Genomic DNA, 121,896 nt, shown 5'->3' on the forward strand with positions numbered 1-121,896 from the left:
ATATCCTTCTTTCTCTCTCCTATGTAATAAGAGAGACAAATATATTCTAGACATAATCTAGAAATTTGAAAATTTACAACGTTGCCATATATTCTATTTTTTCGGGTGATTAGGGATTTTAAATAAATTACCTATTATGAGACATTGACAATAATTAAATATACACCTATATCCACAAAATTACGCGGAAGAGTTTTGATTGCATTGGTTTTAACTTCTTTGCGGAGGGGGTTAATCTTTTTTTAGTTAATCTAATAATATAACAACAAAAGATTAACACCCTCTGCATGGAAGTTGTAACCAAAAACAAACAAACTTTCAAAAAGAACACAAACTAAAATATCTCTCGTCGGAATTCCAAATTAACTCTTTATTATCACGAGTCAAACAGTATACGAAAAGCACAAAATTTGACATTAATTAAATTATTTTATTAAAATATGTTTTGACTTTTCAATGTCAAAACATATTTTAACGTTTCTCTGGTTACTGATTTTTGTGTGTTGCCCATTCATCATAGCTATTTTTCAAAGTAGTATTTTAAAACATTTTTAAAAAAGAATTTATCGTTATATGATTTAATTTTTGTTCAAAATATATATAAAAAGTATATTGGAAATAATATGACAAATATTTTCAAAATAATAAATACACGTATCAGTTATATCTTGATTGAAAAATTTTAGTGGTCTATATTTTTAGTAATTGTTGTCAACGCAGCGAAAAAAACGCTCCAAGTTAGCATTTACGTCTAATATCGTTCTGCGCATGCTCAGTAGCGTACGCAGAGAGAAAGATAGATTTATACGATAATCTTGTTCTAGAAAGAAATAAATAGAAAAATGCAAAGTCCCGTAAACAAAGTCGTGTGTAATATACATATGGCATAGCTTTATCCACGAAGTTTATAAGATCTAAGGTTCTACTCCGGGTAAAATGACATTTTGTGCCTCGCCACAAAAAGTATCATTTTTACTCTTAATAAAACATTATAGGTACTATTTTTGGTTCTTATATCGCTAAAAAATTATGACGTCCGGTTTTTTTCCGGATTTTTGGGAAGGCTTGCCCGGGGTGGACAAGTTTCCATCTGGTAACCCTAGACAGGACACAGAACCCAACTTGAAGAAAAAAAATTACATACTTAAATGGACTTCTCAATAAGTTATTTTCCTCGAAAGCTGGTGGTTATCCGGTTCTCTCCCTGTATGTATATTTTTACTAGGCATATATCATAGGATTTAACCAACTTATTGTCCTGCAGAGTGTATACATATTGTAGGAACTATACAGGGTGCTACAAAGTCGAGGTACGAGCATTGATAACTCGGTAACCGTAATAGATAGAACATGGTTAAATTAGGACAAAGTTGCGCTTTGGGATGTTCACCAAGATGCCATCAAAAAAGTTTTAAAAATTTCGAGGATTGCTGAGATTTTTGGAAAAAACGGATATTTTTGAAAATCAATTTTATTTTTTCCTGTCGTTACTTTTTAGAAAATCAAAAAACTAATTACACATTCTTATAGCCACTTTATTAGGGCTATCTGATAGTATTTTTAGATTTTCAAATCAGCTGATAATTTGTGAGATACAGAGGCCATCTTAATTTTTTTTAAATACGGACCTGCATTTTTTATTTCATATTTTGAAAGAACTCGCTCTCCTGAGTACAATGATATGCCACACATATTTTTTTTGTTTTGGAAATTTGGACACAATTTATTTAAACTAATTTCAAGTCCGGCTCTGTTTTTTTAATATTTAATATATTCATCGTTACAATATTGACAAGTGTTTAAACTTAAAAGTGACGTGGGTTGAATACCAAAAATCAAATGCAATAAAATAATAAAAAATAATATAAATAAAATGTAATATAAACAATCAAATCATTTCCACGGAAGATATATTGGAAATGGCAGAGCAGTATAATGGCCAGCGAGGTTCCTGGACCGTCTGATGACGTCAAGTAATTCGACAGGTCCAAATTTTACAAAAAAGTGAAATCAACACATCTCGGCAGTTACAATAAAGAGTTCAAAATGCATTCGAAAGTAGAAGAAGAAGATCTATTCAAAAGATATAAATAAAATTGAACGAAAAATAAATTTGTGCAATAGGGAGGGTGATAACCCTTTCGAACATGTAGACTATGTAGAGCATTAGAAACTCGTTTGTAGAAGTTAATTTATTCATAATAACTACAAAATGAAAACACTAAATCACCACAATACACCAAAACACTTTTACTTTTACACTGGACGCGCGTTTCGCTAACCATGTTAGCATCATCAGCAGATGATTATAAACTGTAAGTTTGATTCAGTGTTTTTATTTTGCTGTGTAACACCAAAGGTTCCAACCCTCAACTGTAATCATAATAACTACGATTAATATTATGCAACTTATTAGATCGTACACTGAGAATACAAATACACAATAAGAAAAGTTAAAAATAATATTTTTAAATTGCTGATCTGGATATTATTTATTTGAATCTTTCAATTGGCTTAATTTTTCTTATTCAATGTTAATTAGCACTGATCAATATTATTGCAATGAGTATAATCAGATTAAATAATTTAAAAAACAGAGTCGGACTTGAGTATTTTTAAAATAATAGTTAAATAGTTTTGTTGCTGTTAAGTTACCCAAAACAAAAAAAAGTATAAAGTGTGGCATATCATTGTACTCAGGAGACTGAGTTCTTTCAAAATCTGAAATAAAAAATGCAGGTCCGTATTTAAAAAAATTAAGTTAGCCTCTGTATCTTACAAATTATCAGCTAATTTGAAAATATAAAAATACTATCAGATTGCCCTAATAAAGTGGCTATGAGAATGTGCAATTAGTTTTTTGATTTTCTAAAATGTAACGGCAGCAAAAAATAAAATTAGTTTTCAAAAAAATCCGTTTTTTTCAAAAAAACTCAGCAATCCTTGAAATTTTTAAAACTTTTTTGTTGGCATGTTGGTGAACAGCCCAAGGCGCAACTTTGCCCCAATTTAACCATCTTCGTATCTATTACGGTTTCCGAGATACCAATGCTCGTACCTCAAATTTGTAGCACCCTGTATAATGCAAAATAAAAACACTAAATCACCACAATACACCAAAACACTTTTTTTTCCACTGGACGCGCGTTTCGCTAACCATGTTAGCATCATCAGCAGATGATTGATAGTTTATAATCATCTGCTGATGATGCTAACATGGTTAGCGAAACGCGCGTCCAGTGTAGTTTATAATCATCTGCTGATGATGCTAACATGGTTAGCGAAACGCGCGTCCAGTGTAAAAGTAAAAGTGTTTTGGTGTATTGTGGTGATTTAGTGTTTTTATTTTGCTGTGTAACACCAAAGGTTCCAACCCTCAACTGTAACCCTGTATAATATTGCAAAAACCTAAAATTAAGAAATTGGCGCTTATCATGTTTTTCCCCTAGACCCTTCATGCTTAAATGTATCTACACGTATTGTAACTCATTAAGCTAATATTATTAAAATAATTGGTACCATGAAAACTACACTAATATAATTTAATAATTAATGTGCCAAAATTCAAGCCATTCAAAACTGTATGAAATCATACTTCCTGTCCATTTATAACCATCTTTTCGTTTGTTGACAATGTGTATTTTACACCTTAAATTAGGTGTTTCCTGTGAAGTTTATGGAGATACTCTGATAACTCAATTAACGAAAAAAGGCATCGGAAATGAACGTTTCCTTTAAAAAAGCAACTAAAAAACGCTACATATTCGCCAGAAATTAATTTTAATATTGGGTTAAAGAACTCATTCCATTTTTTAAGGTGTTCAGTCTGCATAAAATAATATTTTTGTGTTTTCTCTTACAGTACACTGGTCTGCTAAAAAAAATTCTCGAGTTCTGGTCTACCACTCACCATTTTCGGGGGACCACCTCTCTCTACCTATGTCACTTTTCGATAATAATAATAATTTTATGGATATCTGGAGACACGGAATCGGTAGCACAGTACACTAATTAAAAATGTCTTGTTTATTTATTTATGATCGGCAGTGCCCCCGCCAAGTCGAGCACAGCCGTACCATACTTTTCTCGAAGGTATTAGCGGCACTTTTGACCACCCTGTATATTCTGTACAAATATCTGCAGATGCGTACAATTTATCTTAGATAGGAACTATCGAAAACAGGAAATTGCCATCCTATCCGATAGTCAAGCAGCACTAAACGCGATCAACTCAGTAACCATCAATTCGAAGTTAGTCAAAGAATGCCTAGAGAAGCTCAACAAATTAGGCAAAGAAAATAAAGTCCTCCTACTCTGGGTGCCTGCTCACCAAGGGATAAAAGGCAATGAAAAAGCAAATGTTCTAGCAAGGAAAGGAGCGAACACACCAGTAACTGGACCAGAACCGTTCTGTTTTCCAAACGGGAACTAACTGAAAGCGGAACTGAAGAATCTGAAAGACTCCGTCCGTAACTTCGAATGGGTATCCTCCAACGGTCTAACACACACGAAAAAGTTCCGCAGAACTTACGACCGAGAAAAATCAAAGGTTTTCCTTGATTTAAGTAAAAACAATCTGTCTCCTCAACGAACACCGCAGTAGGCTGAAGCTGAGAAACAACGGCGAATGCAGATTCTGTGGGGAAATTTTTTACAATTTATGCTTTTGATGGGATAAATTTAATTTGAAACTTGTAAACAATAATAAATATAAAGATATCTCTACCTTTATTTGGTGCTTGCTTGTCATTTATATCCTGAGGTATAACTCTGTCGTCCCAAAATCTAGCAGCAAACCGCCTACTTGCTTGCATTCCACTTCCTTGAAAATCTTTTCTCCAGCATTACCCCCCTCCCTAAAAAAGCCTACTGCCTTACTACAAAATTTCATGTTTTCAGAACACTTAATATTTCTAGCAGCCCAGAAATAACAATGCAGAAACCAAAATAACCCTTTTCATCCCACTGAATTAGTGAAAAAGGTTAATCACTGCGACCTTACATATCTATTATTGTGTCCCCCTTTCTTGAGTTATAACTTTAAATTGTTATTAGTTATTAACTTTGACAAAAGCCAGTATCTGGGACGGTTTTACAGAGGGTAGTTTTCCATCTCCAATATCAGTCGTACCAAAGTTCATGGCACGAATGGTTGTCGTCTCGGCGCACTCAGTGATGAGGTGTTCTGGTGTTTCCCCATTTTCCTCACAGAATCTGCATTCGCCGTTTCTTCTTAGTTTCAATCTAGTGAGGTGCTCATTGAGGAGACAGTGTCCTGTTAAAAACCCCGTGACAATCCGAAGATTGTTCTTACTTAAATCCAGGAAGATCTTTGATTTCTCTTGGTCGTAAGCCCTCCCTAAAAAAGCCAAAATTATTACTACAAAATTTCATGTTTTCAAAACACTTATTATTTCTAGTAGCCCAGAAATAACAATGCAAAAACCAAAATAACCCTTTTCATTCCACTAAATTAGTAAAAATAGGTAGGGGGTCTCTACAAAAAAACGGGGGGAATGGGGGAAAACGAGGGTTACATTTGGATTCAGCAGATCATTTTCACGAGCCGATTTTCATGCAGAATTTTTTAGAATTTAGAATGAGTGGGAGGGAGTTTAATCACTGCGACCTTACATATCTATTATTGTGTCCCCCTTTCTTGAGTTATAACTCATCATACAGTCCCAGGGCTTTGGCAAAAGCCAGTATCTGGGACGGTTTTACAGAGGGTAGTTCTCTATCTCCAATAACAGTCGTACCAAAGTTCATGGCACGAATGGTTGTCGTCTCGGCGCACTCAGTGATGAGTGGTGTTCTGGTGTTTTCCCATTTTCCCCACAGAATCTGCATTCGCCGTTTCTTCTTAGTTTCAATCTACTGAGGTGTTCATTGAGGAGACAGTGTCCTGTTAAAAACCCCGTGACAATCCGAAGATTGTTCTTACTTAAATCCAGGAAGATCTTTGATTTTTCTTGGTCGTAAGCCCTCCCTAAAAAAGCTAAAATTATTACTACAAAATTTCATATTTTCAGAACACTTAATATTTCTAGTAGTCTAGAAATAACAATGCAGAGACCAAAATAATCCTTTTCATCCCACTAAATTAGTGAAAATAGGTAGGGGGTCTCTACAAAAAAACAAAAATTTTTTTACAAAATTCAAGTATTTATACAGGGTGTCCCATGCTGAGCCTGCGTTAGAAGTTTCTAGAGAACTATAATATTAGGATGCGAGATTTTGTGCATGCATATCATTGTTTCACAATGAGATCTATCGATTAAAAATATTTTCAACATGGCGGCACTTTTGGAAGCACCGGAAGTTGACAGCAACTTTATTATTTTAAATGGGTGACCCCATTTTTTATTACATACTTAAATTCTCTGTAAAATTTTATGAATTGTGATATTAAACATTCTATACCTAACGTTAACCATTTTTGAAAAAAAAATTATAATTTTTGGAGGAAAAAAGCTGCCTGTCAAAAATATGTATATAGCCTAAACGTCAAATATAGTGATTGCCACAGCCACTGTACCATAAAGAGAAGACTTGTGGCTAGCTACATATGTCAAAAATTAAATTGTCCGCGAATGTCATATAATAATGGCCGCAGCTATCATAGAATTGAGCGATTAAAAAATTATCATAAATCATTTTTTTTCAAATGGAAATCCACTTTTTTATTTCACTCGTGAAAAGGCTTTCGTTACTTTCGTTTTTAAATTTTTTTACTTTTTGACTATGCATGTTCCTGTATCTAAAATAAATCGTTTTAAGATTTAGCTTTAAAGCGTATATTTTTCTTGATTTTAACCAGTAGCATTTGACAGTATATTATCGATCATAATTTCCAAGCTAACTTTGCGCTATTTTTTTTGATCGTACGGTATATTATTGAAATATCAACTATTAGATCACTAAAGAACGAAAATACGAGATATATTTATATAAATACACTTTTTAAACTTTTAATCAGGCATAGTAGTTATAATATAGGAAATTCAAATAATTTATTTTCTGACAGATGAACACAGACTGTTTGACACTTAATGTCAAAGGAAGCTAGATAAAGTCAAGAAAAATATACGTTTTCAAACTAAATCTTAAATAACTTAATAACGATTTATTTTAGGTATAGGAATATGTCTAGTTAAAACGTAACGAATTGGAAAACCTTTTCAATAGTGAAGTAAAAAAGTGGGTTTTCATTAAAAAAAAATAATTTATGATAATTTTTTAATCACTCAATTCCATGACAGCCACGGCCATTATTATATGACATTTGAACAATTTAATTTTTGAAATAGATAGCCACATGTCTTTTCTTTAGGTCACAGGGGCTGTGATAATCACTAAATTTGACTTTTAGGCTGTACAAATTTTTTTGACAGGTAGTTTTTGACAGGTAGTTTTGACAGGTAAAAATTTTAAATATTTTTTTCTATACCGCGACAAAATATCGCTGTCTCAGGCCCGTGGCCCCCGTTATACTAAAGACTTCACTGCTCATCATCAGTAATGAAGCTAGAATATAAGTTATGCTGTGCATTGGTGGTAATTTAAAATGTTTATTCAGTAAAAATAAATAATGAAACCATTGAAAAATAACTTAAAATAAATAAATTCTGTCTCAAAATATATAAAAAATAATAATTATTCGATATTTTAAACAAAGAAAATTACCCCTTGAATTAATTTTCTAAATAGAAAATGCCATTGACAATTACTGGGGCCTGATAATTGACAATTAAGTAAATATCTGCTTCCATTTATACTGTATATATTTGGTGTATACAGTACGTCTGTCCGTTCTGGCTACGGGGTATCCGTGAGAGGGGAAACGATATTCTCTTGATGTTTTTCGTAAAAAATTAGACGACGCGTCCCATCAATAAAAATTCGACAAATTTGCAAGTAGCCAATAAAATGAGTGGGCGGAGCGATTTGCGGTGACGCACTCGTCAAGTCGACGTATAAAATATATTGCTGTTTATTAAATGTTTTTTGTCCGCATTCCTTTCATAGACACAGATCCAGCAGACGAACTGTACAGTACGTCTATCCGTTCTGTAGCTACGGGGTATCCGTGAGAGGGGAAACGATATTCTCTCCATGTTTTTCGTAAAAAATTAGACGACGCGTCCCATCAATAAAAATTCGACAAATTTGCAAGTAGCCAATAAAATGAGTGGCCGGAGCGATTTGCAGTGACGTACTCGTCAAGTCGACGTATAAAATATATTGCTGTTTATTTAAATGTTTTTTGTCCGCATTCCTTTCACAGACACAGATCCAGCAGACGCACTTTACAGTACGTCTGCTCATTTTATTGGCTACTTGCAAATTTGTCGAATTTTTATTGATGGGACGCGTCCTCTAATTTTTTACGAAAAACATCGAGAGAATATCGTTTCCCCTCTCACGGATACCCCGTAGCTACAGAACGGACAGACGCACTGTACGTATGGTTTGCATACTCCACCTACAAACTGCTTTATAACTACTGAACACACATTGGCCTTGTTTGCCAGTTGAATAAAAAATTACTTATTAAGATTCGGAGGCCCCCTGAAAGTCGGGGCCCGGGGCGGACCGCCACTTCCGCCCCCCCCCCTTAATCCGCCACTGCTTTGCATATAATTAAGGCGGCTTTTGAGCCTGTTTAAGTTAAGATATTTTTGAAATAAATTATCTATTCAGTTCAATTATTTTTTCAAAAGAATTTGCTAGTTCAGATAACAAAAAAATGTTGTCCTAAATTGTATTGAAAGTGATTATTTTTTTTTCTAGAATGACAAGGAAAAATGTATACTATAGGTACTTATAGTTATACAGATACATAATAAATAAACATTCTTATACAGGGTGGTCCGAACTGTATTCCGGAAACGTCGGCAGCATATTCTGCCAAAAAAAATAAGTAAAAAAGTTCGTATAAATGTAGATGTGTACCTAAAAAGCTTCGTTTCGGAGATACTTATAGCCTGGTCGAACTACCAAAACCCGTATATTTTTAGAGGGGGCCTATTTTTTATGATCCTAAATAGTTGAAATTAAGCGTGGAAGTCACTTCGAAAATTTTGGCGTTTGGTGGCTGCATTAAATTATACCAGCAAAAAAAAATAAAGGTGTAAATAAAAATAAGGTTATTGACTATGATATGGCCGAGGACCGCGGTTCGGATTCCGCGTAAAGGCGTAAACAAAGTAGGTTCCGTCCAGATTAGCCTAAGGAAGGAGCATATCAAAAAACTTAGGTACACCGCGATGGGCCTCAAATATATGATGGGCCTTAACTATGATGTAGGGTAGACGTGGGGTAGACTCAATAATTTGTTGTTTTATTTTACGTTGTGAATAAATGTTGGTAGTTATTAAAATTGTTATAAAAATATATAATTCTAATAAAAATAGATAAGTTATAATAAGTATTTATTACCACAAACATCCGATACGCTACTGAAGCAGGTAAGTCAAATTAACGTATCTAAATTTCTTTGACATCTAATCTTTGACAAGTAATAAATAAAAGCTAAAATGCAAGAAAAATATATAATTTAGTTAATTTAAGTGAATTTCATAAATGATCGGTTTACTACACGTATGTATATTATATAGTCACTTACTAGCGAAAAGTTGTTCCATTATTTCACTCAATCTTTGCCGAGATCTACCGCACGCTACACAACCAACTATTTTAGAGTCTTTTTCGATAAATCGCGATAATGTCACTGTTAATTTAAGTTCTGCCACAATTTCCATCTAGATTTACTACCTTTATACAACTATCAGTAGTAGAATAAATAATAAATAACTTAAAATAAGCTCCGTAAAGACTGACAAATCCACAAAATTTCAAATCAAATTCAAATGTGTCAAATGAATCGTCAAACAGAACTGTCAAGGATCCCCACCATGATCCCCACCCTAGAGTGCTTTTATGGTGCTTTTTCCGCCCACCATGCATGAATACATGGATAGCATTATGCTCCTTCTTTAGTCTTCTTATTCAAAGTGTTAACTGAAATCTTTACTTTACTTTTCTAACCGTTGTACACGACCTGGCGCTGCTATAGCTGTTGCTAAGAACAACCGCAAACAAAAACAGAAATAATTTTCACTTGTCCATATATCTTGTCAAAGTCAGAATCTTCAAAAACGATAAAATCTTTCAAAATCTAAACCGCTCTCATTGAAAGAATTCCGAAAAGTGTTTAAAGCGTCCATTTTTAAAGTAGTTATTGCTATCTTGTGAGTTTAATTTAAGTTTCATTTACTCAAACCCGTGATAATTGTGAAAAAGTGGCATTAAAAACTTAAAAAACTATGAACTGCAAAAACCATGGTGGATGATGGTATAACGTCGGTTTACAATGTTTCATAGGTATTTCAAACATGTCCTTATATAAACTAAAGTTTCTTGTATGCAACACACTGAATTTTATTTATAAAATTAAAAGAAAATTATAATAAATTTGAATAAACAATATTTGGCGATATAATTCCGGAAAAAGCCGCTCCGAAATTTTCAAAAGCTTTGGGCCGCGACCGTTGCAAGAATAGCGCCAAATAGTGTTTACATTGACCTTTATGGGCACTTTATAATCTAAACTTGCTTTATTTATCTATGTATTTCCATTCTAAATCTTGAGAACAGTATATGTCAACATTGTATACATGAACATAAATAAATGTAAACACATAAATAAAATGTACGATGCCAGTGCCACAAAGACCACTTGTTTAATTTTTAAACTTCTTTCTTCAGTTTTCGATAGTCAAGTGCTGTGTAAGTAGGGACGCGAGTACATATACATACATACAGCCATTACTCGCTGACGAGTATTCGACACACATCAGAAGATGGTCACACAAGGCGTTTCATGAGCTTTTGTGTGACTGAAAAGCCCGATACGTGATGTTATCTGTCTACCGCACTCCGGACATTCAAAAATCTCATTGCTTTGTTGCCTCTTTACTTTTTGGTTGTCGCTGTTAACTGAGTTTACAACTCTTCTCCATTGAGTTCTATTGTGAGCTGCTTCTTCCCACTCATTCTGCATGTTAATCTCATTTAAGTTTTTGTGGAAAATGTCCTTGTACCTTTTCAGTTGTCCACCCGGCCTCCTCTTACCGTCTACAAGCTCACCGTAAAGCAGAGATTTTGGTATGCGGTTTTCTTGCATTCTGCAAACGTGACCAGCCCATCTTAAGCGGGATTTTGTAGCCATGACTTCAATACTCTCGCAGTTAGCTTTTTCAAGGACCGATATGTTTGAGATATGATGGAACCACCGAATTCTTAAGAGTTGTCTAAGGTGTCCGTGTTGCAACTTGTTTAATGCGTTCATGTGTCGGGGGTACGGCACCCAGGTTTCACTCCCATAGGGACGCGAGTAGGGACGTAAGGACGGTGGTGCCAGGACTTCATTTCTTTTCATACTTATGTTCCAATTCTTTAAGTTCTTCTTCAGTCAATTCAACAATATGTGATTCAACTAGGCCATACCTCTTCGTGATGCAAATCCCTCTTCAGGTTACGCCTTTCATTATCCAGCAATTCCTTTAATTTCATTTCTGATACCAAGCACCTGCCCGTTGTACATAATTTTTCTTAAAACGGGAGACTCCTGTATAAAATGAAGAAAAAACATATTAATATAAATTGTAAACTCACTATTGTTAAGAATATTTTGTAATGCCAAAAACTCACGAACAATAAATAAGAAAGATGAGTTTCCATATTACAAAAAGTATTCTTTTCGGTTTTGAATGTTTTCGGTTCAACAAAAATTTAATAATTTTTGTGAAATTTTGGCTGAAATTATACAATTTTTTGGAAATCTTTAAATTATTACCTTGAATTTATGTGCAAGGTAAGACCCATAGATAAAAGACTTATACTATTAAATAGATAGGCAACTTATAATACATTTCAATTTTATTATACATGGGCGCCTCTGGTAGTCGGAGGAAGAAATACTAATGGAAGAGAGGGGTGCGGGGAAGGGGGGTTGTTTTAGTAAATTTTTTTAAATTTATATTTGATGTAAAGAATTTAGTTTTTGTTACACTTTTAATTAGGTCGAACATATTATAAACGATAAATCAAGAATTAAAAGCTATACAAAGTGTTCTCGTTATATGTATAATATTCATTAAAAAATAGGCTTTAAAAAAGACTAGAAATAGATATATATATTAAGTTGTTACAGTTATAATTTAATTTTTGGCAATTTTTGTAAATAGAAGCCAGTTTTACATAATTTTCCTCCCTTTGAAGTGAATTGGAAACGGCTATATAATTTTTGGTGTAGGCAAGATTCCTGATTTGTTTCCATTTGAGACCTGAAATAATAAAAACAAACAAATTAGATGTAATCATCTGCTGATTTTTAATATAACATGTTAGCGCGTCCTTAATTCCTTACATGCACCGTAAAAAAAATTAAATAACTGCTCAGCAAGTAGCATTTATTAGCAGTACTAATTTAAAAAATCTATAACTGTAAGTAGATATGTTTAATTTACTTGTATTTATTTATACCATTGTATCCTTCGGAAAGTATATTGTACCATTGTATCCTTCGGAAACCAGGTGTACAACAATTAAACTCCATGATAAAAAATAATTAAGAGTCTATACAAAACACAAATTGTCCCACCATTTTTAAAAAACATTATCTAAAACAGAATACTGGCTAAAACTCTGAAGGAATTTAATTTTACAATAATTCGACAAATCAAAACGAAATCAAACCGGTAAAATCTTAAACATGGTAACGTATTCTGGTGACAGTTAAAAATCAAATTTTATTATTGTCAGATATTGACATTTTCGTTGTTAATATTGACAGTTTTAATATTTTGCGCCTCTGCATCTTGGAGGAAAAACTATTTTTAATGAACCGTCATTTCCATTTAAGTTTCCATGGTAAGACTTAATGTACCTATTCTCTGGGTAAGACCTTTTAATTTGACATTTTATTTTTTGATTTTAACCATAGATAAAAGAAAATAATCTTCTATTAAGATCTTTGAATAAGAAGACTAAGGAAGGAGCATAATGCTATCCATGTATTCATGCATGGTGGGCGGAAAAGCCACCATGGGATCTTAATGATAGTTCTGTTTGACGATTCATTTGACACATTTGAATTTGATTTGAATTATTTGTGTATTTGTCAGTACATTGTAAGCTTATTTTATGTTATTTATTATTTATTCTACTACTGATAGCTGTACCAAAGGTAGTAAATCTAGATGGCGTTGGATTGTTCTTAAATTAACAGTGACACTATACGACGGATCGAAAAGTAAAACAGTTGGTTGTGTAGCGTGCGGTAGATGGTACCTGAAAGCATATCGAGTGGTGACTATATAATATACATACGTGTTATAAACCGATCATTTATGATATTCGATTAAATTAACTAAATTTATATACTTGCGTTGCTTTTTTTAGCTTTTTATTTAATAATTGTCAAAGATTAGATGTCAAAGAATTTAGATACGTTAATTTGAATTTACCTGCTTCGATAGCGTGATCGGATGTTTGTGTTAATAAATACTTATTATAATTGTATCTGTTTTCATTACTAACGTTCCAGCATTAATATATTTTATAACAATTTTAACAACTACCAACATTTATTCACAACGTAAAATAAAACAACAAATTCTTGAGTCTAACATTATATAGGTTTACATTTTTTAAATAAAATTAGAACGACACTGATAAACCGGAATTTAAGTCGGCCATATTGGAGGCCCAAAGGAATAATTAAGATTTTGATATGCTCCTTCCTTAGTCTTCTTATTCAAAGATTAAGATAGATATGCAAACTTAATAGAGAAAATTTTGGGTCAAAGCGCCCCTCAACTGTTCTTAGTAGAGACTAGGTTTAACACAGCGCCTTCGCCTTTCCTGCTGTAAATATTTTTTATATTTATATTTGATTTCAAAGGATTTAGTTTTAAAGTTACACTGATATATTAGTATATCAGAGTAACTTTAATAAAGCATAAGAATATATATATTTTACAGTTTATTAAATATAAATTTTTGACTACGAGGTAGAAAGTAAATCACAATATTTGATAAAACTTATAAGTACCTATACCATTTTTACAGTTAATAAATAATAAAACTATTTCTGACTATGATATTTAAAATTTAGATAGATAGAATATTAAAAAACATACCGGTATTTGCAGACGCAGGCCCAAATTCAATTAAAACCAAAATTTTTCCTGCGAAAATCGGGTTTTTTTCACAGAAAAGGTATTTTTTGATTTATCAACAATCATTGTCAAGTTGACAATATACAGGGTGTTTTCTAATTAGTCTAAAAAATTGTGGTGTGATTCCTCATGTGTTCTTAAAACAATTTTTATATAACCATTGGGTCCAAAGTACTTAATTTCTGATCTACTGGGTGTTAAAAATTAAAAAAAATCGATATTTTGCTTAAAATAAATGGTACGCTACTGCTTTTTTAAAGAAAATATATTTTTTCCTTGACAGGCCAATCTTTTTCAACAAAATTGATCTTTTGAGTTCTTCTTGTTCATCAAACAGTTGCCGAGAAAAAAATAAATATACTTATTAAGAGCCCTCCTTAAGTCGTTTTCTAACGATTTTTTATTTTTTAGATTAATTAGGAAACACCCTGTATATGCATATCATGCATATCATATATATGCATATACATCGTATATGCATATCATGCATATCAACCAAATAAACTAGTAACCTCTAAAAATGATTTTTCCTACCACTAGCGACATACCATGTTTTTAGTGAGTACTAAATTATTTTATCAAAATTTCACCATATAAGTTTCCAGGCAATGATTTTAACTGACTGTTTTTTATGTACTTAAAGAAACTTGAAAAAGACATATTATACTGTCCAAACGTCGTCATAAAAATAAAATAATGAACAAAATCCAGTAACATCTTTGCAACCCCAACGACCTAAAGCCAAGAATAAAAAGGAAAATAAATTTTATTACCTATACATCAATAATTTTCTGAAGAATAAGCAATATGGCTTTAAATTATTGTTTGAATTTCTAGGCTGAGAGATAATTAAAGTGTACCCAGTGGGTTATTGCTATATAAATCAAAATATATAATGTAGAGCCTAGGAGGTAGTAAAGCGGAACCAATATACAAAACATTGAACAGAGTTAAGAAAGTGTAGTCCAGCTTACATCCCTGCGGACCTTCTTACAAAATATCTACCTACTTATATTTTTTAATATTATACCCATTTAAAATTATAATCAACTAAAAGAAAACTTAAATAAAAGATATAAAGAATAAAACATTATCCGATGGTAATTCGTTTTTGCGTATATTTCTTTCTAAAATAATTTTGAAAAATCAGTCAAAAAATAAAGAACTTCTTTGTTTAGATCTAATAACAATTTCACGTTTATACTATTACGTCAAAAGCAACTTTTTTCCAAAACCTACCATAACTTCACTGAAGCATAGTTTCTTTTTCACTGTTATTAACGTCTTAATTATATTAGATATTAATCTAGTATTATGGTATTCTGGTATATTGTCGATTTTAAAATAAACTCATCATTTCTTGGATCTTTTCTATCAATTTTTATTAGGAACTTGCCCATTATTTTTTTATTTTACTAAAATTTGTGTTTATATATAAAAACACATATTATACCAAATATCAGCCCTTAAATCGCAATGCTTATTTCACAATAAATAATTAAAGTTGGAATCACCTAAGGCTAAAGCCCCGTTCTCAGAACTGCGACTGTCGCCAGCGACACGACAAAAGAACCAATCAGATTTGTACAAAATTCAAACAGCTGTCAATTTTAAATTTAGTACAGCTCCCATTGGTCGTTTGAAGTGTCAATCAGTGTCGCTGCCGACACGACGCAGTTCTGAGAACGGGGCTTAAAGCCCCGTTCTCAGAACTGCGACTGTCGCCAGCGACACGACAAAAGAACCAATCAGATTTGTACAAAATTCAAACAGCTGTCAATTTTAAATTTAGTACAGCTCCCATTGGTTGTTTGAAATGTCAAACTGTGTAGCCAGCGACACGACGCAGTTCTGAGAACGGGACTTAAGGAATCACCGCCCGGCACATTCAAACAAAGCAAAATGCGCGGCAGCTGCTGTGACGTCATACCGGACTAAACTATCCGGCACGTTACCAAAACAACAGCCATTTCAAGCATTATTCGCATTATTCCTCTTGATTTTTCGCCGAATTTGCATCGTTAGCCTCAGTTTTAAGTGTGTATTGTTCATTTTTTTATTTATTATGAAAAATACTCGAAATACTGGGTATAAATACTGTATCGTTCCTTTCTGTACGAGTTCAACTGTGAAAAATCCAGATAAAATTTTCATTCGCGTACCTGAAGATAAAAAGCGACGAATAAAATGGCTAAAAGCATGTAGAAGACATGTAGGGGATTATTCTACGAAGAGCACGAACATTCACGTTTGTGAAGATCATTTCAATGTAAGTATAAATACCTAAAATATAAATATTAGGGTTTAGGGTTAGGTAAACTTGTTACTTTACCAGTAAGGCTGTAATCTTCCATTACTACTACTTAACTGTAAAAAATATCCACTAATTTTATATATAGGTACTATAGGTACCTACCTATCTAGTAAAAATATTACTTAGCTACCCATAATTTTAATAAATATTTGATTATGTTTGTAGGTTATGTTTTTGTTTCAGATTGCCAAAGATATGGATAATTTTGTAAGGTTTAAACTGATGGGTGGTAAAAAAATAATGAAATCTCATGTAGTTCCTCACATTTTTGATTGCCAGCCAGACAGAAAAAGAACATTTTCAGTTCCTCCAAGATCAGCAGCTGTTAAGAGGGTACAGAGAAGACTTGTTGACCAAGCAGTAGCTTCCTGTTCTACCACAACTATACCAGGAATATTACAAACAAGTGTCAGTCCTCAAAGCGACGAAAAAATTGTACCTATGTGGGTAGGTATTAGGTATAAATAGTATAAATGAAAATAAATCAGACTGGACTACTGGCTACTGGTGCTTATAGAGCTCATTCTAAACAGTGTTCTAAATACTTAATATAGTTGTTGTTATCAGTTTTTAATACCTAAGACTTCTTAGTGAAGTTATGTCAAGTTGTGAAATTTAGTAGATTATTTTACGTTTTGTTTTACGGTCACCGGATCAAACTACAACGGTCTGACGTCACAACCAATGGCGGCGCGTTTTAAAAGCAAGTAAAATTATTCAAATTTTAAACCTTTATTTCTCAGGTAATTTAATTGTTATTGGAATTTTTCTTTTTCTAGGAAGTTCCTTATGATAATATCTTTCGATTTTATAATATTTTTTAAATGATTTTATTATTTGGCCAAGTTTCCTATTGGCATAATCATGAAGGCTACTCTGATACCGTATTATAAAAATAAGGTAATTTATTTATTTATTCGTATTTATAAAAATTTTGCTAATATCTTCGGTTTGAAAGAAAATATCAAGATGCTGGTTTTCGCTGACTTTTTAAACTTTTATTATTCTTTACTATCAGCTAAAATTACATATACTATTGTATTCAATTTTTTTGAAAGAACACACAATGTTTGTTAAATTGTAAAACAGCGCCCCCTAGCATCTACGTTCAAAAGTTTATTATTATTATTACTTATTTGGTATAATATAGGGTAAGGAACCCTCTTTTAAACAAGCCCTCGTTTGTTGGATTCTGATTAAGTCCAGACTTATTAATATTTAAATAAAAACCGATCTAAACCTTCCCTCGCTACTTTATTTTAGCAGATAGGGGAAAATGGTTCTAACAAAAAAAATTCAGAATTTACTAAAGATTATGATGCTATTATTTGTAGTACCCGTTATCTAGGCTTATGTAGCCAATATCCAGCAATTTATCATAGCTTCTTTAGTTACAAATATTTTTTCCGTAGGTTCATCTACGGCTAATACTTTTCGAGATATAACCGAGAGCTATTCTTAGTAGGACACCCTGTACACACACGACACACAATATTGTCCGACGTCGTGTCGTCCGATTTTGTCGTATCCAACATAATCATACCGCCGCGTTCGATCGTGAGTGGTCAGCTTTACAGAAATAGTTCTTTATACAGGATGAACCACAGTCGCTGTATAACTGTATAGATATTAATCTCAATTAGCAAAAAATCGTTCGTCAAACATACTAGAAGAGCTGGGAGTTCGGTTAAATGGAGGCAAAATTGTGTAATTTGATGCTGAAATGCAAAAATGATACCTTAAAAGTTTAACAATCCCATGATTTGCAATTTTATTTTTATTTTTTATCTCTATATTTGAATAGACACCTTCACCATTTTGTCAACAATTAAATTTAAACATCCTTGATGACTGTATTAAATCAAAACTAGAAGAAAAAACATTGCCAAACGCAATCTTCATATATTTTAAGAAGAAATATCAACTAGTTCTTTGCTTAAAAGAAAACAAGATTACGATAAACACTTACGTCTATACTTGTTTAAATAAGAAAATATGTACATATAAAAAGTTCTTACTGATAACAGCAATGTTGCAATGTTGTTTGAATCAATATATTAAGGCGGCTACAGACGTTCATGCATACTTGACAAGTATACTTGTGCAAGCGTTTTTGTATAAGAATATTGGACGTGTGTAGGAACAAACTTGTACAAGTATTTCGACTTGTGCAAGTGGCATAGACTTGTACGAATTTTCTTCATGCCCCAGTGACTTGGGCAAGCCTGAAGTTGATTCTAGTAGGTTTATTATGAGTTTATTGCTTGATTATTACTTGTTTGTACTAGAAGATAGATAAAAATGGCTGGTGAACATGAAAAAAATATGCGCGAGGTATTGGTGGAGTTCATTAGTGTTTATAGAGAATCTCTTTGTTTATGGAAAGTAAAATCAAAGGACTATCATAATAAAAACAAAAGAGAGGCTGCATATAACAGTTTAATTACAAAATCGCAAGAAATTGATAAAACCGCGATCCGGTTGTAAAAAAAATAAACGGTTTAAGAACAATTTCTTTTTAATAAAAGGGGTAACCATGAGTGATAACAGTTTAAAATGTGTTTCTTTATTCATTCGTGAATAATTATGCCAATCAGCAGGGTAAAACTTTTAATTCGTTTAAAATATTAGTATGCAAAGAGATATATATATTCCTCTTTAGAAGCCAGTTTTTGCACCAAAATCGACGGGTTTTCTTTTTTTCGTTTTGTTTAAGCAGAATAACGAACATTGCAAGAGCTAGCGCGTCTTCTTCGTCCATTTTTAGCTACTAAAACCAGACTAAAACTATTCAAGTGCGCTTGTAGTGTGTGGAGTCAATGCAAACTTGTACAAGTAAGCTTGCACAAGTGCACTTGTCAAGTATGCATGAACGACTGTAGCCGCCTTTAACGATATTGGATTTCTTGAGCTCTAGATTGTGTGGATAAGAAAATATTGTGTGTGCATTAATTCTGTTAAACCATTATGTACATTGAAACCTGGGAGTAAAATCCATTCATATCGTTACAATGCATGCATGAAATCCTACATATGATCAAGATGACTAGTAAATTCATAAAATAATAAGATAAATCTCATTAGATATAGCCGATTTATATTCATCATGAATTAGTAGGCATTTAGTATCAATTACTTTTAAAACAAGCGTTGTAATCTTTTAATAATTTCAAACAGGACTTAAACTTAAATCGATCATTTTAAAAATGTATCGACAATTCATTATATCGATATTTTGTACTTCGCTATTCTCTGGTACCTCCCTATTTTCAATCACTACATCATATTCTAAGACGGGCGTGTATATGATCTAACCTTCTACAATCATATACCATCCGCTTTAAAGGTGTATTTATATATGTCCTTACCATAGAAGAAGACCAATACCCAATACTTGCCTCCCGTGCCTCCCGCCTTTTTCTCTGTTTTTGCTTAGTATTTAAATTTTAACGATTTACACTAAATATAAACAAAGACCTGTTAATTGTTGTAATTAAGGAATATATTTACAATATCAGTGAAAAAAATAATTCCGTTCGTTAAAAGTTCACTTCTTAAAATAAGGAAATGTTTCAGTTTATGGGCTCTGTTATGGGTATTAAAACAGAAAAAGGACATGTTGGTGCAGCAAAAAGAATGAAATTAGAACCTAAGGACACAAATGAAGAAAATTCTGAACATTTTAACATCATTGTATTAGATGCGATTAACGATACTGATAAATGTGATGATACTCTTTCTATAAAAAATGAGGCAAAAGAAGAACAAAATTCATCAAACGATGAACCATCAGGTATTACTATCATGTCTTTTTGTTAGCAGTAGGAAATGTTTTTTATGCTTACTACAAAATATTTAGAAATTTTTAATTTTAGTAGTTGTCAATGAATATACCAATTCTAAACAAATTAGAATAAAGGCAGATATTACAAATGAAGTAAACACCACTATCAACACAGAGGTAAGGTATTAATTCTTTGTACAATTATTTATATGTCAAGAATTAATTGTTTTCAATATAACATTATAATACGATCATTTAAACTCTCTTTCATCAAAATAAATTTTAAAGTTCCACCTCTGCATCAAGTTGTAATAAATAATTATGAAAGTTTAATCATTATTCAAAAACTAGCATTGTCAGTTGTGTGTTTGTAGTTAAATAATATATTTAAAATATAAGTGGAAGCAATATAATTCTGTTCGTTAAGAGTTCTGTTCTTAAAATAAAGAAATGTTTCAGTTTATACACATTAAAACAGAAAATGAGCAACCTGTTGCAACAAAAAGAATAAAATTAGAAACTAAAGACAAATCTGAAGATGATTGTATCATCATATTAGATGAGAATAGTGATACAGATATATGTGATAATACTCTTTCTATAAACAGTGAGATAAAGGAAGATCAAAATTCATCAAATGATGAAGGTAGGTACTACAGTATTCTTAATCAAAGACTACAATCATGTCTTTCTATTTAACATGAGGCATGTTTTATGTGCGTACTACAAAAGTACTCTGAAATTTAATTTTAGTAATTGTCATTGAAGATACTGATTCTGAACAAATTAGAGAAAAGAAAGCCTTTAAAAATAAAGCAAAATACAACATCAGCACAGTAGTAAGTATTAAAACAATATATTATTTTAGATTAGGTCAAGAATTAATTGTTTTCAATTTAACAGGATGATTTTAATTCTCTTGATATAAAAATCGACTTTAAAGTTATTCCGCCTTTGCATCAAGTTGTAAAAGCTAAGTATGAAAATTTAAACACTACTCAAAAACCAACATTGTTAGGGCAAAATCAAATTGATGAACAAAAATTATCGATTAAAACAGGAAGGTTTACTAAAGATGAAGATTGTAGGATTTGGAAGAATTGGGACAGGTTTATTATGGTAAAAAAATAACCATTTTCAAATTTAGGAATAGTTTTATTGTAAAATTTTAGGTTCACAAATTAAAAAACAATCCAGAGATGTTTTGTTCTTTACATGATCCTAAAATTAGTGATAAAAACAGGCAACTCTTTTTGATAAGTTTGGCAGAAGGTCTACCAAATAGAACCTTAAATAATGTTTATAATAGATTTAAAAGACTTGTTTCACCAGAAAAGATAAAAGAGAAGGAGATGTAAGTACTCTATTATGATATGACCTCTGTTATAAATTAATTATTTTTTATGCTAGTTTCACTGTTGAAGAAGATGAATATATTGCAAAGAAAATGTACAAACCCAAAACAGAACTTTATAAGTTAGCTAGTAATCTAAATAAACCCTATAGCCTGATACTTCATAGGATCAGCATTTTGAAAGGAAACAATAGGAACAAAATTATATGGACAGAACCTAGGACACATTTGTTAGTAGAAAACTTAATAAGGATAACAAATGTGAATCACTATACTGATTTAAGGAATAGAAGCATTACAATAGATCAATTTAAAGCATTATCTAACTTAATGAATATACCACATAAGGATATAAAGTTTGCCTGGTTAATGGATATTCATATTCGATTATTTATTCCTAATGTTTTTTGTGATTTGCGATCAGTTACAATACTCCTTATAAAAAGGTAAGTATCTAGGTTACCAGTATCTACTTACTGAGGTAGAAAATTAGCATTAAATTCTTATCATATATATCTTTATAAAAATATATAAACCTTAATAACGAAAAGAGATTAATTTGAAAATTAGTCAACAAGAAAAAAAAACGACGTTGGAGTTGGCTTAAGAATCTGTCATCTTAAATGTAAAACCATATCCAATGCAGGAATCTCATTAAGGGTATATTCCGTTGCTTACCTTGGTTATGGTTTTATGTTCCGTTTCTATTAGTTTCCTGAAAGTTTTCTTATTACGGAACACGGTTCCTGAAAAATTCGGTTATAACTGTCACCAGACTAACCAGCGCTGGTTTTTCTGGTTTTGTTTGTCAATCAATGTCATTTATGTGACAGAAATCAAGCAAATATTGGAAGTTCTAGTGAAATTTTCATTTAATTTCTAAAATTTGTAATAATATTGTTAAATTCTTTTGAATTCGCGGTTAATGTCAAGCAGTGACTGCCGCGGCGACGCTATTCCTTCACTGTCGTTCGCGTCCCGCCTTTTAGGCGCACATGCGTGAGCAACCAAATAATTAAAAAGAGCGCCAAATTCATATATTTAAAATAGAATCTAACACGGCCAAACTGACATCATTCCGCTCTCGGAATGTACAAGTTCCAAAACAGAAAAAATAAGAGGCCTATGATCTATAACAAGAAAACTTTAATTTTGTATTTCAACATATGCGTTAAGATTATGCTATACATAATGTATATCAAGATGTAATTAAACATTCAAAGCTAAACTTCGTTACGTTTCAAAGATTTTGGGTTGAGATTCAGCACACTCGACTATCTCCATGCCAGTTGCTGAAATAAAGACAGGATGAAGGACGTTAGTCAGACAAGAGTCAGACTACTCTGACGTCAATATCAGTTTACTTCTATTGATAACAATTCATTGAATGGCACAATGGGAATATGTACTCAGTAGGCACGTATTCACGATGGGCTATTTTAAAATCGCAGAGTTTCTCTACTGACACGATGGAAATATTGCACAAGGCACATATTTACGATGGGTCAGTTTAAAATCACAAAGTTTCTCGACTGACACGATGGAAATATTGCACGAGGCACATATTTACGATGGGTCAGTTTAAAATTACAGAGTTTCTCGACTGACACGATGGAAATATTGCACAAGGCACATATTTACGATAGGTCAGTTTAAAATTACAGAGTTTCTCGACTGACACGATGGAAATATTGCACGAGGGACATATTTACGATGGGTCAGTTTAAAATTACAGAGTTTCTCGACTGACACGATGGAAATATTGCACGAGGCACATATTTACGATGGGTCAGTTTAAAATCACAAAGTTTCTCGACTGACACGATAGAAATATTGCACGAGGCACATATTTACGATGGGTCAGTTTAAAATCACAAAGTTTCTTGACTGACACGATGGAAATATTGCACGAGGCACATATTTACGATGGGTCAGTTTAAAATTACTGGATAACACGATGGAAATAGTATGACATGTACATATGTATTTGCGATGGGTTATTTGCCAGTAATGAACGTAACAAAAATAATTTACATTTAGATTTAGACTGACACGATGGAAATATTGCCAGAAGCACATATTTACGATGGGTCAGCTAATTATTTACTTTTCAATCTAACACGGCCCAGAATGTTATAAAATTAAACTAAATAAAAAAAAACAAAAATAGTCTGATTTCTTTATTTTTTTTTTCATTGAGCCTAATTTACAACTTACAACTGTTTAGTTCTACTAGATTCTGAAAGTCTTCAGGAGTCTAATCAGATGGCCAGTAACGCAACTGGTCCTTAGAACACTAAAGCTTTGTTTGCGCGGCCAACTTCCGGATTGAATATCGCTCATTAGCCAATAACTGTTTAATGGCATAATGTCCCACAAAACTTTGTTCGGCCAAACTGACGATTTCTTCAACTTATTCTTAGCAAATTTGTTATTGTTCGCAATGTACCGCTCGATTGAAAATCATGGCGGTGTCAAGCGTTATTTTACAAAGAAACTGGCTTTCAACAAAATCAACAGGTTGCAAAGCGTTATTTTACGGAGAATTGCTGGATCATCATCAAATTTCTTGCAATAATTTCTACAACCTCAAAAAAAATCGAAAATACTTTTTTTTTTAAGTTTTGCTAATGGTTACATCTGGAGAGATAATCACAAATACTGATAATTCAATTAATCCTTTCTTTTACATAAACAGCTTGCTTTCTACTACGTTCGTAGTTTTCAATATTTTTACACATTTTTCGGAACGTCAAGTAATACTCGTAGATTTAGTCAGCGTTTCAATATCTCGAACACCGTTATTTATTCTCGTGTTTTTTTTATAGTACTTATAGTTATTTATCGGTGAAATGAATACCTCTATAACATGTACTTTTTCTAAACTTCCTGTGATACCGCCTTTTTACAAAAGCCGTCGATTAAGAGTAATAAAAATTCGAAACTCTCATGTCATGCGGTACTTAAAAAGGTACCTACACTGTATGTTTTTAGTAACAATACATTTTAAGCATTCATCATAATACTTCTTAACAAATTGATCCATGAGTTAAAATAAAAATAATGGTTTAGTTCACAAAAGATCTTTTTTTCAGTTGTAACGTAACACTGCTTGTCGGAAAACAATCTTAATAAATCAAAACGGCTGCCTTTCGACTTCGACACAAAAGCTTTTATATAAAAAGAAGTTGGCCACATATTTTTTTTAAATAATATTATTTTAACAAAAATTATCTTAAGTTTCTGTTTCGGTGTCATATTTCTGTATTTTTTTAACCAGTTACCAGTAGGCCATGTTGACAAACATTTTCAATTCGACTTCATCTGGAATAGTCGGCCCCGTTGAAAAATAACACCATTTCGGTATTCAATACTAAAATTGTTAACTCATCAATACTCATAAGCTTGAAATCGCTACACAAAAGAAAAGAGTAAAAAAAAATATCTGACTTCGTAAAATACTGACAAAGCACCGAGTTATAAACAGTCGCCAAGGTCTCATGATTGATATTTAGACACTTCATTAGACTTGCGTTGAGAAAAATATGGAACAACATTTAACTGATAAGTTTCTTAGAACTGAAATTCGATAGCTCTGGAATCGACTTATTGGCTTCGCTTTATCAAATGCCCAGCCTTTCTTGGTACTTTTCTTCAATCTTTAGTACAAATAAATTTATCATAACTTTTAATTAGTTTTGTAATACAATTGATACCAGAAAAAATATCGGGGATATGTTTTATTTTATAGTTAAAACATGATTAAAACCACGCGAAATGGAAATGTGGTATCTGTCGTTATTTAAAATAAATCCAATTTATGCTATTCGACATCTTAAAAATCCTGTACATTAATGATTTTAGCTGAACACTTAAATCTGTATTTTTTTTCTTATTTTTTTTCTGTTTTAATTTAATAATTACATGTTTATCGTATTGTCAGAACCTTTTATTACGTTTATTGATGATCGTAAGTTTGGTTTGAATATGGCATATAAAACTACAAAACTCTACTAAAACTACGGAGCTATAGATCTAAAATTCAGTTCTAAAACCTGTATCATTATCTTGGTTTCTAAAAGAACTTTCACAGTGTTAACTTCGTACTTTGATGTTATTAATATCACTTTTTAAATTGACTAAACCTTTTCTCAATATTTTCTGAAACAACAAGAGAGCAATTTTAATTTCTCAAGTTTTATGCGTGCTTACTCAATGTTACTATGGGCATGGCAATTTTGAAAGTTATATGCATCGATCATGAGCTTATCCAGAATTTGGTATTTTTTTTATGAAAAAACAGCTGAAAAATTTGTTTTGAAATTTTTCCATTTTTCGTGAGTGGGTTTCCATGCAGTAAACCATCGTTTAGCATATTTAAGTAAAAAGGGGCCAATTCTACTTACAGTTTCCCGATCAGACCAACGAAATTCAGTTTCATACCAATTTATTTTTACAAACCACTCGTATAGGCGGAGTTTCCAATGCCCGCCGTTGAAGATGGGCACAGATTCGATTGTAGCACGCTTGGTCATTGCTAATTTAATTAGCATAAAGTCACACAAAATTCACAGGCACACGAAAACCACCCGGGTTTATTACCCCACACCTGATTCTATTACCCCACACCTGATTCCACCTAAATTCTTTTGAATTCGCGGTTAATGTCAAGCAGTGACTACCGCGGCGACGCTATTCCTTCACTGTCGTTCGCGTCCCGCCTTTTAGGCGCACATGCGTGAGCAACCAAATAATTAAAAAGAGCGCCAAATTCATATATTTAAAATAGAATCTAACAATATTTTGTATTTACATCTAAAAGCAATGGAGGTAGGCAGTAAAGGTAAATAAATTTCATTAACTAAATAGAATGACTTTTTAGGACCATTTAAACTTATCATTTAGCCATTGTTTCTTAAAGTCAGGAACAAGACAACAAGTAATCGTGAATGTTTTGTAAGCTATAAAAATATAAATATTGATTAGATTTGTTTATTTATTATTGATCTGTTTTAATATTGGACCTACAAATCTTCACTTGAGCTGTCTAACGAGTTTAACAGTTTATTAATAAAGTACTTTTCATTATTAAACTCCATTGAAAAGAAGAAGCAAACATAAAAACAGGGAATAGGTACATTAAAAATGCATAAAAGATAAATTTTATAATAGAGGTATTGACATTTAGAAAACATCATTTGACGTTTGACGTTTCCATTATTTTACCAAACCTTTCCGTATCAAACCGATGTTTTTCAGGAACCTTACCTTTACCTTAGTTTACCGGTCTGGTTCGCCCGGTTTTGCAACGGAATACAGCCTTGAGCCTAAGATGTCAGTTCGAAAGAGTGTCGAAGCCAACTTGATGCTGTTTTTTTTTTTTTTTGGAACACACTATACTATTTCAACTATGGATTAAACTACTTTTTTTTTAATTTCTAGGCTTAGAGAAAGTAATGCACGTGATTGGAAAAGTGTTAAATGGCAAATGTACGTTAAATATTTTCAAGGTTTCACTAAAGAAAAGCTCAAAAGTTTGATAAGTAGTTTGATATTAACTTTTGTTCCTTCACATGGAAGAACAGATTATAAATGTAAGTATAACGTTTAACTGTACAGGGTGTCCTATTTTCGTGTGTTTTATGAGGTTTTTCGTTTATTCGTTTATGAGAGATGCAAATATGCGGTTTTCACATTACTATGCTACTTTTTGATGAAACTAAAGATGCTGCACACAGATTTGTCGTAGACCTCTTAGTTCGTGAAATACGAACTAAGAGATAAGATAAAAGGTGAAAACTGTGATCTGTAGAGGTTTCGCTAGGAGTTGTTATTTTCTAAATATGAGTCAAACCTATGGTTTTTTAATGGAACACCCTATATATGATTTTTTATTTTATTTGTCTTGTTATGAGCTTTTTAAAAATATATTATACCCTATACTTATTTTCATCAATAAGGTAAAAAATGCATTACGTATTTAACTTGATAAAATAAATCAGCCTAGTAAAAGTGTCTTGTTATTTTATTTTATTTAATTTAACCAGATAATTTTGTTTTCCATCGTGTTTTCTAAACAAACTGCACTAAAAAAGAACCTGTGCAGGTTTTGGAGAACATACTGTCAATATGCGCTATAATGTGCATGATGTGGGCCTTAATGGGACACAGCAGCTCACTGACCGCTGAGCATCTTTTTGCTCAGCGTCTGACCGTTTATCTGAGCGTTGTTGTGTGTAAAAATAGACCGTGCAGGGAACAGGGATCTCGTTTTCTCAGCCCCTCGTTTGTTTTCTTTCGTGTTTCTCTGTTAAGTTTCAGGGAATGAACATGAAATTTAGCAATCGACAACCGTGTTGGAATGGCAACGTTGGAGTAATAGCCATAAACATATGTTTTTTACAAAATTTCTTATACAAAGGTTGTAGAGAATTTAATTTTCATCAAATTTGTTCTTAACCTTTTTTTGTGAAAAAAATTGGCGCCGGAAGGCACGTATAGCCGCCCATACTAAAATATGTTAATAAAAAGTTAGTAGGCAGTTCTTTCAGTTTCAAAGTAAAGGAATTTTTCCAATTTTGGTCGGCGGTTATTTCCCTTATCCGCCACCTGGGGTCGCGTCCGATGGGAGTTTGGAGTTCTCCACACGGATTTTCTCAAAAACGGACTACGGAAACACGGAATATCTCAAAAACTGCGACTTTGAACTGATTTTGATGTTATTACAAATTTTGTTGCAAATATTATTCCTAATCTAAAATTGAAAACCGCGTTTCGCTAGCTACTGTAATTTTGGAGTTACGATTTTTTTAAATTTTTAACCCCCTCCCATACCCCCTTACCAACACCCCACCCCCACCAAAAACTAATGGCCAGATTCTCGGGTGCCACAGTATGTTTGTGCCAAAATTTGGTTAAAATCGGTTTAGGGGTTTTTGAGTTATCATGTTACAGACAGACGGATAGACAGACAGACACTATGAAAATATTTTGTATTTAGGTCATTTGTGACCCAAATAACTCATTTTTGAGTGAGATTAAAAAAACTTTTTTTTGTCGATCTTAATGTAGAGGCAAAATCGCCAAAAACATAAAATCCAAGACTTTATAGGCTAGTCTGTGATTTTTAGTGATGGCTTTATATGGTTATATGAAGGGCTGATGTTTCATATTAAAGCACTATACTTGCTTAAGTTATGAAATAATTAAAGCACGTATAGTCTATAGTGCTTCAATATGCGTGCTAATAAATAGAGAACAACGGCATACGGTCGAGCCGGCCTACAAACACGTAAACGTTTACGTACGCATGCGCATTTCTTATATTTTTTATTTTTTATACACGTAAAAGATTCTTTACGTCTACGTATACGTGCCAGCAGCGGCCGACTCGACCGTATGCCGTTCTCTAATATAGTATAAATTTACTGTTTTTATATACGTTGTTGTAGTAAAATAAAAATCGCACTATCCCTACAAAACAAAAGTGGCACATTCCTACTACTAGTAAGGTGACGCTGTTGCCACCGTTGTCTTGGGGCCTCGCTTGGGGCGAATAAGCTAGCTAATAAGATAGAACCAGAGACAACTACGAGACGATCGTGGTTCTGCTGACATGGTCAGTTTTTAGTGTCACAAACTCTTTTTTTATCTGGGTCAGTCTAGGTAGACAACCACAAAATAAGGGGGACAGTGCGGAGCAACATGACTAACATATTAAATTCCCTATTTTTACATATTTTTTTGTATAACAAATACAAAAAAAAAATACCAAAAATTATATACATATAAAAAGTTGAATGAGTTTCAAAAGCTGTAGATCTACCTTAAACGGGGTAGCTGTGGCAACACTGAACATAAAACCGCAATAGTCGACCGGCATCCAGATGGCCCGCATTTTGGTCAGGAGAGCATAGCAAGAGATATATTAAAGAACCAGCTTTCTTAAAATTCTCGTTTTCCCGACATTGCTAGCTTAGGTTAGATTAAATTTGTCAAAAAAGTGCCAAAACGTCCGTTATCGTTATGTTTCTCCGTTGACGGGCTGGAGTAAAAAATTTAAGGATGAAAAGTGGCGCGAAAACGCTATGACCAATCAGAGCTCCGCGCCGTCGGACCATCGTATCAACGGATAAAGCTTGATTTTCATGCATCCGATACGATCGTATACGATCGTATGAACGATACGTTCATACGATATTAATTTCATTGGTTGTATTTAAAGGCTTCGATTGGTTAACCGTTTCTAACCAATCGAAGTCTTTAAATTCAACTAATAAAATTAATATCGTATCGTCGGACAACGGATGCATGAAAATCAAGCTTAACGGACGCAGAAAATCAAGCTTGTCGTTAGCTGATTCGTTCAAAAATATTCGTTCTTTCCCGAACGTTACAACTCTAGTGATATAAAGAGTGATATATCAAATAGAAACTATCCGTCAAAAGTTCCGACTCTCTAATTTTTTTGTTGAAAATGTCTGAAGCGATTGGACTAATTGCTAATTAAGCGGTACTTTAGGTAAGTTAGCCGGATCAGCTAGTTTTTATTATAAAAAAAATGCTATAAATGGAACTGCACATGTTAAAAATATGTTTATAAGTGTAACCCAGTTCCTAAAAAGCTCTACATCAGCTTTCTGGTTTGAGAATGAGGTACGTACAAATACGTTTAAAATAAAGTATACGGAGGGTACCGCTTAAATTCCTGTCCCGATATTGAAGGATGGCTATAGAATTTCAATGCATTTCCTACATAAGCCTATCCTTGGTTTGTAGGAGGTTTGACTAAATAAGGATGAACCTATGTCTTGAACATTCGACTCGATTTTCTGTCCTCCTTCAATACTGGGACGTAAATCCTCTCATTGCTCTTATGGGGAGGCCGTCGTATATTTTATTTAAACGTATTTGGGTACGTACCTCCATAGACTTAATACCGCACATTTTAACACACTTATCATTTTGAATAATCTCGGACAAGTCCGAAAAATGTTTCCAATTTGCTTTAAACGTTTTTTTTAATTTTCATATAAAAGTTTTAAATGCTACGTATCCTGAATCATATGAAATATTCCCTTAACGAAATATTGATATATCCCCTTATGAAATGTAGGGAATATCTCATTAACTTCTAATCCTACCGAGCCTCCACGACTTCATGCGAAGGCGACCGGAGATTTCGCCTAAGCCCCGCTTTAATACGATACAACTCACGTCGCGTCGCTACCGCACGAGTTAGACAGAGACAGAAGACTGCCGTACTTCGTGCATCGACTCTGATAGTAGGCGATGGAGAAATCGCCGTACAAAGGCACTCCAACGGTCAAAATTATTTTTTTTGCAGCGGCACAGTCAGCGTACGCCAGCGATAGTGAATATTTTAATATACAAGAACACAAATATTAAAATAATATTGATTATTAAAACACACTTCCCTATATTAACAGTATTTTTATGTATTGGATAGTAAATAATGTATTGTAATAAACCCCTTAAATTCTGCCAAAATTTTGGGGTAGGCGCCGCCTACCTTGCCTACCCTGACGAGCCACCACTGGTTCCTATTCCAAAAATACCGTAACGTCATATTCTATACCGTGTTTTTTTTGAAGTTTTACCATTTTTAGACTAAATTTACAAGTTACTTATACTTTTTAACCGGAAATATTTTGTTCTACATAACAGTGTTTTCAAAAATGAGAGTACTAAAAATTGCATGATATAAACATTATTTTGATATAGGTATACAGAGTAAATCAAAACTATTGGACATGCTGAATTTCCTCCCTTTGTTATGTTAAAGTTAACTTTTTGTTTTTTTCTGTACAAATATTAAGAACAACAATTTAAAGAAAACAAATATTTTTAGGATATATATACATTCTAATTATTGTTTTACTTTTCTTTCAGACTGTCTAAAGGAACTGAGTAGAATAACATCGAGCAATTTAAAAAGCGAAATGATTTTTAAGTCATATTACAAAGACGGTAATAGTACAAATCCAAAGTGCAAACCAAAGAAAAAACGTAAGGCATCTTCAAATGTAAATAATAGTACTATCCAAAGAGCTGAGGAAAAAATAAAACACAATAGTACAAATCCAAAGTGTAAACCAGAGAAAAAACGTAAGGCATCTTCCAGTGTAAATAATAGTGCTATCCAAATAGCTGAGGAAGAAATAAAACACGATAATAATCTAAGTACAGAAAATACAGTAGCAGAATTCTCAATGGATAGCATTAAATGCGAACAAAATAATTATACAAGCTTTAGTTCACAAACTATAAAGACTGAGAAAGCGGTAGTTGAAGATAATAGCACTTTAAGTTACTATAACAAGGATAAAATTACAAATTTTGATGAGATGTTTCTCATTGGAGATATAAAACAGGAACAGATTCATATTAAAGATGAAAAAGAGGTAGTTGAAGATAATAGTCTAAGTTACTATAACACGGATAAAATTAAAAATCTTAATGATGAGATGTTTATCATTGAAGATATAAAACAGGAAAAGATTCATATTAAAGATGAAAGAGAGGTAGTTGAAGATAATAGTCTAAGTTACTATAACGGGGATGAGATGTTTCTCATTGAAGATATAAAACAGGAAGAGGTTCATATTAAAGATGAACCTCATTTACAATACAAAGAAGCAAGATGTTAAACATATGATTCCTTAATTCGCCGCCAAACCAATATTGCCGAATTTTACTGGCGGTCGCCATATTGGAGGAAAGGCATAGTTGCGTAATTAGTCCTCAGTCGAACGGCGGAAAGTAAAGCGGCCCATACATTATCAAACAAGTTGCGCAACGTTCCGTTGCACAACTGCATCACCCATTCACTTAGTAGAATTTTGATCAAACTTTTTATTAAAACTTGTGCATTGTTTGAGAAACAATCATGTCCTCAATTGCCATTGCGTCAATTATTATCGTATATACCCTAGATGATGTCAATGATACCAAAAAACGAAAAAGAAAACAAAGAATTTGGATGAAAGAGCTAAAATATTGCACAACGAAGCGCAACACACACATACACTACGCAAACGCCTGTTGCACAAAAGAATTCAAACATTCTTGAAACTTATCAAACAATTACGCAACGCATTAAGTGTTACCATACATCGGCAACTCGTTGCACAACAGTCTGTGTTGCGCAATTTGTTTGATAATGTATGGGCCGCTTTACGCCTAGCTATAGCCAAGTTTGCAGGAGCAGCTGTGGCTCCATTGGTAAGGCAGTTGCTTCAGGAGGGAGGGGTCCCGGAATTGAGCCCAACAAATATAAAACTTTTTTATTTTTTTACAGCTGTTTATATTTTTTTATTTATGTATAGTTGTCGGTAATAGCAATCAAAACGTACCGTAGGCGTATTTTGATTGCGTTGGTTAGTCTCTGGGGTAAGTTTTTTTTTGTTTAGATTGCAGGCGAAATACCCGACCGATTATCGTTTATACGCGTGCAAAACTGCGGGTTGTAAAGTTGCACGGTACAGCCAGATGCACAAAGGTGCACGAAAGAGGTTTGATTGCTTTGGTTTCAGCTTCTTTGGGGGTTAATCTGTTTTTAACAAATTTATTTTTATAAGTGATAAATTTGGCAACGTTGGTTTGGCAACGAATTAACTGAACATTTAAATATAACATTATTATGCGAGGGTAGTTTGAAAACTTTCTGACCTTCAGAAAGTGAAAACTCAAAATCATTACCTAAATGAGAATACTATACTACATTATTTGACAAAATGAAGGCAGAAATCGCAGCAAAAAGCCACACCTGTACAAGAAGAAACTTTTGTTTTACCAAGACGATGCTCATCCATCTCAAGCATCTGCTGTTGGTATGCCAATTATTTACAAGTTACAGTGTGAACTGTAGACTACCTTCCGTATTGGCCAGATTTAGCTCTGAGCGACCTATTTTTGTTTCCCAAGCTGAAAACTGCCCAAAATGAAGTTATTGCTATCAGAAAACAAAGATTTTCGTCGAAAATTTTCTTCAACATTTCCATAAACAATTTTTCAAATTTACAAAAAATCATACTAATGTCAGCAACTTTTCAAATAACCCTCATAAACTATCATGTTTTACAAATTTTTGTGAATAAGTTGTTAATCCAGAGTTTAAGTAAGAGTTTTATACACATGCTATAGTCAGAAAGAAGTCAAATGTTTCTGAACAATACTAAACATGAAATAATGGAGGAAAACGAATTTATTAAATATTGATCAGTGGTAAAAATGTATTTTTATAAAAATATTTTTTTGTGATGTTATTATAGTATATAAAAATTAAAGTGATTGTTCTAAAAGCAGGTTTTTTATTTTTATTTTTATTTAAAGAAACGTTTCTTTTGACAATACACGAAGTTAATAGCAATAGCTGCACCCGCTGCACCTATAAGAAATCCTTTTTCTAAGTATTTTAGAAATAAATTTTATCTGTCTGAACCAGTTATGTACACTGAAAAAAAAAACAAGCATCTCAAAACAGAAGAGATTCCATCGATGTTGCCATATTGCAATATTACATGTCAATCTGCGTCAATTGTCATTACTGTCATTAGTTTTGGAGGTTATATTTTAGAAGATTTGCCGCCTATTTTGATGTGTTGAAGACCGATAAAGGGCGATTTGTCTATGAGGGCGATTATTTACTTTATCAGCTTTGAAAATTAAAATTTTAATTTCTCTTTGATTTAGATTGTTGTTACTTATTGATGAATTGTAAAATCATGAATACTTGCAACAAGTGTTTGAAAACATTTTCCAATATAGGAAATTTGAATAAACATTTAAAGATGGTGCATAAAAATGCTATTTTAGTATATGAAAAGGATGAAAAATCCTTTCAGTGCTTAGAAGGGTGTAATATTTCTTTTAGGTCTAATAAGGATTTAATAACTCATTTATGTACAGTACATAATTTAAAAATGGAAACTGAACAGTTACATTTCCCTAATATTGAAGGTACGTAGTACGTATTTTAGTAGATACCTATTTATTATGGTAATATTAAAATTAAGATGGATATGTAATTTTCAATTTTACTAATTTTATCCTATTTATTTTTAGAATTCCATATATTTTTAAATAACCTTCATATTTCCCAGAACGTTGAATGAAATGTTTGTTCAGGAATGTTCAAACCTGGAAAGCAATCCTATAATATTTTATAAACCACAGGGAGTTGAAAATGAAGGTGTTTTAAAAAAGGAGGATTTTTGCATCATTATAATGAACAGAGTGCAACAAGACATATTGAAAATGTTTGCGGAAAACATAGTTGCAATAGATAGTACTCATGGAATGAATGCTTACGATTTTGAACTAACAACACTTTTAGTGGTGGATGAGTGGGGTGAAGGATTTCCTGGAGCATGTATGTTAACAAACCGTAAAGATACATTAGTTTTTCAATTGCTGTTTAAAAATATTAGAGATAATATTGGTATTTTAAAACCTAAGGTTTTTATGTCTGATATTACACATGTCTTTTATAATGCTTGGAAACAAGAAATGGGTGAAGTGCCATCACAACTATATTGTGCATGGCACGTAGATCGCATGCATGTTCTAATTTAAGTAAAGTAAATTCACCAGAACTTAAAACTTTAGTCTATCAGTCATTAAAAGTATTACAGACAACAAATTCTAAAGAAGAATTTCATGAATTATTAACAAAGAGTATAAATGATTGGGGTAAGAATGAAGCAACTGTTAATTTTGGACAATATTTTGCAGGAAATTATTTATCAAATTATATGCAATGGGCATATTGCTATCGCTTAAATTGTGGAATTAATACTAATATGCGTTTAGAAAATATGCACAAAGTGTTAAAACATATATATTTAGACGGCAAAAAGGTAAAAAGATTAGATATTAAATGCTTTAAATTTGTTTATTAGAGATAAAGCACTCGAAAGAGTAATCAAGAAAATTAAAGGCAAAAATTCAATCCATTTAAGAACAATTAAATCAAGACATGATATTGCAGTAGAAAGTAATTGTGAAGTTAGAGATATTATAGATGAAAATGATAGTGCTACCTATAAATGGTCTGTATCTAGTTGTTCAGAGTTAGACAGTAATTATATAGTTTGTAAAAATGAAGTTGAAAATTGTTGCAGCCTAATATGCTCACAGTGTGATATATGTATTCATTCCTATAGTTGCACTTGCCCAGATTTTCTAATACAACATACTATTTGCAAGCATATTCATGTGATAATAATTAAAAAAAATAATTTGCTTCAACATAAAAGTACTGAAAATCCTGGAGCATCTCTAACAGAATATATAAATAGTCTTAAAGGGGAGCAGTCCTATCAAAGCAATGATACATTAATGCAAATAATATCCTCTGAAACGTTAAAACTACAGAATAACCTGTTAAAAAATCCAAACAGAACTCTCTTAAAACATGTTGCAAGTTGCTTGAAAAAAGAAAATAGTTTTATTGAGGCCACTACTTCAAATAATATAAATTTTACCAAGCTACCTAAATCTGAAGCAGAACCAGCTAATAAGAAAATTGAAAAACAAATTAGGTTCTTTTCCACAAAGAAAAAGCGTACATTGAAAAAGACTAAAATTTCCAAGCCAGATAAAGATGAAACCAAATTTATTAAGAATTTTATTCATGGAAAATGTGAATTTATTTCTAATGATCAAGCTATAGACCACGATTATTGTAGAAGTGTGAATTAATTTAATTTCTTTTAGCTTCACTTTTTTAAACATACATATAAAGTATAGCACAAATATGTAACCATATAATAATATAATATATACCGTGCTTTTTTATTTTAACTATGAACATAGGTCTTGACATTGCAATGTTATTTTGCAACGTCATGAGATTTTGAAGTAAGTACTCTTTTAAGTGTATACTTAATTCAGTATGTAATATTAAGTATCCAAAAAGATACCCCATAATTGATATATAAATGTTAAAAGGATCATTCAGCAATTGAGAAACTGATTCACAATCTTTCAGTTTTGTTAATATTTTAATTTCATACATGCCCCGCTCATCTCTAGAAATTGTGATAGTAAAGGAGAGTATATCTAATAAAATTAAGTTTCTGTTATACATTTATACTCAGTTTCAGGTTCAGATTCATGGATCGTTATATATAACCACAAAATGATTAATCTAAAAAATGGAGAGTATATCTGTCTAATAAATCATATTTTTTTTATATTATACCAAGTTTTAGATTCAAGTTAATGAAATTTCAGCCACAAAGTGATGTATTTATATCTGATAAAAGTGAAGAATATTATTTAATTTTTGCTAACACATTTTTGCTATAGAATTATATCATACTTCAAGATTTATGGAATGTAGATACAAAATAAATGTATATTTTAAAATAGGAAGTATTTCCAAAGTTTACAGAATAAAATATAAGTTCGGTCACTTAGCATCGGCACTTTGAAAATCGCGTATCAAAAGCCAGAAGCCGCCTCGTCCGATACGCCGGATTTCGATGAAAACAGGAGTGGAAGCCGGGGTAAATAGAAACCGCATTTTTACCGATCGCAAGGTGCGACAAGGTGCAGGGGAACGTGGGGTATTTCAAAATCAGTTTATTGGTGTATTACATATAAATATTTAGACATGGCAAGATAAAAAAGATATAGCAAAAATAAAATAAATTTTAAAAACAAACACAAAAAATAAAGCTACACAATATCAACAGTAAATAACGTAAAAGTATATTACGTAACGAGTGTTTTGGAAGAAATAATATTACGCACGAGTGCAGTATTCCATGAGTGCGTAATATGGTTTTCCAACACGAATTACGTACACTATAAAATTCAAAGCTGAAACTATTAAATGTCAACAACTTTTGATGTTTAAATGGTATCCTCGGTATTTTTTTACGTTATTCGATAGAAAATGATACTCTGAGTAGAAAGACATATCATATATCAGCTTTTAACAGTTTCACATATGATTTATTTGAAAGTGTAACACGCGGTTTATAACGACAATTTGACTCGAAATACCAAGTGTGTGGCATGAAATTATTCGTAAAAAATACTTTTTCTAAATATACTAATGAGCCACCCTCTCTCCATTTGAAAAAATTAAGATATGGTTAAAAATACCATTTGGGCATCTTTTAACCGGCCAAGACAAGACATGGAAAACATTAGACGATCAAATCTATTTTTCCCAGGGCTCCTTGATTAAAGTTTTGTTTTTAAAAGAGCTGTGACACTCAATATTGAAATTTTAAAGATTTTTTTTAAGCTAGAATGCCAAAAGTTGACATATGATATGTCATTCTATTCAGAGTGTCATTTTTATCGAATAAAGTAGAAAAATGCCGAGGTTGCCGTTTAAAAAATCAAAAGTTGTAGTCATTTTCGGTGAAACCGGAAGTGACCAGAAAAAATTGAAAACGTTAATCAATCCTAATTTAGGTCATATACTAACACACCAAATCTCGTTTTTTTATCTAAAAAAATAAAAAAGTTATAGGGATAAGCCACTTTTGAGACACACCCAGTATATGATTTTTCGTGTAAAAAAATAAAGTGTTCTTGAATAATTCTAATTAGATATTTTAAATAATATTTTTTCCAGTGGCGAAAAACTCAATATTATTTTTAAGAAATAATAAAAATAATTATGCCTTTTTTATAATAAACTAATAAATAATTAACTAAGGCTAATGTGATCAGTAACATTTTGTAATGAAAATTAAATAATCACTTGAAAAATAATTCCATATGCATGCGAGACCACTCTGTAATAATGCCAAAATCAGAGTAATACGCCGAACGTGATCCGCCGTGTATGCTGGGTCCAAAGTCCACACACCAGTAATACACTGAGAAACACGTGCGTGAAGCGGCTTTTGATACCTGCCGCCGGCACAAGTGACGGAACTTATATTTTATTCTGTAAACTTTGGTATTTCTATCTAATAAATCACTTTTTTGTAATACAAAATTTATACCAAATTTCAGATGTGGTTCAGAAAATGATGGGTCATTAATATAAAATGGAGAGTATATCTATAAAATATGCATTTTTTTTACTATGTAGTATATATTATACCAAATTTGAGGTTTAGAATAATTAGTTATCACAGATATCCATTTTTATAGATGCCTATCCCAGGTATATATTTATTTACCCAAAAAATATACCTAATATAACCATTGTTGCACATAGCTATATTTATATGTTGGAAACTTGTTCGGTTGAAAAGCTGAGTAATATATAAAAGCAGAATAATTATATAATTAATTAGATATGTGAATTTTTTAGGTACAATTTGCATACTATTGGCTACGTTCTAGACTTATTTAGAATCAAAGAATACTTCAAGATATATGTACATATAATACACATATAATATTTTGATTGCTGATAAAAATTATACTAGTTACGTCTTTATATTTTTTTAAGTAAATCAAATATTTTTTACAATGCATTTTAGTGTTTAAAATAATAAAAATATTATTAAGTATTCTGATTGTTTCTCTTTATAATTTTAATTTTTTGTTCATGACAGCAATTACATAATGGTTAAAATACTTAGTTGGATATATTATTTATTTCATAGAACAATCTGTTTCTAAATAGTTCGTTAGTTTAGTTTCTTTTTTTTGTTATGAAGCCCTAATCTGAGTATCGAACGACGATTACTATATAAGTGTATCTACCAAATCATCAAATCTGTTTTAAATTTCCCGCTTTAGTATAGTCAGAAAGTGCTCTAGAGGGCGCCAATAATTTTCAAAGTAAAGTTCGTAAATCTGGCAACGTCGATGGAATCGTTTCTGTTTTGAGATGCTTGTAAAAAAAATTGTTAATAGATGTATCATGATCTTTGAATCTCATGATCAACAGAAAATATTTACGGATATGATCCATGGTGGGACCTACTTTGTTTACGCGGAATCCGAACTGCGGTCCTCGTCATATACAGCTCTGAACCAATCTGAACTGTTCAAGAACTTTTAGATTATATGATCCACCACAGATCTGAACTGAACGCGTTCTTTCTAAAAGTATTGCTCCGAAGCAAGGCTCCGAAGTTAGGTTCGTACCACAGACCACAAACATTGTCCGTACTATTTAATCTTTTGTAGGTTATAATTTTAAATTTAAGCACACTTTTTTAAAATATATTGGAAAATGAAACTAGAAGAAACTAATAACTCTCAGTCCCAAGACAGCATTGTCTATAGTTCCCAAAACATCTCTACGAAAAGGAAAAAGAGTAGAAGTTTAGATAAAATCATGAACAGGCTTAAACAAGATAGTAAGCATAATGGTGATGATTTCAGTTTTCGACAAAGTGATTTAGAAGAAAGAAATAAAACTAATATTAATACTCGTTGTTCTGGCAGTATTTCAAACACTCCAGTTTCTTCACGTACATCAGAAACTGAATATACAAGTTCTAGTAATGTTAGAGATTTGTAAGTTTATTTAGATATACAGAAATTTTTCTTTAATGCAATTTTAATAATATGTATAAACTAATATGGATTTTAGTTCTCCTGGTAAGAAGAGAAAAATGTTAGAGGTAGTTGAATGGGGTATAGATCCAAAGAAGAAGAAAGTTACAGATTCAGTTGGGTTTAATCACTTTACAAATGATCATTCTGAAAGAGGATTTAGTTCTACACCAGTAACACAATCTGAATTAAAAGGAAAAGTGGGGTATGTTTTTGTAATAAAACGCAATTTGAAGTTAATTTTGTAATAACATTTTTCTTTAGGTCAGCAGATAGTTTTAGTGAAGAAGGTGCAACTTTACATAAGCATAAAAAACACTTTCATAGCTTAAATATGAATAATTCAATAGATAAGCAATGTGAAAATAAATACAATGTTTTAGAGGGTGGATTTGAAACAGATAAATTGAGCCATAGTAAAAATAAAAATGAAATAGTATTTCTACAAGAAATTAAAGCAAAAAAGAAAAAAATTCAAGACAATCATGATCTGAATTTCAATTTTAATGATATATTGAGTATAAAGTCAGATTCTGCCGATGACAGTGAAATTAATTTTCCACAGAAAACCAAGAAAGCAAAATTAAAGGAGGAAAAAATAAACTATGACAGTAACAATACAATAAAATTCAATAATAGTCATGATAAATTGTATCCAGATGGAATTGATAGTAACATGTTTGGGAATGAGTTACATTTAACAGGAAAAAAGAGAAAAAAGAAACATAGAAATAACATGGTGAAGTCAATATTTTATGATGGAGAAGATAAACATGATAAAGAACAAAAACTTGTAATAAATAATGCACACAATTGTAGTTTAAATGATGAATCAAAATTAACAGAGAAAGGTAATACAGAATCTTCTGAAATTCAATATAGTAATGATAAATTATATCCAAATGAAATTAATATGTCTGTGAATGAGATACATTTAACAGGAAAAAAGAGAAAAAAGAAACATAGAAATAATATGGAGAAGTCAACATTTTATGATGGAGAAGATAAACATGATAAAGAACAAAAATTTGTAATAAATAATGGACACGATTGTAGTTTAAATGATGAATCAAAATTAACAGAGAAAAGTAACACAGAATCTTCTGAAGTTCAATATAGTGATGATAAATTATATCTAAATGAAATTAATATGTCTGTGAATGGACATTTAACAGGAAAAAAGAGAAAAAAGAAACATATAAATAATTTAGATAAGGCAATAGTTTATGATGGAGAAGATAAAAATATTAAAGAACAAAAATTTGTAACTCATAATGAACACAATTGTAGTTTAACTGATGATGAATCAAAATTAACAGAGAAAAGTAATACAGAAATTTCAGAACTTCATGATGAAGTTGTTATAAAAAGTAAAACAAAGAGAAAAATAGGGAAAAAGAATGGCTTAGATCAAGATCATAATAGTGAACAAATTGAGAACTTATTAAACACAGAAATCCTGAATTTATTAAAAAATGATTGTGACAGAAAAAAGAAAAAGAAGAAACACAAAAAGATGTTAGAATCATTTACAACTCTTGATACCAGCAAATCTGAAACTGAATTAGCATTTGAAAATGTTAATTCATTATCAATAGGCAGGACAAGTAAAAGTTTCAAAAATAAAGCAAAGGAGAGTGAAAGTACAAAATATTGCATTGCAGATTCTGGATTGGGTACTAACAGTAACTCTGAAAGTGATTCGACAGGAAAAACAAAAAAGAAAAAAATGAAGCACAAGAAAAACAAAACGAATGTTGGAAATCATAATTTATCTGATAAAGAATCAGGTTTCCAAGATAACGAACAATGTATTAATAATGATGTCACATTAGATGATAATACAGTTAATGGCTCAAACCTAAAGTAAGTTTTTTTTAGATTTTATGCATGTGTGTATTTCATTTATAATACTGGGTGGCCCAATGATCCAGATCTAATATCAGATCTCCTATTTCACTTTTTCAATACTACCTTGTTTACAAAAATATAGGGTGACATTTGATTTGAGATTTTGACTTTTTATAAAATATCTGTACAATAGCTGGACACATTTAAAAAAATCGATATACAGGGTGATCCAGAATAAAGTTGTATATTTTTAAATGCAGTGCTATACCTATTTTATATTTTCTAGCTCAGTGTATTTGCCATTAATTCATGTTCCATTAAAAGGTTTTTGAAATATATTTAGAAAATTATTAGAAGATGACAAATTAATTGATTTTTTTAATTAATATTGGCAATATTTTATAGCAATATTCCTCTTCAAAACTAGAAGTATTAAAATACTATACAGGGTTCGGCAGTAGTGCGTTGGGTATCTTTAGCTCCTAGAATATATATTGCGTTTGAGCTCTTAGGCCGCTGTGACCTGGTCGTCAGTGCGTTTGAGCCCTTAGAAAACAAACTAATTTGGGTGGAATATATTGCAGATTACAGAATAATAATTATATTCTGTAGACTTTGATATTGATGGCCTGCTTTCAATTGTGTCTAATATTTACTATTTATTCTTTTTATTTTAGAATTTCATCAGTTAACAAGTCATCTGCAACTAATGGAGACGTATTAAATAGTAATAAGAGTACTTTAAATAGTAATTATGATATTGATAGTGATTATTTTGAAGAAGAAGATGACGGTTCAGATAGTTATAGTTTTAATAAATCTGTTATTGAAGGAAGTTTTAAATTGCATGAAAAGGAAAGGAGCTCTGTGGTAAGATGCGTTTATATAAGCTCCACTAAAACATGTTTAAATAAAAAAAATACTTATGATTGATTTTTCCTGATTGTAGCAAGACTTGAAAGATCTCAGTATTGAAATAGATTTTGAAGTTCCTCCTTTGCACTCTATCGTTGATAGATCTTCCAGGCCAACTCCGTCTCAAAAAGCACAAATAGCTCATTTAAATCTAACTATTAAAGCAGGAAAATATACTAAAAGTGAGGATGATCAGATTAGGGCAAACTGGGAAAAGTTTTGTGAGGTAAAGGTTACATTTTGCTTTTTAAAAGGTATTTTATTTTCTAACATTTATAGGTATATGAATTTTGTGATAATCCAGAACTGTTTTTTGTGATGGATAAAACGGTTATTAATAAGCATCAGAAGCAAAATTTTCTTAAATTTTTAGCACAAAATTTGCCTGAGAGAACCACTAGTAGTGTTTATGCAAGGTTCAAGAGGCTTTACTTGGCTGAAAAGAAAAAAACTGGAAGGTAATAGTTTTTTGGTTATGTTTCTTTGTTTTTATGTATTAACTTATCTAGTCTTTTCCATTCTATGTGCCAAAAAGTTTGCAACTTGGGAATATTTTAATTATTGAGTTTTTAAAATAAAAGTTTATACAGAATTTCCTTAGCTTACCCAACAGCAAAAATATTGTAAATACATTTTTTGGCTGTTCAGCCATTACCATGCCTTAAAAAGTATGAATAGGCTGCCTACTTACATAAATTTCAGTTTTCAGTTATTTTGAATGCCTCTGTTTAAGAAATCTGTTAAATCTGAAACGTTAAGTAGTTTTTTAAGAGATATTTAATTTATGAGAGATTTTTTTAATTTATTGCCATGACATTTATGGCGGGTTCATGCTTCCGATCTTAACTAGTGATTGGAAAAACAGATTAATTTCAATAATCGAGTACTCGAGTTTCAAGCGATTGCAATAACCGAGTGATCGCTCGAGCGAAATATCACTCGTATTTAAAAATACGGTTTTTTACCCGTCGCTTGTTGTAAGTACTCGTTAACGCCAAGCGTCAAGCAGTAAGTTGCGTGCGCAGGGCACATATTCCTTCTGTCATGAATGGCAAGTAGCAAGCGGCGAGCGATTCGCTTGATTTAGTTTATTTCAAAACTTTGTCAATGTAGGTCGTAAAATTTTGTCCCTCAGATACGCAACTGATAAATATATATATACGGCGTCGTATAAATTTGCTACCTGCAATGTATGTAGAAAATTCGCTCGGCTTTTTATCGAGTATGTCACATTAAAATCGGATTTCAATTTATTTCATTCTAGGATCGCTTGCGTTCGTCGCTTGGTACTGGTCACTTGTATCGCTCGTTCATTATCGAGCGATGTCGGTTATTTCAATAATCGGTTATTTCAATATTTCGATAATAATTATCCCATTACTAATCGTAACCCTAACAGCAAAATAAAACACTAGATCACCACAATACACCAAAACATTTTTAATTAAAACTTTTGATGATGATGCTAACATGATTAGCGAAACGCGCGTCCAGTGTAAAAGTAGTGATGGGTTGTTATTTAACTATCTGTTATTTTATAACAATTATTTATAAATAACATAACGCAACCGTTACTACTTCTAAAAAATAACAGATATAAAATAACGACACATAGAGATCGGCCGCTCGTGAAACGAAAAACGAAGTCGGCGCTCTGCATCACCACGAAATTCTATGCTGCTCGAAGCAATTCCAAAAAACAACTAGTATGGATGGAAAACATGTTATTTCGTCAACCATCGATACAGGCGGCGAGACAACGGACAACGGAGTGGGAAAGCGCTACGGCGAACGTAGCTGCTTCGGTCGATACCGTCAATGGTCGTATTTACAACAGCTTAAAAATAATAGGATATAAAAGAAGCAGGTTTTTTGAAACAGTTGAGGGCATAACGCCTGGCGGTGGAGATAACAGGAGTGGGAAAGGAACGCTGCTGCATCGGTCGATTGTCGATGGAGGCTCGCAACGGGTTGGAGAAGCAGTCATTTTAGATATGTTGTTTTTCAACCTGTTACAAGTATAACAGGGCGGCGGACGAGATAATCGGTGTGGGAAAGGAACGCTGCTGCATCGGTCGATTGTCGATGGAGGTTCGAAACAGGTTGGGGAATAATGCATCAGTTGTTTTAGATACATTCTGTTTCAACCTGTTACGAGCATAACGGACGGAGGTCGAGATATTATGGCGCTGTATGTTTCAGTACTTACTTATTAAGTTTCAATATTTAGGTATTTATTTTTAGGTATTTATTTAACATTTAGGTATTTATTTTTTATTTTCTGAAAATTTATCAGAATAATATTTTAAGATTTTTTAAAAATGTATACAGGGTGTTTTGAAAAATCTGGTCATTGATTAATCACGATCCTGCTTAAAGCCCTTGACGTAAAAAGCTGATTTTTGGAAAACAGATTGACTTTAGTGTGTAGAGGTTTGATAAGAAGGGATTTTTCGAAACTCGAATTCTAAGGGGGTGAAACTACTCTGAAATATTAGAATATTTTTTATTTAAAAACCGGTGAGTTTTTCGGAAAAACTCTTAAAACACGTATATTTTATTATGTTGTTTTATATATTTTAAGGTTTTTTAAAAATATATACAGGGTGTTTCATAAAATATGACCATTGATTAGTGATTACTATTCTGTTTACACTGCTGGACCAGTGCCTTCTATTAAAAGATCAGCCTACGGGCGAGATTTATGACGTCACGCTAGTTAGATATAACGGATTAATAAATATGTTGTAGAATACATGGAAAACATAATTATTCCTCATTTTTGGTTTGTATTTTAAAAATGATATAGTTTACATGAAATATACATAATATACAGTTAATAACTACAACATATATACCTATTTATAGTAATAAATACTTTGGCAAATAAACTATGAACCATACAAATGCAGCAAATGTTTTACAATGTACAAATAATGTATAGGTACATAAGATAATGGGTAAAATGTAAACATATTTTAAATTTTGGGGTTTGAAAATCGATCTAATTTAACAAGAAACATTCAATATCTACTAATAGTGATGTATTATTATTTGCATTCACAAAATTTATATGTATATTTTGCAAGTATCAATGTTCGAAAAATTATATTTACAAATAATACAATATTATCTAAAAAAAGGCGTCAGCGATGGCTATGAAATGAAGATCGCTGGCATTTTATGTATAAAATTATTCTAAAATTTTTGATTTTCTTGGGATTTTTAGGTTCGGGAAAAACGCTGATTTAAGTTTTCATTTGGGTTTTCATTATTTTTATTTGGTTTAAAAGAACGTTTCGGCTAACTATAGCCTTCATCAGTGTTATGTCATATGAGAAAAATAGTGTCGATAATAATTCAAAAAATTACATATAAAATATAATTCACACCTCATAATGTTTACTGCAATTAATAAACTAATATAAACTTATGAAAAGATGACCACATATTGTTTAAAATTATTATTCTTAACACTAAAATTATCTACATTGACTGTGGAGTACGCAGTAAACATTATGTGCGTGGTGTGAATATTTTATATGTAATTTTTTGGATTATATTCGACACTATTTTTTTCATATGACACAACACTGATGAAGGCTATAATGTTAGCCGAAACGTTTTTTTTTAAACCAAATAAAAATAATGAAAAACCAAATGAAAACTTAATCAGCGTTTTTCCCGAACCTAAATCCCAAGAAAATAAAAAAATTTAGAATATTTAGAAACAAGGTTCAAGAATATAAAATTTTCCAAGATTGTAAAATTCTAGTTAATTATTTTATGTGTACAGTTATTTAGGGAATGTCATCGATGTTCATTTCCAAGCCAACTAGACGCCGATTTTTTTCGATGATACGGTATAATTCTTACGTAAAATGTAAATAACATTAGACCAATTAAAACAAAGAAATACGAATTTCTTAGTATTTTTAGTAACACCTTTATTCTTAAAACTTAATTTTGTATTATGCAAATATACCAATTTTATTGTTATTTTATTCATATTGTATTCAGCCATCACTTAAATATTTGATATTAATTTGGTATTATAAATAATCAACACTATTCATTAAAAATTACTGAACAAATATATGTTATGCTTGACATACATTATATATTATCAAACAAAAACACATTCTTCTTTTAAACTGTATCAGTCTAGTCTTTACAAAAATCTTTTTTAAAATTTGAACTCAAAATAATAATCTTTTTCATGATCTTTAATACACATATTCTTTATTTTTTCCTAGATCATAATACCTACTTACGTGTTTTAATCTATCGAAGCTGAACCAACAACACTTGGAGTGGAGATTCCACAATATGAATAAAATAAACATAATTGTCCAGTTTTCATTAATACCATCATGGGAGAATATTATTTTTAAATTTATTAAAGATATTTTCAATAGAATTCTCTTGATTTATAACTCGTACCCACTTTTCTTGCTCTTCCGGACACTTTAGGCTGCCTAGTATAACTATCCTTTCCACCAGGAACACAACAAAGATGAGGCATAGCACCAAAAACGCACTCCACTTAAGCTTTATTGATGAATTGTTAGAGTCTTAAAAAACACACACAAAAATCACGATAAGTAAAAAATGTATGGGCACTTTTAGGTTAAATCACCTACACAACGTGTAATATTTCTATTTTTCTATTTTTTTATGCGAAACCGAGAGTGACCATATATCTGGTAGTAGTTTATGTCACTTAAACTCCAAAATAATTAGTTTTTTGCACTACAATAATAAATAATACCAAAAATCAAAGAGTTAAAACCAAAAATCAACCGACAAAATATGAAACGGAATCTAACCCAATATCTAAGTATGTACAGCTGATGAAGTAAACAAAAGTCCGCCCCCAGGCTGATCTTTTAATAGAAGGCACTGGCTGGACGTTTAAAGCTGATTTTTTGCAAACAGATTGACTGTGGGGTTGAGGTTCGATAAGGAGGGGTTTCTCGAATCTCAAATTCCAACAGGGTGAAAACGCCCCTCAAATATTACAATATTTGTTATTTAAAAAACGGTTAGTCTTTCGGGAAAACGCCTGGACACGCATAATTTATTTTGTTTTTTTTACATATTTTGAAATTTTTTAAAAAATCATACAGGGTGTTCCAAAAAGTTGAGTAATTGATTAACCACGGTTCTGCTTAAACTGCTTGACGTTTAAAGCTTATTTTTGGCAAATGTGAGAACATTTTATCCAGTTTGTATGTTAATGGAAATTCTTGTTTTGCTGTATCATCACCATTAGAAATTATTAATTCGACTCGAACGAAGTCGCGGGTACAAGCTAGTTTAAGTGTAAAATTAATTCGAACTCTAGTGTAGTTGGTTTACTTATGAAGAATATACTACACATTTTCTTATATTGCTATTTTTTGACCGCAAATGGTACAATCATAACTAAGAGCTTCTCGCCCGTCGAGTAAGATGCACCCTGTACACTGCTACGCAATTCAGGATCTACGCGGATCGAGGGGCAGGGCGTAGGTAGATCGGAATGTAAAGGTATAGACGAGTGGCGGAGTTTGGCCTTTTTTATATCGCAATTTGTAAACAGCGCTTATTTGTAAACAACCACCGTTTTTAGAGAGGTATTTTAGATAACAATCGATATTTAGAAATGTTTTGACACCCTGGAAATACTACCACCGAGCACGTCATTGTTGCAACTTGCAACTGCGTTAATACGCCTGGCGGTGACCGTCTCATACTCTTTCAGATATTTAGCAGTAAAATAAAGAAACCTGTTATTTTTAAGCTGTTATTTTAAGCTGTTTTTTATAAATAACTATAACAGTTTCAACTGTTATCTAAAAATAACAGTTTTGCCCATCACTATGTAAAAGTAAAAGTGTTTTGGTTTATTGTGGTGATATGGATTTTGCTGTTGTAACACCATAGGTTCCAACCCCCAACTGTAATCTTAACCCTAACACTAATATTAGTCATAATCTCAAGAATATTAATCAACGTTAACCAACGCTAGAGTTCATGCTTCCAACGTATCAATCTTAACATTAGCCTTAGTCGTATAATATTTGACATGTTGAGTTTGACGGTTTGTAAATGCTAATAAATTATTTATCTTTTGGTCTAGAAATTATTAATGTAAAAAATTAGTCTCTCTAGTATTTGAAATTCTAGAAATATTTCTAAAGTTAGGTTAGTTCCAAACATATGTTTTATATAAGCGCCAGCGCTTACTTGGCTTAATTGAGAATATTCTTAAGACAAGTCGGAGAAGTATGAACGGCATTTTCTTAAGTTCTTAAGTCTAATTTCTTAGGGGCAAGCTTAGGACTAATACTCGGGGAATCCCCCCTAGCACTTGGCTTGGTTTAAGAAGCATCTCACTCATCGTCTTGTCCCTGACTGTAGTGTCGTGGCCAGGGAATTGCACCAAGACATATAACGATACCGGGCGGGGCTACGGACAGCCTCAACCTTGGGGCACCGGGGGGCACCCCATTGTATTTTACCCCTTACTTCTACATGCGGGACTCATTGTAGAAGTGGACCGACTGTCCCTAGCGACTCATAGGAACACTATGAGATCTGGTAATAATAGTAATAAAAACATCACTGGTGAAGCTGTGGGGAAACCCCCTAGCGACACTGGGAACAGTAACAATGAAAGGGGCCAAACCCAAAGAGAACTACAGGAGAGGTGGCTGACACTTGCGTGAGACCATCCTCCGCAAGTGGCATACAAGCTACCACCTCCTCCAAGGGTCGGGAGCCTACCTCCTACTTCTAAACCCAACAGGCGACACAAGCTACCGTTTCGTCTACCCGGCCTGGGTCGTAGCTCCTCGACTGTGAGGGACACGGGTCTCCGTAGGAAGTCCTGGAACTGTATGATGAGTTATAACTCAAGAAAGGGGGACACAATAGATCTTTAAGGTCGCAGAGATTAACCCCCCTCCCACTTATTCTATTCTATTCTATTCTATTCTATTCTAGGACTAATACTCGAAGTATGAACCCACCATAGTCCTAACCTTACCCCTAACATTAACCATAGGAAAATTAACTTTAAGACCTTGAGGAAATGCTGTTCGTACTTCTCATACTTGCCTTAAGAACATTTATAAACCGTCAAATTCAATATATTATTTCGAAAATTAAAACTAGTTTTGAGCATGCGCAAATCAATTTTGAATTAGATATTAACTCTAAGCATATAAAATATTCCACATTTCATAAGTTAGGACCCGTTAGGACTAATGGTAGGTTAATTTTTCGAGTGTGGAGTGTAGAGTTAAGGAGAAATATCTTCGTGCATTAAAAATGGTCATAATAAAAGGAAGACTTAAGATGGCGCTGCTGTAGCAAAAACCTAAAATTTAAAATATGCCCCGAAAATTTTTAGAACAGGATATGATTCAAAAGAGATAAATATTTGACGTGAAGGTGCGGGTTTCAAAAAAATACAAATTTTATTTTCATGTCACATGAAATAAATTATCGATCCAGCAGCAATAGACTGGGTCTCTAATATATAAAAATAATTGTTTTATATTATTAAAAATAAAAACAAAGCTTTTTTGGGTTAAAAGAAATTAACCTTAAGAACTTAAGGAAATGCCGTTAATATACTTCTCCTAGTTAGTTATCTTAAGAAACTACTCAATATACTCGTAAGCGCTTGCGCTCATATAAAACATGTTTTGAACTAACCTAAATTCACAATGAGTTTTAAAATTTCTAATACTAGAGAAACTAATTTTTACATTAATAATTTCTAGACCAAAAAGTACATGATTTATTAACATTTATAAACCGTCAAATTCAACATGTCAGATATTATTTCGAGAATTCTTAAAACCACTAGTTTTGAGCGTGTACGATTCAGTTTTGAATTAGCATTAGCCCTAAGAATATAAAATATCTCAACTTGTTAGGACTAAGGCTAATGTTAGGATCGATCCCAACTTCCGTTGCATCGATCCCAACGCTTACGACTAATGTTAGTGTTAGGGCTAAGATCGGGAGCACGAACCCACCATAAGGCTAATGATAAGATCGATGCTTTGGAAGCGTGAACGCTAGCGTTCGTTAACGTTGATTCATATTCTTGGGATTAGGACTAATGTTAGTGTGGATTCTTGGGATTAGGACTAATGTTAATGTTAGGATTAAAAACGGAAGTTATTTTTGGACATTTTAAATTGATTCTACATTGTGTCTATGATTATCATTTGTTGTCGATTTTCTCAAATTCAAGGTCACGTTTGACATTACAGTTAAATTTGAAAATTTAGAATTTAATTTCATTTGAGAATCATTTATACATATTAACACACTTTAAAATTAATTTTAGTTACAAACCAGTGACATTTTAGAAATGTCTTATTCTTGTTTTTTTTATCCTGATTTTTTCAACATATACATTTGTACCTCTCTTGTACAGGGTGTCCCATTTTCGTGTGTTTTACGGGGTTTCTCGCTTATGTGTAGAGTTACAAAGATGCGGTTTTCACATCACTGTGCTACTTTTTTATGAAACTAGAGATGCTACACACAGATTTGACCCTTTTAGTTCCTGAAATACAGGGCGAAATTGAAAATGTTGTCCTCATATTTCGGTTATCTTAAAACTTATCGAAAAGGTGAAAACTGAGCCCAGCAGACATTTTCACGTAGAATCCAGTGGCGTAACTAGATTTTCGTTGGGAGCTGTGATTCTCGAAATATAACCTAAACTTATCTTTTTTTTAAATTCGACACCCTGTATAATATTTTTTTATTAAATTTGCTGTGTCATGAGCTTTCTAAAAATATAATATACCCTACATTTATTTTCATAAATAATGTAAAAAATACATTTTTTAACTTTTTAACATTGGCCGCCGGTATGTAATAGATAGTCATGACAATTGAATCATTTATTCAACGTCAAATTTTGGCTATTGTCTTTTCCATTGCTAGTTTCCGTGTTGTTTTTTGATTCACTATAGGTACTAAACATAGCAGAACAACAAAATTTATATTATATGTTTATTTTCAAAGTTGGCAATCAAATCTAAAAGCTGCATAAGCTCATTTTCAGTGCAGTCTATGAAAAAAAAAATGATGGAAAGCAAAATTACCTGGTCAAATTAATTTAAATAAAAATAATTCTCTTAAAATAGGTTGTTTTATGTTAACTTAAAAAAAATATATATATTTTTTTACCTTATTTATGAAAATAAATCTAGAGTATATTATATTTTTAGAAAGCTCATGACAAAGCAAATTTAAGAAAAAAAAATAATATACAGGGTGTCCCTTTAAAAAAAAACATATGTTTAGGTTATATTTCGAGAATGACAGCTCCCAACAAAAAACTGGTTACGCCACTAGATTCTCCGTGAAAGTGTCTACTGGGCTCAGTTTTCACCTTTTCGATAAGTTATAAGATAGCCGAGATATGAAGGGGGTCAAGAAATGCAACATTTTCAATTTCGCCCTGTATTTCAGGAACTAAGAGGGCTAGGACAAATCTATGTGTAGCATCTTTAGTTTCATAAAAAAGTAGCACAGTGATGTGAAAACCGCATCTTTGTATCTCTACCCATAAGCGAGATACTCTGTAAAACACACGAAAATGGGACACTCTGTACTGCTCTACAACAACATAGTATAATAAGTTCTTCTAACTGTGTTTATAAGGTTCTCCATAGAAGAAGATGAATACATAGTAAAAAGAGTAGAAGAATTGAACTACCAAAGAAACTATGTCTGCAAAATAGCGAAGGAGTTGAATAGGCCTTATTTTTCGGTACACAGTAGACTTCAGGTACTTAAACAGACACACACTAGGAAGATTCGATGGGGCAGGCAAAACCTTGCTGCATTTATACAGAATTTAATGAAAATAACGAAAGTACGAGACTATCGGGAGTTGAAGAATCGTCACATCACGGTGAAAGAGTTTAAGAAACTTTCAAAAAAGCTAGATAACCTCCCTGTACGAATTTTGAAGCCGGCCTGGCTTGGTAATATTCATTCAAGATTATTTATACCTGGCGAGGTGTGTGAACTACCGCTACTCAAATGTAAACTCATCCAAATGTAAGTATATTATTTTTTTACTAACACATTTGCCACCAAGGGTGTATCTCGACCTGGTAGACCAACTCATATTTTTTCAAAAAATGTACTTCTGTTTGATATACGTATATCGTCAAAATATCATGAAGTGGCCTAACTCATTTTTTGATATTTTTCAGGAGAGCTGTTTAAAGTTTTTTTACAAGTCTGTAACGTTTTTAGTTCGTTACATGTCTTTTTTATATATAATATATGATGTCTGGCATATCGTCACCCGATTCCGTATCGTTCGGGCCTGATGATTTATTTGACGAATTTTTACGTTCTCTAGTCCACAACCCTGTTTTCGTTTGACACAACCCTGTTATCGCTCTGTGGAGGCGCGCGCTGTCAACATCGCTTCTGTCAACTCTCTGTGATTTAACTTCACTTTTGGTTAGACTGTTTGGCCTGTCAGACGCCATTAGTCCCAGTTTTTGAGAAATGGTGATTATTTAAATCTTGCTGTGTATCTGAATCAGCTGCTATTTCGAAGCTACAGGTAAAGATGAGATATTATCCTTTTAGATTCGTTACTATTACTGCGTATTTTTAGGGTAGAGTTGCGGATGCCCCAACCTAACTTGTAATTGTATTTTGCTGGCACGTTGGCGTCCCTTTTCTTTTGTCCTCCAGAATGTCACATGGAAGGAAGGACAGGTTCTTTATTATTTAGTGAGCCCTCGGAAGTAATTCGAGGTAGGTTCATTTTGTTTATAAGATCTTGTTTGGTTTTAAACAAGAGTTTCATATTTTTAGGGTCCAAGGTACGGATAGTGTCTTATGTACAGACATTATCTTATGTACAGATGTCCTGTGGACGAGTGTCCCCAGTAAGAATGATTTTTTTTTCTTACATATAAGTGCCACAGCGTGGATGTAGCTTGAGCCCCATGCTGCTTCACTCCCATTTCTAAGCCTAGTCAGTAGCTACGGCTGTAGTGATTCATGGTGTCCTCAACCTGGCCCCTTTTGTTGTTTTGGCCAACAGGATCGCCGACAGACAGTACAGAGATGCTAGACCACCTCACACTGCTACTGTTTGAAGCAAGGTTACATAAAAGAACAGCTAAGTGTATATTTAAGTTCTAGTTTTACATTTAACATCTAAAACATTTTCAGTCTTAAACAATAACGTACCAATCTTAAGTAATATCGTACAGACTATGTTCAGTGGTTAGATTGTTAAGAACATTCATGTCGATATAATCTTTAAAATATAATTTAGATCTTAGGTTTCATTGCATTACGTCTTGTAATGGTATTACTTTTATAGATATTATTGCACTATTTTAATAGATGGATAATCAAACATAGATTCTAGAATCTACAGGTTGTAACATCTTCGATTTAGCATCATATGGAATATATTAAATTACTTAATTAAAGTAATGCTACATTTCATATTTTCTCTTAAACTTTACATGTCCTGTATTTTATCGTAGTTGTTTTCATTGATATTTAGTACGACTCTTACCACCACTTTCTTAGACATATAACCACTGTATATTTACTAGAACTCTACAATGTCATGTATCAGCAAAGAACGTCATGAATAAATATAGTCATTAGTTTTAAGTATTATACAACTGTGTTTTCTTTCTCTGTACATGCCTGGCGCCCAATATCTATATATCTTTTGTTAATTATTACTGATTAATTTTCTCTAGTGAAATACCTTATCCACGACTGCTCTCCGATGAAAAGCTGCCGTTCGCAGTGGTAGTGGTTTAAAAAAAACGCTACAAGTCACTGTGTATCTTTTTTGTTAAAGAAACACAGTGACTATAATATATTTTGGTTGTTATTGAGACAAAAGTAGTAAGAAGATTTAACCCACTTTTCCGAAAATGAGTTACACCACTTCGTGATATTGACGACGATATAAAAAGTATTTATAGTCCATTCCTGTGGTATACAGGCTGGCGCCTCTCAAAGTGCGTATTCACTATTCGAACACACGAACCAATGTCTGTTCGTTCGTTCGATAGTAGTATGAACGGGGCCGAATTATAGAACCAAACGAACAACACCTAACCCATTCGTTTGCGAACGCCTTTGATCTACCGACTTGAAACGGATGGTCGAGCAAACGAACGACCGAACGGCTGCGTGTGTTCGGTTCCCCGTCCAAATATACCGAATCCCAATCGTTCGCTCGTTCGTTCGTGCGTTCGTTCGGATAATGAATACGCACCTTCATACGACGCGGAGACTCCAAGGAGAACGGGAGTTTATATCGCAATGAAATTTTGGGAGCATATGTAGGTTAATTGAAAGCATTTTATAAAAATATATAGAGTTCTACAGGGTGTCCCTAAAAAAAGTTACGCAACAAAGTTGTTTTTTTCCACCCTCTGTACAGGGTGTCCTAGAAATAAGTGCAAATATTTAAACCGGTAGTATAGTTCAACCCCAGAAGCACGCCTATGAGTGTTTCTTCGCGAAAAAAAAAATGAAAATTCGAAATTTTTTGGATTTTTTTTTAGTTTTTAGTTAAAAAACATAATTTCTTGATAATATGGCAACATAGATATTAGATTAAATTTACAAGAAAGAAAATCCAGAAAAGATCCAGTGGTTCTCAAAATTTTAGCAAAAAATCATGTTTTTTTGGAAATTTTCAAAGTCAAATAACTCGTTATTTTGGACTTATTTGAAAAACGATAAAGAGAAAATATGTTTCTTTTATCGAGATCTCCCACCCCTTAAAATACTTGCACTTATTCCTGGGACACCCCGTATATTAATTGATTTCCTAACCCTGTATAACTTTTTGGGTAAGTTTTAATTCGATTTAAAGTACAATTGTTATTTTAACTACACATTGGGCTATACCGGGTTAATTCGAATTTAGATAGTTTTTATTGAAAATTAAAAATTATTCTTCATTTTTAGAAAATGTTAAATATGTCAAAAACCTTACATTTTAGTCATATAATTCTCTAATGAAACTCACCTTTATTTTTTTCTTAGAATCCATAGTGGGTTTCATTACAAAAAACAACTTTGATGTGTAACTTTTTTTGGGGACACCCAAAAAATGCTCTAAATTAACCTACATATGCTCACAAAATTTCATTTCAATACAAACTGTTGTTCTCCTCGGAGCCTCCGCGTCGTATGAGAGGCGCCATCTTGTATATTTTGAGGTATTCTCTGGTATTTATGTTTGAGACCCTGCTCTATTAACAAATCACTGCTATAATAGGCCAAGGGGTTATATAAGTTACCAAAAACAGCAAAATTTATTTAAAAATTAACTTTACAGGTTATATTTAAAATATTAATTTTTATTTCTAATTAGCAGTAGAACAGTGAATAATATATTGGGTGACAATTAAAGCCCCGTTCTTAGAACTTTGTACCGTCGCCAGCGACATATCAAAGAACCAGTGAGATTTGTACAAAAATTGTACAAAATTACAGTTCTCATTGTTTGTTTGAAGTGTCAACCAATGTCACCAGCGACAGAAAGTCATTTGATTGATTTTTATAAAATAAATTTGAAACTTCTTTTTTAATCGCAAAATAGAACACTAATTCACCACAATACACCAAACCACTCCTTTTAACACTGGACGCTCGTTTAACTATCCATGTTAGAATCATCAACAGATGATTAAATCTTGAAAAAAATGGTTTTAAGCGGAACGCGCGTCTAGTGTTAAAAGCGTGAATTAGTGTTATATTTTGCTGTTTAACACGGAAGGTTCCAACCTCCAACTGTATTTTTTTTAATGTTATTAATATTTTTACCTTTATGGAAACCCAAGTACGTTTATTGTTAATTAACAAAATAAAATGGTTTCAGGTTGTGCAAGAATAATGAGAAAGATTGGAGACTTGTCAATTGGTCAGAATATGCTAAACATTTTGATGGCTTCACGTCACATAAAGTGTACGCTCTCTTTAAGTCTTTAACGGATGTGCTTCCCGAATATAAGAGATCAAATCTTGAAGGTAAGTAAATATTTTTATTTATTTTATAGGAAAAGTTATGTTTTATTTACAAAATGTTGGTCTGTGGGACTGAAAAAAAAAGATGGTTTATATTATCTACTCTCTATTTTCTTTATTCTTGAGTCTAGACATTTCTAGACCCAAGAATAAATAAAATAAAGTGTAGATCCCGTCAAAAACAGAATGTAAAAAAATGCCAAGTCACAATTCTTTCACTATAAAAGGTTGTGAGATCTCACGTAAAACCAAGTCAGTTTATTTTATTTAGTCTCTCTTTAAGCAGCTATTCAACAATTTTGTTATAAATCGTTGGTATAAATATTAGTCATCTTTATTTCTATAATAATTATAATGACATGGCAGTTGCACAGCACCGTATTTATTTATAAAAGAATAACGGTTTTAACCATTTCGATTATTAAGTAAATCTACAACCAACAGTGCCCTTAAAAGTAAAGTTTTTTAATTAGAATAAAATATATCGTGCAAGCAGAAAAATAATATGAAATTGAATTTACTTATTTTAAAGATTTTTGAAGCATTTTAATTATATGAATTGAACTTTACAAAAAAAAATTACTAAGTTTACATACCGAGTGCGTCTCAAAAGTCGTTCACCTCTATAACTATTTTATTTTTTCAGATAAAAAAAACGAGATTTGTTATGTTAGTATATGACATAAATTAGGATTGATTGACGTATTCAATTGTTTTTGGTCACTTCCTGTTTCACAACTTTCCAAACCAAACCCTCGGTATTTTTTTTACTTTATTTGATGGAAAATGACACTCTGAATAGAATGACGTATCACATGTCAACTTTTGATATTTTTGCATACGGTTTATTTGAAATTGTAACATGCGGTTCATAACGATATTTTGACTCGAAATACCAAGTGTGAGTATCAAATTATTCGTAAAAAATGCTTTTTCCGAATATGCTAACGAACCACCCTGGTTCCATTTGAAAAAATTGAGATATGATTAAAAATGCGATTTGGACATCTTTTAATTGGTCAGGATAATACACGAAGAACAATACACAATGAAATCCTTTTTTATAAGCTTTTATTTAACTTGCTTTCTATGTAACTATCTATGTATGTATGTATGTTTGTTCGGGGCAAATCTTGTAAGCTAAATTAGAACCACTTCCTTTTATTGTAGGAGATTGAAATTTGGCATGTAGGTTCAGTCCCGATGACAATACATTTTTTTGCAAGGCATGACCCGAATTTTTGACAGCTGTCAAAATGGCGGCATTTTTGAGGTTTTTGATTTTTTAAAATTCTATTTATGATCGGGCTGAAATTATATATACATATATGGGACCTATATTATAGGTATATTGTGAGTATATACATATGAAAAAAAATATATCGCGGTATATATATGGGCGGCCATCTCGAAAAAATAACAGTTTAATGACATGTCAAAATTTCAAAGTTAACCGATTTTCATAAAAATTGATATATAGGCCATGGGCCAAAATGAAAGAAAAAAAATTCATAGATGGCCATGGGCTAAAATGAAAGAAAAAAAATTTGGGCTGTCAAATTTGACAGCTGTCAAAAAAAATTCAAAGTTGTCCGATTTTGACAAAAATCGATATATAGGACGGCTATGGGCTAAAACGAAAAAAAAAATTTTGAGTTGTCAAATTTGACAGCTGTCAAAAAAATTTCAAAGTTGTCCGATTTTGATAAAAATCGATATATAGGATGGCCATGGGCTAAAATGAAAGAAAAAAATTTTGAGCTGTCAAATTTGACAGCTGTCAAAAAAATTTCAAAGTTGGCCGATTTTGATAAAAATCGATATATAGGACGGCCATGGGCTAAAATGAAAGAAAACAATTTTGAGCTGTCAAAAAAATTTCAAAGTTGTCCGATTTTCATATATATTGGCTGCCCCCTACCTCATAGTCGGTTTTCATTTTTTTTTTTTCTCACATTTGAACTGTCAAATTTCATAGCTGTCGTTTTTTTTAAGTTCTCCTTTTTTAATGAAAATCGATATACATACTATAGGATGTATATACATACTGATAGGAAAATCGATATACATACTATATTAGGATGCCTATAGAAAGTTATTTAAGAAAAAAAATTGAGTTTAAATGTGTGGCACTGAGAAACCAGCATAACTAAAAAGTAGAAAATAAGTTTCAGAGAAAATTTTTTTTTAAAAACAAGCTTTTATTTAAATACACTAAAAAGAATAAAATAAACTTTTTCTTTAAAACTTTTATTATGAACTTATAACGTCATTAGTCATTACACAATTTTAATATTATATAAAAGCTTGTCGCGAGATTTCTCTACATCGATAAACAAGTAAATTAACTAAAACCTGTGTCTACCCTGTCTCATTTTCAAAGTTTGTGTTATGATAGACCACTAGACCAGGAATTACTAGATAAAGTTGTCGTACCAGATTTTTATGAGTGCAACTGTACACTCAAATCTCGCGACAAGCTTTTATATAATATTAAAATTGTGTAATGACGTTATAAGTTCTTAATAAAAGTTTTTAAAAAAAGTTTATTTTATTCTTTTTTGTGTATTTAAATAAAAGCTTGTTTTTAAAAAAGTTTTTTTTCTAAAATTTATTTCAAGGCTCCTTGATTAAAAATTAGTGTTTGTAACGCATCCATGGCACTCTAGATTGAAATTTAAAATACGATTTTTTTTAACCGAGAATGTCAGAAGTTCTATTCAGGGTGCATCCACACTATCCTAAAAACGGCGTATCGGCGTAACGGCATAATGGCCTTGAATAGATTTTCAGTAATTCTATTGGCTGAAAAATTCATCTGTCAGAAATTTTATCTGTCAAATTCATCTGTCAAAAATTTCAGCCAATAGAATTACTGGAAATCGATTCAAGGTCGTTACGCCGATACGCCGTTTTTAGGATAGTGTGGATGCACCCTCAGAGTGTCATTTTGTATCCAATAAAGTAAAAAATTACCGAGGGTGTCATTTAAAAATCAAAAGTTGTAGTCATTTCCGGTGAAACAGGAAGTGACCGAAAACAATTATGTATTGAATACGTCAATCAATCCTAATTTGTCATATACTAATATACCAAATCTCGTTTTCTGAAAAAAAAACGTCATAGGGGTGAGTCACTTTTGAGACGCACCCGGTATAGTAACACTAGATTGCGAATTGAGGCATATATTTTTTCAGCTTGCTTAGAAATTTTATCGGAAATGAAACCGGACAAAATGAAGAGTACCGCCATTTATAAAGTTTTGTATGAAAATGGAAAGGTCATCGACCTGCGAAAAAAATATGTCAAAAAAGAGAGAAAAGATACAATCAAGAACAGCGAAGAAGAAAGTACATCTGATTTTTATGAAACCGTTTTAAGGAACAAGTTCCTAAATTATAGTTTTCCAGAAGAAGAACGCTCAGATAAAATTAAACTTGAAGAGGTAGACATTAAATCTGAAAACGAATGTGATATTCCTGAACTGTAGTAATACTAGTTCTTTTGCATGCAAACTCAAAATATTATTTTATTTGATTTTGAGCCTTTTTTTGATAAATTGAGACGAAGTTATTTTTATATTTGTATAAAAATATTTTAGAACTTGTTATCTCTTTTTATTGTGTTAACTGCATAATTTAATATGCAGTGTATTTTTTAATAAAGGTTGTTTAAACAGAGCTTTTTTTGATTGAATACAATAATTTGTCCTGTTTATGCGATTTACTGAATAATATACCTATAAAACAAGTATATTATGGATAATCATTTTCCATATTATCGAAAAAAAACAGCGTCACAGTTGCTGTCATTTTATATGTAAATATGGCGAATGATACACATTCTCATTTTCAAGCCAACTTGACACCCGTTTTTTTATCATAAGGTATATTTTTAAAAATAGGTATGTGAACCGGGTTAGCCCTCAATACTAACAAGTTTATTAAAGTGTAAAAATATTAAATATATATTTTTGCTTTATGTCCAATACTATACCAACTATACTGTTTGCAGAGCTGCTTGATACAAATGAATGTTGAAAACTACACGTAGCATTAAAAAAGCAAGTATACTGGTAGAATTAGGGTACCTAATATACTTAAAATAAAATCAGTTTTAGTTTTGGCGGCACCAAAATCATTGTAGACCTGTATAATCGATAAATAATTATTTACTTTTATTTAATATATTAAATCTATTCTAACTGATTCTAAACGTAATTTTTATTTTATATTTTGAATAATAGTTAAAATTATTTTTATTTTAAAAAGATCCTATGTAAAATTAAATTCTGAGATCGTATTTGATCAATCGATTTTCGGATATCGATATCGATTGACCAGCACTACCAAAAATCTTTCCTTTATCTATGATCATAGCATTATAGCCTTTGTTACTAAATATATGTTATGGCAACGGTAGATCATATGAACATAATTTAGAATATATGACTTTAGTACTCACAACCATAGATTAAAGACGCAGATAACCCAGGCAGTTAAAAGTTTTTAAATAGAAAAGAAGAGAAACGTCACTATAAACAATAACCTTACATTTTGAGAGAAAAAATGGCTTTAATGAGAACAAATATTTATCCGAAATCTATAACTGATGCCTGTGTAACTAGTTTTCTGTTGGTTATAATACCCGTTATATATTATTTTGAACTTTGGGTAGTGCTACCAAGATTCTATGATACATGGAGTTTCAAATATTTATTTCACTTTTGCATAGGTAACTTCATATTGTTCAATATCTGTTCGAATTTGATCGCAATTATACTCACCGATACGAGTATTAGCGGAAAGATTCTGCCTGCTGAAGGAGGCAAAGATTGGAGATTTTGTTCAGTTTGTGAAAGTTTGACTCCACCAAGATCATGGCATTGCTCAATATGCAATATTTGTATCCTGAAAAGAGATCATCACTGCATATTTACTAGCTGTTGTATTGGGCATAACAACCACAGATTTTTCTTAGTGTTTGTGTTTTATATGTTTATTGCGACAGTTTACTCAAGTATTTTCAATATTCAGTTTATTGATGCTTATGTTAAATTTGATTCGTGGGTAAATCTTACAAAAATTATATTCCCTCTTGCTATGCTGTTCTTAGAATGGACTGAGAATCAGCTGTATGTGGCCTTTATTATAATAGTTCTTTTAGGAAGTGCTTTTACAGCAGTTTTGCTATACTATCACTTAAGTATGATACTAAATGGACTAGTAACACCAGAAAGAAAATTGAAAACGAGTCTGTATGATCAAGGAAAAATACGAAATTTAGAAGTTGTGTTAGGAAGACGCTGGTACTTGGTTTGGATTAGTCCATTTTTGAAAAGTGAATTAACATGTGATGGTATAAACTGGGAAGCCATGCATTCAACAAAAGAAAAATGATGACACTGTTTTAAAGCGTTGTAGAAGTTTTATGTGATATCTGTAGTCAAATGTGTTTGTCTTAACTTAAATTGTATCATGATAATCATCATTTGTATTAACCATTCTTATCAGTATTAAATATGGGATCAGCACATAGTATATGGAACAAATTATAGATTTTATATAAATAGACTGTTGTTTCTAAAATAAATGGTGTTTTATTAAAAATTTTGCTTTTCAGTGTTTTATAAAAATATCCCATTAAAAACAAAGAAAAATAATATAATAATGGCACAAGGTAACAATATTTCGATCAAATCTGTTAATATTAAAATATTCTTAAGGTAATCTATAATGCTAGATTTAGAAGTTATATATTACATCACAAAAATAATTATTGATTTAAAAACTATACAAAAATATAAAATAACTTAATTTAAAAAAAGTCAAATTGAAAATCAAAATACTGCTTCTTCAGTACCACTTGTTCTAGGTGGTTGAGATCTCATCTGTAACACTTGAATTAAACTGGCCTTTTCTCTCTCTAACGTAGCTATCCTTTCATTTTTCTTACCGACTTCCTATCAATAAGAAATGTAATATAAAAGCCAGCATAAATTTAATTTGATTGATATTCCTATATTTAAAAAAAAATAATGAGTAAATGTGTACCTCATTAAGCATACGATTTTGTTGTTTTATTCTATCTGCCAGATCATGGGACGGTGGATAGTGATGAACAGCTAGATTCATATGAAGCGGTAATCCACCTCTTTCCCAACTTTCTGTCAATGCAGCTAGGTGCCTGTTTACTTCCAAAACTCTGGCTTTTTGCAGTTCCAGACGTTCTTGCTGCGCTTCAGACCAAGTTTCCTGATAAAAGAAATTAACATATATTACTAATAATTATAGTTAATTTTAGAAGAGTTTGTGGTTGTAGAACAAAAAAGTTATTACATAGATTATAATTTTTTATTGTAATATTTCTGTACCGCTAATCTATCCAAGATAAAATTAAATAGTAGATCAACTAAACAAATAAATCATTGGAGTGAAACGGTGACAGATACACTGTTTATGTATATTACATTTTTGTTTCTGTTGCCGAAGCATTATATGCGTATAGGCTTGGTGCATTTCAACTTTTTAAATTGTTTTTTTTTAATTTGGCTAGCAGCGCTCGGTTCGGCAGAAATCAGAACTTTCCGAACTCTCTATTTCACGCCGCGGGGTGCCATCCCGTTTGCCGTTCATGTTTATCGCATTATACAATATATATTATACAAATATGTAATACTGAAATCGTGGCTATGTCATAATATTTAAGTATTTTGGTTTTTACTAGTGCAGTTATTTGATCTATAAAACTCTCAGGAACGATGAAATTTGTGTGTGTTAACGCAGTATCGGGTAGTAAAAATTAAGTGAAAAGAACCCGGACTGAGCGACGCTGCGACACGTTGTGTTGTGACAATTTCTAATGATAATAAAATTGACACAAAAAGAAAATAATAAATTGAAGAGTGTCAAAGGGGGTAAGTGCCAAATTCAATATTAAGTTATTACATTAGAAACAGAGCTGCAACAAGTCAGTTTTAAAAAGGCTAAAGTCTTAAGTCATTTCTAAAATCAAAATGATTTAAGTCTTAAGTCAAATTCTACATAAAGTTCAAATGTTTTAAGTCTTTGACTTAAATCATTATATTTCAAATCAAGTCATTTTTGCAAAGAATTATTCCAATATAACGTTATTTAAGTCGTTTTAATGACTTCAGTCTATACTTAAGTCTATATTTTTGACTTAAATCATGATGATCTGCAAGTTGTCAGTAAAATGACTTAAATCAATATAATTACCCTCAACTCAAAACAACCATAATTCAATTTAAGTACCTTTTTTGAATGTTAATATTAATTTTCATGTATTATACCAATTAGCAATTTTCTTACTAGTATCATACTATTAATTTATTGTTGGTACAGATGACCGATGAGACTAAAACCACATAAAATAAAACGATTAATTTTCAGTACAGCTACAAACACAAAAATATGTTTTTTTTTATAAAATTTAACCGATTTTGTAGTAAAGTACGTCTGCTGGATCTGTGTCTATGAAAGGAATGCGGACAAAAAACATTTAAATAAACAGCAATATATTTTAGTTTACTTCGAGTTTCTCTTATTGGCGATTCTGAACCGTCCTAGAACTGTGATGCGTATGCGCAGAAGGAAATATGAAGACATTATTTCATTTGCGCATGCGCTGCAGTGTTCTAGAACGGTTCAGAATCGGTAATAACAAGAACCCGAATAAAGCTTTTATACGTCGACTTGACGTATACCCACTCATTTTATTGGCTACTTGCAAATTTGTCGAATTTTTATTGACGGGACGCATCGTCTATTTTTTAGGAAAAACATCGAGAGAAATATCGTTTCCCCTCTCACGGATACCCCGTAGCTCCAGAACGGACAGACGTACTGTACTTATTAGCTTTGTTCGGGTTCTTGTCATTACCGATTCTGAACCGTCTTAGAACTCCGCAGCGCATGCGCAAATGAAATAATTTCTTCATATTTCCTTCTGCGCATGCGTATCACAGTTCTAGGACGGTTCAGAATCGGTAATAAGAAAAACCCGAAGTAAGCTATTACCATTACAGTTTAAATGTCATTGAATACATTTCTATTAAAAAGGGGGGATGTGTTTTGATCACTTTGTAATATATCGATGGCATAAGCTAAGGGCTGGAGGATTTTAAGGTACTCTTCAATATATTCGAGCTAAATTCTTTCGGGCTACATAACGGAGTCGGGGGTTCACTTGAAAGACAACAGACTCACTATACGCACGCTAACACGACAAATAATCAAAACGGTTCCGAAAAACAAGCGAAAAACTGACGTTTTATTTGCTAGTGGTATTGAGCATTATTAGCCGACCGTACCAATAGGTATGGTAGGCTTTTTAAGATCGACAAAAAAAAGTTTTTTTAATTTCACTCAAAATGAGTTATTTGGGTCATAAATGATATAAATACAAAATATTTTCATGGTGCCTGTCTATCCGTCTGTAACACGATAACTCAAAAACCGCTAAACCGATTTTAACAAAATTTGGCACAAAAATACTGTGGCACCCGAGAATCTGGCCATTAGTTTTAGGTGGGGGTGGGGGGTTGGTTGTCACATATGTATGTGCAAGTATGTGTTAATAACTTTAAGTTGTATCGACACTAGGTTAAGTTTAGTTAAGTAATTTATCATTCCTAAAATTCTTAACAGTTCTTTTTTATTTGTAGGTTTTTCCAATTTCACTATTGCTTCAATGTATGATGGATCTGGTTTCATACCTTCCTGTGAAAAAATTTGTCCCATATACTTAACCTCCTGTACCTTAAACTGTACTTTACTTTCATTAAATTTTATACCAAATTTCTTAGCTCTATTTATAACTCGATTAAGAATTTTATCGTTACTTTCTTCATTATCTGCTGATATTATAACAAACTAAATACTAAATTCACAACACTTTGTCATTAATAATATGAAACATTGGTAAGGGGGTATGGGAGGGGGTTAAAAATTTTAAAAAATGGTAACTCCAAAATTACAGCAGCTAGCGAAACGCGGTTTTCAATTTAAAATTAGGAATAATATTTGCAACAAAATTTGTAATCACATCATAAACAGTCAAAGTCGCAGTTTTTGAGATAAAAAAAATGGAAAAATTCCTTTACTTTGAAACTAAAAGAACTCCCTCCCAACTTTTTATTAACATATTTTAGTATGGGCGGCTATACGACGTGCCTCCCGGTGCCATTTTTTTTTATTCTGCTGCTTGGCTTCTTAACAGTTTAAAAAGGAATGCTGCTGTTAAACTTTTATTATAATCTGACTTTCTTTATTATAATAGCTAATCTGACTTGACTTTTATTATAATAGCCTTTTATAAAAATACTTAAATATTTTTAATGACTTAAGTCGTTTATAAAAAGACTTAAATCTTTTTAATGACTTAATACTTTTCTAAAAAGGCTTAAATCTTTTTCTATTCCGGAATAAATATTTAAATCACAAGTCATTTTGAAAAAGACCTAAATTTTATGTCTTAAGTCAGCTTTCAAAAAAAAGCTTAAAATCAAATGACTTAAGTCATCAAAATGATTTAAGTCAAAAAAAGACTTAAATTTTCTGTGAGCTTGCAGCTTTGATTAGAAACGTAATACATACCATGCTGCATGTCCTAACAAAAGTTACAAGTGCCAAGCAAAAGCGTCTATTTTTTATGTATATGTATTATTCCGGGCAGGGCCTATCTTACCATAAGGCCCGGGCCTTGGGCCCGGTGGTCTGGGGGGCCCGTTAAAGGTTGTAAAATGTTCATAATTTCAAATGTAAATTTACATAGCAGAGAAAAAAAACAGTTACCTCTGATAAGGAAAATAGAATTAAATAAAATAAGCTTTAGATTGATATAATTTTTGTTTTTCTTTCATTATTTATTTTGTTGAATATAATAATATTTATTTATTTTTTAAATTATTAAAAAAATAAAAATAATTGTTTTATTTTTTTAACCCAAACTAACAAGAGAATTTTTTAATTTTATTGGAAAAGAGGGCCCGAATTTTTGCTTGGGCCTTAGGGCCCCACAATGTGAAAAATAGGCCCTGATACCGGGTGCATCTCAAAAGTGGCTCACCCCAATAACTTTTTTATTTTATCAGATAAAAAAACGAGATTTGGTATGTTAGTATATGGCATAAATTAGGATTGATGGACGTATTCAATTCTTTTCGGCCATTTCCTGTTTCATCGGAAATGACTACAACTTTTGATTTTTAAATGGCACCCTCGGTATTTTTTTACTTTATTCGATAGAAAATGACATTCTGAATAGAATGACATATCATATGTCAAATTTTGACATTTTTGCTTAAATCAAAATTCAATTTTAAATTTCAATCTAGAGTGCCATGGATGTGTTAAAAACACTAACTTTTAGTTAAGGAGCCTTGGAAAAATAGATTTGATCGTCTAATATTTTTCGTGTCTTATCCTGGCGGGTTAAAAGATGCCCAAATCATATTTTTAATCATAACTCAATTTTTTCAAATGGAACGAGGGTGGCTCGTTAGCATATTTGGAAAAAGCATTTGTTACGAATAATTTGGCACCACACACTTGGTGCTTCGAGTCAAATTGTCGTTATGAATCGCATGTTGCAATTTCAAATAAACCATATTCGAAAATGTTAAAAATTGACATATAATATGTCATTCTATTCAGAGTGTCATTATCTATCGAATAAAGCAACAATACACCGAGGGTATCATTTTAAAATCAAAAGTTGTAGTTATTTCCGGTAAAACAAGAAGTCACAGAAAACAAGTGAATACGTCAATCAATCGTAATTTATGTCATATATTAATATACCAAATCTCGATTTTTTATCTGAAAAAATTAAAAAGTTTTAGGGGTGAGCCACTTTTGAGACGCACCCGGTATACGTATTTTAAAAGATATTTTAAAAATTTATTCTTTTCAGTTCTACTATTTTTCTCATTTATCTCGAAAAAATAATTTTGGCACTTACCCCCTTTCGTATTTCCATTTTTCAATTATAATACATGTTAGACCTTCTGGAGGCATCAAAAGAATTTTCAGAAATTGTACTTATACACTTTTTTTAAATAATTTTGCGTGTACTCGCGGTTTAAACCCGTGTATTTGTTTAAGTGTGTTTACGGTATTCCCCGATGATGGCAGCACCCAGCAGAGAATGCACCAAGCTATAGTCAAACTAATAAGTTTAATTGTTTCTTTTTTCTTTAACCATTAGTTTATATCCATATAGTTTTTTTTTTCTTTCTTGGGTATGAGGTTAAATAATTGAAAGATGGAAAACTTTTTTTATGCGACGTTTGGCTCTAACATAGTGGGCTTTTTCAGGCACTTTATTCTAAAAAGTCGTCTTCCTAGCACCCGTCTGTATTGTAAAACCAAACTAACCATCTAACCATCTTTCAATTATATAACTAGTGATGGGAAAAACCGATTAATTTCAATAATCGAGTACTCGAGTTTCAAGCGATTGCAATAACCGAGTGATCGCTCGAGCGAAATATCACTCGTATTTAAAAATACGGTTTTTCACCCGTCGCTTGTTGTAAGTACTCGTTAACGCCAAGCGCCAAGAAGTAAGTTGCGTGCGGAGGGCACATATTCCATCGGAGATGAATGGCAAGTAGGAAGCGATTCGCATGATTTGATTTAGTTTATTTCAAAGCATTGTCGATGTAGGTCGTAAAATTTTGTCTCTCAGATTCGCAACGGATAAATATATATACGGCGTCGTATAAATTTGCTATCTGCAATGTATGTAGAAAATTCGCTCGGCTTTTTATCGAGTATGTCACATTAAAATCGGATTTCAATTAATTTCATTCTAGGATCGCTTGCTTTCGTCGCTTGGTACTCGTCACTTGCATCGCTCGTTCGGTTATTTAAATAATCGAGTACTCGAGCGAAATTTCGCTCGAGTGATCCCATCACTATATGTGTATAACCTCATACCCGAGAAAGAAAAAAAACTATATGGACTAATAATTTTTACTTACATAATGATTTAACAAGAATAACTTAATGATATAGTGCGAAAATTTCATAACTTTTTAAGTGCATATGATGGTATACCTATAGATAGTCTCTCCAACGAGAAGATCGAAGATCCATGACAGTGACAGTTACGTCTGTCATTTTAATTTACAGGAAAATTGTATTTTCTATCATTTTTTGGATGTCGTCTGTCGAAATCTTCCCTGACTTGATGGAAATATCTTGATATAGTATAGCAATTAATAAGAAAAAGTTTAGGTACTTTATTTATTAGTCTTCATTACCTATTTTTTTCAAGAATTTTAGATTTAAAAAATTATAGGTATTCATTGGTATTAGTCATGCGATATAAATTCATTTATGAAATATAAACTGCGAATTTTCCTGTTCTCTACTTCTTGAACTTAGGTGGGTACCTAGGTTCTCCTATCCAACTTATTATGCAGATGTACGAAATATTTTAACTTTATACAACAACAATGTTAAAGTTGATATAGGCGAGATATTTAAACAGAAAACCATTGTTAACATAGTTATTATTGCAATTCTCAAACGCGCCTATTTGCAATTATACAAATTGTTTTTGCTTTAGAACACAAATAAACATTACAATGCCATAACGTAACAATAATTTTAAATAGTTTCTTGCGCTATCAAGAACAATAACGTTACTAACAAACCAGAAATGTATGAGAACCAAATCTGTATGGTTTGGGAAAGCATTTTATTTATAGACAAGGCGGATAACTGTAACAAATTTATTTAAATTTAACTCATAACAAAAAAAAAAATCCCGTTTATATATGCATTTACATTTATTATTTTATACTCTATGCACAAAACAAGTTACTCATAGCGATCTACTTTAAGTACTTTTTGTTTTTGTTTAAAATGTCATCAAATTCAATTTATTTTTCGAAATTTTGGATACAAAGTTCTGTATAATAATAATGAGGATGATATTTAATTTCATCTAATTGGTCTAATTATTTTTTTGTTAAAAAAAGGCCAACTTATAATTCGAAGACACATTAGATCGATATGAAAAAAAAAATGGAATATACTGAGAGCTTTTTCGGAAATTTTTGGTCACCCTGTATACTGGTTCTTTACGTTTTGATTTCAAATCTATTAAAAACGGAGTTTTAATCGTCTTAATGAAAAAAGCGTTTGAAATAGACGTGGAAACCAGCAACAATAAAAGATTATATCAACCCAGCAAAGTAGGTCAGTAGGTAAAATATACTTATTTCTTAGGAGACGCGAGACTTTCATATTTTAACTATGACTGCGATTCGACGCAAAATGTCAGAGGCCGTATATAATAAATACAATTCGGCCTACCGCTTGTACGATAGCCATCACAGCCATGTATGAGTATAGTTAAGGTTTAGACGACACACCTTAGCTTATAGGTGTTCTTATGTGGTATGTATGAAGAATTTATGCAATATACTGTTTTATATAGTATATGGAGGCCGAGTGATTTAAGATACATACCTAGATAAAAATATTAAGAGATTATGTATTTTTTAAAGCAATAATTTATAATAAATGGTAAATTAATCTTTAATGACAATGTTATAAAAAGTTATTATATGATGATATCATACGATCGAAAAAAAGCGTCAAAGTCGGCTAGGGAATGACAATCGATAATAATTTTGACAAGGTCAAGCCTTAGATGTCATTCGCTTGGTCCGTACTATTTTTAATTATTTAATCGCGGTTACTGCCAGTTGGCCTTAAGAAGGTTGTAGCACAGATTAAACAGATTATAAACTTTGTTTGGTTTGTTTTTTTCTTTATTGTTTTTCGTGGTTCCAATTTTCGGAATCGGGCACTAGTTAGGTTACTAGTTTGCCCGCTTATGGCCTCTAAAATTGTGCACAGCGCCTGACCGGCACAGTTATTAGAGAGATATCGGAAAACCGAATAGCGTCATGCAGTATTTACGCGTACCTTATCATGGTTACGATATGCGCGAGTCAATTTTTAACGCAACACCCGCTAATAACGTTAAGGTGCGTATTCATTATCCGAACGAACGAACGAACGAGCGAGCGAACGAATGGAATTCGGTATATTTGGACGGTGGACCGAACGCATGCGGTCGTTCGTTTGTTCGTTCGCTCGGCCATCCGTTTCGAGTCGGTACATCAAAGGCGTTCGCAAACGAATGGGTTAAGGTGTTTTCGTTTGGTTCTAAAATCCGGTTCCGTACATACTACTACCGAATGAATGAATGAACATTCGTTCGTTCGTTCGGATAGTGAATACGCACCTTTATCGCCTGACGTAATTTGCGGATCAATTACACCAAGCGCTATTTCTAAATGACGTTTAAAAATTGCTTAAATGGGCACGTGCGGGTATTTGATAACCGGGGCCGGCCGGCGAGATCTTTTATTTTAGGTTATGTTTGAATTGTTTTGACTTATTACTTTAGTTTTATTAGGTAATTTTATATTTAAGTAGCTGGGATTAGTTTTAATTAAATAAATATGGCCCAAAATATGGATTCTACCTCTTCCAATATTAAAGAACCTATAAAGAGGCTTAGGTTTACAGCAGATGACGACTTATTAGCCCTTCTAAGAGAATTGGTTGCTTGTTGCCCTAAACCCACTAGCAGACGTTGAACAAGAAAGCACTGGAAATAAGCACTTTAGCCCTTTAGTTTTAAAATACCTAGTAAACAAAACAATTTCAAAGTTTTAAATTCAAAGTTAGGTTAAGTTTTAATAGCGGACTATATACCAAAGATATTTAAACTCGGTTTGGTTTGGTTGTAATATTTTTGGTTAATACCACCTCACGTAAAGGAAATAACACCTGGCCTTATTAACGTCCATGCACGCTAATCGGTTTAACGATATCTCTCTATTACGCTGTTTATTGTTATCTGTGATTGTTATTTTACGCGAGTTTATTTTTGCGCACAGGAAATTTTACTCGTTTGCACATCGTCATAAAAAACAATTTTCGTACCACGAATTAGGGACAAGATTTTTATCTGTATACTTATAGGATACCTAATCTGTGGTTGTAGTTTATTTTTATAATGAGTAAAAATGATTTTTAAATGGTGTAGTTCAAAAATTTGAGAAAAAACTTTTTTTGAAATAAAAAGATTTGTGGGTCTGGAACCATTCTATCCTTTTTTTAATCTTTCTATAATTAGTGCTGATTTTTGAAGTTTTATGTCAAATTTTAATAAATGACGTCTAGAAATGGACCTCGACAAAAATTGTTTTTTTAATGGAATGCTACGATATAAGCCTTAAAAAATTATTTCTTTAATTAATTGATTTATCAATGTAATTAAGTTTTAAAAATATTATTATGCTGTAATTTGCACCGAATGGTTTTCGAAGTAAAATTATTTTTAAACTAAATTTTTCTGCAGATTGAAATGTTCTTCAAAATTAAAAAATACATAATCATATATTGATACTTTTGAGCATAGCCAATTTAGTATGTTTAGCTTTGAAGAAGACCTGCACTTATAAAATACCGTATGGTCAAAAAGTTTTATGTCCAAAAGCGGCGGGTTTGACATTAAGAGTCAAATTACAATGTATGTCTTATGTCATTTTTCAGAAGAATTGTTTATCTCTCATCAGACAAAGCACACGATATAATAAAATATTTTCGTTCATTTCTATTTTCAGGTAAAACACATCAATGATTTGCAGTTTTTCTATGTTGAGGGAGGTATCAATGTTAAGGCGGATTCTCACGACTCGTGTACTTGGCAAGTACGCCAATATTTGCGTACTTCGCAAGTATACTATCTTTGTAAACAACATTTTTTTTGCAACAGGTTTGGCGCTCACGCGGCGCTACGAGTGACAAATAATTGCACAAGTAAATCGTTCACACGACATGGCAAGTATAAGCCAATAACAAATGTTTGTACAAGTTCACGAGTCGTCAGAGTCAGCCTTAAAAAAATTAATGAGTCATATTTCAAATGGCCACTTTGATTATGACATTGATAATGTGATTATGTGATGTGAACTTACCACGTGACCCATTCGTCCTAAATATTTCATCTTTTCTTGAACTGCCGCTACTTGCTTTAGGTACCAATCACGAGCTTTTTCAACTGCAGTTAGTCCAGTCATTAGTACCTAAATCAACATTTCGATAAGCTATTTTTAAAAATTATGCAAAAGTTTTTTAAGCAGTTGGCACTTCATAGTTTTGGTTGGTTGAAAATACGTATAATTTTTCTTAATAAATACATGTATTTTTTTTGTTATTCTAATGCGCTTTTATTTCCCTTTAGAGGACCCTGGCTTCTAACTGACCATTGATTTTTTTGTGTCGATTACACCAAATGCGGTCTGCTATCCTTGATTTTAAAGTCTATATATCTATTTATTTGAAAGGGAGTGAGAACCTGTCACCTCTGCTCCGACAAGGGGAGAAAAAAGCCAGGGTGGAAAGCGGTCCAACACCGAGAAGCTAGTAGGGACCAGCAGCTGGTGACCAGCTTTGCTGCTATTGCTGAACAAGTAAAAATGACGGTGCTGTCAAAGGATTACCTGGCCACCGACCAGCAAATGGATCTAGAAGAGGCGATACAGGACGAAGTAGTAGCGAACGGATTGTAACGCAACGATCCACAAAATGTGGGTCGTTTTGAGGGATACACTTTCGGGTGGGCATATGCTCCTCATAGATTGTGTATCTAAAGAATCGGCGGATTGGTTGGTGGAAATGGCACCTAAACTAAAAATTGGCAGGGGCCGCCACTTGTGGCAGTGAAGGGAGAAAACATCCCAAAGGGGGCGACCATCACGGTTTTTCTGCCGGGGAGCAAGGGAAAAGACACCACCTACCTGCTGAGCCTATCTACGCTCAGAAATCCAATGTAAGGACACCAAGTTGGCGAGTCATCAATTCGAGTGAGGAGGGTTATGGTCAGGTCCTCACAATAGTAATTGACCTCAAACCCAAGGGGGCAAGAGAGAAAGCAGGATATATTCTCTATTATAGATTCGGGACAACACCGGTATCAGGTCTAAGGAGAGACCAAGTTAAAGAGGTGGAGAAAATGGAGAGAGATCCTTCAACACCCTCCTCACAGGTACCTCAGTCGGATACAATCTCCTCGACTGTGAAGGTCACGGAGGGCCAAATCTCAACCGTGGAAGGGTTTATACCCTCGGAGGAAGAACATCTGTTGTTAGAGGAGGATGGGAAATACTTTGGCCCCCCTACAACAGGAAAATCCCCATGTATGATGAGTTATAGACTGTATGATCAGTTATAACTCAAGGGAACACAATAGATCTCTAATGTCCACTCATTCTATATTCTACATTTCTTATTTTTGTTGATGGTATACTGCAAAATAAAACACTAGATCACCACAAAACACCAAAACACTTTTACTTTTACACTGGACGCGCGTTTCGCTAACCATGTTAGCATCATCAGCAGATGATTATAAACTCATTTTCAGTTTATAATTCATTTTTTCAGTTAATCTGCTGAAGATGCTAACATGGTTAGCGAAACGTGCGTCCAGTGTAAAAGTAAAAGTGTTTTGGTGTATTGTGGTGATTTAGTGTTTTATTTTGCTGTGCAACACCAAAGGTTTCAACCTTCAACTGTAATGATGGTATACTGTTCTTTAACAGTCGCCCGTCCCGTCCAGACATTACCTTGCGTTTTGCTTGTCAGATAAAACGGAAAACCTTTTAGAAAACTGCAGTCATGTCAGTTTTTTCCGTCTTAGTTGAGTTCAAGTAAAATGTCCATTTTTTGGTCCACACAAAATGTTTTACTTGATATGTTTTGACTGAAGAGGTAAGACGTAAGAACTGTTATGTCCAGATATAACATTTTACCGGGTCTGTTTTTATTCAGAACAATATTATTTCCAGCAAACCAAATACTGAATAAATAACAAACGCATTTTTATAAAATAAAATAAATTTGTAAAAAAATCCAAAGCAAGATCTAAGAATAGAAGATAGAAGCAAATCTACGCTTTGGCAGGATGCCTATTTTTTGCAAATTGTGTAGCTTGGAATGTTTAGTTTTTATATCTACATGATATTGTATAAATTAGAAAATTAAAATGAACATTGTCTACATCTTCAAACAAACAATAATTATATGTTTTATACTGACCTCTTTTTCTTGTTCTATTTGTTTCATCCTTTTCAGCATGTTGTAATCGATTCCATTCTGTAGCGTATGCCTTCTTGGTTCTCTCCTTCTCGCATTTGGCTTTTTTTGGTAAATTCCTTGGGTTTGGTGAGGGACCGGTTGCGTTACTTCCGGTTGCACAGCTGCCTTACCATCCCCCAAGCTTCTTCCGGTTCTTAGTATACCTTGGTAACCCTAGAAAAGAGTTCCTGAATTTTAAATAGTTTTTTGTGATAATTTCCTATATTAAAGATTATGTCTTATTCTAGCTATTATAACTTTTTATAAGAAGTTGAATTATAGAAATATGTAAAAATGTATTTCCGAAGTCAATTGGAAGTAGTGACAAAGACAGTAACGAAATTAAGAGCCCCAATCTATTCCAACTGACGTCAGATAAACTATACCAGGTACCGAAAATTGTCAGATGCCTATAGTAAAAATACAGTTTTGAAAAAAAATGGCGAACGAATAAGATTGCAGTTCTTTACACAGGGTGTTTCAAAAAACATGTGCCATCTCTCGTGGGAAGATTCCTCACGTAAAAATAAGATTTATTTTTCATATATGAACTTAGGTCCGATTCTGCTTTGTTTCGTAGGTACAGGGTGTTAAAGTCTTAATATTTTTTCGATTTCTTATAATTTTCTTCCAAGTACTTTTCGCGTTTCAAATGAAATTTTGAGGGTAAAAGTTATTATAAATGCGACTCATTTTAAAGCTAAAAAAGTGACAACATATTCACCAGGGACGTGCATATGGGTTATCACTGGAATATTTTTCTAAAAAAAGCATGTATGTCACTGACTTTTTTTCCTGTTAGCGAAATAGTGGAAGCAGTTTAATGCCGATTAAAAGTTCTCTCTTGATATTTTGTCGATTTCGGCCTCCTTGGTGAGATAAACGCAATTTTATTATTTAATTTGCCTGGATCCAAATAAGTCATTTGTCTCATCAAGTGATGAGATATCAGAATCATCTGTGACATCTGGTTACTGATATCATAATCATCTGTGATGATGCTAACATGGTTAGCGAAACGCGCGTCCAGTGTAAAAGTAAAAGTGTTTTGGTGTATTGTAGTGATTTAGTGTATTATTTTGCTGTGTAACACCAAAGGTTACCCTCAACTGTAATCTAAGATAACTTTTAAATGGCATTAAACGGACTACACAATTTTGATATCAAAAGAAAAAAAGTCAGTAGCGCACATATATTTTTTTTAAATATTCCAGTGATAATCCATATGCACGTCCCTGATGAATTTATCGACACTTTTTTAGCATTAAAATATGCAGCACTTATACTAACTTTTACCCTGAAAATTTTATTCGAATCACTAAAAGTACTTGGAAGAAAATTATAATAAATCGAAAGATTATTAAGACTTTAACACCCTGTAGCTACGAAACAAAGCAGAATCGGACCTAAGTTCATATATGAAAAATAAATCTTATTTTTACGTGAGGAATCTTCCCACGAGAGATGGCACATGTTTTTTGAAACATCCTGTATGTAAAATTATATGGTGAATGTCAGCGATTGCCATTTCCAAGTCAACTTGACGCTGTTTTCTCGATGATACAGTAGTTTTATTGTGATTTTAGTTGGATAATTTATAACGAGATAAAATATAGCCATACCTATTGACAAAAAAATGTCTGCTATGCAGTTATATAACGTTGCTTTTACCTGTGTTGTGCCATTCGACACCCGCTTCCCCTCTTTGTTTCCTTGATCCTGATTAGTTAGTAATCCCATTTGCCAATTGGCCAGCGCTGTTCTGATTTCTGCCCTGTCGAGATTTCCTGGCGCATTTGTGGTGGTCCTTTCCATGCCTATGGCGGTACGAGGTGGTTTGGGAGGACCATACAGTGGTGCTTTTGGTACTGTAGATATATAAGATTTTTTGGCATATTATTTAAATTTCTTCCAAAATTATTAAATCTCAAATACTATATTTTTTCGTAACTGAAAGTATATATAGTTAGGTACCGTAGGGTCCGTAGGTACCTATTCTATTGTTATATTGTTAATCAGATTTAAATATCTTATATTGGACGAGTATATGGTATTGCCCTTATACATAGACAAAGGTATTACCCTTGTATTACTAAAGTGAGACAAAACTAGGTGTTGATTTTTCTATAACCGTTAAATGCGCATAAGTTCATATTTATCATTTACAATAAATCGTATTTCAAAAAAAACATATTTTAGCTTCTATCGCTGAAAAGCTTAAAAAATTACGCTTTATATGAAGTCATATATGGCCAACTATGGTTTCCATTTAAAAAAAAACATATGTCTGTATCATATGTAAAAAATGACAGGCTTTAGAAAAAAAAAACGGCGAACACAATCTCATTAAGGATGTGATTATCTACAACTTTTATCTGAAAACTTTTTGTCTAAAATAGATTATAATGGAATTAGGGGGGGCAATGTAAAAAATGAATAAAAATTGAAACACCTTTTTTGGTAATTATTGGGAAAACTGGAAATCGTCCGATTTTCACCAAAATTGGTATACACCCTATTTTGAAGTCGTAGATTACGAATTTGAACGTTACGAATCTTTTTTCTTGGCGGTCTCTTACCGTTTTTGAGAAAAACGGAAAATAATTTCAATATCGAATTTTTCTTAATTTCTCATATGTTTAAGGTTTTCTAGCACATATTTTGTTAGGTATTCAATAATCAATAATGTTTTTGCTCTTTTCTGTTACTTTTTTAACCAATTCTATGCATAATAGAGGAAAATTTGTTAAAATAAATTTGTAAACAATCTGAAAATGTTAGATTATGGCTTTGTTCGGGTTCTTGTTATTACCGATTCTGAACCGTCCAAGAACTCTGCAGCGCATGCGCAAATGAAGTAATGTCTTCATATTTCCTTCTGCGCATACACATCACAGTTCTAGGACGGTTCAGAATCGGTAATAAGAGAAACCCGAAGTAAGTTTATGTCTTTCTGGCATTTAAAGCAACGTTGCCAATGTTAAACCTAAATTTAGCGTGTTTTTTTCGCTCATTCTGGAATTACGAAAGGCGGTCGCCAGAAGAACGGCTCCTTCCCATAACTGCTATTTTACCAACGAGATCTGACTATTTATACCCACGAAGTTGCACGAAAAAGTTTTGATTGCATTGGTTACAACTTCCATGCAGAGGGTGTTAATCTTTTGTTGTTATATTATTAGATTAACTAAGAAAAGATTAACCTCCTCCGCAAAGAAGTTAAAACCAATGCAATCAAAACTTTTCCGCGTAATTTTGTGGATATTGGTGTATATTTAATTATTGTTGATCTCATAATAGGTAATTTATTTAAAATCCCTAATCACCCGAAAAAATAGAAGATATGGCAACGTTGTAAATTTTCAAATTTCTAGATTAGGTCTAGAATATATTTGTCTCTCTTATTACATAGGAGAGAGAAAGAAGGATATATGAAATGTCAAACTTCCATCTCAATTTTCTTTGCTATTTTGTTAAGAAAAGTGTTTTTCAGTAAAATGTTGGACATTTTTCTATCCCCAATCAAGTGTGGCGTTTAGATAAACTTTAATATAATGAAAATATAGTGAAATTATTACTTTATAGGGCCGAAATAAAGAAAAATTCAATGTTGAAATAATTTTCCGTTTTTCTGAAAAACGGTAAGAGACCGCCAAGAAAAAAGTAGATTCGTAATCTACGACCTCAAAATAGTGTGCATACCAATTTTGGTGAAAATCGGACGATTTCCAGTTTTCCCAATAATTACCACATTTTTTATTATTTTACAGGTAACACCTAAAAATTTCATAATAATGATTATTTTTTTACAGAGATGGATGTAAGAAGATAGCTTTTATTTTTATTGTTTCGGTGATCTAGGGGGGGGGGTGGCAAATACCCCCTCTTGTCCCCCTGTCCGGCGCCCATGGGCCAGTTGGCTCCTTGATTAAGAATTAGTGTTTTTAACATAGCCATGGATTAGATTGAAATTTAAAATACGATTTTTTATTAAGCCAGAATGTCAAATGTTGACATATGACATGCCATTCTATTCAGAATGTCATTTTCTATCGAATAAATTAAAAAAAAATACCGAGGGTGCCATTTAAAAATCGAAAGTTGTAGTAATTTCCGGTGAAACAGGAAGTGACGAAAAACAATTGAATACGTCAATCAATTCTAATTTATGTCATATACTAACATATCACATCTTTTTTTTTTTCTGAAAAAAATAAAAAGTTATAGGGGTGAGCCACTTTTGAGACGCACCCGGTATTGCTCCCATATTTTACAAAAAAGATTGAAAGTAAGTGAAACTATTAAATATAATATTATATATGGAGCCTTTTCGGAACACTAGACCACCCTGTATTATTAATATTAAATCCTTATTTCAGAAAAATAATACTACGAGACTTGCATCAGTTTAATAAGTAAACTTTAAAATTTTCTTTATTACCTGGTAATACTGGTGGTTTATCAAAATTCTGGTCATTTTTGAGTGCGTCTTTCAATTGGGGCATACTCAATGTTCTAGTAACATTCTGTTGCGAGGGCATGATGTTATTGGGTCGTATGGCGGCAGTGTTGTTGGTATTGGTAGCCCAGGGAGGTTTCTGGATTTGGTTGGTATCGACTATGTCGAGTAATGGTGCTGAAGGCGGACGATTCGCTGGATTGTTAATCTGAAATTAATTTGAACTATTAAGAACAAAAAATACCATAGTGCTATATCGTTAGTTTATATTTAATACATAATATATGTACAGGGTGGCTCATTAGTGCGAGGATCTTAATCCAATATCGTCGTCGTTGCCGAAGATATGAAAAAAAGTTTTATACAGTTACTGCATGGTTTGTAGAGGAGCATACCGTAAAAATATATTGCAAAAAAGCTAGGATTGTTTTAAGTTTTTTTTATCTACGTCAGTGAATTAAGAAGCTCTTAACTCACTCAAAATGCGTGACTCACGCATTTCCATTACCGCACCCCTTGTTTAGATGACTACCAAAGAAAAAAACATATTTTGTAAAACATTTATTTTGCACTAAATTGGAAAAATATGTTATGAGTACCTTTTCATTTCCATAGTTGTGTACTTTTTTTCGGTGCACCATTTTTCATATTTAGATTATGTATGTATAAGTATATTCATACTTCTGTTTCGATCTTGCTAGAAGCAATCCAGAAATGGCTCTGAATGCCTCTTCTTCAATGTCAGAGGGAATATTTTCCTCCGAATCGCTCATTTTTTAAACTAGTGATATCAATATTATTTACTGTCATATTGACATTGCCATGCATGGTGTTATTTGATCAAAGGTATTAAGGTAATTGATTTTTAGGATAGGTATATAGTTAAGTACAATAATTTTTAGAATTCATTGCGTGTAGTTAGACGTAGACGTAGATAAAATATTGTACAGGGTGTCCCATTTTAGTTGAAATCATACGGTATCTTCCTTATTCGTCAAGATAGAAGGGTGCGATTTGCACAAACCTGTGCCACTTTTTTGTCAAACGGAAGATGCCGTAAACAAAATTTTCATAACTCTCTTCGTTTCTGAGCTATTTTAAAGGAAAAGGTTTGTCTTTTTGAAAATTTTGCAATTTGGGACACCTCCCGTATATCTGTTATTGTTAAAGCTATCGAGAAGGTGAAAGCTGTTTATTGTAGAACTTTTTACGTAGAATACAGTGACGTAGTCTGTTGTTCTACGAAAAGAATATTTTTAGAGATATAAACTAAAGTTATGTTTTCTTAAATGGAACACCCTGTATATTTATAAATTATATGATCTGGCTTACCATAAGATTCTCAAAAATATATAACACTCTATATTTATTTTTATTATTTAATGCAATATTTAAAAAAGTATATTAAAAGATCATATTTATTAGTAGGCCATGATTGATAATAAAAGAAACTAAAGAATTATTAAAAGTAATACTGCTATCTGTCTCTTGTTTTATTTTGAGAGCCACTAATTAATTCTTTGTATATTAGGGAAACTTAAATCTCTACCGCTATTTGTAAATCTTGGAAGTGATCCTATCGGAACTTTTAAATATTTCTTTAGCTAATTTACGTGAAATATACTTTCAGCAAGATGGGGCTCCCCTCACAACTTAACTTACAACGAAAATATTAGAATCTTGTTAAATCATTATTTCTCAAATCAATCAATTGGAACCAATGTACCCATATGATGGCCTCCCTGAGTCCCGGATTTGTCCGTTCTCGATTTCTGATTTTGGGAATTTTTGAAATATAAAATATATCGTGGCAATTAATACGATGTCGAACACCTGGAAAATGGTGTAATAATGCAAGCTTTTAGATATTTGCAAACCAATCCCATTATAATAAATTCCGTTATAAAAAAGAGAAAAATATATTCAGAGGTTCAGTGGTAACAGTTCAAAAATAAAATATGTCAATCCCAAATAAATTTTTTTATGTGTATGTCTATTTTAGTAAATACCATTTTGATTTTGTTATTTATCACGGCCTACTAATAAGAAAATGATATATTTTAAATATTGCAGTAAATAGTGAAAATAAATATAGAGTGATATATATATATATATATATATATATATATATATATATATATATATATATATATATATATATATATATATATATATATATATATTTGAGAAGCACATAGCAAGGCGGATCATATGATTTATAAATATACAGAGTGTTCCATTTGAAAAAACATAACTTTAGTTCATATTTTCAAAAATATTTTTTTCGTAGAAAAACAGACTACGCCACTGCATTCTCCGTAAAAAGTTCTACAAGAATCAGTTTTCACCTTCTCGATATCATCCATAATAATGCAGATACTGTCTCAATTGCTAATAATGCAGATACTGTCCCAAATTGCAAAATTTTCGAAAAGACCCTGTAGCTCAGAAACGAAGAGAGCTATGAAAATTTTGTTGACAGCATCTTCCGTTTGACAAAAAAGAGGCACAGGTTTGTGCAAACCGCACCCTTCTATATTCACTAACAACGGAGATACCGTATGATTTCAACTAAAATGGGACACCCTGTACAATACACGCGAGTTAACTCCATTAAGATACTTGTGTGGTTACACAATTCGTACTCGCACTCGTCGTGCAACTTTCACACGCGTATCTTAATGATGCTGTTAACTCACTTCTATCGTAAATATCTATTATATTGCCCCCCTTTTTTATGTACAGATTTGGATTTAGAATAAAATTCTGCATATAGTATGCTATTTTTATTTCCAGCGCTATGTATATATTGCCACTCTATTTCATATTTACTGAAACATTGGTTAAAAACACTATATCCGAAAAGTGGTTAAAAACTAGAGTGAATTCAACTTTATTCATACTGAGCTATATTTTGTTAAACATTAAGAATAATAAAATAATCTCGAGAAGGAACATTTACATTATCTTATACAGGGTAGTATTTATGGCGTCGTCAGCTGCTACGTTTGCTTTTAAAACACTATCTGTATCTGTATTTTCTGTACCTACTTCAAAGTATAAATGTATCCTGCAAACAATATGGGCTAAATAAGAATTTGAAGAAAACAAAATTTATGATTATTACAAAAGACCAAAATATATAAATATTTCAATATCAATAGACACCACGCCAATAGAAAAAGTCCAACACTTCAAACAAAATATATTAGGTTATCGATTATTTGTTGTTAAATTGCTGAACTACAGGGGAACATTTTAGTGTAAATGTAGTAAACCTTATTAACATTCAATGCGTTCAAACAGACGTCTTGTAGATGTCGCCGTTTATACCCATTTTATTAAGTAAATCTGGTATGCGGATAAAAAATATCTACGATTTAAGTAAATTTATTTCTATATTTATTCTTAACTTTTGCAAATGACGGCGGCAGCCTGTGGTTTAAAATTTCACCATACATCTTATTAGTTATTATATTTTGTATAAATTAACCTGGTGCTAGGTAAGATTTATCCATAATATTTAAGATCAGCAAATCATTTATATAATTTTCTAGCCATTATAGCAAAGAGTTACAAAAGAGAGAGAGAAATACACGAGGAACTTAAACTATCGCCTTTTACTTCATCAAACCGACCCTCAAAATTTCCCCCTGTTACACACTACAAATAAGTACTTGGGCACAATAATAAATGAAACTGCCAAACAATTGCAAGAAATAAAGTCCAGGATTGAGATAGCCAGAAATTCTTTTTTAAAACTAAAGAAATTTTTTTGCAGTAGAGATATAAACTTAGATTTAAGAATAAGAATGCTCCGATGCTACGTGTTTTCGACCTTATTGTATGGTGCCGAAGCCTTAAATCAACCGAAATTAACAAACTGGTGGATGTTGGGTCGATAGAGTTACAAAAAATATCGAGGTGTTACGACGTATGAACAAGGAAGAAGAAATACATAAAACCCTTATTAAGAGGAAAAAATTAGAATATTTTGCACATGTTATAAGAGGTCCTAAATACCAATTACTCCAGAATATTACGGAAGGAAAAATCCAAAGATCGCGTAGTCGGGACAGAAGACGAACATCCTGGCTGAAGAACGTCAGAGAATGGTATGGAATGACGTCGAATGGATTATTTAGAGCAGCCGCAAATAAAATCAAAATAGCCATGATGATAGCCAACCTCCGTTAGGAAACGGTACTTAAGGAAGATCTATATTTTAACAATTTTTATTTATATCATTATCTCTTTCAACAGTAAAATTTTGTCAAATCTACCTGATGATCTTTGTCTGGTATTTTACTGTTAAAATTGCCTTATAATCTATCAAAAATAGTAGATAAAATAGTACTTTAACTGCAAGGGTAGATTAAATGATACTTTAACAGCAGGATAGGTTAAAAACTTTATTTCTTCTGGCACATTTTTTAATTGTTTCCATTTTTGAAAATTTTTGTATTCTGTTTCATAAGTTATTCGGGATTTAAATGGAAGTAGTTGGGATATGGCGTTTGTCGCCTCAGCCTCAATATCTGTTGGTAATTTACTTATTTCGTTTTGAGCCATTTCTGGCTTCAATTCAATCAGCAATAGACACGAAAGAAAATTAAAAAATATTGACTCAAAACTGACAACTAAAGAGACAGCTTTATTTATTTGTCAAATTACATAGAAACCAATGTCAACCCAGTACAATATTTTTTCTACTCGTAATAAATTCCTTGAAATAATAATTTCTGAATATTTTTTAAAACGTAACTCGCTATGGAAAAACATATTTTTTCATACACGACGATAAAATTGCATTATCGTCTCCCGAAATTAATTCATTATCGCGATTTCATCGCTCGTGAATTAATCTTTTCGGTCGACGATAAAATACCATTTTATCGTCTTGTATAAAAAATAACTAATAATTAAGGATTATAATAATATAGTATACAAGAAACTTTACATTTTAAACAATTAATGACTGGATTTACGCACCTAAATTGGGCCGAAAGTGCATGTAAAACTTTTTAGGCAACCAATTATATGTTATTGATTATTATGCTTGACTTAATATCTTACTACTGAATCCCGACAAAAAATAAGTACATATACGATACACTCGAATTCTGTAATCGGAAGGTCTGATGCCTTTGAGATAAAACACTTGAGATCGATTCATCGACTCCACGTAGTCTTGCATCGTCCGCGAGCAAGCTATATTCGCTAAAGGCGAATCCATGGGCTAAGCCCGTGCGCTTGTTTAAACAAGCTATAACTCAAAGGTGACTTTGGCCTTCTTTTTTCTTTTTTATTCTAAAAATTAAACATTTCTTTTACTTCCATTTTTGGGTATTAAGTAGGGTTGCTAACCGTCCTCTATTCCAGACACAATCCTCTTTTTGATCTTTTCTCTCACGCATTGTAAAGTAAAGGTCCTCTTTTTTACTCATCAAACTCAAAATCTAAAACATATTCGTCTACCACCACAAAATTCGCTTAATAAAATTGTTAGTCGGGCAAAAATGTGTCTCGCTATTTCTATTACTTCGTACAGAAAAGAAATATTTACGTAAAAGAAAAAAAAATTGTAGGCACGTTATACATGTTTAGTTTTTTATGTATAATAAGCTTTGTAGAATTAGGCATGTTTGGTCCTCCGGTATACTGGTATCAGGACTTTTAGCTAACAAGAGAAAAAAAAGTTACGGCGTACATACTTTTTTTTAGAGAAATATTCCAGTGATAACCCATATGCACGTCCCTGGTGAATATGTCGACACTTTTTTAGCTTAAAATATGTCGCATTTATAGTAGCTCCAATGCTCCAAATTTTATTCGAATCATTAAAAGTACTTGGAAGAAAATTATAATAAATCTTACTTGGAAAAAAAATATTAAGACTTTAACACCCTGTAGCTACGAAACAAAGCAGAATCGGACCTATGTTGGTATGAAAAATAAATCTTATTTTTACGTTAAGAATCTTTCTACGAGAGATGGCACATGTTTTTTGAAACACCCTGTATTTATCGTCCATTTGTTTGCTAATTCAAATCAAGTATGTCGGTTATAGCATAAAATAATTGAAAATTAATAATAAATCTAATTCAAGTGGTTTATCTCTAAAAATAAACTCTCGTGGTTTATGTTTTTAATTGAAAAGTTTTTTTGTCATAGGTTTTGTAATATTAGCTATCTAACCAACTATGTTAATACATTAATTCCCACTTGCACCGTTTGTATAAACTTTGTTTAAAGGCTAAACAGTGATTAACTATAATAAAATATGTATAGTTAATCACTGTAACAGTGATTAACTATACATATTTTAGTGTTTATTATAGTTAATCACTGTAAACAGTGATTAACTATAATAAAATATGTATAGTTAATCACTGTTTAGCCTTTAAACAAAGTTTATACAAACGGTGCAAGTGGGCATAAATGCATCCTTAATGCTTAATGAAATATGTACAGGGTGGCGCCTCTCATACGACGAGGTTGTTCCAAGAAGGACTGTAGTTTATATCGAAATTAAGCTTTGTGAGCACAATGTAGGTTAATTCAGAGCACTTTTTAAAAATATAGAGAGTTCTACAGGGTGTCCCCAAAAAAAGTTACATATCAAAGTTGTGTTTTTTGTAATGGATCACCCTGTATATTAATTGATTTTCGGATTCTAGAAAAAAAATGAATATTAGTTTTATTACAGGAGTAGGTATATGAGTAAAATCTAAGGTATTTGACATATTTAACATTTTCTAAAAATAAGAACATCAGTTTTTAAATAACAATAAAGGCTACCTAAATAGGAATTCACCCGGTATAGCCTAATATGTAGTTAAAATAACTATTATACTTTAAATCAAATTAAAACTTGACCCAAAAACTTATACAGGGTGGTCAAAATTAATGTTGAACATTGGTATCATTTAAGAGCAAGTTACCTTTTTATTTTATATGGAACACCCATTATATTATTCCGATATTCGATGAAAAATTCATGTCTCTTCAAAATACTATTAAGGTTGGTTACCCCTCAAATAAAGATTTTCTGAGATATCTTCATTTTTACATGATTTAGTCAGTAGATCTTTATTATTTGATAAAATCTAGTCCGACGTAACTTTAACATAACTGTCTAATGAGTCCAACTTTAATATAACTAGTTGTCATTTCGTAGCAGTTAAAACGAAAAAGGTTCTCAGAAATTTGTCGAAAATGCAAACTTATCCTTGTTGTTGAGAATTGATATGATTCTATTAGTTGGTGAATGCAGTGTGCATTCTATTCAAATTTAAAATTTACTCTTCATTTTCATAAAATGTGAAATATGTCAAAATCCTTACATTATTTTAGGCATATGCTCCTTACATTTTAGGATTTTACAACAATGCAGTATTGTAAAATCCACTTCAATGTGTGTGTCTGCGTCTCTTTACAAAAATTATAACGACTATATCGAGATGTTTTTTGTTATGTGTGTTGGATTATCAATATTGGATTATTTTCTTCACACTATATTCACTTCATAATTATTAATATTAATAATTAATCTATAGGGGTTACCAGCGTGTACCCGCGACTTCGTTCGCGTCGAATTTGTAATGGTGATGATAAAGCAAAGCAAGAATTTATGTATGAGAAGCGCCACCCTGTATACTGATATCCTGAATTTTTACAGTAAATCAGCAATATTTGGATTAAATATACTGTATGATCGAATAAAAACGGCGTCGGCAAAGGCTATGAAATGAAAATCGCTGTCATTTTATATGTAAATTTATATGAGAAATGTCATCGATCGTCATTTCCGTGCCAACTGGAAGCCGTTTTTTTTTCGATCATACGGTATTTGGATCTAGAACTGGGATCCTATTAGTCCAGCACTGACGTTGTTAAACTTGCGTATACTGTCATCATAGGTAAAATTTCGTTTAACCGAAGTTTCGTTTTATAATTTCGGTTAATTCCTTTTTAATTAACATCTATAATTCGTTTGCATTTTATCATTATTATAGTCACATTTCCAACTAAACTCGATCACACCTCATTAAATTCAAAGTGGTAACTCGTAAAACCGTTGTTGCGACATGACAGCAACGCAGAGCAACAATGTCGGCGTGATTTCAATAAGAACAACGCTGTTCGCTATTATATGGTAATTTTTCAGTTTCAGCACAGGCCACGAATGAACAACCACTAGTAACCCATTCATTAAACTAGGTGCGTGTCGTACCGTGTTTTGAACAACGCATATGTAATAATATCAAATAGGTACTGCACGTAGCTATAAGTGGTTTAGAAATGAATAGAAATGTCCAATGGAAAAGACGAGAACAATTTTATTTAAATATATTTTATAACGGGTTTTCGTACGGTATTGTTTTTATATTCTGTTATTTGAATCTTTATCTTCTTGCTTTTGTTTACATTCTTTTACTCTGTTTGTAGTGTTCATGCAAATAAGGGTCTTTCGAGCCCTGGTACCATTCTTGCTGATTCTTATGTAAAACGACATCCTGAATCTAAATATGTATAGCGTCTGTCTAGTTTTCTTCTACCAACCTCTCTTTTTTTATAGAATATTATGGATATGAATTTTATTATGGAAAAGAATATTTTAGCTGTAAACTGTAAACAATAATAAATAAAAAATATGTCCCTTTATTTAGTGCTTGCTTGTCATTTATACCTAGTGATGTAAATGGTAATATTACCGGTAATTTTAGTATTATTACGTAATATTACAAGATCGGTATCGTTGGAAATATTGCTTTTTTCCCGCTCCATTATTTTCCTTTTTTTTTTGGTGAAAGTGAAAACAGGATGGGAATGCTTTGTTTCTTGTCTAAAAAGTTTTTTGGATACTAAACACTCATTACAGTTGAGGTGTTTCTCATTACACCTTTGGTGTTATACAGCAAAATAAAAACACTAAATCACCACAATACACCAAAACACTTTGGTCACAGACTGGACGCGCGTTTCGCTAACCATGTTAGCATCATCAGCAGATGATTAAAAACTGAATTAAAATTAGTTTTTAATTTTAATTAAAAAAGTTTTTAATCATCTGCTGATGATGCTATGGATTTGTTCATCGACCAAGAAGAAACAGATTTATCGTGGGAAGGGCCGAAAAACTTACTTATATTGCCCATAATAATAATTAACTAAATGGAGAAGAACATCCAAAAATGGTAGAAGCGGCTGAGAAAGAAATGTAAGAAGAAGATATCTATTTCGAAGTGTAGGTTAGGCTCTAATAATAGAGGTGACTCTACTATAGAGGATGATTTACCATTATCCACTCTATTACGTATTGTAAAGCCGGTTCTACACGATGCGTCCAACGGTAGTTCCAATGTTGTAACCAACATTTGGCATTTAGCACACAGGTTTCGACAATATTGCAATTAACATGTGTGCCTCCAAAACGGTGTAGCAAATTTTCGTGTATCCAACGTAGGAAGGTGTGTACCACATCGTGTGATACTAGCTTAACATAGACCACTATGACTCTAACTAGTTTAAAAAACGTTATGTTCTCTTTTTGCTTTTACAGATTTTAACTGCAAAAAAAATAATATTACGTAATATTACCGGTAATATTATCGATTTATAAATTACCGGTATTATTCCATCATTATGTATAGAGTGGTATTATAGCGAAAGATATACAGGGTGGGCCGAACTGTATTCCGGAAACTTCGGCAGCATATTCTGCAGATAAAAATAATTAAAAAAGTTTGTATAAATGTATGTCCTAAAATGCTTAGTTTCGGAGATACAGGGTGTGGAAATTTCATTTTTATTTCGATTTTTTCCAAATAATTTCTGAAGTAACGTCAATATTTGGATGAAAATTGGTATCTGCGAATTTTTTGACATGAGAAATTTGATTTTGATGTCAATATGACTCCTACTAGTAGAGGGCGCCACCTACATATTTTTTAACTTGTTTGAAGAGTAATAACTTTTCGTCCGTACCTGTATAAAACTACTGAGTAAAAAATATACATTTACGACGTTTTTTACGTGAAAAAGGTCTCTTGGTAAAAATCGCTACGAGTAATGGTTTTCGAGATATTTGGAATCGAAATTAGCAATACCTGTCATCATTGACATAAATTAACATGTTAACTAAATAGTTATTAGACTGAAATCATAAATTTGAAATGTTTTTGTGCCAAAAGTTCAACAGAAACTGTTTTATTACTAATGACATGTATTGTGTATTTCCATTCTAAATATCTTAAGAAGGGTTGCTCGTAGCGATTTTTACAAAGAGATATTTTTTACGTAAAAAGTCACAGAGATGTATATTTTTCGCTCGGTAGTTTTATACAGGTACGGACAAAAGGTTATTACGCTTCAAAACAGTTAAAACACATGTAGGTGGCGCCTTCTACTACTAGGCGTCATATTGACACCAAAATCAAATTTCTCATGTCAAAAAAGACACCAATTTTCATCCAAATATTGATGTTACTCAGAAACATAGACAAACAAATAAAAAGAGACTGGCAAATTAAATGGCAAAGAGAGGGACAACGTTCCCGTAGCGCAACTCAGAACGCAAAATTTCGTTTTATTTATGTTGATCTGCGCATTGCGTCTATTAGGCCCACTATCTCATTCTAATATAACAAGAGAGAAAGAAGCAGCCATATAAAACGTAATTTCTAAATAGAAATTAGAACAATCGCCTTACGTTTTCGTCATCATGACAACCAAGACTCTGACCAAGATGACCACATCATGATAATTCGTCATGTTTGTTAATTTTTCTTTTGGTGATTTACCTTTTCTTTAAACTCTCCATTTTATTGACTTATGAATATGGATAAGGAACAAATTCCTTTGTTCCATATAGGTATTTATATTTTGTTACTTATAATTTTAGGTTATGCTATTTGTTATTTTATTTGCTGCAGGAGCCAGTATCATCTATTTTTTATATGTATTGGTGCACCCTTTCTCTGATAGATATGTTAAAGACACCCGGTAGAATAAAAGTAAGTAGTTATATTTATCATCTTATTAAGAAAAAAGTAGAAGTAGTAGTGTCAAAAATATTTACCCCTCTTTTGGGTAGGTAGTTTATAGCTGGTTTATAGTAACCAGAAACTTTATTAATATACCTATTTTACTTTTGTTTTAGGATCATGATTCTCGTAAAGTCTTCTTCGCTTGAATATTCACTTTGTTATTGCAATTAGGCAGTTTTTTTCGAAAATGAGATTTTTAATGCCCTTTAAAAAAATTGGCCGATCGTTTCCTGCAACAGTCAGTTCTTCTGCATTTAAAATTGGTAGGTGGGTGGAATAAACCGTGGGTGAAATATTTTTTGTTATTGTATTATAAAAAGTTTATTTATTTTTATGTATAAATAAATATGTTTATCAAACAGTACAATTTTTGCTTTTTTTATAATTTTCCTTATAATAGTAGTATTCTTTCGTTCTGAGAATAACTGCAAATTCTCACTTAACTGTTTTATTCCCTACACCACGTTCCCTTTACGTGGTATAGGGAATAAATCAGTTTAAGTGAAAATTTTCAGTTTCAAAATGAAAGAATACTACTAATAATGGCTAATTTAAATTTTTTAAATTTTCCGCCAGCCAGAATGTGCTATAATGTCTTACGATACGTTTTATACCTATCTGTTTCTTTTTCATATAAAGCACACATAATAAAGAAAGATAGCAATAAAGACGTAGGTCCCGCCATGGTCCTGCTAATTGGTTTCAAAATTGTTATTCTGAGTTGCGCTACGGGAACGCGGTCCCACTCTTTACCATAGGAATTGTCAGTCTCTTTTTATTTGTTTGTCTATGTTCAGAAATTATTTAGAAAAAATTGAAATAAAACTTCTGCACCCTGTATCTCTGAAAGTAAGCATTTTAAGACATACATTTATACGAACTTTTTTACTTATTTTTATCTAAAGAACATGTTGCCGAAGTTTCCGGAATACAGTTCGGACCACCCTGTATATGCCTCACTCTGCTAAATTTCTAATCTAATAAAACTTTTGTCCACATCCGTTAAATCGTAATTTCTTTTGATATTCGCTGATTTTTAAAGGTCTTAATTTGACAAAGGGAAAGTAGGTTTATATCTTCGTAGATGGAGAAAAGGCGTATTAGGCTTGGCTTAATCGCCGATTTTTCTTACTGAACTAAATGTAAAATTGTAATTTCCTTTTTCCTCTGTGACTGGAAGGCGTGTCGAATAAGGCTTTAGTATAAGTGTAACGGAAACGACTTGGAATATATTCGGTCCTTTATGTTTGTAAAAGGAAATAATTAAATATTTTGCGAATTGTCACCAACCTATTCCAAGTAATGGCGAAAATCGATGTAAAATTTAATTTTTAAGAAATGTCCATAGTATATGAATTCCGTAGATCACATACTTTAAAGTAACCTAATTATCAGAACCACAACTGTTAAAATGTTGCTTGTTTTTTACATACACATATTCAAAGTTATCCGTATACCCGTCTCTCTCTAAACTCTAAAACATTGCCTTTTATCAGAATTTCATTATTATAAGTGTTTTGGCAAGTTTAAAAATAAAATGAAAAATCCAGTATTGAAAAAAAAACGGTGATGATAGTCTCTCTCATAAAGAGAAAAAAGTCACAATGATGAAGTGGCATTTTTTGTTTTAAAGTTAATCTTCAAATAAAGTCAGAAAAAAATAAGAACGATTTTTCAATTTCTTAGTTTTTTTCCTTCGGAATTGCTCGGATTTTTTAATTTTCAAAATGTTATTTTATTCCTTCTTCTAATACTTTCAATTTCTTGCAGTTTCCGAGATCTGAATGGTCATTTTCGAATTTGTAATCTGTGCAAGTATTTTTGGATTTTTTTATTAAAAATTTTATTCCTTAATCTTTTGAGGAAAATATGTTTAAATAATGAAAAATTTAATTTACCCTGTATTGATGATATATCTCAAAAGTTTTAAAGCCTAAAAAGATAACGATCATTCATTGATGTAAAAAAAACATCCCTTAATATCTTATCTTATCTTATATAAGGGATTTGCTTCAGAAGGGTTTAGAAGAATATTATATCAAATTGTGAGACAGGCTCATTGGTTCGTCAACCTGAGAAAGATACTCTTGCTCTTCTTCAAAAAGATCAGACCAATAGCCTAAGATGTGTCTTAATAAAAATACAAAACAAGAAACAATGGAACCTGAGAAAGAGTGCTTCTACCAGGTACCCTGTAAATGCGATGAGCCTTATTTGGAGAGACAAAACGTCCTCTAAATGTACAACTTAATGAGCATAAAAACATACACAAAGTGTTGAAACAATGAAGTCTGGCATTGAAGTCCAAGCAAGATAGCATAAAATGGTCAGAAGCCCAGGTTGTTTACAGGTAACTTCATTGAAAAAAGCGTAAATTTAAGGAATCGGTTTTTGTAACAAACAATAATAACATCTTTAGCATTTTCAAGTATAGAAGAATCTCGACAATTTGACAACCTCTAATAAGGCATTCTCAGTGGACAACCTCACGCCTGACTGCATTCAACTTTTAGGAATTAAATTAGTTTACACCTGAACCCGAAACACTGTGTAATGTGTAAGTTAAAATAATTATAGACAATGGAAGTCCAAAATACTTTTAGTAACAGGTCCAGCAGTATGTGAATAAAGAGTAAATTTACACACTCGCTAAGTTGATGATTGTGGTTTGAAATCAGCGTTAATATCGTTCTCCAAATTAGCACTGATAGGAAAAACGATATGGTAATTTAAAATTCTTTACTTTACCTTGATATACCGTGTGGTGCATCGGAACACGGGACATAGGAAATCCCATGTAAATTTTGAAAAGGTGATATTATCTCCCCAGATGTTTTAATGCAAAAGTATCACACTTATTTGAAGAGGCGTTAAAGATGTACTTTTGTGTAGAATTTCGTTTCATTTGGAATAGCCATTTAAAAGTTATTTGCAAAAATCTCCATTCAAATTAGTAAAATTTATAATACTGCACAGAGAAAGCTACAATTAAAATACCAGCGAAAATATCATTGTGTCATTGTCAAATTACAAAAATTTGAAAATACCGCGTGGAAATTGAAAATCGGACAATTTGGTGAAGGAATCTTATAAATAGTTAGTTTGTTGTGTGTTATAAGTTAGTAATTGTGTATAAAGTGAGAAAATAAATTCGTTAAGTATTTTATCGTGAGTTTAAATTAGTGGACCCACGGAATCCGTAACAATAGTTTAAAGAATAAACCGGAAGTTTGAAACTAAAGGCACTAAAGTAATTAAGCACATGGAAATGTGAAGACAAAAATAATTGAACAGGAAGGAAATAACAATGACTTGAATATTCTTTATGGTGAAGAAAAGAAAAAAAAAGAAGAAAGAAAGAAAATCATTGACTCCCCTTTTATTGGAGATACAGTAGGAAAAAACCACTAGTCGAGTAAAATCACTGAAAAAAGTCGCTTCCTTCTCGAAAATTTTTTTTTGAGGGTATAACCACATAAACTCTTTATGAAATGATCGGTTAGGGCTTTGTGCATGTGAAATGACTAATTACGACCTTTTTGGGAGGGTCAGAAATTTTTTATCCCGGAAAATGTCAAAAATCTGTCAAAAATGTATAACCATGTTTTTAGAATACATAGGCAATTATAGTCTCAATATTGAGAATACATAGGCGATTAATCGATTAAAAAAAAGAGTATGTGAATAAGTTGATTAGTTTAGGAGTTATCGCGTAGGAACGGTAAAAAAACATGGTTATAAACATGGTTATAATCGCCTATGTATTCTCAATATTGAGAATACATAGGCGATTAATCGATTAAAAAAAAAAGTATGTGAATAAGTTGATTAGTTTAGGAGTTATCGCGTAGGAACGGTAAAAAAACATGGTTATAGATTTTTGACAGATTTTTGACATTTTCCGGGATAAAAAATTTCTGACCCCCCCAAAAAGGTCGTAATTAGTCATTTTACATGGACAAAGCCCTAACTAATAATCCTATATAGATATCATGTAGTTATACCTCCAAAAAATTTTTTGACACATTTTTATATCGTTTTTACTCCACTACACAGGATCTTTCGCCGAACGACTTCTTCCAAGGGTTTCACGAGATTCTCGAAATTTGAGATTTCTCGTCTCGTCTCGTCTCGTCTCGATTTCGAGAAGAGATCGAAACGAGACTGAGATTTTTTTTTCCAGACGAGATCGAGAAAATGACTTCGAGATTTTTCGAGATCGAGAAATTTTTTCGAGATTTCTCGATCTCGAAAAACTTTAGATGCTGCAATAACTCAACAGCTCATAAAAGGCTAGAAAAATGGAAATAAAAAACTATGTTGGGAAATATTTTCTCGTACAATGCTAATTTACATTTCTTTATTTACAATTATTACAAATAATCAAAAGATAACTTCCCCAAAACTGTTCGATCAGTCGGTCTTTTCAGAATAAAGAAATGCGGTAAATATAATATATTCTTGTTCTTATGGCACCATTTTTGTATAAATTTCACTATTAACTCCTATTGAGCTAAACGAATTTAAGTAATGTCGAAGAAAAAAAGTTTTCAATAAAAGACTGTTTCGAGTAAACAAAAATCAATTTGTTGCACAACGAAGTAAACATTTTAAACTTTCGTAGGTAGCTAGGTAAATTTTAAACCCATATGGGATAAAAGACTAAATTAAAAAATAAAGGAATCGTTTTGATTTTCGCTTTTTAAAACGCTAACCAAAGTCTGCGTTTTTTTTTGTTACACACGGCTTTTAGTTCATACCATACCTATAATAGCTCTGTATTCTATAATTTAATTTTTTAACAGAAAAAATTTACCCTATCTTTTGGTGCAGACTTTACAACATGATATTTTTAGCCGACCATACCAATAGGTATGGTAGGCTATTAAGATCGGTAAAAAAAAGTTTTTTTAATTTCACTCAAAATGAGTTATTTGGGTCATAAATGATCTAAATACAAAATATTTTCGTGGTGTCTGTCTGTCTGTCTGTCCGTCTGTAACACGATAACTCAAAAACCGCTAAACCGATTTTAACCAAATTTGGCTCAAAAATATTGTGGCACCCAAGAATCTGGCCATTAGTTTTTGGTGGGGGTGGGGGGTTGGTAAGGGGGTATGGGAGAGGGTTAAAAATTTTAAAAAATCGTAACTCCAAAATTACAGTAGCTAGCGAAACGCGGTTTTCAATTTAAGATTAGGAATAATATTTGCAACAAAATTTGTAGTAACATCAAAATCAGTCAAAGTCGCAGTTTTTTAGATAATTTTTTTTTAAAAATGTCTTTACTTTGAAACTAAAAGAACTGCCTGCCACCTTTTTATTAACATATTTTAGTATGGGCGGCTATACGTGCCTCCCGGCGGCAATTTTTTAATAATAATAAATCAGTTATTTATTTTCGAGACTCGAAATTTCGAGAATCTCGAATCGAGTGCGAGAAATTGCCTTCGAGACGAGATTTCTCGTCTCGATGAAACCCTACTTCTTCCTATAGAGCACTTGCAAAACCGTCTTTATGAGCATATTAAACACATAGGTACATTTAGATGGACCGATAACGACACCTCTGTGGAATGCTAAAGATTCTACCCTTAACCAGTTTTGTATTGTGAGGCGTGAATTTCACAATCATTTGGGGTATTGTTTTGCTCTGAATGGAAAATTATGTAAACATTTTATTAATTAGTATAGTTTAATTAAGTTTTTATGTTAAAAATATTTCGATTATCCCCTGAATTATTGTGGATGTATGTGGTATGAGTGATTGAGTCAGCAAGCGAGCAAGCGAGAAAAATCTTCATGAGAATGAAATCATTTTTTACAAGACGATACCTCAGTGCTGAACTCAGAATTCGAATGGCCAGATGTTACGTCTTCTCTGTGTTACTCTATGGATGTGAAAGCTGGACACTGGATTCACAGACCGAAAAGAGAATAGAACCCTTCGAAATGTATGTGTACAGACGGATGCTGCGAATCTCATGCGTACAAATTATCACCAACGATGAAGTACTCCAGCGCATACAGAAACAAAAAGAGATACTGAACACCATCAAGGAAAGAAATGTGATGAGAGGTGGTAAATACGAAATACTGCGCCTCATAATAGAGGGCAAAGTGCAAGGGAAAAATCAGTATTCCAAATAAAACAAAATTCTAGACAACAGTCGACAGTACAACTTTAACGCCTCTTCAAAAAAGTCTAATACAATTTTTGTATACAATCATCTGGGGAGATAATATCTGACCTTTTCAAAATTAACATGGGATTTCCTACGTCTCGAGTTCCGATGCACCATACTATGTCAAAAATTTAATAATAGACTCCGATGCAAAAAAACGCAACGGGTGTTATATTTTTGTTATTTTTAGCCCTATTTTTATAAATTTTTTAGCAAGCTGTATATAATTATATCAACTTTAATTCTTATACTCAGTTTTTTTTATAAACTTTAGTATTTGGCATATTATACAGGGTTACTCGAGGGGTTGTTTTTTTACCCTAACTTTAAAACACCCTGTGCAATAATTTTGCGTGTCAATTTTCCTAAATTATAATTTTACGGGCAAAACCATGTCTTCTGAGCATTTTGTTTTTTGGATCATGTCAATACATACTTTGGTTAATTTTTAAGAGTGAAGTGAACTTGCTACCAACAATTTGCAATTTTTTTCAATTATCATTTCTGTTTGAAGTTATTTTTGAATATGACAAGGCGGCTTTGGTGATTATATTGTGAAGTATACACTACTATGAACTGCCTATCATATTCGACGTTTGGGAAATGCTTGGCAAAAGGGTTAAAGGTCGCGAAGCGCTACCAGCTTCATTAAATGAACTTCACTTGGTCCTTAAAGAAGAATTGGAAAACATAAAGCAATGTGATATATGCAGCCTTACATTATGAACGGACATCTACAGGCAGTTATAGCAACCTAGGTAGGTAATACAAAGTATTAGGGTATTTTTTACAATTTTCGTTTTCTGTTTCTGTACTTGAGTATTACAGATTTTTTCTTTAATATCCTTAAACCCGGACTGTATCGTTAGTTTTTAACGTTTTTTAAATTTAGTATAGAGTATCCAATGCAGCGCAATATGACGTTACGACAATAGTCACCAAAACCATCCCGTCATATTAAAAAATTACATCAAAAAGTAGGTAATGATAATTGAAAAATTGCAAATTGATCGTGATCAATTCATTTCGCTCTTAAAAATTAACCACAGCATGTACTGACATGAATCAAAAAACAAAATGTTCAGGACTGATGGTTTTAACCGTAAAATTATATTTTAGGAAAGTTTACACACGCAATTATTGCACAGGGTGTTTTAAATTTAAGGTAAAAAACAACCCCTCGATTAACCCTGCATAATATGCCAAATATTAAAGATTATAAAAAAACTGAGTTTACGAATTACAGTTGATAATTATACCTATACAGCTTGCTAAAAAATTCATGAAAATAGGGCTAAAAATAACAAATATATAACACTTTAAATTTGACTAAAAATTTCTCCGTTGCGTTTTTTTTGCATCTGAGTGTAATAAGAGAGACCTAGAAACTATAAATTATAAGTTCACGGCTTTAGCAATCTTTGTTATCATACCTTTCCTATTTCTTGTCCTTTCATGTTTCCATCGTTCCGTCTTTCAACCTGATTCCTCAACAAGCAAATTTTCAGTCCAGCACAAAACCTTTCGAAGCTCAGCAGCCCATTGGGCGGCGTGACTTTCCTCAGGCTTTCCAAAACACCTTTCGGGAGTCCCTTGGACCCGTCATCTTGCCACCTCGCCTCGATGTCGGCGATATTCACGAAACCTGTCAGTTTGTCGTCCATGATGTCGAAGAGGGTACGCATGGCGGCCACAAATTGTTTTGGAAGATCGTCTAGTGTAGATGATGAGGTTGAAGTCATTTTCTGCAATCTGAAACAAGGAATTACGAACATGTAGACTAGGGTTTTCGGAACCGGAGCTGTATTCCGGAACTGGTAATTTCCGTATTATGCTTCTATAAGGAATCGGGATTTAGCGTTTTTTGGTATTTTCGGTACTAGCTAATTTTTGTGCAATGATGGCGCAGTTCGTCATAGGAAGCAAGGAATGGGTTTCAAAAGTAAAATCGATAAAAATTGAGATTTTAATGAAAATAATATCAAATTATTAAGTAATGAGAAAATTAACATCAACCGAAACATGAATATAAATGAACACAAGCGCAGAAAAAATATATACTAACTTAAAATTCACATCAGAGGACATAATCCAATTAAATAAATATGAAAAAAAAAGCTTACATTTTTTATAAAAAATAATAAAATAAAAAATATCTATTAAATTAATATATTGACCAAAATTATAATATCATATTTAAACATCAATCATTGCCAAAAAAATTATATGGAAAGTTTAGTCTCCAAGTTATTAGACTTTTTAAAAATGAAGGTAAACGTTTGATTCGGGTTACGATATAGGGCAATGTACCGGGTGGCCAACTAAGAATGGGCGCCCAACTAAGAATGGGCTGTATCTCAGAAACTACTTATCGTATAACTTTGGGAAAAAAATCTAATAAGTAAATCGACCAAGAGAAATGGCTGGAAATTATTTTCAAGTTCGAACAATGTCCGCTAGGGGGCGCTTCTCTGATAGCCAATTAGAAAACAGGGTTTTTATTAAAATTTATTTATTTTTTGTTTTTAAAATATTACTTTTGTGAACATCGAGAAATTTGTAATATTTTTGATATAGAGTATTTTGCTCTATCTCATAAAATAAAGTGGTGGGGGAAGGTTAAACTTGCTTTTATTAAAATAAGGGTAACTCTGGTTTGGGTTACCCGATTTAAACAAACTAGGGCTCGTTTAAAAGAGCTTTTCTTCCTTAATGATTCCGAGTATAAAGTTTGTTTCCGTAATTTTTTTCGTGGTAGCTAGAGGGCGCTATTTGACATCATAACAGATATTGCGCTTTTGCATAAAAAAATTAAAAGGGAGGCTATACTTCTCTTTACACAGTTAAATAGAGCACAACATTTCCAAAATATCAGCGCAAACCGCAACTTTCTACCTTCTAGAGAACCGGAGATATTAAAAGAACAAATTGTTCGTTCTCGAAAAGTGGCTCACCCCCCTATAACTTTTTATTTTTTCAGATAAAAAAAGGAGATTTGGTATGTTAGTATATGACATAAATTAGGATTGGTTGACGTATTCAATTGTTCTTGGTCACTTCCTGTTTCACCGGAAATAACCACAACTTTTAGTTTTTAAATGGCACCCTTGGTATTTTTTTATTTTATTTGATAGAAAATGACATTCTGAATAGAATGACATATCATAGTCAACTTTTGACATTCTCGCTTAATAAATAATCGTATTTTAAAATTCAATCTAGAGTACCATGGCTATGTTAAATACACTAATTCTTAATTAAGGAGCCTTGGAAAAATAGATTTGATCGTCTAATGTTTTTAGTAGATATCTTGTCCTGGCCAGTTAGAAAATGCTCATATCGTATTTTTAATCATATCTCAATTTTTTCAAATGGAATGAGGGCGGCTCATTAGCATATTTGGAAAAGGCATTTTTTTACGAATAATTTGATACTACACACTTGGTATTTCGAGTCAAATTTTCATCACCAACCGCAAGTTATAATTTCAAATAAACCATATGCGAAAATGTCAAAAGTTGACATATGATATATCATTCCATTCAGAGTGTTATTTTCTATCGAATAAAGTAAAAAAATACCGAGGGCGCCATTTAAAAATCAAAAGTTGTAGTCATTTCCGGTGAAACAGGAAGTGACCGAAAACAATTCAATACGTCAATCAATCCTAATTTATGTCATATACTAACATACCAAATCTCGTTTTTTTAATTAAAAAAATAAAAAAGTTATAGGGGTGAGCCAGTTTTGAGACGCACCCGGTATGTGAAGAAGCTAATTTATTTATATTGCAATCGGCTTTAGTTCCGGCACCGGCACCAATTTTGCCGATGTGTGTGAAAGCGCTCTTAGGCTGATCGTCAAGGAACAACTGAAACGTCTTCGAAAATATCTAAATATCAATGAACATAATTCCCGCTTTTATGATCCACCTTTTCTTTTAGTAAAATAATATTAATACATTTTATATAATTCGGTAATTTAGAATGGCGATGTCTAATATTTATAGTAAACGAAACAAAATTTGTACGAGTAGAATAAAATTTGTTACATTTAATGTAAAGTGATATCTATTCGTGTTCTTGAGCACTACGTACACAGGATGTCTCAGAAGAGAATGTGTTTATTTTACGTCTATTCTAAATTATTTTCTTGTTTATATTTTCCTTTTATTTTGTCTATAATTCCATAATTATAAACGTTTTGGAAATAGCATCTGTATTAAAAATAAAAGTACACAAAATACAGTACACAAAGGTAAATAGTAAAATAGTAACGACTCGATTGGTTAGAAAATTACGCAGTTTTGAAATCTTTGGTGCCATTCCCAACATTAGCTGTCTTCAATTTCTTCTTCTGTCTTAAAGTCTTCCCAACTAACTCGTCTTTTGGACCTTCTTTATATTTCGAAACTGACTTGCAGCTAATTTGTAAAGCCCGTGCTGTTTCCTGAAATATAAGTTTTAATCTACATATCCTAAAAATATGACAATTACAAACCTGAAGGGGACTTATATGAGAAAATTCTTCACAAAATAATTGTAGACATTTTTTACAAATATCTGGGCTAGTTTATTCCCACAAATTTGTGGATGAGACATAGCTTCCTAAAAAAAATTAAGTGCTTTACACATTTTGAATATCTTCCTGGCTATTCCTGAGTTCTTGAGCAGTGAAGATTATTTATATATAAACAAAACATCATTCTTAAAGGTGATTACAATGTCATCACTTTGTTTATGATTAATGCTTCACTTAAAACTATTTATACCTGATCCATTTGATTTTCATTATCACTATCCGAAATATTTGGCAACGGATTATTGCTAAATGTTTCTAAAAATATTAAATTAAATAAAACTAACAGAGATGCGTTATAGGTTATGATCTTACCTTTAAAAAAAAAGCTTGTACTGGCCATATTATTAAACTACCGAATACTATAAAAATACAAACAACACAAACACAAAACGATAACTATATAACAAGAACTACAAGCTAAATTAAAGAACACAGAACAAAATCAAATAGAAAACTCAAAACACAAATATTCAAAATCACAAACACGGGCCGCAGCGTCGATCGTCGATCAGAATAATCTACCACAGAAGAAATGCAAGGAAGGTTGGAAGAATCGATTTGAGCTATGGATTTGAATCTAGGTATTTTTGGTTTTCAAGCCTTCCATTCTGAAGTCGGCCATATTGGGAAGTTTTACGTGAATACAAGTATAGTAAAAGAGTAACGACTCGATTGGTTAGAAAATAATCATTATTAGATCATTATTGCATTTTCATGCCTCCGTTTATCGTATATACGATTTATTGGTGATTCGTGTCATTTTATATCTTCTTTTTCATAACGATTTCGCTGTTTTACTTATATTCTAAGAGCTAGCAACGTTTTCGAGAGAGACTTTTAAGAAAGCTGGTTCTTTAATATATCTTTTGTTATGCTCTCCTGAACAGAATGCAGACCGTCTGGCGACCGGTAGACGTTGCGTTTACTACTGCGCATCCCCATATCTGTATTCAACATCTCTTCACTACTGCGCAGCACAAATTTGCCATGTATTTCAGGAACTAAGGAGGTTAAACCTATGTGTAACATATTTAATGCAATATATTGTGAAAGTCGCATCATTGCCTCTCTACTCACAAACGAGAAATCCTATAAAACACAGGAAAATGGGATACCTTGTACATATGTGATGCGCAGTAGTAAACTACAATAGTCTACCGGCAGCCAGACGGCCCGCTCTTTGGTCAGAAGAGCATAGCAAAAGATATACAGGGTGAGTTTCCTACGATGTTCTCTATGGGTATCTTGGAAACTACTGGAGATAGAGAGTCGGTTAAATGGGGAAAGAATTGCAGTTTTGTGGGGTCATAAATATGCGCCTTTCAGATTTATGAAAAAGTTCATGGCTTACTAGATATTTTGAAAAAAACAAATTTCGGCTATTTTAAAAATTGTCCCTAATTCTATTATAAGCTATTTTAGACAAAAAGTTTTCAGATAAAAGTTGTAGATAATCACATCCTTAATAAGATCGTGTCCTCTGTTTTTTTCTAAAGCCTGTCATTTTTGACATATCACACAAACATATGTTTTTTTAAATGGAAACCATAGTTGGCCATGACTTCATAAAAAGCTGCATTTTTAAGCTTTTTAGCGATATACGCTATAATATGTTTTCTTCGAAAAATTACTGAGTTATAGCCAATTTTTATCATTTTTAAACAATTTCACTTAGTTAGCCATGGAACCAAGTTCAATCGCCGTTACTCTCAGAAATGTGAAGCTGTCACATTCAAACTTTGTAAATTAAAATAAACAAAAATTGTAAATATGAATTTCTCAAATGAAGAAATGTGAAGCTGTCACATTCAAAGCTTTGTAAATTAAAATATCAATAAGTGTTTCCAAAATGAATTTCATTATGCCCCCCCCCGCAAGCGTGAAAGAAATGTTAAAATTATTGATATCATAATAATATAAACTCAGGGATAGGAAGAAATGGACTAATTGCATGGGCCTCCTCGATCACCTGACCTATCCATTTTATTTTTTTCTATGCGGTATGGTTAAAAATAAGGTTTACAAAAGAATTTATGAATTAAGAGAGGCACTCGAAGTGGCGGTACGAGAGAAGTTTAATTAAGTCAACCGGTCCTTTTGTGAGAATAGGTAAGAATTCAGTTTTAAAAAGATGTAACTCAAAAAATGGCGGATTTTTCCGAACATTTCTAAAATAACTTAAAGTGTATGCAGTGACTGCAGCGATATTATTTTTTTAAGTTTTAGTTTGTGTAATGTAAATTCTAAAGAACCGTTTAGTAATATATTCTGACTTTTAATAAGTTATAAATCACAAAAGAATAAGAATGCCATGCAATCTAAGTGAAATTAGTCAAGAAAGATAAGAATTGGCTATAACTAAATTTAACTTTTCTAACAAGTCTTGAAAATCGTTCTTTAAAAAACATAACATTCACCGGTCAACGTATCCTCGAAAATGTATGGTCAAGAAAAGTTGTACCAATAATCTTACACGCTTTTCGTCATTTCAAAAATTCATATTTACAATTTTTGTTTACTTTAATTTACAAAGTTTGGATGTGGCAGCTTCACATTTATAAGAGCAAAGACGATTGTTTCCATGGCTGTGAAAATGATAAGAATTGGCTATAACTCGATAATTTTTCGAAGAAAACATATTATAGCTTATATCGCTGAAAAGCTTAAAAAATGGCACTTTTTATAAAGTCATGGCCAACTATGGTTTCCATTTAAAAAAACATATGTTTATGTCAAATGTCAAAAATGACAGGCTTTAGAAAAAAACGGAGGACACAATCTCATTAAGGATGTCTTAATTTTTAACATTTCTTTCATTATGCGGGGGGGGGGGCATAATGAAAGTCATTTTGGAAACACTCTATTGATGCGCGAGTACCTACACGCTTTTCTTCATTTGAGAAATTCATATTTACAATTTTTGTTTATTTTAATTTACAAAGTTTGAATGTGACAGCTTCACATTTCTGAGAGTAACGGCGATTGAACTTGTTTCCATGGCTAACTAAGTGAAATTGTTTAAAAATGATAAAAATTGGCTATAACTCAGTAATTTTTCGAAGAAAACATATTATAACTTATATCGCTAAAAAGCTTAAAAAATGCCGCTTTTTATGAAGTCATGGCCAACTATGGTTTCCGTTTAAAAAAACATATGTTTGTGTGATATGTCAAAAATGACAGGCTTTAGAAAAAAACAAAGGACACGATCTCATTAAGGATGTGATTATCTACAACTTTTATCTGAAAACTTTTTGTCTAAAATAGCTTATAATAGAATTAGGGACAATTTTTAAAATAGCCGAAATTTGTTTTTTTCAAAATATCTAGTAAGCCATGAACTTTTTCATAAATCTGAAAGGCGCATATTTATGACCCTACAAAACTGCAATTCTTTCCCCGTTTAACCGACTCTCTATCTCCAGTAGTTTCCGAGATACCCATAGAGAACATCGTAGGAAACTCACCCTGTATTAAAGAACCAGCTTTTTTAAAATCCTCGTTTTCCCGATGTTGCTAGCTCTTGGACTATTATATTTTTATTAAGGGTAGATTAAAACTATCAAAAAGGTGTCAAAACGTCCGTTATCGTACGATCTTTCTCCGTTGACGGGCTGTAAACGGACTGACGGCTGACGGAAGTAAAACATTTACGGATGAAAAATGGCGCGAAAATGCTATGACCAATCAGAGCGCCGGCCCCGCCGCGCCGGCTGTCGGACCATCGCATCAACCAGTGCCTTCTATTAAAAGATCAGCCTATGGGCGAGATTTATGACGTCACGCTAGTTAGATATAACGGATTAATAAATATGTTGTAGAATACATGGAAAACATAATTATTCCTCAGATTTTTGGTTTGTATTTTAAAAATGATATAGTTTAAATGAAATATATATAATATACAGTTAATAACTACAACATATATACCTATTTATAGTAATAAATACTTTGGCAAATAAACTATGAACCATACAAATGCAGCAAATGTTTTACAATGTACAAATAATGTATAGGTAATATAAGATAATGGGTAAAATGTAAAATATATTTTAAATTTTGGGGTTTGAAAATCGATCTAATTTAACAAAAAACATTTAATATCTACTAATAGTGATGTATTATTATTTGCATTCACAAAATTTATATGTATATTTTGCAAGTATCAATGTTCGAAAAATTATATTTACAAATAATACAATATTATCTAAAAAAGGCGTCAGCGATGGCTATGAAATGAAGATCGCTGGTATTTTATATGTTAAATTATTCTAAAATTTTTGATTTTCTTGGATTTTAGGTTGGGAAAAACGCTGATTGATTTTTCATTTGTTTTTCATTATTTTATTTGGTTTAAAAAAAACGTTTCGGCTAACTATATTTTCACGTTGTGTCATATGAGAAAAATAGTGTCGAATATAATCCAAAAATTACATATACAATATAATTCACACCTCATAATGTTTACTGCAATTAATAAACTAATATAAACTTATCAAAAGATGACCACATATTTTTTAAAATTATTATTCTTAACACTAAAATTATCTACATTGACTATGGAGTACGCAGTAAACATTATGTGCGTGGTGTGAATATTTTATATGCAATTTTTGGATTATATTCGACACTATTTTTTTCATATGACACAACACTGATGGAGGCTATAATGTTAGCCGAACCGTTTTTTTTTTAAACCAAATAAAAATAATGAAAAACTAAATGAAAAATCAATCAGCGTTTTTCCCGAACCTAAATTCCAAGAAAATCAAAAAATTTAGGTTTTTAAGAATATCAAATTTTCCAAGATTGTAAAATTCTAGTAATTATTTTATGTGTACAGTTATTTAGGGAATGTCATCGATGTTCATTTCCAAGCCAACTAGACGCCGATTTTTTTCGATGATACGGTATAATTCTTACGTAAAATGTAAATAACATTAGACCAATTAAAACAAAGAAATATGAATTTCTTAGTATTTTTAGTAATACCTTTATTCTTAAAACTTAATTTTGTATTATGCAAATATACCAATTTTATTGTTATTTTATTCACATTGTATTCAGCCATCACTTAAAATATTTGATATTTATTTGGTATTATAAATAATCAACACTATTCATTAAAAATTACTGAACAAATATATGTTATGCTTGACATACATTATATATTATCAAACAAAAACACATTCTTCTTTTAAACTGTATCAGTCTTGTCTTTAGAAAAATCTTTTTTAAAATTTGAACTCAAAATAATAATCTTTTTCATGATCTTTAATACACATATTCTTTATTTTTCCCTAGATCATAATACCTACTGACATGTTTATCTTACGTGTTTGAATCTATCAAAGCTGCACCAACAACACTTGGAATGGAGATTCCACAATATGAATAAAATAAACATAATTGTCCAGTTTTCATTAATACTATCATGGGAGAATATTATTTTTAAATTTATTAAAGATATTTTCAATAGAATTCTCTTGATTTATAACTCGTACCCATTTTTCTTGCTCTTCCGGACACTTTAGGCTGCCTAGTATAACTATCCTTTCCACCAGGAACACAACAAAGATGAGGCATAGCACAAAAACACACTCCACTTAAGCTTTATTGATGAATTGTTAGAGTCTTAAAAAACACACACAAAAATCACGATGAGTAAAAAATGTATGGGCACTTTTAGGTTAAATCACTTACACAACGTGTAATTTTTCAATTTTTCTATTTTTTTTATGCGAAACCGAGAGTGACCATATATCTGGTAGTAGTTTATGTCACTTCAACACCAAAATAATTAGTTTTTTGCACTACAATAATAAATAATACCAAAAATCAAAGAGTTAAAACCAAAAATCAACCGACAAAATATGAAACGGAATCTAACCCAATATCTAAGTATGTACAGCTGATGAAGTAAACAAAAGTCCGCCCGTAGGCTGATCTTTTAATAGAAGGCACTGCATCAACGGATAACGGACGCATGAAAATCAAGCTTCAAAAAACCTGACAGTTTGTTAGAGAAAAATGTAAAAACTTATCAATTACTTTAATTTTGAATACTTAAAGAGGTTTTTAGGAAACGTTGATTGTTTGTTCTGTTACGAAATTCTGTTACCAAATTCGAATTCTGCACCCCAAAAAGTATAATGAATAGAAAGAATCAAAACTACCTCAATAATGTCCAGCTTTAGACTTTTTTAAATACAATTTAACTACATAATAATAATTAAAAATAAATTAATAATAAATATAATAGTTAATTAAATACTGCTTAATAACAAGTTCAATATCATGCCATATATATTTATGAATATTAATAGAAAATTATAATAAATCCAATAACAGTCTAGTCAAATATTTTTTGTATTAAACTTTTTTATCTGTAATTCATATCCATAACTAAACTTTCATGCATTTAAAATTAAAACTACCTACTTTGTATGCTTCCTGTATTATTTCATTTTATTATTTTTCAATATTATATAAGAGTCAATTACGATACATCTTGGAATATGATAAAAAATGCCCGAGGTAATCAACCGTGCAAGGATTAAACAGGTTTAGCTATCACACATACATACGCTAAAGCAACTGGCGTATTAGTATTTAGTTACAAATCTCATTGGATTAAAAATAAACAAGTACTCATTGGGTTATTATTTTTTTAAATCATTGTAAGACCGAGTGATTGTTACCGATACCTGTTTGTTTAAATTGGCTCTTTAAAGAAATAGTACACTCAATCTAGCACCCCTTTAGCACCAATCAAATTACCCCCGCTCTCATACTTTGCCAGTTCGTATCCCTCCACCCCGACGTCTCGCGTATTTGAGAAATTAAAAAAAAAATTGGATTCGATTGGAATAAAAAATGAAGCGAATTAAATTCTCTACATTTTAATTTCTAAGAAACAAACCTCTAAAACCTACGGGGACACAGTTAGAGGGCGCCAAAATCACTAAAACGCATTTTTTGCATTTTTCCGGGAGAAACCATTTTTTTACTGTCGCAAAGTTTTTAAAATTAAAGAGCATAAAAAACCTACCAAATTGATATGTAACTTTTTTTACGTTTTATAGTTTACGAGATATAACGCTGCCAATGTCGCGGGATGCTGCGCGAGCATTCCAGGACGCAGCTGCAGTTCGGCCTATTGTGGTGTCCGTCCCTCTGGTCCGCATTCCAGCACAAGCTGGATGACACTTCTTATGGGAGAACTGGCAATGGTTCAAAACTTGCCTACAAGCGATTTTCTAGGGAACTTCCTTACCGATAAATTATTGACAAGAGTAACAGATAAAACCTTGACGATCTTTCAGTAATTGAGTTCACTTGTTTTTCGTTCTAAAGCGTGCGTCGAAAGGAGACAAACAATTTTTTGTGACCTATAATTTGTCATTCGAACACCATTTTTCTCCTTGTCGCTTGTCGGGTCGTTGACGTTGACTTGTCGCCATTTTATTTCTTTTGTTTACACGCTGCATTTTTCTTTGCAAATTTAATACAATAATTATTTGGCAAATATAGGTTTTTGATAAAACTCCTCGGACTAATGTGTAGGTAAGTGCAGATAAATAATGTGTACTATTTTGAACTTTTTTTCATCTTCATATGCTCATTGTCATTCACCTGATTTAGGTAACAATCAACTGATAGGGAATCAAATCAAACTGAATTTTATGTTTTTTCATCCCAGGACCGATAGTAAAATATATATTTTATGGATACCTTAATATCATAACCTAAATATGAATGAGATGAATCATCGGAAGAAACGGACCGTAGTACAAAATAGAAAGGTGATCTTTTTTCTTTCCACTTAGGATATTGAAATTATATAGTATGTTTGAAATAATCGTCCAGTTGGCTTAAAAATGATGATCGATGACATTTCCCATACCCTGCTGACAAGCGAGACTTTGGGTCGGCGTTTACATGTATAGGAGTGAATCGCTATGGCAATCTAGTAAGTCGGAGAATGCAAAAATACGAAGTATTTATTACATAACCACTTAATCTGACGCTATATGTCATGCGCTTGGGAAAATACTTGCTTTCTGTCTTTATTCCGTACATCTCATTTTGCTAAGTGTATTGACACACACGAAACTCGGCACCCAAGACCAAAAATGCCAGCCCTACTATAATTTTACTGTCAAAATTATGATCTATATCTTCATTTCTAAGCCATCTACGACGCCGCTTTTTTCAGTTTTGTTATATAAATTATTTTGTCTCTTGATCTGTACTTGTAAGATTATTCTTTTAATTTTATAATTTTTTTGTGGAGAAATTATATTTCTGTTGTATATTTAATATTGATATTAAACATTTATTTAAACAAATGTGTATCTTTTGTGTTTTTATGTATGTCATAATTAAAAATAACTAAAGAAATTTTTATTTTTTTAAACTTCCCGCCATACGTGACAATATAGTCCGTAGTTCCTACAAGCGATATTGGGGGCGCTAGTAGCAGTAGGCTTGTCAACAGTGTCAAATTTAAACATTATTTTCACTTTCCAATATTTAACAGGGCGCTTGCATTTCTTCTGTATATGTGTTTTGTGTTCAGCACTAACTAGTCGATCAGCTCACCTGTTTCGGCAATGTAGATGCGAGGGTTTTGACGTAATAAGCAATTTTTTCGTGTTTGGAGTAAAAACTTTGTCCCGGTAGGTTTTACAATTTCGCTACTGAAAAATGAAATTGTAGAGAATTGAATTCTCCTCATTTTTTGTTCTATAAAATTTGGTGTTTAGCCAGAAAATAGAACCCAAATTTTTTTTCAGTTTCTCAAAAACGCTACCTGCAGCGCAACTAAAAAAATCTCAAAACGATCAGAGAATATGTTATAGTTATAACGATCCTCATGTCGACTAAACATCGTAATCCGCAAAAGTAACTTGCAGTACCCTATCGACCGTGATTGATTTCATGAAAGTTGCATACAATGCATACACATTGTGGAAATAAATGCAATATATCTCGTAAACAGTAAAACGTAAAAAAATACACTTCAATTTGATAGTTTTTTTATGCTCTTTACTTTTAAAAACTTTGCGATAGTAAAAAAATGGTTTCACCGGTAAAATATAAAAAACTGCGTTTAAGTGACTGTGGTGCCCTCTAACTTTGTCCCCGTATGTTGTAGAGGTTTGTTACTTAGAGATGAAAATGGAGAGAATTTAATTCCCTTAATTTTTTGTCAATATTAAAAATATTGGATTAACGCCAGCAGTCTTTACAAAAATATCTATTATATTTTTTAGATTTGGTTTGGTTTGAAGTGAGATGAATCCGCCACAGATGTATAGATATTTTTTATAATATTTTATGTAAACGGAAGGGAAACGGAAGGTAGCTGATACGGAATGTATAGTGAGAATCGACCTTAAATCCGAATGGAGTGTTACGGATCCTAGTGTTTGTGCATATCCAAGTTAAAAAATATGTGCATTATAACGTAAGTTCTAAAAATAAAACTCTTTCGAGCCTGACCAAGCCTCACACCGTCGAAGACAAACACATCCACTCGCAAATCTTGTTTTTACCGATTGTCGTTTGAACTTTTCGAAATGCACACTCATATTTAAAACATTTACCTTTACTTTGTTTACCTGTTCAGCTAGTCATTTAAAATGCATTAAACCAGCATTTGTCCATAATGGAGTAAAGACTTTAATTAACTGTGGTAATTTCCTACTGGTTATTCTTATCAAACATCTTCAAGCGAATGTGATTGCATTCTTGTTTAACAAAAGAACTTTAAATGTTTGTTGTTGGTTATGTTTGTGTGTCATTAATTTAAGAAAACAGTACCTACTTATTGCATTGCTATAAGATAAAAAAATAAATACATTTAATTACGTTTATTTTTTTGAAAAATTTTTTGGTGATTGATTTGATTTGAGACTCATTTTTCAGTGGTTGTTTGATTGAATCACAGCTGGGCGTCGACGCTTTGACTTTTATTGTTGACCTCGTCACGTCGACAATATGTCGACAATGAAGTAAATATCGACAATGTCAAGAATATCGCAGGCATAAGTTTGAGGTTCGGTTTGTCAGAAGAGGAGTGGGGGAACATGCCCATGAGCAGCAATGAAAGTCATTCTAGGTCTAATACCACTGCACATTGTCATCTGTAGACAGTACAGAGAGAATTATCAGGTCAGGGGTCTGGAACACCCTCAAAAAGAAAAGTACACTCCTTTAACTCCGAGTGGATGACATAATGGAGTGTACAACTTTGAGAAAAACCTCACTGTAGTATTAGTGGACTCGGAATTCATTTGCTGTGAACGAATTTTTATAAAACTTTTTGCATTGTATTGCTAATAAGATATATTACAAAGTTTACCCATTTAAATTCGTTGCTTTCACTTTAGTATTAAATAAACACATATATAAGGGAAATTAAAACAACTTTGGTTGCACGTCATCAATGATACCATGCGTCGTCTTATGGAGTTTGGTGGTGGTCGTATTATGATGTGCAACCATATTATTTAATTGCCCATGCATACATACAAGATGGCTCCGTGTTCCGAAAAAGCTCCGTATCAGGATTCCTATTTGAGATTTTCACTCTAAACCTTTTACAATGTATGTGTTTAATGGTAGTTTACATTTCAAAAATGTTTTTATAGATATACAGGGTGACTCAAATATATTTTTACACTTAAGTTTTAGTTTTTCAAATGAAATGCTTTATATTTATAGTTCAGCGAATTTGCAATAAAATTCCGGTTTCAAAAATACCTTAATACTATAGAGTATACTGAGAGATTTTTAAATTATGACCATGTCCATGAGGACGTCAATCTAGACGCCCAGGAATCTTCGTATGATAACTTCTAATCGAGACGATCGACTTATTGTAAGTTTATCGCTAAGAAACCGCCGTTTGCCAGCTTTTAAAGTTTATAATGAATTACACCTAAGGAACGTATTAACTAACGGACTATAAGAAGAAGACTAAATGAAGCAAATCTTAAGTCAAGAAGGCCTGCTTCTGGACCAGAACTTACTAGATCTGTTGACTAGGATCAAAAGCAAAGGCATGGTCTTAATATGTAAAAATTACGAAAAAATGTTTAGTGTCTTCTTCAAAAGCAAATATCTCCAACAAAAATAAAGCTAATGAGATGGACCAAAAAACAAACTATCGAGAAAGGATATGTCTTGATGATAAAATGATTTTTAAATTTCTTGCTGTTTTAAAATATTCCACAGGGTATTTCAAACTTTCACCAAAATCAACATCTTGTCTTTCCTCTTATAATTAACAGATAAGGAGTTTCATTTTCAATTTAGAAGAATTTGGCTACATACTGCTTAAAAAATCATCAAAATCAGCCTACTAGAAGAAAATATATTAAACTTGAAAATACATCAAAATTTAAGGTGCTCATTTTTCGTGCCGGTGAATGCATTTCAATAACTATACATTTTAGTCATATACTTTTCTCATGAAACTCGCCCTTATTTTTTACTAGAATTCAAAAATCAATTAATATATAGGGTGTTCTATTACAAAAAGCACAACTTTGTTGCGTAACTTTTTTGGGGACACCCTGTAGACTCTTCTTTTAGAAAATGCTTTAAATTGACTTACATAAGCTCACAAAATTTCACTTCAATACAAACTTTTGTTCACCTTGCAAAAACCGCGTCGTTATGACGCGCCACCCTGTATAATTCGATTTCAATCAAAATTTCAATGATTAGAATATAAGCAGAATAGGTATAGCTTATGTATCGACTCAAACCCATCAATTCGAACTTGGTCAAAGAATGCCTAGAGAAGCTGAACAAATTAGGCAAATATATAGAGACTATATGATGAGTTATAACTCGTTATAACTGAAGAAAGGGGACACACAATAGATTTGTAAGTTCGCGGTGATCAACCTTTCTCCCAAACATTCTACATTCTTCTACAAGGTATCTTGATTCTGATATTTCTGATTTTGATTCGGCATTCAAGTCGCTCAATGTGAAGTAGATCGTTTTATTATACCTTAAGCGGCCCATACATTATCAAACAAATTGCGCAACAAAGCGATGCGTAACGCTGCGTTGCACAACTGATTCAGCGGTCCATACACTATCAAACAAGTTGCGCAACAAAGCGATGCGCAACGTTCCGTTGCACAACTTCCTCATCCATGCACTTAGTAAAATTTTGATCAAACTTTTTATTAAGAGTTGTGCATTATTTGAGAAACAATCATGTCCTCAATTGCCATTGCGTCAATTATTATCGTATATACCCTAGATGATCTCGATGATACCAAAAAACGAAAAAGAAAACAAAGAATTTGGATGAAAGAACAAAAATATTGCACAACGAAGCGCAACACACACATACACTACACAACACGTTGCGCAAAGAGTCCTGTTGCACAAAAGAATTCCAATATTCTTGAAACTCATCAAACAATTGCGCAACGCATCAAACACTATCATACATTGGCAACTCGTTGCGCAACAGCCTGCGTTGCGCAATTTGTTTGATAGTGTATGGGCCGCTTTATGCTAAGCTGAGAATGTTTATCCTCTGTTTTTAATAAATATTTATTCTATGGTTTTATGTTTTAAGCAGCAACGTCGATTCATATTTTGTTTATTAACACTTTCTATCTAAAACAGCCCATACATTTTCAAACAAATCGCGCAACACAGGCTGTTGCGCAACGAGTTGCCAATGTATGGTAACGTTTGATGCGTTGCACAATTGTTTGATAAGTTTCAAGAATGTTTGAATTCTTTTGTGCATCAGGCGTTTGCGCATCGCGTTGCGTAATGTATGTGTGTGTTGCACTTCGTTGTGCAATATTTTAGTTCTTTCATCCAAATTCTTTGTTTTCTTTTTCGTTTTTTGGTATCATTGACATCATCTAGGGTATATACGATAATAATTGACGCAATGGCAACTGAGGACATGATTGTTTCTGAAACAATGCACAACTTTTAATAAAAAGTTTGATCAAAATTTTACTAAGTGAACGAGAAATGCTTAATATAGTTAAAGAAAGGAAAGTCTCATACCTCGGCCATATCCTTAGAGGAGACAAATATTACATTCCTAAGCTGATTCTACAAGGAAAAATAGAGGGACGGCGAGGCCCAGGAAGAAAACAACATTCCTGGCTAAGAAACATACGGGATTGGTGTAACATCAGCAACGCAGCCACCATATTTCGAAGAGCCGAAAACGGCACTCTACACATTGTGTAAAGAGTACAGACAATCGCCAACGTGCGGCTAAGCACAAGGCACAGGAAGAAGAACATAAAAAAATATTCTAGTAATCCGGATAATCCGAAAGTTCTACTGTATCTACTATTTTAACGTTAATATCTCATGGAATATCTCAGTACCCAGTACTGTTCATTCCATTACTATTGAGAAACCAGTGATTCGATATTTTATTAAAGTCATTAAACTTTAAATAACATACATATATAGAAAATTTAATTATTATTACCAGATTGGTTTCAGTATGTTTCGAGGTCAAATACGCGAGATACTGCGGTACAAGTGATTTTCCCAGAGGCAAAACAAATTCTTCTGCGTATGTTTTGATCAGATTGCGCCAACTTTCACTATTGAAAATTGGGCAATTCACGAAGAGGCACATTAAGATTTGTATTTTAAAATTGCTTAAAGAGAATAAAATAAGTATACTTAGTAGCAAATTTTGCAGCTTTGATATATTGTGCATAAATTGTATGTACAGGGTATCCCAGGTTCTTGTGCTTTATAGGGTTTCTCGTTTTTGAGCAAAGCTATAAAGATGCGGTTTTCACATTACTTGGTGAAACTAAAGATGCTACACAAAGATTTGTCATAGGCTTTTTAGTTCCAGAAATTGGGTTAGAGGTCGTTGTCTAGAAATACAGTACGAATTTTAAAATGCTCCATTTTTCGATATCCTTCGCATCGTGGTTATCTTATAGGGACAGGAGATTTCAATGGCAATCTAATTTTGTTAGCTGTCATTTTCAAAATATGACACAATTTTGTTAATGGGACACTTCGTATATTATTTTTCCAATCAAGTTATTGTTTAAGTGTATAATAAGTATACTATAATTTTATATAATATAGTATCCGTAGTAGATGAAGTTTTATTTCATTTTTGTTTTAAAAATACACCTTTCTCGTTGGAAAAAAAAATGTTCTCTTAAAAAAAAGTTATACTGATTGATTACAGCTAGACACACCTTGGTGAAACGGTGGAACAGCATGATACGATTGACACGGTGGTTATCACTTAAACGAGGCATTTAAAAATAATTAACTAATTTAATTTGCCATCTGACTCATCATATTGACAATAGTTTTTACGATCTTTGTTAAATATACTTTATTATATGATGGTATTTTTGCAAAACGAATGAAACACTCTAGTTTTTTAAGAAAACTCCAAAAAGTAAAATTATAAAAATATATAATTAAAATTAATAGAAAAATATATTATTACCTTACTTCCCTGATTATGCTGCATGATCACTTTTTTATGATCAAGCAGGATAAGTTTGATATTTGTGTTTTGATGTTTGTGCTTTTAATAAGGGATTGCAGATTTACTCAATAAACGTAGATAGTAGCCAGTCCTTAAAATAGTAGAGAGGATAAAATACTCGATTTCAGTATTGAATAAAACTTGTAAAAGCAATTATAAAACAAATCCGTCTTAAATTACCTATATGGAATATCAGTTTCATAATGATATTATACAAGATTTATTTAGCGTATGGCAACCCATGACACGAACAATTAAAATCTTAATCCTAATGACAAAACTAACATTAAATCTTAATATCTAAGTTCTCAATCCAACAGCCGATGGGGTGGTCCCCAGGGAATCTGCGACCGTGCAATTGCTTTGCCTGTTACCACATTCGTACATAAAATGAGAAAAATACGTTTAAAAATGCATATCTTGGATATCCCTAAAACACAACTTAAAACATAAAAATATAGAATACCTAATTTTAAACTACTTAAATTTTAATTGACTGTCGTATTTCACCATTAATTACTACTACTTACTGACAGACACCTAATGAGGTACAACAAAAATATTTTAAATTGTTTAGTTACAACAGAATTGTTGTTTATTTGGATTCAACTGACGGTGTATGCTTTTTAAATAATTAAAGAAACACATGTGTTACATTGCTACAACTAGTAGATTCGCATGAGCTCTAGTATATTCAAATGATATTAAACTTTACTTATTTATTTATAAAAATGCTTCTCTTCTTGTAGAATGTAGAATGTTTAGGAAGGGGGTAACCGCGACCTTACAAATCTATTGTGTGTTCCCCTTTCTCGAGTTATAACAGGTTATAACTCATCACACAGTCTCAGGGCTTTGACAAAAGCTGGTATCTGAGACGGCTCCACAGAGGCCAGCTCTACATCTTCGATATCAGCCGTACTAAAATTTATAGCATGATCGGTTGTCCTGTCGGCGCACTCAGTGATAAGGTTTTCTGGTGTTTCCCCATTTTTCCAGAACACCTTATCACTGAGTGCGCCGAGAGGACGACATTCGACAAATCTTCTCTTCTTCATAAACTATCGATTCTTTATTATCATGTCCTCCTCTTCCTTCCTATTACTCTATAAGATTATGGTGGCATTATGATATCGCATTTATTGTGTCTCTCCATGTTGTTCTGTCTTGCGCAGCAGTACTGGCTTCGTGCAGACTATGACCTATTATCGTCTTCATTTGGTCCACCAAACGGTTTTGAGATATCCCTCTAGAACGTTTCCCGTTCACTTTTCCCTCCACAATTAGTTTTTCTATGCCATTGGTGTTCCTCTATATGCGGCCAAAGTAAATATGTCAATTGTTCGAGAATTGAAATGTTTGTACGGTGAGCTGTGTACGGTATTCGCAGCATCCAAACCAAACCAAACCACATTACAAAAGCATCGATTTTACGTCTCATTGCCGACTTTAATGTCTAGGTTTCTGATTTCTGAGGCATAAGTGGCAATGGGGAAAACTAGGGTCTTAGTAGCCTGAGTTTGTTGCTAATTGAAATGGCTGAATCTTTCCATATTTTATTGAGTTTGGTCATGGAATTACTTGCTATACACAGTCTTCTCTTGATTTCTGCATCACAACCTCCTTTGTTTGATATCTAGGAGCCGAGGTATATATTGATCTACAACTTCGAAACCTGCTATTTCTGTTGTATTCGTAGGTTTTCGATCAATAATCATTAATTTTGTTTGTATTTTATTTAATTTTAACCCATATCTCTCGCTGACCACCTCTAATTTGTGTATAATGGATTTAATTAATTATTCAAAAACATAAAAATCGAATACCTAATTTGAAATTATTTAAATTCTAATTGACAGCCATATTTCGCATTAATTACGACTACCTTCTGACACACACCTAACGAGGTACAACAAAAATAAAAAATGTTTTGAATTGTTTACATAATTTGTTGTTTATTTAGATTCAGGTGACGTATATGTTATTTAATCAACTAAAAACACATATATGTCGCATTGCTACAAACTGCATGTACAAAGCAGTTACAAAGTACAAAATATTAAACAACCTCTTAAACAACTATCGATCCTTCCATTACCATTGTTCTATGAATGATGCTTAAACCATATTTTTCCTTATTTAAAAAATATATTTTCAACAGTCTACTAGTTAGTTTATTTCTTTTTTTTATCATTTATCACCCATCAGCAGGGGTGGATGGGCCATATGGGAAAACGGGAAGATTCCCGGTGGGCCGGTGGAAAGATGGGCCGGTGGGCCGGTCCCGATCAGAACTCAAAAAAATATTGATTTAGGAAAAATTAAATGGTTAATCTTCTAACTAAAATTACGTAAGATTCTAGTGACTGCCTAACTAACTAATCAATTTGCATCAATATAATGGTTAGTTGCTTTTAAACATAAACACCAATTTTTAAAATAACTATTGTTAGATGTTTTCCTCTGAGACACTTATCATTTTAATAAACATCTAATAATTTTGTTTGTTGTTCCATTTGTTTTTTTTGTTTGCTTTGTGCAAATATTTTCAGGGCTGGTAGATATGAAACATACTATATTCTCTTTGCCGTGTTTCAAATAAGTCCAAAATAACCGAGTTATTAAAGTTTGAATTTAAAAAAAAAATGATTTTTTTAAAAAAAAATTGGCCGCTTAAATCTTTCTGTATTTGCATCTCTTTTTGTGCCGTAATATCAAAGATTAAGAAACTATACCGTGGGAAAATTTGCAGTGAACAGGAAGTTCTAAAAAATTTTCTAAAATATACAGGAAAATTTAAAAGAAAAAGCACGATTTTCGACATCTTTTTTTACAAAAAAAACTCATAGACGTGTCCTGGCACCTGGTGGTGATATAATATACCACCCCTGAAAATATTTGCGCTTATTTAAGACTCATTCTGTATAGTTTTAGCAATATTCTTTTATTAAAACACATTTATATCCACTGCTTAGGTATTGCCTAGGTTGTTTTCGTTTGAGTCATGGCATTATCATACAAGATGCCAAATGTAGAAACTAGGAAAAGTTACGTGATGAGAATTATACCAAAATTAAGACACCTATCCATGACGAGGCTGCTGCTGTACCAGAAAAGAGAGACTTTCTTTCTACAATCTGTAAGAAAGTATATACCTGAAAATCTAAAAATAATGTATTTCACAGAGGATTGCTGAAGAGCTGCTGAACTGAATGAATCAGGAAGTCTTAAAGTTTCTCAAAACCGTGATTCAAAATCGTAGCATATTCAAGATCAAATGTTATCGATAATGGAAATAAAACAGTAGAACCCTGTGAAACTGAACTATTTTCTAGTAAGAATTCAGATGTCCGACCCGACATTGATCTTTATAAAAATTTGGATCAAGACAATTTCAATATTTTTAAAAAATCGGAGGCAAAAGAGTTTTTTTCGCCCGAGCGAAAATCACCCATACTTGGGGTGATTTGACCCTTACCTAGGGTGTCCCAGAAATAAGTGCAAGTATTTTAAGGGGGGTAGATTTGGTCAAAAGAAGCATTTTTTCTCTTTACCGTTTTTCAAGTAAGCCCAAAATAACCGAGGTATTTTACTTTGAAAATTTAAACAAAAAATTATTTTTTGGTTAAATTTTGAGAACCACTGGATATTTTCTGTATTTTCTTTCATGTAAATTTAATCTACTACCTATTGTCAGTTGTCAGATTATCAAGAAATTATGTTTTCTTAACTTAAAACTAAAAAAATTCCAAAAATGTCTTCAAAAAATTCCAAATTTTCGCAAAAAAAACTGATAGGCGTGTTTCTGAGGCCGAAATATACTACCAGTTAAAATAATTGCAGTTATTTCTGGGACCCCCTGTATATTAATAAATAAAATATGTTTCTTCGTTATGGTCATTTTGTTTTTGTGGATTCTGGCCGGTTGCCTGTTATTCCCGGGCCGGTTTCTACTTCCCCATCCACCCCTGCCCATCAGTGTAAATCCCAGAAATTAACATTAAAGAGTGTAGGTAAATAAAAAAATTATTTCGTGAAAAAAGATATTACACCAATATGTATTTCTCACATTCTTGGTATTTATTGGTAGTATTTTGAATATCATATTTTTTTGTTTGTTGTCCAATGTTCATATAATCTAAGTATGGGTCATAATCAAACCATAATGGATCTAATTGTATGTTGTGTTTTGAAGGATGTTCGTATGTTAATATTGTTTTCCTATCCTAAACACCTCGTATGTAGAATGTAGAAGAATGGGAGGGGGTTAATCACTGCGACCTACAGATCTATTGTGTCCCCCTTTCTTGAGTTATAACTCATCAAAGAGTCCCAGGGTTTTGACAAAAGCCAGTATCGGGGCCGGTTTTATAGAGGGTAATTCTCCAATATCAGTGGTACCAAAGTTTATGGCATTAATGGTTGTCGTATTCAGTGTCATTTCAGGCGTATTCAGTGATAAGGTGTTCTGGTGTTTTCCCATTTTCCCCAGCATCTGCATTCGCCGTTTTTTTTATTTTTTATTTTGGTATACCTCGTATGTATGGAATTGCAAATATGGGTTGTGTATCTTGCGTTTTTTGTTTTGTATTTCGTTTAATATTTTGTCTTTGTCATTAAAAGGTTGTGGAAAATCGGTTTTTTCATGTTTTTATGCGATTTATATCTTTGTTTAGTGAATTATTATTTGAAAACATTGTTTTTGTTTTATTTTATAAACTTCTAATAACACATACTTTTACACTTATGGTTTGGTTTTAGATGGAATTGAGATTTAGTTGTTTGATGAATAATTTATACATATCTCTGTAATTGTTTTTTTTTTAACAAATTCTTGTATTCTCTAAAAGATTAATTCAAATATACAAACATACTTACAGAAAAATGGTTTTAATAGATGATGTATTGCGCGCGGTTGAAGACAAATACAAATTTCTTATTCGCAAAATCTGTTAACTTTCACCGACGATTATTCACCAAATAACAACACATCCCGCCCGAACTAAATGCCCACGTAGAACACACTAAACATCTTGCAGCCCTTGGCGAAAACACAAACAAGTGACTATTGGTGTTTAAAAAGAAAAAACCGAAAAAAAAATCGCGAGGTTCGATAACCGAGGAATCGTGATCGCGACTCCAGCCCGGTCGTTCGTTGTTTCTTGCCCGATTATTACTATGGTACTCTCGCCGCTCGCTCGGACTCGGACCAGGTACTAAACTAGAGATTGATACAGGTATGGGCGGCCGTACCAGGACCGGATTTAAATATTGCCTAGACGGTTTAAATCTCCTTTCATTTAGTACCGCAGGAGAACTGTTTACGTGTTTATTAAATGCCAACGTCCAATACGACGACAATTTTAATTTGTGACGACGCGACCAATTAACTCTATCTAACAACTCTTTATTTTGAAATGCTTTATCAATAACTTAGAGAAATATTAAAAGATAATATAGTTATCTCTCCAAACAATCCTATATAGGTATTTCGCCACTGCAAGAAAATCTACAAAATAAAATAGTTATTTTTTGTAAACACTTCTGCGTTAACTCAAACGGAAACTACTTGTCAGAAGTTAGGTTTACAGATATACATATTTGCATAACGAACAAAAAAATGCTTAACGTTTCGGAAAGTTTATCTCTTTCCGTTGTCGGAAGCAAAAAAAATACAAAGAATAAAGATAAAAACTATTTAAAATATTTAAATTCAACTATTCGAGAACACTTTAAAACAGATACGTCTACAAAAACCGTTGACGTTCTGTTAAAATGACATTATATCAAGTTAAACTTCAAAATTAACAATTAATACCTGATAACAATTACTTAATAAGGTAAAATCAAAA

At 32.2% G+C, this 121,896-nt stretch overlaps 4 protein-coding genes and 1 long non-coding RNA gene across 9 annotated transcripts; 4 read left to right on the forward strand and 1 right to left on the reverse strand.

Annotated features, from left to right (window-relative positions):
* Window positions 1-16,091: 16,091 nt before the first annotated feature.
* LOC115880624 lies at window positions 16,092-33,992 on the forward strand. 4 transcript variants are annotated; one of them, XM_030897904.1, is made up of 12 exons: window positions 16,092-16,515; window positions 16,726-17,007; window positions 20,137-20,353; window positions 20,436-20,521; window positions 20,804-20,990; window positions 21,098-21,183; window positions 21,248-21,463; window positions 21,517-21,698; window positions 21,755-21,928; window positions 21,983-22,144; window positions 27,141-27,292; window positions 31,611-33,992. In XM_030897904.1, the coding sequence occupies exons 1-12, from the start codon at window positions 16,312-16,314 to the stop codon at window positions 32,366-32,368; spliced, it is 2,706 nt and encodes a 901-aa protein (XP_030753764.1). In that variant the 5' UTR covers window positions 16,092-16,311; the 3' UTR covers window positions 32,369-33,992. The 4 variants fall into 4 exon arrangements, with proteins under 4 accessions (XP_030753764.1, XP_030753761.1, XP_030753762.1 ...); XM_030897901.1 differs by having other exon boundaries at window positions 21,755-22,144; XM_030897902.1 differs by having other exon boundaries at window positions 20,439-20,521; window positions 21,755-22,144.
* Window positions 33,993-38,311: 4,319 nt separating this feature from the next.
* LOC115880634 lies at window positions 38,312-39,115 on the forward strand. Its single transcript, XR_004049912.1, has 2 exons — window positions 38,312-38,951; window positions 39,007-39,115. It is a non-coding gene; the product is annotated as an uncharacterized LOC115880634 (long non-coding RNA).
* A 671-nt stretch (window positions 39,116-39,786) lies between these two features.
* Window positions 39,787-60,726, forward strand: LOC115880619 (protein PFF0380w-like). Of its 2 annotated transcripts, XM_030897894.1 has the most exons (10): window positions 39,787-40,166; window positions 40,243-40,410; window positions 40,470-41,812; window positions 41,870-42,071; window positions 42,734-42,926; window positions 43,006-43,197; window positions 43,251-43,429; window positions 52,653-53,054; window positions 56,887-57,035; window positions 60,230-60,726. In XM_030897894.1, the coding sequence occupies exons 1-10, from the start codon at window positions 39,880-39,882 to the stop codon at window positions 60,520-60,522; spliced, it is 3,408 nt and encodes a 1,135-aa protein (XP_030753754.1). In that variant the 5' UTR covers window positions 39,787-39,879; the 3' UTR covers window positions 60,523-60,726. The 2 variants fall into 2 exon arrangements, with proteins under 2 accessions (XP_030753754.1, XP_030753753.1); XM_030897893.1 differs by having other exon boundaries at window positions 40,470-42,071.
* Window positions 60,727-61,567: 841 nt separating this feature from the next.
* Window positions 61,568-62,641, forward strand: LOC115880621 (probable palmitoyltransferase ZDHHC24). The gene has a single exon (XM_030897897.1). It carries the CDS (start codon window positions 61,601-61,603, stop codon window positions 62,429-62,431), a length of 831 nt encoding a protein of 276 aa, XP_030753757.1. The 5' UTR covers window positions 61,568-61,600; the 3' UTR covers window positions 62,432-62,641.
* A 25-nt stretch (window positions 62,642-62,666) lies between these two features.
* On the reverse strand, window positions 62,667-121,252 carry LOC115880620 (suppressor APC domain-containing protein 2). The gene is made up of 8 exons (XM_030897896.1): window positions 120,923-121,252; window positions 98,355-98,673; window positions 79,668-79,893; window positions 76,898-77,094; window positions 75,188-75,400; window positions 73,066-73,173; window positions 63,086-63,286; window positions 62,667-62,994 (listed from the first exon to the last, which is right to left on the reverse strand). The coding sequence occupies exons 2-8, from the start codon at window positions 98,661-98,663 to the stop codon at window positions 62,872-62,874; spliced, it is 1,377 nt and encodes a 458-aa protein (XP_030753756.1). The 5' UTR covers window positions 98,664-98,673; window positions 120,923-121,252; the 3' UTR covers window positions 62,667-62,871.
* Between the last annotated feature and the right edge of the window lie 644 nt (window positions 121,253-121,896).

This window comes from Sitophilus oryzae, unplaced genomic scaffold (assembly GCF_002938485.1).
Source record: "Sitophilus oryzae breed Bouriz unplaced genomic scaffold, Soryzae_2.0 scaffold_1639_pilon_pilon, whole genome shotgun sequence".
Lineage (NCBI taxonomy): Eukaryota > Metazoa > Arthropoda > Insecta > Coleoptera > Curculionidae > Sitophilus > Sitophilus oryzae.

Bases quoted from the DNA above. Each gene is read 5' to 3' on its own strand.
- LOC115880620 (XM_030897896.1), bottom strand. From the start codon at position 98,663: ATGACTTCAACCTCATCATCTACACTAGACGATCTTCCAAAACAATTT. The intron at 73,174-75,187 runs GTCAGTATAAAA...ATGTTGATTTAG, and splicing joins AAATAGAACAAGAAAAAGAG to GTACTAATGACTGGACTAAC. The intron at 63,287-73,065 runs GTAAGTTCACAT...TTCTTTTATCAG, and splicing joins TAGGACGAATGGGTCACGTG to GAAACTTGGTCTGAAGCGCA.
- LOC115880621 (XM_030897897.1), top strand. From the start codon at position 61,601: ATGGCTTTAATGAGAACAAATATTTATCCGAAATCTATAACTGATGCC.
- LOC115880619 (XM_030897893.1), top strand. From the start codon at position 39,880: ATGAAACTAGAAGAAACTAATAACTCTCAGTCCCAAGACAGCATTGTC. The intron at 42,072-42,733 runs GTAAGTTTTTTT...TTTTTATTTTAG, and splicing joins GTTAATGGCTCAAACCTAAA to AATTTCATCAGTTAACAAGT. The intron at 42,927-43,005 runs GTAAGATGCGTT...TCCTGATTGTAG, and splicing joins AAAAGGAAAGGAGCTCTGTG to CAAGACTTGAAAGATCTCAG.
- LOC115880624 (XM_030897901.1), top strand. From the start codon at position 16,312: ATGAAAAATACTCGAAATACTGGGTATAAATACTGTATCGTTCCTTTC. The intron at 22,145-27,140 runs GTAAGTATCTAG...TTTAATTTCTAG, and splicing joins ACAATACTCCTTATAAAAAG to GCTTAGAGAAAGTAATGCAC. The intron at 27,293-31,610 runs GTAAGTATAACG...CTTTTCTTTCAG, and splicing joins TGGAAGAACAGATTATAAAT to ACTGTCTAAAGGAACTGAGT.